At 38.5% G+C, this 127232-nt stretch overlaps 1 protein-coding gene and 1 long non-coding RNA gene across 2 annotated transcripts; one reads left to right on the forward strand and one right to left on the reverse strand.

Annotated features, from left to right (window-relative positions):
* Positions 1–6989: 6989 nt before the first annotated feature.
* Positions 6990–9827, forward strand: LOC134678977 (uncharacterized). Its single transcript, XR_010100272.1, has 3 exons — positions 6990–7004; positions 7044–9296; positions 9703–9827. It is a non-coding gene; the product is annotated as an uncharacterized LOC134678977 (long non-coding RNA).
* Positions 9828–12220: 2393 nt separating this feature from the next.
* LOC134678974 (importin-7) lies at positions 12221–115427 on the reverse strand. The gene is made up of 15 exons (XM_063537733.1): positions 115249–115427; positions 106600–107151; positions 81226–81410; positions 71964–72137; positions 71044–71189; positions 70148–70789; positions 67830–67991; positions 65136–65359; positions 51462–51638; positions 48754–48890; positions 48318–48520; positions 29037–29176; positions 23609–23720; positions 14391–14534; positions 12221–12774 (listed from the first exon to the last, which is right to left on the reverse strand). The coding sequence occupies exons 1-15, from the start codon at positions 115330–115332 to the stop codon at positions 12719–12721; spliced, it is 3138 nt and encodes a 1045-aa protein (XP_063393803.1). The 5' UTR covers positions 115333–115427; the 3' UTR covers positions 12221–12718.
* Positions 115428–127232: the final 11805 nt, after the last annotated feature.

Here is a 127232-nt window from a genome sequence, read left to right on the forward strand (position 1 = left end):
CTGAACAATATGGAAAAATAGACGTTTAAAGCATACATGTATGGTCGTATATTGAATGAATAATAGCTATGCTAATTTCAGGTAAAGCGTTTTGACAATCATCGAAAGCAGTACAGTCTTGTCATCACATACATCTATCTCAGGTTTCGCCCTTCAACCATTGACAGGGGCCTGTCAGTCAACTTACTGCAAACTATTTCTTTTATAATAGATAGAATCATCAAAACGAATGAGTGACACATAGCGAAAGCTAACTGAAGCCGAATTTAGAGCCAATTGTCAAGGCACGTTGTGGTCTTGTTACTAAGGCGTTTGCTTTTCAAAGCAGAGACCGCGGGTTCAAATCTCAGTCGGATGCACCTTGAGATTACAGCTTTTTTTTTGGGTTTCATTTCTATTATTACGTAATTTGTGGTTTTATATTAATTTCGCATACGTTTATATGTTTTTTGAAGATATGTCACATGGAGAGTATGTACGACTTTCTAACAGGACGTTGTAGGTTTGAACCCGCAGTAAGCGTTCCTTAGATTACTCCTGTGCGGAATGCCATTTGATGTTTACTGCTAGGTTATACTGGCTATACTAACAATTAGTTCAAAGATATACAGTATGTATCAGAACGAAAGGCCAAGAAAGAGACCCATTAATGTTTAGGTCATACTGAACAACTTTTACGATGGGAACAACCCCGAAAACGCGGAAAAATACTTGGAAGTTTCATACATTTTGCTGGTCTGATGTTGAAATTTTCTATGGGACAGTAATTTTTTTTACGGGGTTTCGGGGTTGGTCCTATAGTAAAAGTTGCTCAGTATGACCTAAACATTAATGGGTCTCTTTCTTGGCCTTTCGTTCTGATACATACTGTATATAACTCCGTATACTCTATCCTCTCTGCTAAGTTGTAAAAACAAAATTCGTCATTCCTATGGTCAACAGTTAGCATATTACGTAGGTGTATATGCATGGCAGTGATGGTTTTAACGGCTAGCCTCTATTACAAAGCCATAAGGTTTACATGTCAGATCGGGACAGAGAACGTCTTAAGTTTCAATTCTATTATTTTCTCCTTCGTTCTTTGATCGATTCGGAGCATCGTATTTTAGTACTAATATAGTATATTTTAGTACAATAAGCGGGCTAAATTAATATACTAACATATAATATGCTCTACGATTTGGAAGAACGTCCGCCTATGACAGTTAAAATAAAAAACCTATCATTCTCGTAAAACCTACTTATTTATTGTCTAAGTTTGACACTTGACGATAAAATACTTCTTTAAGAAAGGAGGTGTCAATTCGTAGCTGCTACAGTATTTTTTTTAAATTTAAACAGATAAAATGTTGATGCTTAGTTACCATTGAAATAACAACTGCTTAGCAACTGGTGGCACCCTGGCTGCTGACGTACGTGATTGGCAGTGCGTGTAGGTATTAATGACAGCAGCTTGAATTTGAGTGCTTAGTTACCACTGAGTTTCTAACCGTTCTTGTCATTGTGATTAAATAAGGGTGTATGTGTTAAAGAAAAACTCAGAAGTTAAGATATATGTGACGAACTGAAAGCCTATGCTAAAATGACAACTTAGATGTCCTTATTTTTGTGACGATTGAAGTGTATATGTTTTCTTGGACACCTTACCCGCTCAGGTATATCTGATGCTGACTGTATAATGGCCTTTAGGCGTTTCATGATTAGAAATTTCGACTATTTTGTAAAAAGTGACCAATATTCATTAAATTTAACTGCTTTCGTGTTAAAATACTACCTTAGCTGAAACGACATGCTCAGTTATGACTATAGTTGATGACTTAGGTGTGAACAACTAGATGACAACTAAATTTTACGATCGCTTTACAATACATATTTGTTGCCAATTTATTATTTTAGTCGCCAACCTATCACTAAGTTCCCTATATTTTTTTTGGGTGGCTTGATTTTGCTGCCCGTTTTTTTAATAATATGATGTAGGTATGATGCTTATATTTGAGGCTAATACTTATATTTTTTTGGCGCTAAAATATTAATGCACAGCCAAATTATAATATTACAGTGAAACCTGGTTAAGTGGGACCTGGATAAGTGAGAAACCTCTATAGCTGGGACTCATGGTGCGGTCCCGACACTTTAGCACTGAATTACCTCTGTTACTGAGAAAAAACGAACCTCTATAACTGGGATTCGTTGTCGTGATTTTATAGTCATATTTACCTCTATAATTGAGACAGAGAGTGTATTTTACCTCTTTTACTGAGACTATATTTATAAGATTACATTTTCCTAATTGTTTTTTAGAATTTTATAGGGAATTGACTTCTGTATCTGAGATAACGTCAATCTATGACCTCTCTAACTTGGACTTCATTAACAATTTCCGTATTCTTACTAACTCTTAGTCTATCCATAAATTCCGCATTTGCCTAATTGTGTCTAAAAAACTTCAAGTTTGATTTAGTTACTTAATTTATGTAAGTAACCCTCTATCTATCGAAACGAAAGCTGAAATTTTGACAACACGAAAAAAAATTCATTTATTATTTATTAAATTTCTAATACGCAATTAAGTCCGTATCAAATTTAATTTAATTTTGAACTATCCATCCTTTGGAGAATCATTCAAAATAAATTCAAAGAAATATTTCAACAGACTTAAAAAAATATTTAGGGACAAGGATTATTTTACCTTATTAATTTTTAAAGATAATTTAGTAATTATCTTACCTTATTAACCACCTCTATAACTGAAATATACTCTATTCTCACCTCTATTATTGGAACCCTCTGTAAATGAGACAGAAATTTATTTGTACCTGTCTAACTGGGAGCCTGTGTAAGTGGAAAACCTCTTTAAGTGAGACGTCCCTTGAGATTTCACTTATCCAGGTTTCACTGTATACGCCCAATGAAAGTTCCTGTTTAATATTTTAGTTGCCCGGTTAATAATAAGCCAAAATAAATACTTAGGTCTCCTTTTTTAGTAATTCGTAAATAACTCGTAAACGATGGCTAATATCAAAACAATTTTTAGTACATGAATAATTTACATAAGATTTCCAACAAAAAAGGTCATTAAAACTTTTTCGCTAGGATTAATATTAAAAACGATATTAAAGAGGGAAAATAAATTCTTCTATTCCCCTTTTTAAATATTGATCCTAGCGAAAAAGTTTGAATAACCTTTTTAGTAGGAAATTTTATGCTAATTATTCATGTAGGTATAAATATATTTTTCGCTATTGGCCTACGAATGCCTAAAAAAAAGGGACCTTAGTATTTATTATCTCCCTTCAATATTTTTTTTTATATTGATCTTAGCGAAAAAAAGAAGCACTTTTAAACGATTGTAGAACAAATTATAAGTAACTTTCCCACATTCATAGTATTTTGTATTGAGATCACTCTGACTCACGCATATTATTATTTTTTATCTCCCATTTATCAACAGTTTTGTATAATAATCTATATATTTTCTTAAACGTAATAAGTTTTTTGTTTTCAGATTCCTGCTACACTTTTAAAAAAATAGGTAATTATGGAAAAATCATAAATACGTTTTTTAGTCTTTTCTACCTTACGCTTTTTTTTTGTTAGAAAGTGCATTATTTTTGTTCCAAAACTAGATTTCTCATCCTTAATTTATCCGAAAATGATATATCACATGCCCTGATAGGTATAGTTTTAGAGAAATGTTGCTCCAAGTGAAGCGCGGCGGCTTCGAACTTCCCCCTCTCCCCCCTACTAAATGAGACGTGGCTCTCGATGTCTACCGGTCTGTATCTGCTCAAGACCAGTTAAGAATCAACTGTGCCAAGTTTCAGCGCATAGTCGCAAAGTGCAAGGTGTCGTGCAGTACCAAACTAGCTAGTAAAAGAATTTATTTAATTTCAGTACCATTTCGTAAGTTGTCACAGTGACAATCAATATGAAAGCGCTAGGGAGTAGGGCCCTACATACTATTGCCACTCACTGTGACAAGGTACCAAAAGGTACTGAAAGTTAATATCCTCGGCCATACAAGTATGGAAAAGCAACTATTAACTATCATAAACCTTAGAATGTAGTACATCAGTCTGCATGGTGCCAAATTGTAAGGACACCCAATTTCTCGTTGTGAATTTTGCGTAAAGTCATAAGTAATAAGCCGGTCACTAACATATTCGCTACTGTGTGAACTAAGTCATATCTCATAATGCATCTCTCTCGTAATGACATTGGTGCAAGCAGGATACACTGCGTTTGAATTGACGTAGTGGGTAGCGTTTAAGGCCGTAAAACTCATGGTGAGGGTACAGTAATCCGTCTAATAACTACCGAGTGTTAGAGAATATACGTCTTCGTGAACTGAAATAATCTTGTTTTATAGGTAACTGCATAAACGCGCGTGGAACAAGTTTTCTTGTTTGAATGAATATACAGCTTTTGTTCGCGTGCGTGATGCCGTCACATTCTTTTCAACCTTGCTGCTGAATAATCTAAATTTGTTATCAGTGCTTATTCCCTAGACAATATATATATTCATAGTTTCCTTGTACGCCCAGATCTAACATGTTGTGGGCCCGGCACGCTGCAACTTAGTATGCCACAACAACGTTCATGCCCTATCAAAATATTATGTGTTTAGTGGCACTGTCACACTTTGTCGGTGCAACGTTAGCTTATGTACAGTCTAGTTCACAGACATCTTTACAATCCAAAAATATATTTATACACTTATAATAAGACACTGAAAATAAGGTTGTGTAAATATATATTTGGATTGTTGGCTTGTCAAGATGTTTGTGATGTCGACTAGGCCGTACATTGACTCTTACTGGTATTGGATATTGTGCTCATAATAAGTTATTATTAATAACATAATGTATTCACAAAAAAACTTTCAAAAGTATACACTTTTAGTGATGTAAAACAAAAAATTGACCGATATCAAATATAAAGTAATGCGGGCAAACTACAAATGGTACATCAAAACAATAATACAACATTCATATAAACACTTACACTTAAATATAAGAAGGTACGTATAAAAACAAAAATGTACTGATCTCTTAGAGAATATAACCAAACGGAGTGGTCATTAACGGGCGTTCCCCTCTGTCGAAAATAGGCGGCCAATGGTCAACCACATGTATGGGCTGACGTTTATCTGACATGGCTATTTGGACGTTACGTATACATTTTGATGTGCGAAAAACGGCAGATTATTTTGTACCGAAAATTATAGACATGTCGTCTCCGTTTGGTTATATCCTCTAAGACTGATCTCATTCTACACCTACAAACAAAGAAAACCGGTCTCTTTGAAGAGTCACCCGTTTTTATTGTTCCAGTGTACATAATTTAAGCATGGTCAGTAAGGTAGAAGTACTAGTGCTCGACGCTGCACTAGTATTCGACATGGGCACTTTATGTCAAAGTGACAAGGATTAAATTTGAATACAGAAAAATCTTCGCCGTTCAAGTTAAACCTATATTACTTTGACATAAAGTGCCCATGTCGAATACTAGTGCAGCGTCGAGCACTAGTACTTCTACCTTACATAACGTGTTTTTTAATATATGTGATGTTTAGCTTCAAATGTGTGCACAGTACAGTCAACATGGATTTGTAGGTATATAAAAATATTAATGTCGACGACCGTACGTAATCCAATTAACGAAGATTCCTTTTGGTCTCTAATGAATGAATGAATGAATGAAAATCTTTATTTCAGGCAACTAGTGGCCCATACATAAATACCTTAAAACTAGCATACATATTACAAATACATATTACTAATTGCAAGCTTTTATTTACTTTCACCTGACCGCTGTCTGTCGGTTGTAAGTTAAATTTGATCCACTTCCCGGTTTCCGATTGAGCTGAAATTTTGCATACATACGTAAGTCGGGTGACAATGCAATATTATGGTGTCATCGAGCTGATCTGATGATAGAGACCAGAGGTGGCCATAGGAACTTTGAGATAAAACAACGAAACCTAATTGTGTTTGGGGTTTTTAGAATTGTCTCGATGAGTATTAATTGCCTGTGGAAAGAAAAGTCAGCGATAAAAGCCTGTACCAAAAATGGAATGTTTGCCAAAAACTTATTTTATTATAACAATTTTAGTATATCCTTCCATTGACGGATGACAAATTGTTTTTATATTAAATAATTAGTTTAAAGCACCATCATGTATGGCCGGTTTAATTATATATTATTAGGAACTATTGCCGCCATAGAAAGTCACCGACACAAAACTACGCTTAGGGATAAAAAATAGCATAGGCGCCATTCATTTTTACGTAAGACGATTTTGGCCAGTTTTGATACCCTCCCACCCCTATATAAGAAAACATAAGAATAGGCTGACTCCCTCCTCCCTATATTACCATATACATATTACGTAAGAATCTGAAGGAAATAATGAGTACACGTTTGGTTTGTTTCAGTTTTACTTAAAAAATAAAACATTTTTGGAAAGTTTATGTGTACCTACAAACGTACTGCACCGTGTTTGATAGCATATAATGTGAAAGTATTATTTTAAACGTAATATTATAATTTCATAGAAATTAAAAAAAATCGCATCTTTACGTAAGAACTATGAAAACCCCCTCCCTCCCCCTTGTAAGAAAAAATAAGATATGTTCGACCCCCCTCCCCCCAAAGTCGTCTTACGTAATAAATGAATGGTTGTAGGAGGTAAATGCGTTTAAAATCTGTGAAAAAAAACTTGTTATTTATTAGATTTCTTCGTTCATTGGACTAACGGGGACAATTTGGGGGCTTTTGTTAATCTCTCGCATGCAAGATATAACTACTGCAAGTGGGGTCGGACCAAGCTAACTCTGCGCGCCATTTGCAATGCCGAAGTGTGGCAATGGCATCATTCATGACAAATTTCTATGAAAATTTAACCTTTATAATGCCTCAAAGTAGTTGCAAAGCTAGCTTAGACTCGTGTACGAATACTTACAGAAATATATGTCGTTCGTATAAAGCTAGCTTAGACTCGTGTACGAATACTTACAGAAATATATGTCGTTCGTATAAAGCTAGCTTAGACTCGTGTACGAATACTTACAGAAATATATTTCGTTCGTATAAAGCTAGCTTAGACTCGTGTACGTTATACTCGTGTACGAATACTTACAGAAATATATTTCGTTCGTATAAAGCTAGCTTAGACTCGTGTACGTTATACTCGTGTACGAATACTTACAGAAATATATTTCGTTCGTATAAAGCTAGCTTAGACTCGTGTACGTTATACTCGTGTACGAATACTTACAGAAATATATTTCGTTCGTATAAAGCTAGCTTAGACTCGTGTACGTTATACTCGTGTACGAATACTTACAGAAATATATTTCGTTCGTATAAAGTTAGCTTAGACTCGTGTACGTTATACTCGTGTACGAATACTTACAGAAATATATTTCGTTCGTATAAAGTTAGCTTAGACTCGTGTACGTTATACTCGTGTACGAATACTTACAGAAATATATTTCGTTCGTATAAAGTTAGCTTAGACTCGTGTACGTTATACTCGTGTACGAATACTTACAGAAATATATTTCGTTCGTATAAAGCTAGCTTAGACTCGTGTACGTCATACTCGTGTACGAATACTTACAGAAATATATTTTGTTCGTATTAAGTCACATTTTTAAACACTGTCAAGACTCAGTACACACATAGGGCACTTAACAAAAGCCGACTACGAGTACATGAATGAAATAAGAACTTAGAACAATAAAGATAGGTAGAAATTGCTTGCCAATTAAATATAACGGTATTTTTATGTATTTTGTGTCAAAAAGGTTTACAGGCCGATTTTTACACGACTGCCCAAACAAAAAGAGTGTATTGTTTTCAGCGTTCATGTTTGTATGTATATATGTATTTATTGTCATTTTTGTCTCGTTCATCGATACCAACGAGAAAAACGGACAGAATTAAACAATCGGCAGTAAGTGTATTGAGGTTGTTCCGCCTAGCTTTGTGCTTGAGCTTGTCGACAATACACTCGCAATCAGATACCTATATCAGAGCGGCTTCGGTGCCCAAAAATATCTGAACACGCACCCCACGGAAGAAAGAATGAGCGCGCCGCGCTCTGACGAGAAACGGCATGTGCCTGGATTAGTATGAGAACCTATGTCGCCAAAACGCTGTCACAAAAATTGGCCATATTTTCTTATTTCGAAAGGGATTATGAGCCCTTGCCCATCACAGTAAAAAAAACTTTACAGTCAAGAAAATTATGTCGAAATTGCACTACGATTTTTATTTTTGTAACAATACACAAATCATTGACAAATTGTCATTTATGCTCTAGCCCTTTTACACTTGCATGGCTTTTCCAAGAGTGAATGCGATAGGATAAAATTAAAAATATTCGACTATGAGGTTGACACATGCGATAGGGATGTGCATGATTCGGTGTGATATCGATAAATGCTTATTAATGATCAATGTACACGTAAACTGTTCAGTTTTTTTTATACATATGTATTACTATATTTTCTGGTGACAATTAGGTACCTACTTACTTTTTAATAAAAAAATCTCGTATTGAAAGTAATCACGCCACCAACCACGCATATAACTGTACGTAGTCTAGCCATAAATTCTGTCCCAACTTTTTCATCATTTTAAACTTAATAATGGAATGTTTGATGTATTTTTCTTTCTTGGTTATGCTTAAATACACCTTTGGCTATCAGAAAAAGTACATTTAGATCCAGGTATCGTTTCCCTGCAGATGAGATGAGTGGGGCATCAAAGAGAATCGTGTCGTAGTGATAGTGTTATACAAGTGCAACAAGGAAGTGAATGACATTTTCAAACTGCTGAAACTTTTTAATATAACGCAGAAATGTATCTAACGTACTATCAAGCGATACAACGACATGGGTTTAGTCGACGACCAGCCCAGGAGCGGTCGCCAACTTCAAACAAGGACACCGGCAGTGATTAAAGTGGTAGCTGAGCGAATTCGGAGAAATCCGCTACGCAAGCAGAAAATCATGGCTAGGGAAATGAAAATACCCCCAAGAACTATGTCCCGTATCATAAAACAAGACCTTAGTCTTGGGGCTTATTGTCGGAGCACAGGACAGCGATTGACAGCGGCCCTACGGAAAACAAGAGCGACGAGAGCTAAAGTGTTGTGGTAACAGCACGCACAGGGCGGATATCGTAATATTCTGTTCACAGATGAAAAAATCTTTAACGTGGAGCAAAAATTCAGCCGCTAAAACGATAAAATATATGCTCACAGTTCCCAAGAAGCTTCTGAAAAAGTTCCAAGGGTAGAAAGACGCCACCATCCTGCATATGTCATGGTTTGGTGGGGAGTATCCTTTCAAGGCGTCACAGAGCTTCATTTTTGTGAACAAGGGGCAAGAATACTTGCTATGAACTATCAAATCGACATTTTGAAGAGAGTTGTTAAGCCACTAAATGATACTTTATTTACCGGTAAGCACTGGATATTTCAACAAGACTCTGCCTCTGCACATAAAACTAAGACAACACAACGGTGGTTAGCGACGCATTTACCTGAGTTTATTGCGACTGAAGATTGGCCCTCAGGAAGCCCCGATCTAAACCCCTTGGACTATGGTCTGTGGCATATTTTGGAGGAGAAAGCCTGCTCTAAACCTCATCGTAACATTGAGTCCCTCAAATTAGATTTAGTGCGGGCAGCGGCTTTAATACCCATCGATACCGTCCGTGCCATCATAGACGAGTTGCCGGACCGTTTAAAGAAGTGTTTTAAAGTAAAAGGTGGACATTTTGAATAAATATTTTATTGATGATTGATGAATGATGATGATTTATTTATAAGTCTTCTTTTATTTTTAAAATAAATATCATTTCATGTAGGACAGAATTTATGGAAAGACTACGTAAGCGAGTACTGCGAGTAGATATATAATAAACACTGTTACTTTCACTAGATGCGTGCGTAAAAAATACGCAAGTAAGTGTAAGCGTAGTAAATAAGTGGTCACAATACTTATTAACTAGCACGCTATTATGTTAAGGCATAACAAAGCAATAATGTTGTGTCATCCATCAATATGAATCTCAGATATAAGCTCGTAAATTATTAAAAAACGCTAATTAAAAACAATGAAAATACCTATTAACAATATTTTTTGCACTTAGACGGTTTTCACAATAATGCGAATAGGAATGCCGCTCTGATGTACGAGCGAGATAGCACTATGCACGTTTTTACCGGAGCATGGTGCGTATTCGCATCCAATGTGAAGAACGCTTTAAGATTTGTGCAAGAGTGTGGAGCGGGCTTTAGACTGGCCAGCAAATACCCGGCAGTAAAATTATGTGACAGCTTAAAACTGACACCTTACCTACTCGTATTTAATAGAGAAAATTGACAAATATGTATGGATACAATACTATAAGAAAAACTTTAAATCAAATACTCCATTGAATAGGAATAAATAAGTAAGTACATATTTTGTACATAATATTATTATAAAATGTGCATAAGTGACGACTTTTTCGATATGATCATCCAGAGGCAAAACAAAAATAAATTATTAAGAATAAGTATGAACATAAACAAACCGAACTGTGTATTTATACGAACATCGACATCGATAACTTTTTTGATATGGTCCTCGCACTGCGACCGAATAGCGCACCCGCATGACTTTTACGCTAAGTAGATATCAACCTTATCTCATTGACATAACTTTGATTTTTAGGGTTCCGTACCCAAAGGGTAAAACGGGACCCTATTACTAAGACTTCGCTGTCCGTCCGTCCGTCTGTCTGTCTCCAGTTTGTATCTCACGAACCGTGATAGCTAGACAGTTTAAATTTCCACAGATGATGTATTATTTCTGTTGCCGCTATAACAACAAATACTAAAAACAGAATAAAATAAAGATTTAAGTGGGGCTCCCATACAACAAACGTGATTTTTGAACAAAGTTAAGCAACGTCGGGCGGGGTCAGTACTTGGATGGGTGATCGTTTTTTTTATTGGCGTTTTTTGCATTATAGTACGAAACCCTTTGTACCCGAGTCCGACTCGCACTTGCCCGGTTTTTGTACGAAGCAATCCAAAAATCCTTGCGGAAACCGAAATTGTAAAAATATTGAAATATTACATGAAATAATACTTACCGATGATATGAAATGCCCCCATATCTAATATTTTTTGTCCGGCTAGTGTATTTACACTCCAAAATGGAGCAGCACGGCATATTTGTAATTTTAACTGGAATAGTTTTCACATCTGACATTTCAAAAGCGCCATACTGAACTGTCACACGACTGACAATAGTCTGAGGTGAAACTGAGTGCAGCTAACCATAATCTTGCCACACGCTTATAGACGTACGTTTCACTTCTATTACTTCTTTGTTTTGTGACGCACCCTAACATGCTGGTTCAGATACTTGTGAGCACGTTTGCCGTTCCAATATATCCTGATGGCGACTGTAAAAACTACAAACATTGCTATTGCTATACATACATACTATTGAAAAGTTATAAATTGCGATATTTCCACTTGACATCATTCAGGAAACTTCTCACATTTTTGTATAGGAATCGATTTTTCAATTTACTAAATGTTTCCTTTCCTGAAATTTCAAAGAGCTCCCAACTTTTTAAAACTTTCACATGTATTATGTAACAAACGTAATATCGCGTTCAGCGATTAACCAACGAGAAAACCAACGATTACGTTCAACAAGGAACACACATTTACACTAGTGCCCTTTAGACATTTGCGCCGATAACAAAATCATCGGCGGCGGCGTCCGACCGGTAGCGTGACGTAGGAGGAAACGGGGTCATTTGAAGCATGATTTATGGATGATTTTTTTGGGTCAAAAATCGATGAAGTAATTTATGGACAGCCCCTAAGGCATATATATTTCTATTGACATTCGATTATCATTTTTGTAATGTCAGCCTGGTAAAGGGTTTGACATATATAAACAGCCAAAAACTGATAAGTATGCGTCAGCCGCAAACTTGTAAGCCAGGCCGTTATGCGCTAACTTCTGTCAATACCTAAATGCAAAGTTCATTTTAAACGCGTGCGCGGTGCCTGCACCATGGAAATGAAAACCAACAGCCTTTGCTATTTAATTCATATTTTGAGTTAGCTTAACAAATAGCGTATTTCACCATATATGTAGCGAAAAAAAAAAATAGAATCATTGTTAAGAATAGAAGGTTGAAATTACAGGTTTTCACATTTTATTAAAAATATTTTTTTTATCTGTAGTACACATGCAATTACTAGTAATATATAAATAAAAATAGATATGTGTAAACATTAATAATGAAATTTAAACCTTTTTTAAGGTAGACATTAATAATGTTAAAATGACTATTATTAACACAAAGGTTGAAAGTAAGTCATATTTCAGACATTTCACACAAAATGTAAAATACCCAATTTTAAAACTGTGATTCTCCAAGCAAACTAATGTACTATACAAGCGCAACTCATTGGATAATCTTAATAGGGATTTTTCTTAACAGAAATATATAAATACATTCTGTTATCTATCGAAACATACCATTTTAAATGCTAACACTACATAACATGCGTTTTGAACGCTTGGCTCCTCGGCTCCGTACGCAACATGATTGTTATAATAAATAAACGTAATGTTAACGTACGTACAATAATTGTCTGTGTTCGTGTTTATAAAGCACTGTTGTGTGATTACGATCCGAACTTGAATTTGGTCGGGACTTGAGCGGGAACTGTGAACGAGTAACCTGAAAGTACAAAACAATTATTTTAATTATAATATAACCTTAACAGGCAACATGAGTGGTCATTTCTCCATTCAAACGTATTCGACTGTTTCCTCTGTTTTTGATGCTAGAGCAATTATTTTTTCTACACAGATTATTACGTTACTCCTTTATTTATTTCAACTCTTAGGCTAGGTGATTTATATTTATGAATATAAAAGTAAATATAAAAACACTTACAAAACAATAAAAAATATGTACATATAAACACATAATAAAAAACCTATCCTATGGTGTAGATCAGCGGTCGGCAACCAGCGGCCCGCGAGCCTCCCTAGCTAAGTATTTTAGTAGATGATGTAATATTGATAAGTGACAATGTCTGATAAAAGTGATAATTATTAGCAAAGTGCGCCCCGCGGCCACTTCGTTAACTGCTATGTGGCCCTTGGCTGCTAAAAGGTTGCCGACCGCCGGTGTAGATAGTAGGTCGCAGACGACGAACCGAATGATTTCCGGTTGCCATGTTGTTCTACTTCTTTAAAAAATGTATGTATAATATTGATGTGCTCATTAACAGGTAATTAGTCATTATTTAACTTCAACTTTTTTGCATTGCGAGACTGCCATTTTGGTGGGCTTTTTTTTGACGATCCAGTTTTTGTCAAGCATTAACGATTTATTTACCGTCACGCGAAAGGCGTTATCTATGTTTGTGTACTAACCTCCGCTCTGCTCGATGCGCTTGTTGTGCTGTCGCGCCTCCCTCTGGTCTCGTGTGGCTGGTGGTACAGTACTAACCTCCGCTCTGCTCGATGCGCTTGCTGTCCTGTCGCGCCTCCCTCTGGTCTCGTGTGGCTGGTGGTACAGTACTAACCTCCGCTCTGCTCGATGTGCTTGCTGTCCTGTCGCGCCTCCCTCTGGTCTCGTGTGGCTGGTGGTACAGTACTAACCTCCGCTCTGCTCGATGCGCTTGTTGTGCTGTCGCGCCTCCCTCTGGTCTCGTGTGGCTGGTGGTACAGTACTAACCTCCGCTCTGCTCGATGCGCTTGCTGTCCTGTCGCGCCTCCCTCTGGTCTCGTGTGGCTGGTGGTACAGTACTAACCTCCGCTCTGCTCGATGTGCTTGCTGTCCTGTCGCGCCTCCCTCTGGTCTCGTGTGGCTGGTGGTACAGTACTAACCTCCGCTCTGCTCGATGCGCTTGCTGTCCTGTCGCGCCTCCCTCTGGTCTCGTGTGGCTGGTGGTACAGTACTAACCTCCGCTCTGCTCGATGTGCTTGCTGTCCTGTCGCGCCTCCCTCTGGTCTCGTGTGGCTGGTGGTACAGTACTAACCTCCGCTCTGCTCGATGTGCTTGCTGTCCTGTCGCGCCTCCCTCTGGTCTCGTGTGGCTGGTGGTACAGTACTAACCTCCGCTCTGCTCGATGCGCTTGCTGTCCTGTCGCGCCTCCCTCTGGTCTCGTGTGGCTGGTGGTACAGTACTAACCTCCGCTCTGCTCGATGTGCTTGCTGTCCTGTCGCGCCTCCCTCTGGTCTCGTGTGGCTGGTGGTACAGTACTAACCTCCGCTCTGCTCGATGCGCTTGCTGTCCTGTCGCGCCTCCCTCTGGTCTCGTGTGGCTGGTGGTACAGTACTAACCTCCGCTCTGCTCGATGCGCTTGCTGTCCTGCTGCGCCTTCCTCTGGTCGGCAAGCACAAGCACGGCGCTCAGCTGCTTCTGTTGCTCTTCGTCTAACACTTGGGTGAGGGCATGGTATAACGCCGGCTCCGTCGTTGAAATGCCTGCAAACGGAAATTAAGTTTTATGTCCATAATTACGTTTTCGAAGGGATTTTTTGTCAAATTTTTCACTTAGTTAACATTAGTAAAGATGAAGGCGATTTCAATTATTATTTTATTTAGAAACAGTCTTATAAAATATGTAGGTAAGTAAGCTAACAGTTAGAATTTCATATAGTGTAGACCTATAGTTTCCTATATGTAAAACATATTTTGTGAGAAACTGAATACTATGAACTGCTATGTAAGTATAACAACTATAAACAATAACACATAATGAGATAGCTTAACCTAACTTTCAGAGTTAGGTATTTAATAAAGAATAAATCTTTTTCTCAAACAACCCTAATAGTGCACTGCCTTATGGGAATACAGTTCAGATTCGGAAACCCCTACCAACTTTTAGTATGTTGTTGGACATGGCATTGGTTCTCCAAAACTGCCGGGAGACAGCGGCGCCGGCCATCTACTTCAGCGGAATGACGTCATCAAAATAACTCCAGCCTCGTTGCGAATATTGCATATTGCACCCAAACTAGGCATGGTACATACATAATCGTGTGGGGTATTGCATGAAAGCCAATTAAATATGCTATATTTCATTTATACATTTACAAAAAACCTAAATGATGTAAAAAAAATATTCGATTATTTGGGTTTTACAACCAAACCAAAAGTCGGATGTTAAAGCAATGTACTACAAAATTAAAGACGACGTCTGAAGCCATACACTGATATCAACAAAATCAAAATTGGACCAAATATGTGGAAATTATAAATCAAAATGTAGATCTTTACCAGTAAAAATGCATTTAAGTTAAAAAAAAAACCAATCTGGTCATTTTCAGGATAATCCGGGTAAGCTTCTAGTATGGTACTGTTATTAGCAATATGCCCTGGGTTTTAAAACTGCCGGGAGACCATCTCTATTGTCCCCCAGTGACGAATAATGACGTCATACAAATAAAATAATCACTGCCGAATTTCGTAAAATGTTAATTATAGCTATACTATGGGGTCACACATATGTACATATGTGTTAGGGTTTACCCTAATTCTTTATAAGCCTTATTTAAAATGTTGTCGATATGAGGAATGAAGGTTAGTTTAGTATCAATGAATACACCCAACTTACATGCAAATGTGATAACGGGGCATTTGCTATTATTTTAAAACAAACTACTTCCAGTACAGTAATCCTCAAATCTGAGTAAATCTTCTTCAGCATAGAACCGTCGGCAGGGGTCTTAATAACTCGGAATATTTTGGTGTCACCGGCATAGATAAGAGATTTTGAGTTAGATAAACACTCCGTTATATCATTAATGTATAATACAAATAACAGAGGGCCCAGATGGGATCCCTGAGGGACGCCTGACATGGCTTGTTTGAAAGCTGATGTAAAGCCTCCCAACTACAAATACTACAGCTTGTGTCCTAATTTCTACGTAAGACTTAATCCACCGAAAAAGATCATCGTGTATACCCAAGTTCCATATTTTTAACAAGAGAATATTATGAGAGATTTTCTCGAATGCTTTTGCAAAATCTGAATTAATAGGGAATATCAGGCAAAGCTCTGCGTAGGTGGCACCACTAGCACATACAGTAAACAAAACTCTTTGACATCATCAATGACACATCATGCGTCACTAGGTCAATCACATGGTCTACCGTGAAACACGACAATCGAAAATTCGGTTTCTGCCTCTCTATCACTCTTGCTTATTCGATCGATAGAGAGGCAGATATAAGGATATTTAGATTTTCACGTTTTAAGGTAGGGCGTTTTGGTGTAAACAAATCGCCTTGGTGCATCAATGTCATAGTGAAAACTTGTCAAAAAACTGTTTAAGGCCTAGTATGTATCTATGCTCTATGGTTTACTAAACAAATTAGTGCTGCACTCTGGCGGCAGAACATTGCAGTAATATTCCCTATTGGATCGAGACATTATCTTTTGCGTAAAGTTGACTTACTATTATGCAAACTACGTCACCAGATGTCACTATAAAATTGATGCAATAGGGGATATTACTGCAATGTTCTGCCGCCAGAGTGCAGCACTACCGACTCTAGTAAATTCATAGACTAACCTATACATACGGTGCCTTAAACTGTTTTTAGGGTTCCGTACCCAAAGGGTAAAACGGGACCCTATTACTAAGACTTCGCTGTCCGTCCGTCCGTCCGTCCATCCGTCCGTCCGTCCGTCCGTCCGTCTGTCACCAGGCTGTATCTCACAAACCGTGATAGCTAGACAGTTGAAATTTTCACAGATTATGTATTTCTGTTGCCGCTATAACAACAAATACTAAAAACAGAATAAAATAAAGGTTTAAATGGGGCTCCCATACAACAAACGTGATTTTTGACAAAAGTTAAGCAACGTCGGGAGTGGTCAGTACTTGGATGGGTGACCGTTTTTTTTTGGTTTTTTTTTTGCATTGTGGTACGGAACCTTTCGTGCGCGAGTCCGACTCGCACTTGCCCGGTTTTTTGATAAGTTTTCACAGACAATAACATATGACATTGATGCATCAAGGCGGGTTGTTAACAAGGGCCTACTGGTAAACGCGAAAATCGACTTTTGTTATCTGCCTCTTTATCGCTTGAATATACAAGAGCGATAGAGAGGCAGAAACCGAATTTTCGATTGTCGTGTTTCACGGTAGGCCATGTGATTGACGTGGTGACGCATGATGTGTCATTGATGTTTGTTTACTGTATGTGCCATAGACCTGTATAATAGGAACAAGACATATTGTTATATACGTTAATTCCTTATACAAATAGCACCCATTTTGACGGCACCCACATAAATACATATCTATCTCGTTTTTACTCAGCACTGTTTTCCACAGCAAAGTATTTTGTGACAGTATTTCAGTACGTCCATAAAGTGTCCCATGAAAAAAAGTAAATACCTAATGCGTCCGAAAATCCGCCATGTTTAGCACCCCAGATGTCATTATCTGTCAGTTCAGCCGGTACTTGTCCAGTCAAAAAGTCGTGGTGAAAATTAATAGTACATTACTACTGAGGCCGGGACGAAAGGGGTTGCCGGCCGAAGACATATAGACTATATATCTAGGGATAGGTCTGAGCGAAGCGAGGCCGGATAGGTCTGAGCGCGGGCAACCCCATTTCCCGCCGAGGTATGTATAGTGCTTTTCTCAAACATGCAATGAAATAAATAAAATAAAAAATCCACGAAACCCAAGTTTTAAGTAAGTAAGAAAAAACTAAAAGTAAACTGCACCCAAAATATAACCAACACGTACCTATATCATTATCACGCGTATGTTTTACACGAGTCGTGTATTTTTACTACTCGTATATTTTCATGTATCTTTGATTTTTTCGCCTTGTATCCGTCTGACTGTCGTTTTTGTCACATAAGTTTACATAGTCTTTCATGTTGATATCATATTTCACATACATCGTTGCTTTATGCATGAAGTAAATAAGTATAATTTCCACAGTGTTGACGAATTTGTAGTTACATTCATTTAAAATATCCACAAAACTGTTTCTAATAAACTGTAAGACATTTTTCTTAGTTTCTCAAATAATAAAATTGCCATAAGCAACCATATACATAGGTACTTCGTCTTTGACTTGGCGGCAGAGGCAGCAAGTTATTAAAAATCAATTCTGCTTACGCTGCCAATTCCAATACCTACGATTACAATTAAAATTTCATTATTTCGTCGGAACTCATATTAAAGTCAAAAAATCAACAACGCACCATAAATCCAATAAAACAGAATGAATATTTTTCATCTTTACCTCCATAACAATTTAAAAAATATAACTACGCGTGTTTGAGTAGCTAACCTAGCTTAGTAGGTACCTTTTTACCGCTAACGTTTAGATGAAACATTTTAAATGTTTTTATTTGTGTAGTTAAATGTATAATTTAAAATTATAGAATGTATTATTTATTAAGTTCATGTTGATTTTATACAAATAAAACTGCAAATTATAGCAAACATTGTTTTTTGTTTTTTTTTTATAGGCGTAGTGGCAGAGTGTCATTACGAACCATAAAGCAAATACTGCCTCTAGTTTTTTTTAATGGATGAATGCTACGATGCTGTGTCACAAATATCTGTGAAATGAAAATTAAAAACGAGGACTTTGCCGGCCTAGGCCTGCAAGATGTGTATGAAATTCTATTAACTACCTATTGTCCTAGCCGCACCTGAAACGTCATTCTTCGCAGCCTATTACAGGGAACATAACATCAATATTTCATTGCATGTTTGAGAAAAAATATTAATTATCTCTCAATATTATGCTTATGATTGAAAATAATTGAAGCCAAAATAAATGTGAATAATTACGTCGCGAATATGCTAGTTAGGGTGCGACATAAGAAAACCACCAAATCAGCCATCTTTAACCTTACACAGGTACGCTATAATTTACATTAAAATTGGTTATTGTTAATGTTCCTGGGAAATTGTAAGGATGTTTTTCACATTATAAATAGCCAGAGATGTGACTTATTTGAAATACTTGCATTTAAAATGCAAATACAAAATGCAAAATACCTATTTTGTATTTAAATGCCTTTTGAAGAAAACTATTTTGTATTTTATTTGAAATAGTTTTTGGGACCTATTTTCTATTTTCAAAATACAAAATACTTTATAGTAGGTAGGTAATGTAGGTAGGAGTTACAATCTCTTCTGATGTTACAATCCTGGCTGGGGGTGTTACTCTCTCATTCTTTTAACATGGAACTGTTGAATCTGTTTAGTAACGTTGCACATGACCATAAGCGTAGAGAGTGGTTAAAAAAGTGGAATCTTAAGTGTTGCGAGGGTTTCAAGGCACGAGAGGAAAACAAACTTTTCTGCCCTGGTGAAACACAAACGAGACGTTTTCATCACACTAACGAGACAAGACTAAAACATTACAAATTAATGCTTTAAAAGTTGGCCGTTAAAAACCATCATCCATACCTACATGCTACCGGTTAATATGAGCAAACAACTAGAAATTTGCACTTTAGATAGAGGATTCATTTCAAAGAATAAAGACAGTCTTTTCAACTGGGAAATTCCGAGTAATACTTTTTTCTCAAACATGCAATGGAATATTGAGGTTATGTTCCTTATAATAGGCTGCGAAGTATGACGTTTCAGGTGCGGCTAGGACAAGAGGTAGATAATGGAATTTCATACAAATCTTGCAGGCCTAGGCCGGCAAAGTCCTTTTTTTTAATTTCCATTTCACAGATATTTGTGACACAGCATCGTGGCATTCAGCCATAAAAAAAACTAGAGGCAGTATTTGTTTTATGGTTCGTAATGACACTCTGCCACTACGCCTATAAAAAAAAAACAAAAAACAATGTTTGCTATAATTTGCAGTTTTATTTGTATAAAATAAACATGAACATAATAAAATATAATACATTATTAGCCAAATTCTATAATTTTAAATTATAAATTTAACTACACAAATAAAATCATTTAAAATATTTTATATAAACCTTAGCGGTAAAAAGGTCTACTCAAACACGCGTAGTTATTTTTTTTTAAATTGTTATGGAGGCAAAGTTGAAAAAATTTCATTCTGTATTTCTGTTTTATTGGATTTATGGTGCCTTGTTGATTTTTTTTACTTTAATATGAGTTCCGACAAAATAATGAAATTAATATTAATTGTAATCGTAGGAGTTGGAATTGGCAACGTAAGCAGAATTGATTTTAAATAACTTACTGCCTCTGCCGCCAAGTCAAAGACGAAGTAGGTATGTATATGGCTGCTTATGGCAATTTTATTATTTGAGACACTAAGAAAAACCGGGCAAGTGCGAGTCGCACTCGCGCACGAAGGGTTCCGTACCATAATGGAAAAAAAAAACAAAAAAAAAGCAAAAAGAAAACGGTCACCCATCCAAGTACTGACCCCTCCCGACATTGCTTAACTTTGGTCAAAAATCACTTTTGTTGTATGGGAGCCCCATTTAAATCTTTATTTTATTCTGTTTTTAGTATTTGTTGTTATAGCGGCAACAGAAATACATCATCTGTGAAAATTTCAACTGTCTAGCTATCACGGTTCGTGAGATACAGCCTGGTGACAGACGGACGGACGGACGGACGGACGGACGGACGGACGGACGGACGGACGGACGGACAGCGAAGTCTTAGTAATAGGGTCCCGTTTTACCCTTTGGGTACGGAACCCTAAAAATGGCTTACAGTTTATAAGAAACAGTTTTGTGGCATATTTTAAAGAAATGAAAGTAACTACAAAATATATTTTAAAGAAATGAAAGTAACTACAAAATCGTCAACACTGTGGAAATTATACTTATTTACTCCATGCATAAAGCAACGATGTATATGAAACATGATATCAACATGAAAGACTATGTAAACTTATGTGACGAAAACGACAGTCAGACGGATACAAGGCGAAAAAATCAAAGATACATGAAAATATACGGGTAGTAAAAATACACGACTCGTGTAAAACATACGCGTGATAAGTGTTAGTTATATTTTGGGTGTAGTTTACTTTTAGTTTTTTCTATAAATAAAACTTGGGTTTCGTGGATTTTTTATTTTATTTATTTCATTACATGTTTGAGAAAAGCACTATACATTAGGGTGGGTCATTTTTACTTTTTTTTTATTTCATAGGGGGCACAGTTAAAAAAAGGTGCCATTTGGTAATTAATTATTGCACGTATTTTTATTTTATTTTTAGCTTGAATTTTACTGCTTCCGGATGTTAGTCAAAGTTTTTGTTAAATGTATGGACATTATGAAAAAAAAATGTTTCTAGATGAGTACTTTTTTATTTATTTATTGGCTCTGAACCTTTACCATGCTATTTCGAGCAAAAAATGGTATAACTTTTTAGCAAAAGTTTGAATAAAGAGACGACACATAAATATACTCCGCAGACCATACAAAATATAACAATATTTATATGAAAACTTTGAATTCGATCCGAAGGCAGAAAATGAATTCCGATTACAGAATAATTTGAAATACTGTTTATTGGCATTATTACGCAACTTTTTGTAACTGTGCCCGAAGGATAACTAATACTTTTTTTTTCTCCATACACGAGTGACCCACCCTACTATACATACCTCGGCGGGAAATGGGGTTGCCCGCGCTCAGACCTATCCGGCCTCGCTTCGCTCGGCCGTCTATATGTCTTCGGCCGGCAACCCCTTTCGTCCCGGCCTCTGTAGTAATGTACTATTAATTCAGACTAGGTATTCACTACTCAGAGTACCTTTTATCGCAAAGTATGTATTTGTATTTTTAAAAAGTATTTTGAAAATACCTATTTCGTATTTTGTATTTAAATACAAATTCAAAAACTATTTTGTATTTTGCATTTGAAATAGTATTCTCAAGGAAGTATTTTTCACATCTCTGTAAATAGCTAGGTTCTTCTGTGCAGAGTGATAGATCATGAAGTGATTTGATTTATTTAACTATATTTTTGCGCTTAAATAATGTAAACATTTTAGCTAGGGTTGTACTTTATTTATCGACTTTGATAGCTTATTTATATTTTCTTAGTTTATCATGCTACCCAGCTTAAAACCAACTAAATTATCTTAATTAAATAATTAAAACATTTTTATAGGTTACCAAGAAATGAACATAAAAAGAAAAAGTGGCTGGAGACGGAGACCCTGACCGACTCTCGGGAGCACTCGGGTCCGTGGGGTCGTTACTCCACAAGCTGCTCTGCGGGCTTTTTTATGTTATTATTATAGTTTTTTTATATAATTAGACATTAAGAGACCATATCGTGTAGCACTCTATGGCGGTCTCGTCCAGCTCGTAGTCTTGTCAGTTTGTCACCCACCTGAGAGCGCCGCCTTGAACTTGACATACTCGTCGACGGGGCAGTCCCTGTCGTCGAGGGGCGTCGTGTAGCACTCTATGGCGGTCTCGTCCTGCTCGTAGTCATGTCAGTTTGTCATCCACCTGAGAGCGCCGCCTTGAACTTGACATACTCGTCGACGGGGCAGTCCCTGTCGTCGAGGGGCGTCGTGTAGCACTCTATGGCGGTCTCGTCCGGCTCGTAGTCATGTCAGTTTGTCATCCACCTGAGAGCGCCGCCTTGAACTTGACATACTCGTCGACGGGGCAGTCCCTGTCGTCGAGGGGCGTCGTGTAGCACTCTATGGCGGTCTCGTCCGGCTCGTAGTCATGTCAGTTTGTCATCCACCTGAGAGCGCCGCCTTGAACTTGACATACTCGTCGACGGGGCAGTCCCTGTCGTCGAGGGGCGTCGTGTAGCACTCTATGGCGGTCTCGTCCGGCTCGTAGTCTTGTCAGTTTGTCACCCACCTGAGAGCGCCGCCTTGAACTTGACACACTCGTCGACGGGGCAGTCCCTGTCGTCGAGGGGCGTCGTGTAGCACTCTATGGCGGTCTCGTCCGGCTTGTAGTCTTGTCAGTTTGTCACCCACCTGAGAGCGCCGCCTTGAACTTGACATACTCGTCGACGGGGCAGTCCCTGTCGTCGAGGGGCGTCGTGTAGCACTCTATGGCGGTCTCGTCCGGCTCGTAGTCATGTCAGTTTGTCATCCACCTGAGAGCGCCGCCTTGAACTTGACATACTCGTCGACGGGGCAGTCCCTGTCGTCGAGGGGCGTCGTGTAACACTCTATGGCGGTCTCGTCCGGCTCGTAGTCATGTCAGTTTGTCATCCACCTGAGAGCGCCGCCTTGAACTTGACATACTCGTCGACGGGGCAGTTCCTGTCGTCGAGGGGCGTCGTGTAGTACTCTATGGCGGTCTCGTCCGGCTCGTAGTCTTGTCAGTTTGTCACCCACCTGAGAGCGCCGCCTTGAACTTGACACACTCGTCGACGGGGCAGTCCCTGTCGTCGAGGGGCGTCGTGTAGCACTCTATGGCGGTCTCGTCCGGCTCGTAGTCTTGTCAGTTTGTCACCCACCTGAGAGCGCCGCCTTGAACTTGACACACCCGTCGACGGGGCAGTCCCTGTCGTCGAGGGGCGTCGTGTAGCACTCTATGGCGGTCTCGTCCGGCTTGTAGTCTTGTCAGTTTGTCACCCACCTGAGAGCGCCGCCTTGAACTTGACATACTCGTCGACGGGGCAGTCCCTGTCGTCGAGGGGCGTCGTGTAGCACTCTATGGCGGTCTCGTCCGGCTCGTAGTCTTCGTCGTCCTGTTACCCAAACAGTTATTATTAGTACATGTTCGACCACAAACTGGGGGCACCATTTATTACACTTTACACTATCATTTAACTGAGGCGGCTGATCAGAAGTTATTATTATTAGCTAAAGGCTAATTGCATTATACTGATTTGTATCATGTTAAGTAAAAATATAATATATATTCTAGTTTTATTCCCAAAACTCAGCTACCTATTAGAAAATCACCGTCAGACTTATTTAACAACCGCCTGAAATATACCTACAGATATTAATTTTGAAAGTGGTCAATTTTGATACCTATACAAACATGAAAAGTTTCCGAATTTTATTCTAATGGATATTTCACAATTTTGGAAACTCACCTACGGCACATCAGCAAGTAAAATCTAATTATTAATCCTAAAGGGGCCCACTGATTAACAGTCCGCCGGACGGTATCAGCCTGTCAGTTAGGACAAAAATTTGACAGTTTTGAACAACTGACAGGCCGATACCGGCCGGCGGACTGTTAATCAGTGGGCCCCTTTACATATCTTATCATGTAAACAAACAAACGTCAAATCCATAGAAAATGTAGACATTCGTAGTGTCAGATGTTTTTGAGGTGATCCGATAGTTACTGTAATCATCATATACAGGGTGATCAATCCAAATGGGTCAGTATGGAGAAGTCAGAAACTATGAGAGATAGCGAAATCTGTTCTTAGGAACCATGGCGTCGATTTTAGATTAGTTAAATAATAATGGCATTACATTTTTTAATATTAAGTATAATTATGTCTTTTCTATATCTCCATGGGGTCCCGGACCTTTGAGAGGCGTACGTGGGGCCGAAGCCAACAGCGCAGAGGCCCTTTAGACACTTTAATCTAAAAGCAAGGGATACACGTGGCGGATACCATCCCCGAACGCACAATGTGATACATCCGGAGATGGTCCCCGCCAGGTGCAAAGACTATTGCAGTGCAGCACTTTTGTGCTGCGATGGGAACTAAGGTCATGGGCTATAGATTTTAAAGTTGGATGGACTGGATAATGGGCTATGGGAGAGACTAGCGGACACCTGCCGTGACAATCAGTCTCAAAATTGTATAAGACAGGTGGTGACTCGCCAACTCATTGAGTGGGCCCCGCAATGGCCGCACGCACAGTGACAGTGCGAAAACAGGGCAACACTTTGGAGTGGCTGTGAGGTTGTCGAGAGGTGAGTCTGCGGTAGCCAGATCCCGGTAATCCGTTCAGCAGGCCGCCGGCGTTATGACATTTTACACTTTCAACCTGGAGCATAGGTCCCGCTCTTGCGACTCCACTCTGGCCGGCCGGTGAAGGCAAGCACAGAGGCCAGATGACAGCCCAAGTAGCACAGATAGCTCTATAACTACTCACTTTTAGTTCTATTTAACGCTCTGTGCGTATTAAGACTCTTATAAGAGCACACTCGTGGTCCTACAGCTGTATAATAGATCTCAGTGATATTTATATAGCTTAGGGCTGATTAAACGCTGCATTACGGCTCTGAAAACTACCATTAATACGCAAAGAGTGATATAAAGGTATATTTGCTACGACTTTATACAGCTTTAAGGGTTATCAAATGCTTTAACCGTTATAAGGTCTGTTTAGTGGATAAAATTACGCCATGTGCTGTATAAGGAGGTAATTGTGGACTTTTATTACGTTGACTTATTAAGGGAGCACAAGTGAACTATTATGAAGCTAATAGACGTATAATGGAACACATGTGGCACATAATACAGCTTGTCGCATAACATGTTTACCGCTAAGCAACTTTTATTACGCTGACTTTTAAGGGAGTACGAGTGAACTATTATGAAGCCAATAGACGTATAATGGAACATACGTGGCGCATAATACAGCTTATAGCTGAACATGTTTACTGCTAAGCAGCTTTTATTATTCTGACTTTTTAAGGAAGCACGAATGAACTATTATGAAGCCAATAGACGTATAATGGAACACATGGGGCGCATAATACAGCTTATCGCTGAACATGTTTACCGCTAAGCAGCTTTTATTACGCTGACCTTTAAGGGAGCACGAGTGAACTAATATGAAGCCAATAGACGTATAAATGGAACACATGTGGCGCATAATACAGCTTATAGCTGAACATGTTTACCGCTAAGCAGCTTTTATTTCACTGACTTATTATAAGGGAGAACGAGTGAACTATTATGAAACCAATAGAAGTATAATCGAACACATGTGGCGCATAATACGGCTTAGCGCTGAACATGTTTACCGCTAAGCAGCCTATTATACTACCATTGAGACTGTCTGCATAGCGGCTGTTTAAACGTTCACAAGATGCCTTATAACTGTTTAGAGGTTCACTAGTGTATCGAAATAACGACTTGGACTTTATAGTGGTTCACTTAAGTATCTTTATCAGATATATAACAGTCTTATGCTGCATATTAGAATTTCAATGGTTCACGTTGCTTTTTAACATTGATCGCCATTTTATTGTAGATAACCTACAAAATTGAAATTACTTTTCCAACTTTTAAGGGTAACAAAAAGGTTTTGTGCATGAGTTCTTAACCTAAATCATTAGTTTAGTACTTCCTATAACGTATTATTAACTTTTTATCTCATAATTCTGCCCAAACCACTGAAATAGTTTTTACACATAGCTTATTTATATCATTAAATTAAATAAATACTGATTATATTCGTGGCGCACTGAAATTTTCTTAGATAATGTATATATATAATGTCAATAAACTTGCATTCCCAAACATCTTTCTCGCGTAAATATATAAAAGATCATGTATTAACATTCAACTAAACACTTTAACAAAATGACTTATGGCGTCGTTGCGCTTAACGTTTTTACTTCAATATAAATATGTTCACCTCTGCGTTCATCGTCAGTGTCACTATACTAAATAATAGCTGCTTTTTAAGGCAGAGGTGTAAAAGTATGTTATTAATTATCTTTTATTCAGCCCAACGTCAATCTTTCCCGGTATTAGGGTGCACATGTGACATATTAGCTGAATAAAGGGTAACTGGTGGTCTCTTACCCAGTCAATATACACCTCTTATAACTCCTGTTGCCACTTATAATTCCGTTAAATTGCTGCTACAGCGCTCTTAAGTAGCTATGTGAACTTAAGGCTGCCTAATTTGTGCCCATTTAAGAGTAATAAAAGCTGAAAAGACGCTTATACAGCTCTTATGCAGCTTTTTTATTTCAGCTTCAAGCGTATTCTTACTTCATTATGCGGCTGCTATACAGCAAATCTGTGCTACTTGGGAGGGCCCTCTGGAATAGGGGTCCGCGGTGTCGCCACTCACCGTCAGCTCGCCACAAGCTGCCCCCGCGGGGTTATGTCTACTTATTAATATTACGCCTATTTTTCATCTTCCAAATCATCATCATCATCGTCGACAGTGTCTACAGGGGCCACACCTTTGTTCAAGTCCGGGTTGAAGCAAGAAAACCCCTCGCATATTTTGCATACTGGGGAACAGACTATCCCACTTTTTACACAAGAACACTTAAGAGTGGAACATCCACTTTTGCACGAGCAAAATATAAGGGCCATTATTTCACCTGAAGCTGGTGGTAGGGTAGTGCGAACAGGACACATGCCACCATCTTGACGACTCCAACCCCACTCTACAGGCTTCAGTTTACTTCCCAGCCACTGTTGGACTTGATACTAAGATGGGTCAAATTGCATTGCATCAATTTTTTGGACGTTCGACGGTTTAAAAGTCGCTGAGTTTGGCACCACACAGTTGGAGGAACAAAGATTCACCTGCAAGCCATACTTCTTCAGCTGCAGCAGTCTTCTTGTTGAGAACTGCTGCACACTTGTAGGGCAGGATTTTACTCCAGCATATTAAGAAGCTGTTAAGATAAGGTAAAAACCTTTGCCGTAAATAGCGCTGGTTGTGTCACAATCGAAAAATGCGTGTGCTATGTAGTTTTTGACATTCACTTCACATGTTGCTGTTGGAGGTCGGTTGAAGAAAACATTCTCTTTTAGCTCGTCCGATTTTGGGTTGAAGCAACAATAAATGTTCCTCAGAATGACTGAGAGCAATCAGGATAACCATCACATCCACGTTCATCAAGGCGGTTTACAAAGGGCCTACCCGGAAACGCGAAAGTCGAAGCTGAAACTGAAAACTGAAATCGGCCAATTAATTAAATAAATAAGTTTTTGGCATTGGCATTTTAGGTACAAGGTTTTATCGCTGACTGTACTTTTCTTACGACAGACAACTAATACTCATCGAGACAATTCTAAAAACCCCTAATACAATTTGGTTGCGTTGTTTCATCACAGAGTTCCTATGGCCACCTCCTGTTTCCGTCATCAGATCAGCTCGATGGTACCATAATATTGCATTGTCATCCGATTTACATATATATGCAAAATTTCAGCTTCATTGGATGTCGGAAAGTGGGTCAAATTTAGCTTGCAAGATTTGTCCCGTTTAACTACATATTTACATACATAGGTACATTGCAAGTTAAATAAAAACTTGTAAAAACTTTCTGTGCACCTTATAATCAACAATGACTCAATTTCAGAGCATGAAATATGAAAAAAAAAACTTACTCAAAAGAATAGAACGCAAACGTGTATTTTTCTTTTTTTCGACAAAAATCATAAATATCTTGTTAAATATTGATCGTATTGGTATGAGTGTGGTCTCATTCGATTCACCGCAAAAAAATACGCACGAAAATGACACCTCACTTGCCTAGTTTTGAAATGTGGTTGTTTTTAAATGAACCCCTTGCACATATCCCCCAGAAAAGGGGTAGGACGCCTAAATTTTTTTAGGACTCGGCAGATCCTCGTTTCTAGTGCCAAGATAAAGGTCAAACTACTTTTAATTGATGTACATATTTTGCCGCCAAATGACCATATTTAGGCTTATTTTACCCATAGTATAATGTCGGTATTTAACTAACCATAAGACAAACTCTTTATTTCATTTACACGAGCGGAGCCGCGGGCCTGAAGTGATTATTACAGTGTAATTCCATGGTAAAGTATGATAATATCTTTGAGGAGTGTTTGTTAACTTACATGATAGGACAAGGAAGGATACACTTTAGACCTATCCCTCCACCTTATATAACAAAGTCCCCCGCCGCGTCTGTCTGTTTGTGTTTGTATGGTCGCGATAAATTCAAAAACTACTGAACGGATTTCCATGCGGTTTTCACCTATCAATAGAGTGATTCTTGAGGAAGGTGTATAATTAGTTAACCCGTGCGAAGCCGGGGCGGGTCGCTAGTAGGTACTATGTATAATGGCGGGAAGTGAACTGACGGAATCGCTGTCGTAGTGTGCGATGTTGGCGGCGAGGTCGACGCCCTGGTGCGCGGCGTTCTTGACGGCCATGCGCGACAGGTTCTCCAGGTACTCGTTGTTCATGTCGTCTATGTCGTCCTCGTCGCTCGACAGGACCTCTGGATATATACAAAATACCATAATTACTCAATTGGTTTATAAACACATTTAGGGCATTTTCGCGAGAAGTGATCCAATCAACTTTTTTCCAACAACAAGAGGGTCACGAGCTTTTCGATCCTACTAGAAGAATAAAAGCGTCCCAAATTATGTTTTTCCAATCAGTAACCATTTATCAAACACTTTGTACGGCGGCAGGCGTGGCTCACTCCGCGATTTCGTCGCTTTGCTCCAGGTAGCTAAAAGTAAGTACATCCATTCCACACCAATTTTGGTGGCTAGCCATAAGCCGCGCGTGGCGCTGTAGCCACCTAGCGGCCGTATCTGTCCTGATCGTAACAGACGCGTTTTGTTAGAGAGCGAGTCTTCTGTACCTAGTATGTACATTTATTTATTATTTATTCGGTAATTTCGCTAAATTTCACATGTTAAAATTTATGGGCTTTTATTTCTGACACTATGTTATCTAGCAAAAAATAATGGCTACAAATATAATGACCACCAAAAAATAGTTTGGTACCCTAAATAAAAAAATCATGCTTACCAAAAAAAAATACTGAACACCAAAAAAATAAGGCCTAAAAATACAAAAGTGCCACCGTTTTAATTACGACTGTCCTTGAAATTGTATTCAAATACCAAATATATTGAATGACCACCAAAAATCATTAATGATCACCAAATCTTGAAGACCAAATTAATGCGATATTTTCACCTAAATAAACCACTACGATTACCAAAAAATGTATACATATTACGAAATAAAGTAAACGGATGCCAAAATTACTAGCCCCTCCCGCTCAACCCCCCGTACCCCGCAACAGCATACCTACCTAACCTACTTTTCTAGTAGCATTTCGTTATGCTACTAGAAAAATAAGTTAAACTGCTATAAGTTAAGTGGGCCAGGTTAGGTTTGAACTGCGACCCATACAGAAAATAAATGCTACTAGAAAAGTAAGTTAGGTTAGGTTTCAACTGCGACCCTTACAGAAAAGATATGCTATCAGAAAAGTGGGTTAGGTTAGATTTGAATTGCGACCCTTACTGAAACCAAATGCTACTATAAAAATGGGTTAGGTTAGGTTTGAACTGCGAGCCTTACAGAAAAGAAATGCTACTGGAAAAGTGGGTTAGGTTAGGTTTGAACTGCGACCCTTACAGAAAAGAAATGCTACTAGAAAAGTTGGTTAGGTTAGGTTTGAACTCTACCCATACAGAAAATTAATGCTACTAGAAAAGTGGGTTAGGTTAGGTTTGAACTGCGACCCTTACAGAAAGAAATGGTACTAGAAAAGTGGGTTAGGTTAGGTTTCAACTGCGACCCATACAGAAACGAAATGCTACTAGAAAAGTGGGTTAAGTTAGGTTAGAACTGCGACTGTTAAATGACAAGAAAAGGAGCGGTCGTCCGCGTACTGCTAGGACTCGAGCGGTTTAGACTAGACAAAAAAATTCAAAATCGCTCTCCTTCTTGATGCAACTGGCAAATCGTATTACTTTTTGGCAACCGGGTTTTTTTAACCTAATTAGACCCCGCTGAATCCGAATTTGCCGGTTGCTCGATCGAAATCTTGACCAGAAGTGAGATATTTGACATTAAAGGTCCCTTTTTTTAGGGTTCCGTACCCAAAGGGTAAAACGGGACCCTATTACTAAGACTTCGCTGTCCGTCCGTCCGTCCGTCCGTCCGTCTGTCACCAGGCTGTATATCACGAACCGTGATAGCTAGACAGTTGAAATTTTCACAGATGATGTATTTCTGTTGCCGCTATAACAACAAATACTAAAAACAGAATAAAATAAAGATTTAAATGGGGCTCCCATACAACAAACGTGATTTTTGACCAAAGTTAAGCAACGTCGGGAGGGGTCAGTACTTGGATGGGTGACCGTTTTCTTTTTGCTTTTTTTTGTTTTTTTAGTTTGCATTATGGTACGGAACCCTTCGTGCGCGAGTCCGACTCGCACTTGCCCGGTTTTTAGTTTTCCGTAACGGTGGCGCATAGCAAAAAATGTTCTAACACATAAGTAATCTGCATATAATTGCCTACAAGAATTTTTCGTAAATAACCCATAAACGGTGGCCAATATCAAAAAATGTTGTTAAACGTTAATAATCTACACAAAATTTTGAATAAAAAAGATTCAGTAGGTACACTTTTCGCATGGATCAATATTTAAAAAGATAATAAAGAGGAAATCAAGGGGGGAGGCCTTTGCCCAGCAGTGGGACACCGTATAGGCTTATAAAGAAAAAAAGAAAAAAAAAGAGGGATAGTTAATTATAATATTTTCTAAGATTCCTTGCTTTTATTTTTTCGTTAATAATTTGAAAAGTATGACACATAGCAAAAAAAAATCGAATACGTAAATAATAGACATAAAATTTTCTACAAGAAACATGTAGAACACTTTTCGCTAGCATCAATATTTACAAAGACAAAGCAGCGGGTAAGTTAATTATAATCAATTTTAAAGTCCCTTTTAGTTTTTTGTAAATAACTCGTAAACGGTGTCCCATAGCAAAACAGGTTTTTAAGAATAAATTATCTACATAAAATTTTCTCCAAAAAACATCTCGAACAGTTTTCTCTAGGATCAATATTTAAAGCAATATTAAAGGAAGAAAGTAAATTATAATCAGTTCACAGGTCACTTTTTATTAGTTTTTCGTAAATAACTCGTAAACGGTGGCCTGTTGCAAAATAATATTCAACATAAAATTGTCCACAAAAAAGGTTCTGTACACGTTTTCGCTACGATCAATATTTAAAGAGGTATGAAATGGTGTAATTATTATATAAGTTAATTATTTTAGGTTTTCGTAAATGACTCATAAACGGATAAATGGGGGTGGGGGGTTTAAATGGTGATTGTTAGGCTATGGGGCGGTCTAAAATTTTGAAAAAAATATACGCAATTACGCACGTCGCACATTACTTAGTTTTTGAACAGGCCTCTACGGGTTTTTAAAGGCAATTCACTCGCGTTTCACATATAAAAAATACATTGTTGAAAATTGGCTAATGTACGAAACCCTTGCAACGCGAGTCCTACTCGCGCTTGGCCGGGTTTTTCCTTTTGAGGTACGGAACCCTATGATGGAACATGTGAATTGATCGTAATGAACTTTCTTTCTTTAATATCGTTTCAAATATTCATCCCAGAGAAAAGTGTTCAACATGTTTTTCGTAGAAAATTTTATGCCGATTTTTTTATTTACAAGAACATTAAGTACTTATTTTGATATGAGCCTTATTTTACGAGTCATTTACGAAAACCGAAGCGGTGGTGGTCGAGTGGATATGACGCCCGACTTTCAATCCGGAGGTCGCGGGTTCAAATCCTGGCTCGTACCAATGACTTTTTCAGAACTTATGTACGAAATATCATTTGATATTTACCACTAGCTTTTCGGTGAAGGAAAAACATCGTGAGGAAACCTGCATACATCTGCGAAGAAATTCAAAGGTGTATGTGAAGTCCCCAATCCGCATTGGGCTAGCGTGGGGACTATAGCCCAAACCCTCTCGTGCTTGAGAGGAGGCCTGTGCCCAGCAGTGGGACGTATATAGGCTAAATTATTATTACATTACGAAAACCTAAAAATAGGGACTTGGAAATTGATTATAATTAACTTACCCCCTTTAATACCTCTTTAAATATAGATCGTAGCGAAAAAGTGTACAGAACCTTTTTTGTGGACAATTTTATGTTTAGTATTTATGTAGAATATTGTTTTGCAAAGGGCCACCGTTTACGAGTTATTAACGAAAAACTAATAAAAAGTGACCTGTGAACTGATTGTAATTAACTTTCTTCCTTTAATATCGCTTTAAATATTGATCCCAGAGAAGTGTTCCAGATGTTTTTTGGAGAAAATTTTATGTAGATAATTTATTCTTAAAAACCTATTTTGCTATGCTATGGGACACCGTTTACGAGTTATTTACAAAAAACTAAAAGGGACTTTAAAATTGATTATAATTAATAAGTTACCTGGACCCGGGTATGTCCTTAAACTGCGTCCAGGACCCGGGTATGTCCTTAAAAACCACGTCCAAGACCACCGGTGGACGGGCAGCAGCGTCCCTCAAATTCGGTGTACTCGACTGCGATCGCCAACCCGCCTGCCAAGTGTGGCGATTATGGCATTCACCCCCCAAAAAAGGGGGAGGCCTATGTTCAGCAGTGGACGTCTTATGGCTGAGATGATGATGATGATGATGAATAACTTACCCGCTGCTTTGTCTTTTTAAATATTGATGCTAGCGAAAAGTGTTCTACATGTTTCTTGTAGAAAATTTTATGTCTATTATTTACGTATTCGATTTTTTTTTGGTATGTGTCATACTTTTCAAATTATTAACGAAAAAATAAAAGCAAGTAACCTTAGAAAATATTATAATTAACTTTCCATCTTTATTATCTTTTTAAATATTGATCCATGCGAAAAGTGTACTGAATCTTTTTTATTCAAAGTTTTGTGTAGATTATTAACGTTTAACAACATTTTTTGATATTGGCCACCGTTTACGAGTTATTTACGAAAAACTAAAAAACGGGACCTTAGAAGTGATTATAATTAAATTTCCCGCGTTAAAATCTCTTTGAATATTGATCCTAGCGCCAAATTGTACTGAATCTTTCTTGTAGGCAATTTTATGCAGAATACTTATGTAATAGAAAATTTTTTGCTACGCGCCACCGTTTAAGAGTTATTTACGAAAAACGAAAAAAAGGGACCTTTTATGTCAAATATCTCACTTCCGGTCAAGATTTCAATCGAACAACCGACAAATTCGGATTCAGGGAGTCTAATTAGGTTAAAAAACCCGGGTTGTCTATTGTTTGTCCGAAAATTATATGAAATAATACTCATATGCCCGAATTTTATTTGCCCGAATTTCATTTGCCCGAATTGTTTGTTTACCATAAAAATGATGTGACATACTCTTTGTTTACCCGATTATTAGATTCCACCAAAAACCCGGTTGCCAAAAAGTTATATGCTCTGCCAGTCGAAATCGATTTTATGAAAAATATGACCAGTCTAGTTATACAAGCAATTAGGGCACGCATTGCAAGAAATCCCGCTAGGAAACAAAAAGTTATGGCCCTACAGATGGGTTTGAGCAGAAACACGGTGAAAAGAGTGCTTAATTAAGACCTGAGACTTCGTGCTTATAAACGAAAAACTGGCCATCTTCTTAATGCTCGGCTTAAAGCTTTAAGACTTAAAAGATCAAAAGCTTTATTGATGAATTACGCTAAAAACAAGCACCGTTGTATTGGCCTGATGACAGTAACAAAGAATCATGGAAATAATGGTTTCAAAGAAACGTATATATTGGTATACACCCACTTGCCAGAATTTCATTTGCCATAATTTCACTTGCCATAATAATCAACAGCCATTATATTGTTTCCCATAATTACATATGCAATACTTATTGTTTACTATATTAGTCACGTGCCAGAAATTTTGTTTCCCATAAAATCAATTTCAATAATATCGTTTGTCATCATCATTGTAAGCCATAATGATCACTAGCCATAACATAATTTTTTTACAGAAACCAAATGCTACTAGAAAAATGGGTTAGGTTGGGTTTGATCTGCGACCCTTACAGAAAAGTAATGCTACTGGAAAAGTGGGTTAGGTTAGGTTTGAACTGCGACCCATACAGAAAAGAAATGCTACTGGAAAAGTGGGTTAGGTTAGGTTTGAACTGCGACCCATACAGAAAATAAATGCGACTAGAAAAGTAGGTTAGGTTAGGTTTGAACTGCGACCCTTACAGAAAAGAAATGCTATCAGAAAAGTGGGTTAGGTTACCCTTACAGAAACCAAATGCTACTAGAAAAATGGGTTAGGTTAGATTTGAACTGCGACCCTTACAGAAAAGAAATACTACTGGAAAAGTGGGTTCTGTGAGGTTAAATATTCTATTAAATAGTATTATTACAATTAATAATATGGACAACACGTATGGCACTCGTACGTTCTGGAATCTAATAATCGGGTAAGGGTCGATCAACTATTTCTTGTTGTTATTCTGTCCCATCAGCCAGGAGACAATAGTAGCATAGTTTCTTAGAAGAGCTGCTGTACCATATTCTACAAACATGCTTAGTAGATGTCCCATTATGGAAAGGCCTTATAACTACCAAAAAATTCAAGTTTGGTTCATTTAAATACGAGATAACTAGTATTTTAAGAGTGACCCAGGAGACCGTAACCATGGCAACTAGCGACAGTAAAAAGTTGATTCACCCGTAAACAAAGAGTATGTCACATCATTTTTATGGTAAACAAACAATTCGGGCAAATGAAATTCGGGCAAATAAAATTCGGGCATATGAGTATTATTTCATATAATTTTCGGACAAACAATAGACAACCGTATATATTAATATGATTCTAAAATATGGCCCAATCTCAGTATAAACTGAAGGATTATTAATATATTCAATAAAATAAAAGTGCGAAATTCTCCACTCGGCCATTTTGACTGAAACACCAATCAGAGGCGACGTAAGAGTTGACGTCATCAATTCATGACATATCCATTACGTACTCGCCAAAGAGTTTGGAGGTTCAAAAAAATATTGTTTCGCCACTAAACATTTATTACGTCCAAAAAATATTATTACACGATATAAAGTAAATATTTATTTGATATTAACTTTTAGACGACCGGTCTGGCCTAGTGGGTAGTGACCCTGCCTGCGAAGCCGATGGTCCTGGGTTCGAATCCCAGTAAGGGCATTTATTTGTATGACGATACAGATATTTGTTCCTGAGTCATGGGTGTTGTTTGTATATATCGTTGTCTGAGTACCCATAACACAAGCCTTCTTGAGCTTACTGTGGGACTTAGTCAATCTGTGTAAGAATGTCCTATAATATTTATTTATTTATTTATTTATTATATAAATAAAATGCTAAGTAATACGATATTTCCCCAAAAAACTTTTTTAATTATTTGGCTGAACGGAACTATCATTGCCATGTTGGTTGTCGTAACTAGTAAAAATTAAAAATTAAAAAGTAAATCCGGCGCTCGGTGATTTTCACTCAAAATTTACATGTATCTAAATAATTCATCTTAAATTGCAACCGTGTGAGAGTCTTTGTATAAAATGACTTATTGTGAACAATTTTTGTAATGTATTTATCATCCCTAATCGTAATGTATGGTGCTGAATTAACAATATCATTCGGATTCAAGGGAAATTCGTAACTGTAAGTATGTAAGCAATGTCTACCACCATAATTTATGACGTCACAAATGGCGTGCGAGGCGTTTTCGCGCGAGGTTTAAACTGGCTATAATAAAATGCAATTATTTATGTTAAATCTTATGAGTATAGGTGAAATATTGTGTTTTTCGGAACCAATACAAGTGTACCGACAATATTAAAAGGGATTTCAAAATTTGTCATCAGGCCAATACTGTTATCGGACGAGAAAATTTTTGACATAGCAGAAAACTGTAATAAACAAAATGATAGTGTACGCTCGCAATAGCAGATAAGCGTCTAATAGCATTCCCCGTATTCAAAGAGGTCATCATCCTTCATCTGTGATGGTTTGGCTGGGAGTTTCTTATGCGGGCGCGGGCGTCACTAGTATGCATTTTTGTGAGAAAGGAGTAAAAGCTAGTGCCAAAGTATACCAAGATACGGTGTTAACTAATATTGTGAAACCAATATCCCAAACAATGTTTCTAAACCAGCATTGTGGTTTCCAGCAGGACTCTGCTCCAGCCCATAAGGCAAAGTCTACACAAGCCTGGCTCGCCTCCAATAAAATCGACTTTATACGGCATGAAGATTGGCCCTCCTCTAGCCCAGATCTTAATCCATTCGACTATAAATTATGGCAGTATTTAGAGGAAAAGGTGTGCTCAAAGCCTCATGCAAATCTAGACTCGTTGAAAAAATCCCTTGCTACGGCAGTGGCCAATATCGACATGAAAGTGGTGCGTGAATCCATTGACGACTGGCCACGAAGACTTCAAGCCTGTGTAGATAATTATGGCGGTCATTTCGAATAAATGTTATACATTTAGATTCTCTAGTTTGTAAGCTTTCAAACGCTGTACAAATTATACGGAATAAACCGAAACTTTTGTTTTTATTTGATACTATGTTTATGACAGAACTTATTGAGCCGACTAGGTATAGTATTATCATATATATAAAATTGAAAAACCAGAACGGGATAAAAAACGAGCGAAGAAGAGAGATGGCGCCTTACAAATTTCTAAAAAAGTTTTTGACACGTATCTCGAATACAACGCACGTATGATAAGAAATCTATTATCTACATATGAGAATAAAACTAGAGCATAAAAACTATCGCTTTCGATGCGTATTTAATTTACAATAATTAAAAGAAATTTTCATAACAATCTTGATTTTACGATGATCGCCCATTTTCGGCAACTCTCGGTTGTTTTCGTTTGGCGGTGCTACAGACTGGACCAAATTATCCGTAAGTTAAAGTAACCTAAATTATGTTTGTCATGTTGGTATACAGTTATATCGAAGTTTATTTACACGAAGTAAAATTAAAAGAGTTGTCAACCTCAACCTTATGAACATTCGTCTATGCCCATACGAGAAACTTATGCCATTTATGACTTTATCTATATTAGCAGCCACGGCTTCTTCAGCACTCGAAAAAAACTTCCCTTTTATTTTTTTTCACCACCGGGAACAAAAAGAAATCGCAGAGAGCTAATGATTCGGTCAAATTGTGTTTTTTGAAAAACTAATTATAGCCAGCCTTTTATGATTGTAGTATGATACCTTTGGGTATGGTGCTTTACGCACGCTAGCGTCCCCTTCCCTCCCCCTGCCGTAACCCCCCATTTTTGCATGAAATATGTCCCGATTCACAGTTTTTTTCATTTTTTGGGGAAAGTATACAATATAGGAAAAAAGTGTCAATGAAAGAAATAATCCCTATTAAATTCTTAATAAAAAAGGTTATATTAATTTTTTAGATATGACGCACCATATTCATGTTATGGCTAGATGAACTTCGACAAAATTTAACCGTTAAAAAACTTGTTGAAGTTCAATATAACATAGTAGGTGATAGTACTGGAAGAAATCCTACACGGAGAATAACCCTGCAAGCTTATTCTCCGTATAAGATTTCTTTCAGTACTATCACCTGCTATGTTATATTGAACTTCAACAAGTTAATCTATACATATAATAAAGCTGTAGAGGGTCGAAAGTCTGTACTTGGAAGATATTTGAATAAAAGTTGGCTAGGGATACTTAAAATCGATAACAGAACACGTTCCAACAGTTTTTAGAATTTTTGTCTGTTTGTCTGTTTATCTGTTTATCTGTTTGAAAACGGCTGAACGGATTTTGATGCAAACTTTACTAATCTGTCAAGACAATCTCCGGCCAGGTTATAGGCTATAAAAATTCAACCCTTAAAAGGGGGGGTAGCCACAAAACTCGCTTGATTTAAGTTTGCCCCTGAATCTTATGGCGCTACTTAGGAAGGAGGGGCAAACTTTTTTCAAATGTGCTACCACTATTGAGTACCCTGGTAAACTAACAGATGGCGCTGAATTTAATACGTAGTGACATGAATAGCCACCGAGGAAGGTTTTTGCCATATTAACTATAAGTTTAGATGAGGGGGTACGGAATCAACAAATTTAATTGAATTACTTTGCCTTACGGCAAAGTTGATCTTCTGCCTTAATTACACTTGGGCGTGGATCCAAATCCAAGCTTTCCTCTTTCGCAGCTGGGCCTACTGCCTTGCTCACACTTCGCCAATTCAATTCACTTGGTCAATTCCAAGCTCTGCTTTCTTGCATCTTTTATGCATGAAAACAACCTCGCTGAGGCGTTTTTTTTATCGAAAAATTTTCGCGCTCGCTACGCTCGCGTTTTTAATAACTTTCTAAGGTATGATAAAGGTGCCATTCGGGTGGCGACTGCAGCAGCATTACTCTGTTGCAACGTTACTGCTGCGGTACTGTCAATTTTCGTCATAAAATGATGTGACTGATTTCCATACTAAAAGTGAAAATGTGCAACTGTCTATCATATTGCATTTTTATATCGAAAAATTTTCGGGCTCGCATTGCTCGCGTTTTCAATCACTTTCTAAGGTATGTTAAAGGTGACATTCGGGTGGCGACTGCAGCAACATTACTCTGTTACAACGTTACTGCTGCAGCACTGTCAATTTTCGTGATAAAATGATGTGACTGATTTCCATACTAAAAGTAAAAATGTACAACTGTCTATCAAATTGCGTTTTTATATCGAAAAATTTTCCCGCTCGCTTCGCTCGCGTTTTCAATTACATTCTCACCTAAGATATGATAAAGGTGACATTCGGGTGGCGAATGCAGCAGCATTAGGTACTCTGTTGGAACATTACTGCTGCGGCACTGACAATTTTCCTGATAAAATGATGTGACTGATTTCTATTCTCAGCTGTAATGTTGCAATGAACTTCACTCAATTTACCAAAAAAAAATAATGTAATCTTGATGACCTTAGGGAGAGGAGGCACCAGGGTCTAGAAATGCTTAGGGCATCAAAATATCTTAATCCGGCACTGCTTCGGACTTAACCCGACGTACGTGGCGCGCTGTACGCGTTCCAAAGCCGGGCGCCTACGGCACCCTCATACTAAAAGTGTCGGGCGTAGACCGACGTACGTGACACGCTGTACGCATTCCAAAGCCGGGCGCCTCCGGCGCCCTCATACTAAGAGCGTCGGGCGTAACGTACGCGTTTCAAAGCTGGGCGTCTTCGGCGCCCTCATACCAAAAGAGTCGGGCGTAGACCGACGTACGTGACACGCTGTACGCTTGCCAAAGTTGGGCGCCGAAGGCATCCTCATACTCAAAGCGTCGGGCTACGCGTCATCAAAATATCTTAATCCGGCACTGCTTCGGACTTAACCCGACGTACGTGTCGCGCTGTACGCGTTCCAAAGCCGGGCGCCTTCGGATCCCTCATATTCAGAGCGTCGGGAGTAGCCCGACGTACGTGACACGCTGTACGCATTCCACCTCCGGCGTACGTTACACCTCCGGCGCCCTCATACTAAGAGCGTCGGGCGTAACGTACGCGTTCCAAAGCCGGGCGCCTTCGGCGCCCTCATACTAAAAGTGTCGGGCGTAGACCGACGTACGTGATACGCTGTACGCGTTCCAAAGCCGGGCGCCTCCCTCATACTCAAAGCGTCGGGCGTAACCCGACGTACGTGACACGCTGTACGCTTGCCAAAGTTGGGAGCCGAAGGCACCCTCATACTCAAAGCATCGGGCTAAGCCCGACGCACGTGGCGCGCTAAATGCGTTCCAAAGCCGGGCTCCTACGGCGCCCTCATACTAAAAGAGTCGGGAATTGCCCGACGTATGTGGCGCACTGCACGCGGTCCAAAGCTAGGCGACTTAGACTTTCTCATACTAAAAGAGTCGGGCGTAGTCGGACTACTACAAATCGCGCTCTAAAAAGTATGAAACAATAAGATTATTTTAAGAAATTACCATGCAGGAAATTATAAATGTTATAATTTTTTGAATAAAAAAATAAAAGCGTAATGTATTGTAATTTACAATTTTTTTTTATATTTAGCAGCTTACTGACACAAACCGAATTCCACGCGGGCGGAGCCGCGGGCACAGCTAGTACATGAATAAGTATGGTGAGTCTTACCATAAAGTTGCATATAACCTTTTTTGTTTAGAATTTATTAAGGATTATTTCTTACCTTGACAAGTTGACACTTTATTCCTAATTCTAATACTTTTCTCAAAAATTAATAAAAACCGTCAACCGGGACATATTTCATGCAAAAAGGGGGGGTTGCGGCAGGGGGAGGGAAGGGGACGCTAGGGTGGGTAAAGCACCATACCCAAAGGTATCATACTACATTCATAAAAGGCTGGCTATAATTTGTTTGTCTTCCCCATACATTAGAACACAACTTAACCGAATCATAAGTCAGGACTGTAGGGTGGATGTGGTAAGGTTTCTATCCCAGCTTTCTCAATAAACGCCTTTGTTCTGAGGGACGTATGTGAAGAGGCGTTATCGTGATGCAGCAAGATTCCCCGAAGTCCAGTCTTTGGTCTCCTCTCTCGCACTGCTTTGAAAACTTGCGGCAATGCTACTGTAGTAAATCAATCAGAGTTGACTGACCTATAATTTTCCAGCATTGATGTTGATAAAAGTAAGGAAGGCGTGGACTATGCCAGCCGCTACGTGGAGGCTTATACAGTGTGTTTTCTGTAACAGGAGCAATAAATTAAACGGTAGGCTTTACTCCTCAAACAGACCAACATTTGTTCAGCAACGTTTGAAAATAACTCATGGTTTGATTTTTATTACACTTTAAAGTTTATTCTAAGACGCAATGTATTGCAAATTTTGTTATGTTAAAAGCGTGACAAGTAACGTCAAACACACTGATGTCAGCGTACATTGAAGGCAATATCTATTTTGTATAAAAAAGAGGGAGTCTAAAGGATTCATATTTTTTATAAGTTGCTGAAAAAATGTTGGTCAGTTTGAGGAGTACAGCTTTTAGTTTAATTTATTGCTCCTGTTACAGGAAGCACCCTATAAATAAATATTTTTTTAATTGTTTTAAATACTTTATTACAGAAATTTTATGGTTTTGGTAAATATATTAAGGCATTAATCCTAAAAATACTTGCTTATTTTACAAATTAATACGTAAAATCGAAATAACCGAAAAACCGGAAAGCCGGTTTTGCTAAGTCACAAAAACAGAAAAACCGGTTTTCTAAAATACGCTCGATTTTGTGACCCCTACTTTAAACCCTTGCACCACTCATCGGATCGAATTACTCGCTACACTCGTAGTTAAATTTTGCTTCTTTAAGGCTAATCGAGGCTTAAATGTATAATTATGTATCGCATAAGCCTCGATAAGGCATTTTGTATTAGGCATGTACCTACTTACTGGCATGTAACTTTACTTTTCTCTAATAATGTAGCGTTAGGCCATGATAATAAGAGTCTATAATATTTTTACTTACTCGATTACGGCAGGGACTGCTGTCTACGTATCTACTTATGTGTTGTTTACATGAAACTACTGAACTGATTTTGATAAATGAGGTGTCAATTCATTCGTCTTTGTAGCCCAGGTGACAAGCCACATATTATCCGACTTTCAAAGAAGGAGATTAGGTAATTAAAGAAACAGTTCTATTGCTTGTTTATCAAGCTAATTCAATTTATAACTTAACCCTTTGACCGCCGTTGTCCGGTATAGAAGACAACGATAGAACGATACGCTGGCGCCGTCGTCTTGTATACAAGACACAAATTCAACCACTGAGTTAATGTGAAAATAATAAAAATTGCAATTTCATTTACACTCGTGTTCATATTTAAGGTCTTTGTTTTTTCATTTATTTGCTTTTTAAGCCGCTATATAAATCCCTTCTTTTATAATAAGGCATTTAAAAAAATTGCTCCAATTTTCAACATTTTTCATGTTCCTCGTCGCCGTTGTCTTGTATAAAAGACAGCTAGGGATGGGAATGTTAACTCGATATGGGAATTTTTAAAGTAAATATAAAGTCAGAAATATGATTTTATCTAAGTATTTGAACACTTGTTAATCGCCAATTTTTTTCAACGAATAGTAGGTAACTACTTACTAGAATACGTAGAACGAAAGTCAGATAGGCATAACTATATTTAAAGTTCAGGTAGCTTCTTTAGCTCTATAAAGTAGAGTCAGACAAGTAAATTTGCCATTGTAGATTGTGGACTATTTAATTGCAGAAGAGATAAATAAAAAAAATAATTGATGTTATTTTATAGCTTAGTGGGAAGGGATACACCGCAGCGACCGCTTCGCACAAGTGTGGTACAGGGACATACCTGTTTATCAGACTTTACTTTTATTGTTATAACATTGAAGTTAATGTGTAATTTTTTTGTAACAAGTCGTTGAACGTTTTTTTGATAAGAGTTTACCTATAGATTAATGTAAACCAAACTGAAATTATAATGATAGATTCTAATTCCGGAATAATATCTTCACTCATTAAAAATTCAACCCACGTGTAATTTTCACTAAAACAGTTCCGGTATATTGACTTTATCGACACATGATGCGCAGCTTTAACGTTACGCCAATAAAGTTTACGTACCGACAAGCGCTTACGCCGTTGACCTAGAGACTATTATTACTTGATCCGCGCGGAAACAGTCCTTGTCGGTCTGCATTGCGGGCAGTCCATGGGCGCCGTTGTCTTGTATAAAAGACTTCTCGTACAGCCTAGTGCGGCGATATCACGTCTTGAATCGACATTGTTTAGTGGTTGTTTTTTATGTTAAATCCCTATATTTTAAACATTTTCGGGTGTAAAACATATGTTTAATTTTGGCAATTTGGAATGAAATTAAAACAGGATAAGAACAAAGCTAAATTAAAAAGATTTTTACCATAATATTGTAAATATCGATATCACTATTTGCAATCCCTAAACTTTTTATTAGTTGTTTACTTAAAATTTGCTCTGGCGTGTGAGTGAGCGTCTTTGCGGACTAGGTCCGGCGGCCAAAAGGTTAAGATTCCAGTCGAAAATGTCGTTTACATGTATTTTACGTAATGTTCTTTCAGTCAATACTCGATAATTAGAACCATTCTTTGCATAATATGAGCGCATTAAGGTAGAATTGTTGGCGTGCTTTAGTTTTTTTCTACAACTTCCACAGTTTTTATCGGAAATTTAAAATTTAAGTTGTGATGTAAAGTTGAATAACTGGTTTTTTAATATTATACGCAACATTTTATTGACGGTATTAGTTTAGCTATAGAATCGATTTACATCTACTTTTTCCATAAAAAGTGGTATTTCTTTGTTTCTGGCTCTTAAACCATTTTTTTTTTGCAAACAATGTTTAGGTGAATCATAGTACATTTAATAACCTTTCATTACATGTAACACACGTGTATGTGTGACTTATGGTATAGCTAAAATTTACATTTTGCGAATTTCGGCTGTGATTATTTGTATGACGTCATTCAGTGTTGGCCGTAATGGTTAATTTTAATTAACAATTAATCAATTGCATTACGCACGTTTAATTACATTGATTGTCAATCGAATTGCCTATTTAATGGCATTAAAGTTTCAAATAATTAATTAGAATTACTCTCAATTGCATTAACGTTTAATGGAATTAAATATTTTTTTCATAAACTAATAATTAATGTTAATTTTGCTTGAAACTATTAAATGGGAATACACTCATTATTGGTGTATTTTTATTCGTCCCTGTCATATGTGAGTTGGAGACAAATGGGAAACGGGGACAAATGGGATTTATTCATTTATATGAAGCGCTCATTCCATCTGCTCCAGGCGGGAACAAATGGGAAAATATCGGATAATGATGTGTTCCCATTTGTCCCCACACCAATAAAGTGGGGAAAAATAGGAATAATTTATATGCAAACTGCACATATATTTCCTATATGTTCCCCGTGGGGACAAATGGGAATACACCCATTATTGTTAGTTATAATGGCTGCTCATAAAATAAATAAAATACTGACGTAACAGGCCTCCATAAGCTACGGTAACCGCTTACCATCAGACGGGCGGTGTGGTTGTTTGCCACCAACATGTTAATAAAAAAAAAACTCCACTATATCGCCAGTAAATAATTATTTATTTTGCGAAGCTAATGACAATCGTCACAAGAAATACGACAATTGTCACGAAATTCCGACAGAACTGATTTGCTGTGGAGAATTACCGTAAGTTCTTTGAAATCTTGTGACAATTGTCATCATTATCATCATAAACATCACAAGAGAAATACCTGTTTTTTGCCGATATAATAAAGTTTTTTTAAATAATACAATGATGGTGACAAACAGGAATACGGCCCGCCCGATGGTAAGCGATAACCGTAGCCCATGGATGCCTGTGACGTCAGCAACAATGAGACTTGTCGAATTATCGCACCTGTCACGTTGGTGAAATAGGGCCCTGGTCATATTGCTAATACCATACTAGAAATTTACCCGGATTATCCTGAAAACAACCAATTTGGATTTTTGAAGTGAAAGTTTTTTAGCGGCGCTGAGCACTTTTTGAGGTGGGGAAAAAATGATAAACTCGATTCAGCGTAACGCGTAACGTAACGCTGACGTCATGTGTCACGGACAATGTTATTCACCAAAGAACTTTAGTCATCATCATCATCTCAGCCATAAGACGTCCACTGCTGAACATAGGCCTCCCCCTTGAACCTCCATTCGTACCGGTTGGAAGCGACCCGCATCCAGCGTCTTCCGGCGGCCTTAACAAGGTCGTCCGTCCATCTAGTGGGTGGACGTCCTACGCTGCGCTTGCTAGTCCGTGGTCTCCACTCGAGCACTTTTCGACCCCATCGGTCATCTTCTCTGCGCGCAATGTGGCCTGCCCATTGCCACTTCAGCTTGCTAATCCGGTGGGCTATGTCGGTGACTTTAGTTAGTTCACGGATCTCCTCATTTCTGATTCGATCACGCAGAGAAACTCCGAGCATAGTGTGGGGGATATACCTATTACTTGTTGGCAAAGATTTACAACGCAGTTAAACCAATATTAGAAATTTATTCAGACTTTATTTGAGTACTGTTATTGATCGACTGACAAATCTAAAGGTAAACAAACATTTCATGGAACGGTTGCTATCCAAATACAAAATTTGACTGGGTTCCACTTACTGCCTACTGGCCACAGTACTCTGTGCAACCTTAAAGTAGGCGCAACTGTAAATATCACATTAGCCTAATATTTCAATACATAGCCCTCTCCATAGCTCGTTGAGCGACTTTAAATTTTGAGATTAGGCCGATAGTGAAAGACCACGTTTCGGAGCCGTAAGTCATCACTGATAACACACATTGATTAAAGACTTTCGTCTTGAGGCACTGAGGTATGTCGGACGAAAAGACATTACGTAGTTTCCCGAACGCTGCCCAACCGAGTTGGATTCGGCGGTTGACCTCCTTCTCGAAGTTGGACCTACCAATTGGCTACTTGTCCTAGGTAGATGTACGAGTCAACAACTTCGAGTACCGAGTTCCCAACAGAGACTGGGATGGGCACAACATTGGCATTTGACATAAGTTTCGTCTTGTCCATGTTCATTTTCAAGCCCACCCGTTGTGAAACTCGTTTGACGTCATCGAGCATCATGCTGAGTTCCTCCATCGACTTTGCCATGACTACGATATCGTCGGCAAACCGAAGGTGATTGATGTATTCGCCGTTAATGTTGATGACAAGTCCTTGCCATTCCAGGAGCTTGAAGGCGTCTTCCATTACGGCAGTAAACAGTTTCGGAGAGATAACGTCTCCCTGCCTTACGCCTCTTTGCAATGGAATCGCCTTCGTGCTCTGCTCCTGTACTCGGACCGACATGGTGGCGTTACTATACAAATACTTCAACACTTCGATGTACCGATAGTCAATATGGCATCGCTGAAGAGACTCAAGCACCGCCCATGTTTCCACCGAATCGAAGGCTTTCTCATAGTTCACAAACGCTAAGCATAATGGCAAGTTATACTCTTCGGTCTCCTGTATAACTTGCCGCAGCGTATGGATGTGGTCTATGGTACTATAGCCTTTTCGGAAACCGGCTTGTTCGGGAGGCTGGATGTCATCAAGTCTGTGTTCGAGACGGTTCGTCATGACCCGTGAAAACAGCTTATAGACATGGCTCAGAAGCGTGATGGGTCTGTAGTTCTTCAATAGGTTGTTATCCCTTTTTTTGAAAAACAGCACCACCTCGCCTCTATTCCATGTTTCAGGCGTTTTGCCCTCGGACAAGACGGAATTAAAGAGCTTCTGGAGGACTTTAAGTACCAGTGTTCCACCCGCTCTCAGAAGCTCTGAAGTGATTCCGTCTTTGCCCGGTGCCTTGTTGTTCTTAAGCTGCTTCAGGGCCATCCTAATCTCGTACAGACTGATGTCCGGGATATCTTCGGTATAATGTCGGCACAGCTTGGCTCTTGGATCTCCTACCAAGCTGTCAACGGGCTTTGCGATCGAAGTGTATAACTGTCCATAGAACCTCTCGATCTCGCCTAAAACCGCCGCTTTGCTCGACGCTATGCTGCCATCTTCCCGTTTCAGCTTCGTCAGCTGGCTTTGGCCAATAGACTTGTCCTTTGCGAACACTTTGGAGCCTTGGTTTCGCTCAATAGTCTCTTTAATACGGTTAGGTAGTATTAAAGAGACGCAGATCATGTCGCAAGGACTTAGATATACGTCTATTGAGCTGCCTATATGACTTCGCGTCATCGGGAGACTGCAAAACTTTAGTCATAACGTATCATAATCAGGTCGATTATTTAAAACTGGACTTTTATATTAAGCAATAAAGCTCAATGTTCTAATCTTGTACGGGCTGAAATACGAGGATCTCACAGTTACATTCTAACTTCATATCACTCAATTAAGCTATAATTCAATAAAGCTACATCTTGATGAAAGTGAACTCTAGTACTGGTGAATAAAACTCAAAATATCATGACAAAATATATTTAGATGCGAGGTCTGCAAGGTAACTTTACAATTTCTATTCGAATTTTAAACAATTAACACTACAAATTTAAGCTCACTAACCAGCAATTTCGGAACTAAAATTTTTCAATAAAAAAGAGGATGGGTCAATTATACATAGTGCTGCAGACATTTTGGACTAGTCATTGAGTTTTCACTTCTGTCGGCACTCCCGGAGTGCAACCCGTTGTTTTTTTTTTACTTTACTGCATTTGTACTGGTAAATACCTACGTTTTGATGCATAATTTCCAAATATCTGGTCTAATTTTAATTTTATTGATATCAGTCTATGGCTTCAGACGTCATCTTTTATGTTGTATATCACGCTCCGGTATATCTGATGGCGACTGTACATGGCTTTAACGTCCGACTCGTGATTCGGTTGTAAAACCCAAGTAAGATATATATGAAAAATCTTTGTACCATCAGATTTTGCCAAGTCAGCACTTGTATGAATAGGTAGGTATCTGTTTGGCGTATCCTAAGTTGTATGATATGAGATATTATTGAAAGGCTCACCCTCGTCCTGGTCATCGTCCTCGTCCTCGGAGTCCGTGTCCTCGTCGGCCTCGGCGCGCGCCTCGTACGCGCGCTTGAGCCCGTCGAACAGCACGAGGCACGAGGGCAGGATCTTCGGCAGCACGGCCTCGAGCGGAGGCCGGCAGGGGCCCATTTCTAGGAGGGTGCAGATGCCGAGAACGCATAGCTTTCTATCGTGGAGGCTGTGAAAAACAGTAATATTACAAGGTATTTTTGACGAACTACACAATTCAAAATTGGTCATTCTTCAAATTCAAATTAGTTATCAATTCTTCGGGAACCATTTTTATGTAGCCATGCAGATTCCTTAAAGACAGTTGGATCGATCTGATGATGAAGTCCCACAGAAGCGGCGGGAACTTATCGAGTATAACCCACAGGGCCGCAGTACAGTATAGCTGTGGTATTAGTTTACCCCATGAAGCAATCCGTGTCGTGTATCCACTGCTTGATGAAGTGCTGCGTGATGGACGCGTTGGGGACGGCCTGCTGCAGCTTGTCCAGTATGGTGAACAAGAGCACGGGGTTGCAGTACAGTATCGCTATTAGGACCTGTGGAAGAATAAATGTTTACAGTACATATGGTCCTATTTTCCCGCACTAGTGCGTAAAACAGCACTTTTCGTGCGATGACAAAAGTTTAAAGGGCCATATGTACTGTAAAACGTTGTACGATACACGTGCGAATAGGTAATTCGCAACTCGTGTCGATTTAAAACACTCCCTTCGGTCGTGTTTTAATTTATCGCCACTCGTTTCGAATTTCCTCTTTTCTGCACTTGTATCGTAAAAAACTATTTTAGCTCAGGATAAACACATGAATCAAGTAGTATTATTCCGGGGAAATTCAGGCCATCCAACGCACACTTGTAGCACAAAAACTGTTGTCCATCACCGTCAGAGCGATCTGTAACGTAACAGTACATTGTGCAATGTGGGGGGCAAGTGGAATATTGTACGAGAGCCTATTGTATTCACGACAGCCATAGGCTGGATTCACTCCACTTGAAGACTCGAGGAACAATATTCTTACACACAATGTTTTTCATCACACTTGCGAAGAAAAAACAAAATAATAAGCTGAATCATTCTTAAATACGGTGACAGTTCAAACATTCATCCGCCATGTTGATTTTTTTGGCAGTGTAGGCATCGAAGGCCATTCAGATCGACGTTCAGCCAAAATTGAAAATTGTGTAAACATATTTTAAACGGCTATTAAATTAATCAAATCACATATTTTTAAGCATAAACAATAATATTAAATAATAAACGCCGGTATTTTAAAAGTAAAACTCCTTCATACCTTTGTTCTTAAACAAAGTATTATTATATTAATATACTTATTTTATTAACATAGTATTACTATTAACATAGTATTATTTATAATTATAACCTACATGGCTCGTATGAATTAGTTACATAATAAAAAAAGCTATGACTCCCTAGGGAGTTATAGCTTTTTTTCTCAATCCATAACTCCCGCGGGTACAATACACGGTGTAACATGAGGAAACCGAATTTTAACCACGCATTTCTGAGGTCAAAAGAAGGAAAGATGTGATATGAGCTTAGGTCAATTTCGCCAAAAAAAAAAAATTTTTTTTTTGTGTACATAAAAATAAATGCTATTGGTACTTGTCACTTAAAATTGTTTTTTTCATTTTTTTTTTCGTAAAAGCCACTTTTTGCTAAGTGATACTTGTCACTTTTTGACATCTATCAATAAGGATATTTAGACTATACCGAAAAACGTAATTGAAGACCAATAAAACTACGACAGATACGTCACTGTCAAAACTGTCAATGTCACTTTTGTCACTGTCAAGTAAACATTCCAGGTTTCGCCAACCTTTTTCTAATATCCTTATTTATATTGGCATTGATAAAAAAAGGTTTTTGTCAAAACAATACAACTTTTGTCGCCGACTGCACTTTATTTCCAACAATCAACTAACATTGTTTGATACAATTCTAACGAGCTAAGTATAAATACTATAAGGTTCTTCCATGTTACTTCTTACTGTGGAATTAACCTCTCCTCCTCGTGAGAGTCGTGAGCCATTTAATTATTCTGCGATCTCCTTGATTTTGCTAAAATATGTATGTAAGAAAAAACACATCAGTTTGTTCGTAATTATTTGTAAATTAATGCACCAAATGTTTTGAATACCTGAAGTGATACAAGCACAATACCAAGTTTGCAACCAAAAATCACGGATATTTAAGTTTTTATTAGCTCGTCTTGTATTTATTTAAAAATAAGTAAATAAAACTACTTTTTTAAATCATCATCATCATCATCATTCTAGCCTTCAGTCGCCCACTGCTGAGCATAGGCCTCTCTTCGTGTACGCCACTTATCCCGGTCCTGAGCTAGTCTCATCCAAAAGTGCCCCGCAATTTTCCGAATGTCATCCACCCAACGAGCCAACGGACGCCAGGCGCTTCTTTCATCCGAAAGTGGCCACCAATCCGTCAACCTTTTGGTCCACCTGCCATCACTCTGCCTAGCAACATGTCCCGCCCAACTCAACTTTTTTAAATCGTAGGAGTAAAATTACCAATATATAATTTATTTTAGCGTGTTTATTTATAAAAAAGGAATTTACTATTATACAAATAATTTTTTGCTGTGGCAACATTGTCGTAGTTTTTTTGGTCTTCAATTACGCTTTTCGGTTTACGTCCCATAGCAGCAACATCACCATCAAAAAGGCCTTTTACACTATGTAACAATAAAAACTAGATTATTTTTTTATTAATATTATCTCTGAAAGGATGGATGATTCTCTAAAGGAAGGATTAGGAGGATCTCAAAAAAGTTTATAGGACATTATTGTCTCTAAATATGATCAGGAATACGCTGTTAAAATTATTCGGTTTCCTCATGTTACACCGTGTATAAGGCTTTGTCCTTCAGTACACCTGCATGAAATAAGGTATTTTTTGAGCAAGTTTGATGAAAACATCTTAAGACCTTGTAGGCAGCTATTTAGAAACGTGAGTCCTGAAATGTTCATTGACCTGATGCGGGCCTTTACTTATATCTGATTTTGTAGATGCCCATTTTGTATATATTGAACCCAAAATCCAACTTGTTACCCCCAGTATGAAGTGTACCTGCAGCAGCATGGTCCTGAGCTCCGAGGTGTTCACGGTCCTGGTGAGCCGGTTGAGCACCAGCTCCACGAACGACGGCAGGCAGTTGTCGATCTTGCCGTTGCACTGTAGCACCATCACCTCGAGGAGCTTCGCCGCGTACATTTCGGATTCATCTTCTGAATCAGAGTTTAGCACCTGAGGGGGAGGACGGATTTGTTAAAAAGGACCAGGTGCGCTGGCAACACTCGTCAGCTGTCATGGCGCTGGCCGGCTGTGTTACGAGTGCGCACTAAGTGCTGTGCTGCGAACATGTTTAAAGTCCATCTAAACTAACTCTGCACGGACTTGGAAATGGCAATGGCAAAAACTGATCGATAAAGGGACAAAGATGTGCGCACGTCAAAAACAGTTAATATGTGCCAGCTAAATTATGGCTATACAAATATAAAATTGTCACTGACTGATATTACAAACTATACAAGAACCTAATGCGTTCACAAAATAAATTAAGCCATGTTCAGTCAGCAGCAGAAGTCGCTATACACTCCAGGTGCTCAAAGAGAGGTAAACGTTTAAACCGTTAAAAAGTTGTTGACTGTCATGTTAGTAATTACTTGTGAGCGCTCAACGTGTCACAAATATATTAACAGTCGCTATTCATTAATTTCTACACTTACAACAAGTCATTGATACCTTAGCTGCCAAAAAACCACTGGTATCTAAGCGGTCAACGTGTCAAATATATCTGAACAATATGGAAAAATAGGCGTTAAAAGCATACAAGTATTTATGGTCGAATATTGAATGAAAAATAGCCATGCTAATTACAAGTAAAGCGTTTTGACAATCATCGAGAGCAGTACAGTCTTGTCATCACATACATCTATCTCACGTTTTGCTCTTCAACCATTTGACAGGGGCCTCTCGGTCAACTTACTGCAAACTATTTCTTTTATCAGAATCGTCGAAACGAATGACACATAGCGAAAGCTAACTGAAGCCGAATTTAGAGTCAATTGTCAAGGCACGTTGTGGTCTCAGTAACAGGCGTTTGCTTTTCAAAGCAGAGACCGCGAGTTCAAATCTAGTCGCACGCACCTAGAGATTACAGCTTTTTTGGGTTTCATTTCTATTATTAATTTGTGTCTTCTGGTTTTATGTTAATTTCGCATTAGTTGATATAACTTTTGAAGATATGTGACATGTACTTAGCGTATGTACGACTTTCTAACAGGACGTTGTAGGTTTGAACCCGCAGTGGGCGTTTCTTAGATTACTCCTATGCGGAATGTCATTTGATGTTTACTGCTAGGTTATACTAACAAAAAGTTCAAAGATATATAACTCCGTATACAGAGTAAGTATAGGTCCTCTCTGCTAAGTTGTAAAAACAAAATACGTCATTCCTATGGTCAACAGTTAGCATATTACGTATATGCATGGCAGTGATGTTTTTATAGCATATCATACATCTATAGAAGAGGAGGCACCGTTCTTGCGGATCCCGAGTCCAACCAACAAAATAAAGAGAGGAGTTATAGTTCAACTGTGAACCTAGCACGAACGTAATACGGTTGCCCACGAAACATTCTGTCTGTAAATATATTGCTATGATCGTGAGTTATAGTTGGATATGTTTAGGTACTTAACACCTTTACTGCCCGTGCTCCTCACGTGGGGCCACAGCTAGCCTCTATTACAAAGCCATAAGGTTTACATGTCAGATTGGGACAGTGAACGTGTTACGTTTCAATTCAATTATTTTCTCCTTCGTTCTTTGATCGATTCGGAGCATCGTATTTTAGTTCTATACAGGGTGGCCCATTTAGATCGGTCAGTGTGGGAAAATCTAAAACTATAAGACATACACCGATCTCTTCTTAGGAACCATGTCATCGATTTGAGTAACAAGAAAAACTGCATTCATACATTAAAAAAAATATTATGTAAAATGTATTGATAAAAATGGTGGTCTTTTCGAAAACTTACTAAAATAAATTAAAGGATATGAAAACAATGCAAACATATCAGTTGCAGGTAACGCATAGACTTTTTTATTCATTTCGGACATCATGTTTCATAGTATAGTAATAACATTTACAGCTTAAGACCTCTACTTACACAATAGCCGATATCTAAATAGAAATAGTCTTAGTTTTATTTTTCAAAACGTTCGAGGTTCGATTCCCGAGCCGAGTACACAATTTTTTAAAATGTATTATGAATGCAGTTTTGATGACATGGTTCCTAAGAAGAGATCGGTGTAAGTATATCTTATAGTTTCAGATTTTCCCATACTGACCGATCTAAATGGGCCAACCTGTAGGTATAGTATATTATTTTAGTACAATAAGCGGGCCAAATATTATATTAACATATATATGCTCTACGGTTTGGAAGAACGGCCGCCTATGACAGTTAAAATAAAAAAACCGATAATTCTCGTAGAACCTACTTATTTATTGTCTAAATTTGACACTTGACGATAAAATACTTCTTTAAGAAAGGAGGTGTCAATTCGTAGCTACTACAGTAATTTTTTAAAGTTAAACAGATAAAATGTTGATGCTTAGTTACCATTGAAATAACAACTGCTTAGCAACTGGTGGCACCCTGGTTGCTGATGTAGGTACGTGATTGGCAGTGCGTGTAGGTATTAATGACAGCAGCTTGAATTTGAGTGCTTAGTTACCACTGACTTTGTAACCGTTATTGTCATTGTGATTAAATATAAGGGTGTATGTGTTAAAGAAAAACTCAGAAGGAAAGATATATGTGACGAACTGAAAGCCTACGTGAAAATGACTACTTAGATGTCCTTATTTTTGTGAGAATTGAAGTGTATATGTTTTCTTGGACACCTTGCCCGCTCAGGTATATCTGCTGCTGACTGTTCATAATCTATTTGAAATGCACAGTCGCCATCAGATATATCGGGGCGGCCAAGGTGTTCACAAATATCTGAACATGCCTTTATTGTCAGGGCGTTACAGTGCGTGCTCAGATATTTTTGAGCACCTTTGCCGCTCCGATATGACTGTATGATGGTGAATGTACAACCTACTGAAGTTTTGCTTGCCATTTAATTTTGAATAGACGTCGTAACAAATAGACCGTTTAATACGTTTATTTAATTTATATGTTAACGACCTAATCGACGGACTCAGCAGCACGCATGTCGGATGCTATATTGACAGAGTCTGTTTTAATAATATAAGTTATGCGGATGACATGGTGTTGCTGAGCCCATCGGTCGGAGGATTGAACATACTAATAAACATTTGCGAATCGTTCGCTCTTGACCATAACTTAAAGTATAATGCGCTTAAAAGTATACAGCAAGCATCGTATGTCCCTCCTTTACTTCTTGATGGCCAGGAACTAAATAGAGCGAGTTCATTTAAATACCTTGGGCATTTGGTCAGGGGGGTGTCACTACGCAATTTAGGTACATTTGGCCAACGCGCCGCGCGGGCCGGCGTATGGCAGTGGGCTGCCGCGTGCCGCTCGGCTCGCACGCTAGCCGTGTCACGTGGCGCTCGCGCAAAATAGAACATACACAATGGCTTCGAAATCTATATCTCGATCTAATCCGTATAAAAGATATTGTTCTGTTTACGGATGTCTGAAGAACAAGGAAGCAGAAATAACATTTTATTAAATTCCGGACGATATTGAAAGGTGAATGTAAACTTTACAACATAACATAAATACTAAATAATCAAATTCGATAACTAATTCCTTTTGTTTGCATAAAACTGAAGCACTTTAGACCAAATTAAAATTATTATTGGTTGCCCAGAAACAATATTAGGAACTGACCGACATATTTTCAAAGGAATACGGCTGTGGCATACCTACCTACTTCCGTAAGAATTACTCGTAGACATACTATCTCCGGATAAAAAAAATATGTTTACAGAATCAACGTTTGTAATTCCTACATATTAATCTTAAAAATAATAAATCGTTAGGTACTGGGTATAGGTACAAAAACTTGTCAAGTTTCAACCCTGTGCCGACACTCACAGCTCGGTCATAAAACTGCAGCGCGCAAGGAAGATTCCCTCCTCCCTACATGCCTCCTGGCTGTCCTCCCTACATGTTAGTTTTAATAAAATTGTAAATTTAATTTAATCTAATGCTATTTATTAATTTTAATTGTATTTTTATTAAATTTTAATTGTATTATAATTATGTGTAAGTTTGTTAATTTTCTTTATCTTAAAAGAAAATCATGTTTTATCTAATAGAAAATTTTAATTTAAATAAATTATTAAATCAATTTAAAATATGGACTGTCAATTGTCTGATATAAATTAATTATATTTTATTTATTTTAATACGAAACATTATTTTTTGGCGTCAAACAATAACGTCTGTCGATCAATATCTAACGAGCCGTTGCTAGTTGTTTGTCTCTATCTGACATTTTTGCAATTGTTTGTTAAAGAGAAACAAAATGTAGGTTTTTTATGAACATATGGAGCAAAGTCTGGACACATCCGTATGCAAGGAAATCAAAATCTCAAGTGCAATAGCAAGAGGCTTCGGACTATGAATATGTAAAATGCAATCGCAAGAGGCTTCGGACTATGAATATGTAAAATTAGGAACCAAATAGGAAGGCAATAGCTTCTAACATGAGAGAATAGATACTATATTAAGTGTTCATTAATTACACTATGTATCGTATACAAAAACAATTACAAAAACAGGCAGTTAAGTCGCGTTAGCATAGATCATCAATAGAGAACTTAGAGAATATAATAAAAAATGCAAATATTTTAACGTGTGCTTGCGAGTTCAGTAAAAATTATCCATGTAGGTGCCATTTCCACATTCCATCCTGCTTTTCATGCCTTTGAGGGATGATTTTTCGGGATAAAGATAAAGTTTAAGGCATTTTAAGGCACACAGGTAGTCTTGGGTCAGCTATACCCAAAAAGCCTATAATGCTCTGCGAGTAGTGTACAACAACGCTTTTAGAGTGCTGGTTGGGCTGCCTAGGTTCTGCAGCGCTTCCGCCATGTTTGCGGAGACTCCAACTTTTGCCTTCGATGCCTTTGCAGCAATCATACGCAAGAAAGCGGCCTCATTACTGCGTACAACCAGGGATACCACAAACAGCATTCTAAGGATGATTGCTGATCACGTTTGTTGTCCCATAATGATCAGTTTAATTAAATTAATAAAATTAAGTCTTATATAACTTTTAAGTATTAATATAGTTTTTAAGCCTTAGAATACACTTAGGTGCAAAACTGTCCCAATAGTAGCATCTTAGTAGAATGTGGAGAAGTGGATGTCGATAGAGGCAGAATTTTTTAATCATGTATGGTTCCCTATTTGGAGCTTCCATAAGAGGAACTAGAAATATTCGAAAAAATAAAAATGTGTTTTTTTCTACTTTTCGATTCTAAATTACAAAATAACCGTAAATTCTAAGTATATCATATGTAAGGCTCCACTTCTCCACATTCTACTAAGATGCTACTATTGGGACAGTTTTGCACCCAAGTGTATGTAATTCACTCAACACAATGGGATCACTGTTATCTTGAAATAAATAAATAAATAATTGAAATTATTATTTGTTTGTATCTCAGTTGTAAAACTCTCGGGTCCGGTTATTTATAAGGGCTTTTATCAGGATATAGAGCCAATACGTAGAGACCGTTTGGAGAGATTTGATGACATGTAGAACAACTAGACGATCGCAACTTTGTCTGCGTGATGAACTAATGATGACGATGATAAAATAAAATATCCTATGTCCGTCCCTGGGCCTCAAACTATCAACATACCAAGTTGCATCATTTAAATGCTGCTCTTAACCGCATCATACTGGAGTCAGATGATGTAGATATATTTGCTGATAGTGCTGGTGTATTTTACAGGAATCTGATAAGGTGCATAGAAAATAATATAATGTAAAAATGCGTCCCGGATCTCATTGTTATAAGTTTAATTGTTGTTGTATAAATATTTTTAGAATTTTAATACTATAATGTAATGTACCACATAAGTGCTTTGGTGTCATACTGTTAATTTATGTGTAAAGTTTAATAAATAAAAATAAAAAAATAAAAATCAGTTAAGTGGTACTCGTATAAGCGTCAAGAGGTAACAGACTGACAGATACTCACAAGAGACAAAATTTATTTACTTTCGCATTTGTAATATGACTAGCTTCTGACTGCGACTTCGTCTGTGCGGAATGATGATGATGATTTATACAAAATATCCTATTCCTATGTCCGTCGCTGGGCCTCAAACTATTAACATACCAAAATTCATCTAAATCGGTTCAGCAGTTTAAGCGCGAATAGGTATAACATACAGAGTTACTTATGCATTTTTAAAAAAGTTTTTGGCAAATATTTCATTTTTGGTACAAGCTTTTATCGCCGACTGTACTTTTTTTTCCACAGGCAACTAATACTCATCGAGACAATTCTAAGAACCCCAAACACAATTAGGTTGCGTTGTTTCATCACAGAGTTCCTATGGCCACCTTCTGTCTCCATCATCAGATCAGCTCGATGGTACCATAATATTGCATTGTCATCCGATTTACACATGCATGCAAAATTTCAGCTCAATCGGAAACCGGGAAGTGGATCTAATTTAACTTGCAAGATTTGATTACACACGTCTGTGTGTAGTATAGTAGTACTCCCTACTTATTACAAGCTTTTATTTAGTTTCACCTGACCATTGTCTGTCTGTCTAGACAGACAATGGTCAGGTGAAACTAAATAAAAGCTTGTACTCCCTACTTATTACAAGCTTTTATTTAGTTTCACCTGACCATTGTCTGTCTGTCTAGACAGACAATGGTCAGGTGAAACTAAATAAAAGCTTGTAATAGTTTCACCTGACCATTGTCTGTCTGTCTAGACAGACAATGGTCAGGTGAAACTAAATAAAAGCTTGTAATAGTTTCACCTGACCATTGTCTGTCTAGACAGACAGACAATGGTCAGGTGAAACTAAATAAAAGCTTGTAATAAGTAGGGAGTACTACTATCTTCTCCCAGCTTTCTCTGCGTGAAAGGATGATGATAATTTGATAATTACTAATAATATTTTTTAAGAAAAAAAAAAACCGACTTCTATGGGGCCCGGTGAAAGATTATGGTAGATGGTACACTATGTAGAAAAGGAGGTAAAACCACCCACTTTTCTAGTAGCATTTCGTTTCTGTAAGGGTCGTAGTTCTTGCCTAACCTAACCCACTTCTCTGATAGCAGTTCGGTTCTGTGAGGATCGCAGTTCGAACCTAATCAAACCCACTTTTCTAGTAGCATTTCGTTTCTGTAAGTCTCGCAGTTCTAATCTAACCTAACCCACTTTTGTTCGGTTCTGAGAGGATCGCCGTTCAAACCTAACCTAACCCACTTAACGGCGCATGCGGTGCGGTGTACGGGGGTTTGAGCGGGAGGGGCTACTAAGATTAGCATCATCATACTTTATACCTACATTTTATGGTAGGTAATCATAGTGGTTTATTTAGTTTAGGTATTATAGTGGTTTTCCAGGTCAAGGCCCAGTTCCGAGTCGGAGCCGGGTATGAGTTCGGTTCTGTCACCTAAGTGTACTATGCGTTGTTGAAGAGTTCTGTTCTGATCATCATCAGCAGTTCCACTTCATCAAATGCGACAGTTTTTAATGTAAATGCTTGATTTACTGATGAAAATACAAAAATATTTATACGCATGCCTTTAAGATTTGAGGAGTTCCCTCGATTCCTCATGGATCCCATCATCAGAACTCGAGCTTGACAAAACTGTGGCTTAAAAACGTAACTTGCTTAAGAAACATAACGAAGAGGACAAATAAGCCTCTAAGGCCCACTTGCACCATTCCACTAACCCGGGGTTAACCGGTTAAACCTGGAGTTGCCATGGTTACCCATACAATTTGACACTAGGTTAACGGTTTAACCGCTTAACCCCGGGTTAGTGGGATGGTGCAAGTACGCCTAAATGGTCCTGACTCAGCATTATGCGAGCCCGGCTGGTCCAGCGCTGGTCTTCCGTCGGGGTCAAGGTCTTGTGCAGCACCAATTTATTTATATTTCTAACGATTTTCAATCTAGACGTTGCGGGTACAAACACCGGCTCGTAGAAATTGGTTTTTAGGAACTTACATATAATAATATGTGTGATATATCAACTGATAAATATTTTATCAGTCGCCTTTCGGTGAAGGAAAGTATCGTGAGGAAACCGGACTTATCCCAATAAGGACTAGTTTCCCGCAATGGTTGGAAGGTCAGATGGCAGTCGCTTTCGTAAAAACTAAAGTGTCATTCTATGGAACTGGCTATGTAAACAAGTCACTAGTAAATTCATCATTATTTGACAATTCAATATGGTGGTTTAATTTACACATTTGTTGGCATTAGTTGGCAGGAGGACCCCAGGCTCGCACAAGCAGTGGCAGAAAGCCGAGACAATGCCCGGAAGATTACAACGCCTGTTATTAAAGTTAGCAGTGCATGCTGGGCGCTTTGCCTTTTAACTTGGTAAGTTGGGTCATGAGTTTGAACTCCGAACCGTACCAGTCAGTTTTTCAGGTACTGAATATCATTTCATATTATTTACCAGTCGCTTTTCAGTAATGGAAAACATCGTGAGGAAAATCGATTAACTCTGATAATGAGAACGCATGGTGTCTTTGGATTGGAAGCTCAAACGTCATTTGGTTTTATTTATTTATTTATGTATTGGAGATCCAACAGCTATCTATACAGGGTTTTGTTAAACTAAAGTACTTGCACCAAATATTGGAATTAGGTTGCCGAGCGAACCTAAGATATAAAGGTCTATTTAGATGGAGACTATTTCGAGACGCTTACATTAAGGCGCCTAAAAACATTTTCGGTGATATTTTTTCGCCGGCACGGAATAGAACACGAGTCTATTTTATGGCGGCAGTGACCCCCGCCCACGTCTCTCGCAGCCCCCGCGCCTATTTTTCGGACTCGGGTAAATACGTCGCTGCCAGTCGCTACCACGCCTCTTGCTTTTGCGTTGCTTTTTTAACATCAGAGCTCCTGAATTCATTTTAAATGATGGAGATCCCGAGATAGACTACAGATCTCCTGATATCCTGGATCTCGCGAGTTATCAGGAGATAACTTGAGAGACTTTACTTAATTCAATGTATGTACTTCTTTGTTAAGTTTTATTGACATTTGTTATTGACATTTAAATTTTATTTTAGAAACATTCTAGACTAGTATTTTTTATACAATTTTTTTTTATGTTTGACGATCTTTTTGTGAAATTCTTAGTATTAAATTTGATCTGTATAATAATCCAATATTACTATGGAATAATATTAACTTCAATAAATTGCTCTGATAATTAGCTTAAGATAATATATTATTATGTAAAACGTTCATAAGTGCTTGTTACTAGGCCTACATGAATAAAGTATTTTTGACTTTGACTTTGACTAATATCTAGGAGATGCGCAAAAACTAGAAACGTCGGCTGTGGCGTCGTGCTAATGACTGGCACTGAAAAGGCACCGTGTAAACGACTAGTGTCGGTTTGCTGGTCACTGGCGGCGAGATGTAGGCGGCTGGAAATAGTCATTGTCTAAACTAGTCTAAAGGGTCTGAAGATGTGCTTTAGGAAGACAATGGCGCCGTAATTTAAGCGGTAAAATCGACCATAATGATTGTAAATGTAGGCTGTCAGTTTTCGCCCAGGCCACAAAAACAATAGCAGTTTGTGTTACAAGGGATCAAAATGATATATTTCCGACATTTCCGTCAAGGGCGTACATTGAATCCTGAATGAAGCGATGGATTCTAAAGTAGAATCTTAAGCGTAATGAGGGATTCAAGTGTTAACGCCCAAGACGACATCATTTTGATAGCGTGTGACACATACTGCTTTTCACATCACCCTTTAAGACATTGTTACGTTCCATAATATTATAACTTATAACTTAAAAAAAAGTAAGCAAAAAAGAAAAAAAAAACGTATCCCACAACAGAAAAGTGTCACTTTGATTCCACCTAGCAGGGAAGAAAAGTACCACTTTGATCCCTCCTAATAGCGGGGAAGAATAAGACCTTTTTTGAATAGGTGATGTGAAAACTGATTTTCATCATTTTAAAACAACTTGCAAACTATCAATATTTTCAGGGTTCCGTACCCAAAGGGTACAACCGGGACCCTATTACTATAAGACTCGACTGTTCGTCTGTCTGTCACCTGGCTGTATCTCATGAACCGTCATAGCTAGAAAGTTGAAATTTTGACACGTATTTCTGTTGCCGCTATAACAACAGATACTAAAAAGTACGGAACGCTCGGTGGGCGAGTCGGACTCGCACTTTGTCCGGGTTTTTTTGACACACACTACTATTGCTAACTGTGCTTTTTATGGTTCCGTGTCCAAATTGCAAAAACGGGATCTTATTCTTATTACTGTCTGTCTGTCACCTGGCTGTATCTCATGAACCGTGATAGCTAGGTAATTGAAATTTTCACAGATAATGTATTTCTGTTGCCGCTATAACAACAAATACTATAAGCGGCCAAGTGCGAGTCGGACTCGCCCTTGAAGGGTTCCGTAACAGCAAGTAACGTAATAAAATTGCGATTTACGATTTATGACGTATTAAAAAAAACTACTTACTAGATCTCGTTCAAATCAATTTTCGGTGGATGTTTGAATGGTATTGGTAATGTACATCATAATATTTTTTTAGTCTTATCATTCTCTTATTTTAGAAGTTACAGGGTAGGGGTCATCCATTAATTACATCACACGTTTAGGGGGAGGGAGGGGGTCAAGAAAATGTGACATATTGTGACATGGGGGAGGGGAGAGACACAAACTTTGTGACGTCACTTTAACTTCATCAGTAACCGAAAATTTATTTAATTTATTTTATTAGCTGTACATTTAAATAACAAGTTTTTAAAACGATAATCGTTTTTATTCGATTAATTTTCTTTCCTAAGCAGTTCTGTGTTATAAAATTACTAATATTTATATCGTCAAAAATATTTATAATACTTAGGTACTTAATTCGATTTGGCGATTTCGTAGAAAAAATGTGACGTCACACTAGGGGGGGAGGGGTTTGCCAAATGTGACCAAGTGTGACAAGGAGGGGGGGAGGGGTCAAAAAACGTAGAAATTCGTGTGACGTAATTAATGGATGACCCCGTAGGGGGGGGGACACATTTTACCACTTTGGAAGTGTCTCTCGCGCAAACTATTCAGTTTAGAAAAAAATGATATTAGAAACCTCAATATCATTTTTGAAGACCTATCCGAGAAGAGAAATTCGAGTTTCAGTTCTAAGTATGGGGGACCCTCAAAATTTATCGTTTTTTCTTTTCTATTTTTGTGTAAAAATCTTAATGCGGTTCACAGAATACATCTACTTACCAAGTTTCAACAGTATAGTTCTTATAGTTTCGGAAAAAAGTGGCTGTGACATACACGGACAGACAGACAGACGGACAGACATGACGAATCCATAAGGGCTCCGTTTTTTGCCATTTGGCTACGGAACCCTAAAAACAGAATACTTAGGACATACTGAAAATTCCTGGAACTGGCCACTTAGAAAAAATAGGTCGTCTCATATATCAGAATCCACAAGCTTTCAGTATGGCCACGTATAATATATATAGTCTGGCTAGCCAAAAATTGTTGACAGTTATTTCGTTGTTGTATCACCAATTTTCTATGATTTAAAAAAAAAGCAAAAATCAGTTGTCAATTTATGTCATTCATTCAAATTGTTTTCGGTTTATAAGGGATATTTTAAATAATGTTAATTATGTCTATACTGAATGAGGTTCGCAAACTATTATTTAAGCTCGTAAATAATTACGACAACGTGCGAAGTCGACGTGTAGCGTTATATAACGAACTCCTTAACAAATGTAAACAAATTAGGAGGTTGGTGCTCTATAAATATTTTGATACTTAGCATTTAGCATATTTGGCATAGTACTTATGTATTTTTTGATGATGGATTAATATTACGGTATTATCGAGCTAGGTCTTATTTACACTACATTTCATTTTCCGCCTTGTTACAATGGTATATGGTGAGAGAGTGTTATCATATGTGTTTATCGTTGACTGTACTTTAGAAATTATGACGGTAGAAATTATGTGAGCTGACTTTGAGTGCACGTCAACATATATTTAACTTATATCCTTAGGTACCTAGCGTGTGCATAGAAATTCAAAAATATTTTCTAATATCAAAACTATAATTCCTACTACAAAAACTGTGACCAGCCCTAGATTTTTTGAATTTCCCGCCAAACATTTAAGTAAAAATTCAGTAGCCAGACTCTATTTAATCTCTCTATCTATCTAGTACTTGGCCGGTTTTCTCATTCGCATGTCTCATCTGCTTCTCGTTGATTTCTAATGAGCCTAAACTCGGATGTGTTTGTATTTTTCCACCAAGGTGTTCCTTTTGTTACCTTCCGACTCCATCATCAGATCAGCTCCATGTTAGCATATTATTGCATGTCATCGGAATTACAGAAGTAGGTACTGCGAATTTCAACTAAATTATATATATATATATATATATACTGATTTCCAATTCAAGTGGGTCTAATACAAAACGCTAATCGAAGCTAAATCAAAGTGTGTAAAACACAACTACAATCATATCAGAACCCTTCCTTTTGGCTTGGCCGTACCGTACCGTACGTACAGCAAACACTGTTAACCGTCCATCGGTGGAACTTATGCCTTTTGTAATAATGTTGACGAACTGTCAGTTGACAGAGTGTGCGACGACACACTGCATGATATCTAGCCCGGCTTTATGTGCGTAGCCATCTTATAAACATGGTCACTAAGGAGCTATTGATTGCATTTCTTATATTGATCAAACATCTAAAAACGACCTTGAGAACAAACCTAATTGCACTATTGCGTTTTACTATCTTGTAGCGTACACCTAATGTGGCTCAGAGCTCTTCAAATACAATGGAGCATATAAACCTACTCGTGGTCACCACACGGCACACATAGGCGCTCCCGTACCAATTTAGTATGGGAGCTACAACTACACCTATTTCGGATATACTACTGCTCAACAAATATTTAAGCACCCGTAAATTTCTTCATACAATTGTATACAAAAATTAATTGCAAAATATATGTTAGATTGAATTTTTATTATTCAAACTATTAAAATATGCCATTTAAATTACTTACTATTAAACATTCGCACTGCAGTTACCACACACACTGATACGCAAAGGCAGAGCATACATAGGCACAAGAAATACATGAAAAACACATTAAAAATATATTACGTTTTTGTTAATCAACATAGCCATCATCACTATAGCTTAATTATTGTAACATGCATCATATAACTTTATTACTATAGCTTTACTATAACTATAACATATTTAATTTTACAGTGGATTGGTGGCCCTAGCTGTAATGCTGTCAAATTATCCTTGAATAAATATCAAATTATATTTTAAAAAACAATAAATCTCTAACATCGCCATCTGGTGTTCATTTGTTTTCGTTTTCTGAGATTTATTTCTTATTTAAGAAATTATTACTCCTCAAAATTGTGTCATTTAGGACCATAGTTGGATATTTTGGAGTAGATATACTTAGGTAGTTTGACGTGATCCTAAATCAATAATATCAACTCACCGCTTTAGCCATATTAAACATGGCCAGTATATGGTTCTCGTTGGAGACGAAGGCGTCGGTGTCGACTGTGATGTAGTTGTGCAGCACGGGCATCATGTCGGTGAAGTAGTCGAAGCTGTCCTTCTCGAACACTTGGTACAGCAGCTCCAGCACCTTCCACATGTCTTCCGAGATCTGCTTCGCTGTCAGGTTGCAGAGGAGGGTCATCGCTTCTTCGTAGTATTCTGGAAGGGATAATATTGTTATAATATCAATATAAATGTTATGGGTACCTACTGCAATCTCGAAATTGAGGTAAATTTGGATTAAATTTTACCCATCGATATTGGTGAAACAAAAAAACCGGGCAAGTGCGAGTCGGACTCGCGCACGAAGGGTTCCGTACCATAATGCAAAAAAAAGGAAAAAAAAAACGGTCACCCATCCAAGTACTGACCCCGCCCGACGTTGCCCCACTTAAGTCTTTATTTTATTCTGTTTTTAGTATTTGTTGTTATAGCGGCAACAGAAATACATCATGTGTGAAAATTTCAACTGTCTAGCTATCACGATTCGTGAGATACAAGGACAGACGGACGGACAGCAGAGTCTAGGAAGAGTCTAGGTAGCGGAGAGAGTAATAGGGTCCCGTTTTACCCTTTGGGTACGGAACCCTAAAAATAATCACAAAACAGTCTAGCTAAAGTGGCCTCCACAATCTCGCGAACTAAATTGACAGGTCAATGTGCACAAATGATACCACAGTTTGGCCAGTGCTGTTCATTTATCAATTTTTTCAAAAAAGTTTGACTTAGAGATTATCGCGAGAATTCACCGCTAGGGGCGCTACTGTTGCGCGGTTAGTTAATGTATCTTTAATGAAGCTGCATTTATTGATAAAAACAAAGAAAGAAATAAACAAACATAATAAAACTTACAAAACTATAGATAAAAAAATTGCCCCAGATCGCCGTCAACGGGCAAGGTGCCCAGAAGGCTGGCCGTATTTCCCCGCTGTATAGCGATGCTAATACGCTGGGCGAAATAGTGGCCAGCCCTCTGGTCACCAGAAGCCTCTATTAAGCGCGCCGACAAGTTTTTGTTATTTGGTATTTCGAAAATTGTGCAATTTGGGGTCATCCATTAATTACGTCACACGAATTTCTAGGTTTTTTGACCCCTCCCCCCCTCCTTGTCACACTTGGTCACATTTGGCAAACCCCTCCCCCCTAGTGTGACGTCACATTTTTTCTACGAAATCGCCAAATCGAATTAAGTATTATTAATATTTTATCAAAATATTTTTGACGATATAAATATTAGTAATTTTATAACCCTAAACTGCTTAGGAAAGAAAATTAAACGAATAAAAACGATCATCGTTTTAAAAATTTGTTATTTAAATGTACAGCGAATAAAATAAATTAAATAAATTTTCGGTTACGGATGAAGTTAAAGTGACGTCACAAAGTTTGTGTCTCCCCCCTCCCCCATGTCACAATATGTCACATTTTCTTGACCCCCTCCCTCCCCCTAAACGTGTGATGTAATTAATGGATGACCCCTTTCATAGTAATAGAGACAAGGATATTTGATAAACATATTGGAAATAAATAAATATCTTATTTTATTTATTTGTTAGGAAAAGTTACAGTTAGAATAACAAGTTAGGTGATAACATAGAAACAGTGATTTTGGCTCAAAATACAAATAAGGTCAGCCGTCAGACGGGGAAATATTTCGTACAATGTGATTAATTTTTCATTTAATTTGTGTGGTGTGGACGCCAATATTAAATCTTCTTGGTGATCCCTATTGCTTCGATTGTAAAGACCAGTCCCTAAACTGGACATTCAAGTTGACAATTAGGTCAGAATTTAAATAATTATGGATCAATCTCATCTACGGGCCACATGTAAAAAATTAAATCACCAATTTTAGATTTATGTCGACAACCGAGCTCTTGTAATAGTTGAAATAAACAACTTGCCCCTAAACATGCATACTAATATTAAAATTTGTCAATTTCGCATCCGCACCTCCTGATTTGATCGGTAACGTCACAATCTTACAATCGAATCAGGCACTTTTCTCGTCACATTCATATAAATCGAAATCGTTTGTGACCCCTAAACAATTATCACATGGGTAGTAAGTGCAATATCTTACTTATCGACATATACTCGTGAGTATTTTTACTTTTCTAATCCTGGTATTTTATTTGTCAAACTCATGTCAATTTAGTTCCCGAGATTTTGGAGGCGACCTTAATAGGGCTCTGAATTGGAAGGTCAAATGGCAGTCGTTACGTTACGTAAAAATTAGTTGTACTACGTAACTCTTGGGTTTAGATTGCAGAGTTGAGGCTTGTATATATATATATAAATATATATTTTAATAGCCTATTTGAGTGTCCCACTGCTGGGCAAAGGCCTCTCCCCTTATATATATATATATATATATATATATATATATATATATATATATATATATATATATATATATATATATATATATATTAAATATATTAATAACGGGTCACTCACGTATTTTAAGTCGAAAAACGCTCGACTCTCACTCTCTCTTAATATATTTAAAGTCTGTGTCTCACGGAGGTTTTGTTATTTTAAGTCCTATAATACCTATACCATGGACGCCATCGCACATACTAAGCCTCGCTTTACTAACGGAGGCTGTAACTGATTTGGAACTGACCGATAATATTATTGTGCAAGATGTGCCCCACCACAGTGAGCACAGTCTTCTCGAGTTGCGCCATGATCTCCGGGTTATCCTCCATCACGTTCAGCACCGTCTCCATGGTGTTCAGCAGCCCCATAGCTGTGATGGCCTTCTCATCCGTTCCCGAGTCTGTCTCTATAATAATACAAAGTTTATTAAAAGAAAGATACAATAACATACACTAGGTTTCACACTAGGCCTAGGCTAGGCCTGTATCGTGGTGACCGCTCTACAGAATACTCGCGCCGAATGATGGTCACTATGACAGTTCCTTCAAGCCGGCCTATGGAACTCTCCGCGTGAGCTCGGATTTATACCTACGACTCTGCTCCCGTTCACGTTAGAAAAGCAAGCCAGTTGGGTTGGTTGCCACACGCGATCACGCACGCACGTCACCGCGCGCCGCACTGACAATTTTTACGATAGTTACAAGCTACGTAGGTACTATTGAATTACTTTAATTAAACATGTAGTGTTTATTAATTTACGACAAATGTACCTATACTTAGATATCTATTTGAAATAGGTAGCTTGGTAAATGTGCATTTTATCGACAGTAAGATCTTAATTTTACACCGGAAAATAAGTACTCATTTATTATTAATATGTTTCAACTTGGCACAGTTGTTCCTTATATCAAAACAAGCCGATTTAGATCGGTAGCCCACAGGAGCCCCCCCTCTGGGGCCCGAGAACTTCTTATTAATTGAGAACAGGAACCATGGAGTGGTTGGCCCTAACTAAATAGTATGCTTCTACACAAACGCGAGGCTCTGTGATAATTTTTTCCTAGGTCCCTTTTTTCACTGAACAACACATTAAAAAAATATTTGTACGCTTTTCTATCTTTATAGATTCTACAACAATAAACAATACATTCAATCGGTCTCCAGACTCTCCAGAGACGCGAAGTTTTTTTATGCAATTTCCTTTTAAAAAGGGTAAGTAAGTTATGGTTTTATAATCTGTATTAAATAGGCGTTATCGTCATATTTTTTGTATGTAGTAAAACCAGGCACTTTAATTTTAACAATAAAAAACAAAAATTACACTTTAAAAATTAGATTTGAGTATAAAAAAAATTACAAATTGCAAATTTTTTATACCAGAAATGAATTCTACGTTATTGATTTATCCGAAATTGATACTAAATATGACTTATTAGCTAAACGGGGCCTGTTAAAATTTTTAGAATGAAGCCGGGCGGAGCGGTGTTTTGACCCCCCCTCTCGGGCCCCAGAGGGGCTCCTATGGGAGTGTGGGCTACCGATCTAAATCGGCTTGTTTTGATATAAGGAACAACTGTGTCCCTAGTGAATAAAGGTACATGTCTCGGGCAGCGCGGTTGTAAATGGGTATAAGTTCCAAGTAACACCTATGCCCTTTTACTCCTAAGCTGCGTGAGACTTGTACTCTTATTCACTAGGGCCACAGTTGTGCCAAGTTTCGTGATTTAATCAAGAAAAAAAAGGTTCTTGCACTTAACACCCTCACTAAAGTGTCTTTTGGATGGATACAATTTAAAAAATAATTCAAGAATGATATAACTAAGGTTGGTATTCCACCTGTCAATTTCTTGCTCCAATGTACATTGCGTCTTACTCTCTCACTAAGCAAAATGTGAGACGCAAATACACAAGGTGGAATACCACCCTAATACATATGTATATGTCTTTACCGTATTTTTGTTACTTAAATAAATTAATGTGCTAAACTTCTAAACATGGAATTCCTTGCCGGCGTCTATATTTCCGTGCTCTTATAACCCGGCAACCTTCAAATCAAGAGTGAACAGGCACCTTCTGGGCGAGCTCGCTCCATCGTAGGCCACGTCTACGCCTCGGCTAGTCTGTGGCCATGAGTAAACCCATGCATAATAAAAAAAAAAAAACAAATGTCTACCATTTTAAGTGACACCATAGACAAAAATATACTCGTATATTTTTAGTGCTCACTCCATACATCAGTTTTACGAAACGACTATTAGTTTTGTAGTCGACAGCGTCACGACACTATATAATTCTAGTATTTATCAAGTAGCGGTACTGATAATTCCGCTACTCGATGCTAGATGTCGACTGGGAAAATAATAGTCGTTTTGGTACCAAAACTGATGTATGGAGTTAGGACTCTATTCTTTCTATATTTCTCTATGGTGGCAGCTGCACCAAGTAAAAATGTACTGACATATGGAGTATGGACCATCGCAAGTGACAGCCGGAAATCATGGTGTGTTAGTGTGTAAACGATGTAGTGTTTGTCCCTGATGTGATTGAGTACTGTTAACTTACCTATGACTTTCCGGAAGGTTGTCGCCAGATGCTCAGTGATCTCGTAGGCCATGGGCATCAGTTGCTCGGTGTACAGCGGTACAATCTTCTGTAAGACGCTGGCTATGTTGTCATTCTCAGTTTCTCGGATAACTTTTAGAAGTTCTGTCGTGACCGCTTTCACTTGAGGCTCTAGTAACTTGTGGACTTTCTCTTGTGATCCGAGTAGAGTTTGTAATGCGATAGCAGCTTCTACTTTGACCGGTAAGTCAGTGTCGTTGAGTAAAGCGTTGACGGTCAAGCGGACGGCTTCAACTAGGAGTGGTTCGCTCTTGAAGCGAACGGTGGCGAAGCAGTGCAGCACCCAGCAGGCCCGGGCTCTCATGTAACCGAGAGGATTGCTGTATTCAGGGAACACATATTGGCTGAGAAGAGAGTCTATTTCTTCCTTGTAGAATTTCTTTTTCATGAGTAAGTCGCTGAGTGTTCCGACCATGTGGAGGGCCCCATCCCGCTGCCTGGGGCTGTACTCTCCGTTCTGGCTGGTGAGGACCTGCATGCAGAGCTGCATGGTACGTTCGAGCATCTCTTTCCGCTTCTTGCAGCAGGATATGAGGAGGGTTTGGGCGGCGATTATGGGCGACACGAAGTCTTCGAATATGTCTACAACAATTTATTGAAATTTATCTTATCTTATCATTTTAAAGCTCTTAGATATAGAAGAAAAGAAACAGATAAACGTCGTATTGATTACCCATTTTGTATTTTGTCGGTGAATAAGGTCGATAAGTTCCTGCTTCGCCAGATTCTTGTTTCCTTGGATTCTCGTTTAGTCAGATTATGAATTTGTGACGCATTAAAGTAAATCCGGCGAATCGGCAGCGTTTTGGTAACTTTGGAGAATATTATCAACTCACCGAATTTGATTCGTATGTACTCGTGCGGGTCCGTGTTCCAGAGGTCCTCGTCGGCCTCGGAGTAGGACATGAGCGGGAACAGTACGTCCTTGATTATCTCGAACATGTTCGGCTTCAGGATCTTCCATGAGTGCGAGTGCGACACGCTGACAAACAAGTATTTTGTTAAACAGCATAAATATGCGATGGCGATCTTTTGATATTGACTGTACTTTAACTTGGAACAGACGAGCGTAGCGACCATTAGACATCCCCTGACCCTACTGTATCCCCTGGCTTAACCTTTTGGACGCCAATGACCGATATATCCGCACAGCAGGTCCAACGCCAAAGACGGATTAATCGGTCACCGACCACAGAGCAACATAGACCTACGTGCATATGCATAAAGTTTAATTTCAGTTTTGACACTTCGGTGACGTGGCGTCCGAGTGACAGCTTTTGTGTTTGACACGGCGTCGAAAAAGTTAATGATGTTGCGTTGTTTTATCATACAGCTCATATCGTATTGCGGTCTATATTCGCAGCCAAGACGCACTGGCGAAACAACCTTAGGGTTTATTACGCTTACGGAGACGAAGGAACGGAGACAATAAGTATAATTATGTATTTATGGAGGGTTTTCTGATTGTGTATTAAAACATTTAAAAAGGGCTTGGTTGATTTTGTTGCGTGTTTCGGTGAAGGTAACGTGATGCACCAGCTATGGGTTCTTTACCTCTACCATCAGTTGACCTTTAGGTGACCGGTAGAGGCACTGTACAATTACTCCATACATTTTCCTTAACATTCTTTATATCAACAGTATCAACTGTCATTTACGGAACTCATGGTTAGGTTAACGCACTCTATAGCCCTGTTATAATTATAATTTAGTGGAAAGTTTAAAATGTCTAGTTTATAGAGCGGGCAGTAGGTACCAGTGGTCGATGTAGCTGATGGTCTGCTGCAGCACCCTGGGGGACACGTATATCTTGTTGCGGTGCTGGTCCAGCACGCGCAGCAGCACGTCGAGGATGCCGCCGGTGAAGGTCGTCAGGTACCACTCCGCGAACTGCACGTACTCTTTACGCGTGTTCACGGGGCTGCCGTATCTGCGGGCAAATTCACTTTCATTTAACGACGGGGAAATGCTATTTACATACATTATACGAGTGTTGCACTACCTCATAAGGCCTACGCATGTGCAGTCCCTACACGCGCCGCGCTGCACTTGCACCATTCCACTAACCCGGGGTTAACCGGTTAAACCAGGAGTTGCCATGGTTAGCCATACAATTTGACACTAGGTTAACAGTTTAACCGCTTAACCCCGGGTTAGTGGAATGGTGCAAGTGGGCCTTAGTAAAGAAATTCCAGGATTAAAATTGGTGAGTTTTCCTGACGACACGAGTGCAGTCTTGTCGAGCCCAACTATTGCTGACGACACGAGTGCAGTCTTGTCGAGCCCAACTATTGCTGACGACACGAGTGCAGTCTTGTCGAGCCCAACTATTGCTGACGACACGAGTGCAGTCTTGTCGAGCCCAACTATTGCTGACGACACGAGTGCAGTCTTGTCGAGCCCAACTATTGCTGACGACACGAGTGCAGTCTTGTCGAGCCCAACTATTGCTGACGACACGAGTGCAGTCTTGTCGAGCCCAACTATTGCTGACGACACGAGTGCAGTCTTGTCGAGCCCAACTATTGCTGACGACACGAGTGCAGTCTTGTCGAGCCCAACTATTGCTGACGACACGAGTGCAGTCTTGTCGAGCCCAACTATTGCTGACGACACGAGTGCAGTCTTGTCGAGCCCAACTATTGCTGACGACACGAGTGCAGTCTTGTCGAGCCCAACTATTGCTGACGACACGAGTGCAGTCTTGTCGAGCCCAACTATTGCTGACGACACGAGTGCAGTCTTGTCGAGCCCAACTATTGCTGACGACACGAGTGCAGTCTTGTCGAGCCCAACTATTGATAATCTAAACGTTATCGTTAAGGTCAATTTAGCGCCAACACCATGTCAAACATGGCTACAGGCAAATAGTTTCATATTAAACAACTCAAAGACTTATGCTATGCTATTTAAAACTACAGCTAGAAATAAGGAGACTCTAAGAGTGTATATAAATGGCCTCATTCAACCTCATTCAACCCATGGATAGCACAAAAATATTGGGTATTCACTTAGATGCACTATTGAACTGGAAGGATGAATTAAACAGTATTGAAAACTCAATTAGTTCTGCTTGTTATGCTATTCGCAGCCTTAGGGATGAATTGACTGTGGAACAACTTAGGATGGTGTACTTTGCTCTTGTAGAATCCAAACTCCGCTACAGTATAAAACTTTGGGGCAACAGCTACACATACAACATAAATCGCGCTTTCGTGGCCCAAAAAGATGCTATACGTGCTATCACTTGGCTTCCTCCATGGGGAAGTTGTAGAGAACACTTCAAGAGTCTGAAAATACTTACTGTACCTCTACATACTACTTAGTTCTTTTAACGGTTGTTATCAAGCATCGCAATCGTTATGAAACGGAATCCGAAAGGTGTTACGGGGTGCCTCTAGGACTAAGAACTTGACTCCAAAATTAGCTCCGAGACTGGAGGTTGTAGAACACAGCGCCAGAGTTCAAGCGTTCAGATTGTTTAACAAGATGCCTACAGATTATAAAATTTAAAATGCGCCGCAACTTTTAGAGATAAGTTAAAAGTTTTATTTGTTAGAAAAATGCTGTTATGACATTAGGGTCATTCTGTAATAAACGCTACCGAGCGTTTAAAAAGTGAAAATTGGTTTAAGAAGTCAACGCTAACCTATTTCCATAGAAAACATACCAATCCTTAATGTCAGAATAAAATTTTTTTATATGAATTCCATGTTCTTGATCGCAACGTTTAAATGATAGGCGTAAAACTAATTCAATACAGCGATATTGGCAAGACTACGACTTGCCTAATAAGTTTACCTAACCTTGTTTAATCATGTTCACCGTATCAATAAACTATTTTGATTTTGATTTTTCGCGTTATTAACTATAGCCAAACATGTTTTGCCAAAGAAAGGCTATGATGTGAACCTATTCAAACCTATGTTTAACAGCTCAAAACATAAAAACGGCTTCCCTTTGTCTTGCATAATATCGATTGTCCGAAATACACTTCGCATAGCAGGTTTCACAGAAACATTTTTAACCGAATGATACTTTTGCATAATTGTATAATTAGCATAATTGTCATATCGCATAACATTCATTTGGCAGAATTTTGAATAGCAAAATACTAATATTGTCGATTTTACATACGCCGAATTGTATGTAGCATAAATTACATTCCACCGAATTTCTTATGGCATATTGCTCATAATTATTGCAAACTTGAATTACGCAGAATGTTATACAGCAGAATAAAAGTTCTGCCGAAATTGTTAGCCCATAATACTCATGTCACTGACTGAACCTACACAACAGGAATTGCTGCCAGAGCAACAGGTTAGATTAGGTTAGAACTGCGACCCCTACACAAAAGAAATTGTTGCCAGACCTGTAGGTTAGGTTAGGTTAGGGTTAGAACTGTGACCCCTACACGAAAGGAATTGCTTCCAGAAGTGTAGGTTAGGTTAGGTTAGAACTGCGACCCCTACACAAAAGAAATTGTCGCCAGACCTGTAGGTTAGGTTAGGGTTAGAACTGTGACCCCTACACGAAAGGAATTGCATCCAGAAGTGTAGGTTAGGTTAGGTTAGAACTGCGACCCCTACACAAAAGAAACTGCTTCCAAAACTGTAGGTCAGGTTAGAACTGCGACCCCTACATAAAAATAATTGCTGCCAGAACTACAGGTTAGGTTAGAACTGCGACCCCTACATAAAAGGAATAGCTGCCAGAACTGTAGGTTAGGTACGGTAAGAATTGCGATCCCTACACAAAAGGAACTGCTTCGAGAAGTGTAGGATAGGTTAGGTTAGGTTAGAACTGTGACCCCTACACAAAAGGAGCTGTTGCCAGAACTGTAGGTTAGGTTAGGGTTAGAACTGTGACCCCTACACAAAAGGAACTGCTTCCAGAACTGTAGGTTAGGTTAGAAAGAATTGCTTGCAGCAGTGTAGGTCAGGTTAGGTTAGAACTGCGACCCCTACACAAAAGGAACTGCTTCCAGAACTGTAGGTTAGGTTAGAACTACGACCCCTACTCAAAAGAAACTGCTTCCAGAACTGTAGGTTAGGTTAGAACTGCGACCCCTAGGTACACAAAAGGTACTGCTTCCAGAACTGTAGGTTAGGTTAGAACTGCGACCCCTAAGTATATAAAAGGAACTGCTTCCAGAAGTGTAGGTTAGGTTAGGTTGGGACTGCGACCCCTACACAAAAGAAACTGCTTCCAGAACTGTAGGTTAGGTTAGGTTAGAACTGCGACCTCTACACAAAAGTAATTGCTTCCAGAAGTGTAGGTTAGGTTAGGTTAGAACTGTGACGTCTGCTCAATAGGAACTGTTGGAGTAGGTGTTCATTGGTGAAGAAGGGTAAGGAAAATATTATTCTCATCAACACTATGCCAAATATGTTGAAGCGTATTAAGGAAGTTGTGCGAAAAGACAGTATGCCAAGTAAATATTATGCGACGCAATTTGCGGCAAAATAATTATTCGATTGTAGGATTATTCTTCAAATTGATTACGCCATTGCATTATTCAGCTTTACAAAATTGTGCGAAACAACAGTATGCCATGAAACTTATGCAAAAAGTAAATCTGCGAAATGATGATTCTGCCAAGGGTTGCTACGCAAAAGTAAAATATGACAATAAATTTTATGCAACATATTAGTAATCCTCATTTTTGAAGACCTATCCATAGATACCCCACAAGTATGGGTTTGATGAACTGTTTTTCTGTTTACGACAGCCAACATGGCAATGATAGTTCCATTCATCCAAATAGTCAAACAGTTTTTTAGTAAAATATAGTATTATGTAGCATTATATTTATATAATAACAAATAAATATTTACTTTATATGTGAAGGATTTTTTTTTGAACCTCCAAACTACTGAGGACGTCAGACGTATGGATTACGGTCAATGAGGTTGTCTATGCTGCTCTAAGAAATAATATGTCATGGATTGATGACGTCACGGCTTGGCTCGCTTCTGATTGGTGTTTCAGTCAAAATGGCCGATTGGAGAACTTAGCACTCTTATTTTATTGGACATATTACTAATCCTAATGTTTATACTGAGATTGGGCCATTTTTTGGTGCATTAGATGCTTCGCTGACGGCCTGAGATCACGTAATTTAAGTCTCATATTAACAGCTCGCGACTACACATCCCTAAAGGACACCATAAGAGCTGCCAAGGACGAAGAGTTGTCAACTTCACGGGCGCAGCCACAGGAGGAGATGTTTTTGGGAGCCCGAGGAAGACCACCAGGTGAGTACTACACCCGTCCATTTACAGGCCGCGGCAGGAACACATGGCACAATCAAATAAGTAGGGGTCAACCAGGGTACGCCTACTCACACATAACTCGAAATGATTCGAGTGCGACAAATAGTACCGGCAGCCGCGGGCGTCTGCACTATCGAGGACACGTGTACCGAGGCAATCGCTACTCGCGTGGCATCTATCGCGGTAATTATAGGCAGCCTGCCGTGAATTATATCGAAGATAACAATCCGCCTACTTTAGGCGAGACTACAAATAATTCCGTGCAAGAAAATGCTTCAGAATTTTTTCGTGAATAACATATTTTCGTGTGACAGTAGCGATTACATATAATTACCAATTAATGGTATTACTTATACATGGCTTCTAGATACGGGGTCGTCGCTGTGCGCAGTAAATTATGACACAATCATTGAACTCGGCATTCCGATTACCAAAAATAGCATTCGCGTAAATGGACTTGGAGGCTATATCGACACCGAGGGATATGTTTATCTCAGCTTTTTCATAGATGGTGAGGAGTTTATGCATAAGTTAACTGTCATAAAAGATTTGCCATGTGGGACACATGGATTAATTGGTCGAGATTTCTTAAAAAAATATACGTGTCATATAGATTATCAATCTGATATTTTATCATTATTTAAGGCAAACTTAAATATGACATTTAAATTACCAATTTGTTCAAGAAAACCAGGTAGCGACGACGATAACTGTGTCGACACTTTACTTATACCTCCACGCTGCGAAAAAATAATATTAATATCGACAAACTTCACCGATGATTGCATAATAGGTTCTAAAGAATTATGCAAGGGTGTATTTATAGCGGGAAGCATTAGTAGACCCACGAATGGTAAAATTCCCATACAAATACTTAACACCCGGGAGGACGCAGTACAATTAAGTCATTTTAGTCTCGAAATAGCTACTTTGGATGAGTATAACATTTGCAACTTTGAAAAATGCGAAAACATTGATAGCGAACGCGTTCGTAAAGTACTTTCATTACTAAATTTGACTCATTTAAATAAGGAGGAAAGACATTCCATCCAAAACATTTGTGCCAAGTATTCTGATTTATTCCATTTACCTGATGATAAGTTATCAACTTCAAATATTTATGAACCCAAAATTACTTTAAAATCCGACTGCGTTCCTGTTTATGTTAAACCGTACCGCTTGCCACGAATTCACAGAGACGAAATAGATAGGAAAGTTGAAGAAATGTTAGCAGACAACATTATCGAACCGTCAAGCAGCGAATGGTCTAGTCCCGTTCTATTAGTTCCCAAAAAGTCAAGCTCTGATTTAATAAAATGGCGATTAGTAATTGATTTCAGGAAACTTAATGACCGAATTTTAGATGACAAATTCCCACTACCTAATATTACGGATATTTTGGACTCACTTTCAGGAGCCACGTATTTCACACATCTTGATCTTAGCCAAGGATACTATCAATTAAATTTAGATCCTAATAGCAGGAAATTAACAGCGTTTTCAACACATTCGGGGCACTTTCAGTTAACCAGATTACCGCAAGGATTGAAGATATCCCCCAGTTGTTTTTCCAGGGCAATGACAATAGCGATGGCAGGTTTAAATCATGAAAAATGCCTAGTATATTTAGATGACTTAATTTGTTTCGGCCGAAATTTACAAAGTCACAATATAAACCTACTAGATATATTCTCTCGGCTTCGAAAAGTTAATCTTAAATTAAACCCCGTGAAATGCAACTTTTTAAAGAAAGAATTATTATATTTAGGACACATAGTGTCATCAGACGGAATCAAACCTGACCCGGAAAAAACGAAAGCAATAGAAAACTACACTATTCCAGAAAATGCCGACGAGGTGCGTAGATTTGTTGCGTTTGCAAATTATTATAGAAAGTTTATCCCATCATTTGCAGAAATCACTTTACCATTAACAATGCTTTGCCATAAAAATGTACTTTTTAATTGGACGAATGAGTGTAATGCAGCCTTTAACAAGATTAAACAATTATTAGTTACTCCACCCATTCTTCAGTACCCAAATTTTGACGAAAACAATACTTTTATATTGAAAACAGATGCGAGCGGTTATGCCTTAGGTGCTGTACTAAACAACAGTGACAATAGACCCGTAGCATATGCCAGTCGCACCCTCAATAAAGCCGAAATTAATTACCCAACTATAGACAAAGAACTTTTGGCGATTGTCTGGTCAGTGAAGTATTTTAGACCGTACCTCTACGGTAAAAAATTTACAATCGAAACAGATCATAAACCCTTGGTATATTTATTTAACATGGCTAATCCAACTAGCCGCTTAATGAAATTCAGGCTGTTACTAGAAGAATACGACTTTGACGTAGAATATGTAAAAGGGGCAGACAATGTGGCAGCCGATGCATTATCTCGTATAAAAATTAGTAGTGATGAATTAAAAGGAATGCACGAGAACATCGTAGCAGTATTAACTAGGGCACAGCGTAAAAAAATAAACAAGAATGAAACTGACAAAATATCTCCCGTAAATCAACCACCAGCCACTACCGACTGGACTTGTCAACCGCGAGTGGTCGATATGCTAAAAGCTCCTAACAGTTACACGGAACTTTTAATGAATATACATGATACGGAAATCAAAACATTAGAACAACACGTAACTAAAGAGAGCGAAGAATTCGCATTAGTAGAAACAAATTCATTAATTTACGTCAAACCAACATCCCGATCGCATTGCGCACGAGCTGCCTTTGCGAGGGCGTTGAGTTCATTCTGTGAAAATATAAATGTAAATGACGTATATGTAATAATAAATGAAAATAACGGTTTAATAGCGAAGAGTCTCGACCAACATCTCGAGAGACTCTCGCTAGGTGGTTGGATCAAGGGACAGATGCAGAAGGCGGTGATCTTGGACACGGCGCGGATAGTACGTCGGTTCCTCTCTCTGCAGCCCTGACCACCGGTAGCTTGGGCCTTGCCCCGCTGCTGGCGGCACCCTAGGTTAGGTTTTTTATAATGTGTTTATATATATGTATTTTTATTGTTTTGTAAGTGGTTTTATATTTTACTTTTATATTCATATTATAAAAATACCTATCCTAAGACGATAAATGAATAAAGAGAATAATGAAAATAATAAAGAAAATGTTCAAGCGTTAACGCGTTCTATTAATAAATTACCTAGATGGACCGGACCGCGGTTACATATTTTAAGAGGAATTAAAAGAATTACCGATAGGGACACAATTCGTGTCATACTAAATGACTACCACATGTTACCTACTAGTGGACATGCAGGCATTAGGCGTATGTTAAATAACATTAAACGACGATTTTTTTGGCATGGTATGGAGAAAGACGTCACGGATTTCGTAAAAAGATGTGACTCATGTCAAAAACAGAAACATAGTAAATATATAAGAGAACCAATGACAATAACTGACACAGGTAAGTCAGCCTTCAGTAGAATATTTTTAGATTTAGTTGGGCCATTAGGTAAGGATTACAATAATTACGAGTATAGTTATATTTTAACATTGCAGTGCGATCTTACCAAGTATGTCGAAGCGTACCCACTCGCTACAAAGGACACGGTAGCCGTCGCTACTGCGTTTGTAAACAACTTTATTTTACGCTACGGCATACCCAGTGAAATCGTTACCGACCGCGGCACAGAATTCATTTCATCTACGATGCAAGAAGTATGTAAACTGTTAAAAATTACACATTTAACGTCAACTGCTTATCATCATCAAACAATAGGTGCACTAGAAAATAGTCATAAAAATCTAATTTCCTTTATACGCATTCAAACAGATAACTCGGCACAAAATTGGAGTACATGGTTACCCTACTGGTGTTTTGCTTTCAATACTACTGTTCATACCGAAACCAAATACAGCCCATTTGAACTTGTTTTTGGAAAAATGTGTAATATACCGTTACCGACCAATTTGACAGATACATTAGATCCTTTGTACAACCATAACGATTACCCGTATGAATTAAAATATAGGTTACAAAAGTCGCACCTAGATGCTAAGAATAATATATGTAAAAGTAAGGAGCTAAGAAAAGCTCGTTACGACACTTATGTACACACTGTAAAGTATACAGAAGGCGATTTAGTGTTGGTTAAAAACGAAGCTCGTTCTAGCAAACTGGACCCCTTATATTTAGGTCCATTTAAAGTAGTTAAGGACATTGAACCCAATGTAATAATTCTAGATAACAGAAATAGACAAAACACTCTGCACAAAAATAGAACTAAACTATACTATTCATAAAAAAAAAGCTTAAATACTTTTTTTTATTTTACATGCAGAGGGGGCGTGTGGTGTATGTGTACTTATGTACTTATTATATAAGCTATGTATCAATCATGTATCGAGTTAGTCTGTAAGTTGTGTTTGACCAATAAACACATGTAATCAATATTCTATTTTATTTATTAAAACATCCATCCGTACAAATCATATTAACATTATATATTTGTTTGAAACCATTATCTCCATGATTCTTTGTTAGTATCATCAGGCAATTGACAAATTAAGTGCTGAAGTAGAAAAAGCAGTTTAACATGCTATCATTATCATTTAATGGTTTCCTCAGTAGATCCACCTCCACAAATGCTGCTTTGGTCTATAACATTTGATTTCTCCAGGATACCATCATCAGATAACACCTGGGACTCCTGGGAGCAAGCTTATCCGACCTCTTGACATCAGAAGTAGGATCTCACCTCTCAAACAGCCTGTAGAGGGTATGCACGGCCCACTTCTTGCACTTCCACCACGGCAGCTCTAGCCGTTCATCCTCGTCGACCTGGAGGGTGTGCTCGGGTACCGGCTGCTCCATGACCTTTCGGAGGACCTCCATCCACTTGGTGAACACCTCTTTGGTGATGAGATCCAGGGGGAGTATGTACTGGGGAATAATTGGTCATGTTAGTATGCAATATTGCAGATTTTTGGCTGTATAATATTTTTTTAAACTAGGGAACAAATAAAATTATTTTTTATAAAATTTGGATTTGAGCTTTTAAATAGTCACACTACTTTATATCGGGTGGCCTATTTCGGCCTCGGTTTTGAAAAATAAGTCCCGCAGAATTTCTTGCGCCAGTATCACATTTTTAGGGTTCCGTATCTCAAATGGAAAGAACGGAACCCTTATAGGATCACTCGTGCGTCTGTCTGTCTGTCCGTCTGTCACAGCCTATTTTCTCGGAAACTACTGGACCAATTAAGTTGAAATTTGGTACACATATGTAAATTAGCGACCCAAAGATGGACATGTTTTTTTTACACATCTGCCCAAACAAAAAGAGTGTATTGTGTTCAGCGTTCATGTTTGTATGTATATTTATAATTTTAAAATACATAGGTTCGAAGTTATTTAAGAATATAGCCAAACAATGACCACTCCCCGCCCCCTTTATCTCCGAAACTACTGGGTTGAAATTTAAAAAAAAAATACACAAAATAGTTACCTATAAATTAAAGAAAAACCTATTAGAAATGTGCAGTCAAGCGTGAGTCGGACTTATGTACCAGTATGTTTAAAAAAAACTGTTTTTTTTTTTATTTATAAGCAGGTTTTCTGCACAGGCCCTTAGATAGGTTATATCGAAATCGGTTCATCCGTTTCATTACGTTGGAAGTAATTTATATGACAAAGTTATTCTACGGGTTGATTGAAATATGTACCTTCACCAACATGTTACTTTTAGTGCCATGCCTTATGGGAAACGGTCGCAGAGATAGTTCAGAGCCGGAAACCGCTACCAACTTTTAGTATGTTGTTAGGCATGGCATTGGGTCTCCAAAACTGCCGAGAGACGACGGCGCCGGCCATCTACTTCAGCGGAATGACGTCGTCAAAATGACTCCCTCTTCGTTGCGAATATTGCATACTGCACCCAAATTATGCATAGCACATACACGTGTGGGGTATTAAATGAAAGCCAATTAAATAAACTATATTTTATTTATACAAAGTGTATCATAATATGCAACAGTTTAAGAGAAATTTACAAAATAATAAAAATTACGTAAAAAAATATTCAATTATTTGGGTTTTACAACCAAACCAAAAGTCGGACGATAAAGCAATGTACTACAACATTAAAGATGACTTCTCAAGCCATACACTGATATCAATAAAATCAAAATTGGACCAAATATGTGGAAATTATGCATCAAAATGTAGATATTCGCCCATACAAATGCATAAAAGTTAAAAAAATCAAAATTGGTCATTTTCAGGATAATCCGCATAAGCTTCTAGTATGTTATTGCCAATATGACCTGGAGTCTAAAACTGCCGGGAGACCATCGCTGTTGTTCCTCAGTTACAAATAATGACGTCATATAAATAATCACTGCCGAATTTCGTAAAATGTAAATTATAGATATACCACGAGTCTCACATACACGTGAGTTACATGTAACGAAAGGTTATTAAATGTATTATGATTCACCTAAACATTGTTTGTAAAAAAAATGTACGGTTTCAGAGCTAGAAACAACGAAATACCACTTTTTATGGAAAAAGTAGATATGTATCAATTTTATAGCTAAACTAAAACCGTCAAAAACATTTTGCGTATAACATTTGAAAAACTTGTTATTCAACTATATATCACAATTTAAATTTTACATTTCCGACAAAAACTGTGGAAGTTGTGGAAAAAAAACTAAAGCGCCCCAACAATTCTACCTTAATGCGCTCATATTATGCAAAGAATAGTTCTATTTATCGAGTATTAAATTACATAAAATACATGAAAACGACATTTTCGAATGGAACCATAATTAAAAAAATAATAATTTACTTCATAAGTAAGCAAAATACTGTTTCTTTAAGTACCTAATCTCCTCCTTTCAAAGTCGGTTAAAATGTAGCTTTTGTGACCTCGGCTACAAAGACAAATAAATTGACACCTCATTTATCAAAATCAGTTCAGTAGTTTCATACAAACGGTACCTACACATGCACGCATAGATAGCAAATTCTGCCGTAGTCGGAAAAAAAATAAAAATTCAATAATTAGACCTTTACTATTATGGCCTGGCGTGGCTTGGCAACTAACGTTGAAACTCTCAGGCCGTAGATGTTAGCAGGCCTAGCGGGCGTCGCCTCGATGAGTTAGCAAGATGCCTTATGGAGGCTTCGAATGATCAGAGGGGTGACCTGTATTTCGGAGGATCAGAGGGAAAATTCTGCCAGCCTTCTCAGCTCAGCCTTGAAACCCTTGCACCACTCAAGATTCCACTTTTATAAGAATACCCAACTGGCGCGAAGTGGCGCAGAATAGGGCAGAGTGACGCTCTTGTGAGTGAGTGCCAGAGGCCAAGATCCTCTTTGCTTTGGGTCACTGAGCCAGTGATGTATGTATGTACAAGGCTAATCGAGGCTTAAATATATAATTATGTATCGCATTAAGTGAACTGATAGGGCATTTACCTCGATAAGGCATTTTGTATTAGGCATGTATCTACTTACTGGCATGTAACTTTACATTTCTCTAATAATGGTCACAAAAGCCACATTTTAACCGACTTTGAAAGGAGGAGATTAGGTACTTAAAGAAACAGTATTTTGCTTACTTATCAACTAAATTATTATTTTTTTAATTAAGGTTCCATTTGAAAATGTCGTTTTCATGTATTTTATTTTATGTAATGTTCATTCATTTAATACTCGATAAATAGAACTATTCTTTGCATAATATGAGCGCATTAAGGTAGAATTGTTGGGGCGCTTTAGTTTTTTTTCCACAACTTCCACAGTTTTTGTCGGAAATGTAAAATTTAAATTGTGATATATAGTTGAATAACAAGTTTTTCAAATGTTATACGCAAAATTTTTTTGACGGTTTTAGTTTAGCTATAAAATTGATACATATCTACTTTTTCCATAAAAAGTGGTATTTCGTTGTTTCTAGCTCTGAAACCGTAAATTTTTTTTACAAACAATGTTTAGGTGAATCATAATACATTTAATAACCTTTCGTTACATGTAACTCACGTGTATGTGAGACTCGTGGTATAGCTATAATTTACATTTTAAGAAATTCGGCAGTGATTATTTATATGACGTCATTATTTGTAACTGAGGAACAACAGCGATGGTCTCCCGGCAGTTTTAGACTCCAGGTCATATTGCTAATAACATACTAGAAGCTTATGCGGATTATCCTGAAAATGACCAATTTTGTTTTTTTTAACTTTTATGCCTTTGTATGGGCGAATATCTACATTTTGATGCATAATTTCCACATATTTCGTCCAATTTTGATTTTATTGATATCAGTGTATGGCTTGAGCAGACATCTTTAATGTTGTAGTACATTGCTTTATCGTCCGACTTTTGGTTTGGTTGTAAAACCCAAATAATCGAATATTTTTTTACATGATTTTTATTATTTTGTAAATTTCTCTTAAAGTGTTGCATATTTTGATACACTTTGTATAAACAAAATATAGTATATTTAATTGGCTTTCATTTAATACCCCACACGTGTATGTGCTATGCATAATTTGGGTGCAGTATGCAATATTCGCAACGAAGCGGGAGTCATTTTGATGACGTCATTCCGCTGAAGTAGATGGCCGGCGCCGCCGTCTCCCGGCAGTTTTGGAGACCCAATGCCATGCCCAACAACATACTAAAAGTTGGTAGCGGTTTCCGGCTCTGAACTATATTCCCATAAGGCATATGACTATTTACCTTTAGATATGTAACTATTAAATTATTTATAAACGCTGTTTATATGTTGTTAAATACTGACAGGATTACCGCGTGTATTTCCATTATGGCAACCGAAATCCCATATACTTAAGTCCCCAGAAATAGATGTGGAATCGAAATAAAATAAACTTCATTTACACCGGACAGTACAAAATTGAAAGTTAAATATGAAACTGTCGTGAGTAATACTAAGAACACTATATACGCGGCGCAGCGCTCGGCTATTAGGTCAGGGAATGAATGCTCAAAAAATGTTGTAGAGGGAAATGCCAGGAACACAATTTTTGACTCCGTAACTTTGTTTGGACTAGTAGGAGGTGAACATATCAAAAGTCCCCGGCCGTAGCCCCGGTGCTGGGGGGGAAGAGGGGGATAGGTCTCATTTTTCGGTTTTTAGTGTTCCGTACAAAACTTTTTAGTGTTCCGTACAAAACTTTGTTCACGGAACACTTATGGGATCACTTCGGTCTTGCAAATCAGTTAAATGCGTTTTTCTCAGAGACCGTTTGACGTAGATACCTAAAATTTGGAACAGTTATAGCAATTACCACCACTCATATTGTAAATAAGTCAAAACTGCTTATTTCTTATTTAAGGGGGAAATTTAGGGGGTTCAGAGGAGTAGGCTGAATTTTTTTTTATTTGTAAGAATCGTGTGGGGTACCATTAGAAAGCTTGCAAAAAATTGAGTCGATGGACTGATTTTGACTTCATTTTAGAGTACAATAGTTTCGATAAAAAATGCATTTAAAGTTGCAAGTTTTCATATAAAAAATTTCACCTTTGTCCTGGCGATTTTCGCGAAAACTATAGCTAACAGGCAGCTGACCAGTCAATACCCAACTTAAAGAAGCATGGAGACGGCGGGAAAATTATCAGCTTAACTTTATCTTTATTAGTTTTTCAACTGCAGCCTGATCTTTGGTTGCTTAGGGCTAGCTAACTGATGCTTACACTGGTCATTTCATATTAGGCAGTAGTTTTAGCGACAAAGATCCTTAGTTAAAACTTTGGCATTGAAATTTATGACTCATGTCTTTGATACAAAGTTGAATTCTGCTTGCTTATTTTTGTGGGATATTTAATTTTATCTGAATAGCCTACTATAAGTATGAGAGAGATCTACAAAATACAACCTTATTATATTGCAAATAAGTTTAAATTTCGAACGGACTTTCCAACCAATGGACTAAGTATCTCAAAAATCAGAAAAATTCAAATTAAGAATTCCGTTCTTCACTGTCGTTGTGTTTTTTTTTCACAATAGGACACATATAGTTAGTAAGGCGTATAGAGACAAAATCCACAGTTTTTGGAAACAAAGGTAAAGTTGACGAAATATTTAAAGTAAGCCGATCTTGTTCAAACTTGTTTGAGAGATCGGCTAACTTTATATTTCGTCAACCTTACAGCCAGCGCAGAGACAAAAATGTCAGTTAATGTTTGGTAATCATGAATCCCAGTTCTACTAAAATATTTTCTCTTTTAAATACAGTAATCGCAAAGATTTTCTTTTTTAAATTCTTTGAACAACACGTTTCCTCGGCCAAAATTCAAGACGTGCAGAAAATATTAATAACTGACTCGTAACTTATTTTTTTTGTCAGCTTAAATAGAGTAATAATACTAAATAACTTATTAATGAGGTTTATATTGCATTAGAAGTACTTACATTATAAAAACTTTAAGTTAGATCAAGAAAAGTCTGCAGCGATTCGATTTTGATAGCACACGCAGTGCAAGTGTTATTTATACGTGGTGGCTTTCGATGTAGATTGAGTGACGAAAGCAAAATAGGACTAATTTAAGAACTTGACGAAAAACGAATGGGACGACCCAAGACGGTACCTAAATATGGAATTCGGAATATTACTAAAAAAAATGTGTATGTATCAGGGACACAGCCGCTATGGTTGACGAAACGTAGTGTAGACAGCAAATGCGAAGGCCGAAAGCCGAGCTTCGCGTAGGGCCGAAGGCCCGAAGCGCCCAGGATGTTAGTGCTTTAACACAGAACAATAGTAATAGTTTCTAAATAAGAAACCCGAAGGCCGAGCTCCGCGTAGTGCCTAAGGCCCGAAGCGCCTAGGATGTTAGTACTTAAACACAGAACAATAGTATAAGATAAGTGACTAAGTGCGATGCGAAGGCGTAATTTAGGGAAAAGGATATAAATAATCCACGATAATCTGTTAAATAAAATTCAAAAACAAAACCCATTCACTTAAATGACTTAGTTTATATAGACTAAACGTTCGATTGATACTAAACTCAGTCCGAGTTTATATAATTAGAGTTAGACCAAGAAAAGTCTGCAGCGATTTTGATAGCACTCGCAGTGCAAGCGTTATTTATATGTGAGTCCCATATTTACATGTGAGTCGCTTAACTTCAAACTCGGGTAAATCCATCTGTCAGATTATGCGATTTTAGTATTAGATAATTTTTAAGAAAAAAAACCGACTTCTATGGGGCCCGGTGAAAGATTATGGTAGATGGTGCACTATGTAGAAAAGGAGGTAAAACCAGTACCTACTTTCTAGTAGCATTTCGTTTCCGTAAGGGTCGTAGTTATCTAGCCTAACCTAACCCACTTCTCTGATAGCAGTTCGGTTCTGTGAGGATCGCAGTTCGAACCTAATCAAACCCACTTTTCTAGTAGCATTTCGTTTCTGTAAGACTCGCAGTTCTAACCAAACCTAACCCACTTTTGTTCGGTTCTGTGAGGATCGCAGTTCAAACCTAACCTAACCCACTTAACGGCGCATGCGGTGCGGTGTACGGGAGTTTGAGCGGGAGGGGTTTGGCATCATCATACCCACATTTTATGGTAGGTAATCATAGTGGTTTATTTAGTTTAGGTATCATAGTGGTTTTCCGGGTCAAGGTCCGGGTCTCTGAGTCAGAGTCCGGGTCCGAGTCCCGGTCCAAGTCCGGGTCCGAGTCCGGGTCCGAGTCCGGGTCCGGGTCCGAGTCCGAGTCCGGGTCCGAACCGGATCCGGGTATGAGTCCGGGTCCCAGTCCAAGTCAAAATCGAAATTCGAAATCACCAAACATGTACTATGCGTCGTTGAAGAGTTCTGTTCTGATCATCATCAGCAGTTCCACTTCATCAAATGCGACAGTTTTTAATGTAAATGCTTGATTTTATGATGAAAATACAAAAAATTCTATACGTATGCCTTTAAGATTTGAGGAGTTCCCTCGATTCCTTATGGATCCCATCATCAGAACTCGAGCTTGACAGAAATGTGGCTTAAAAACTAAACTTGCTTAACAAACATAACGAAGAGGACAAATCGCCAAACGTGAACTATGCGTCGTTGAAGAGTTCCGTTCTGATCATCATCAGCAGTTCCACTTCATCAAATGCGACAATTTTAATGAAAATGCTTGATTTTCTGATGAAAATACAAAAATCTCTATACGCATGCCTTTAAAATTTGAGGAGTTCCCTCGATTTCTCATGGATCCCCTCATCAGAACTCAAGCTTGATAAAATTGTGGCTTAAAAACTTAACTTGCTTAACAAACATAACGAAGAGGACAAATCGCCAAAGGTGAACTATGCGTCGTTGAAGAGTTCCGTTCTGATCATCATCAGCAGTTCCACTTCATCAAATGTCACGTTTTTGAATGTATATGCTTGATTTGTTGATAAAAACACAAAAATCACCATATGTATGCCTTTAAGATTTGAGGAGTTCCGTCGATTCGTCATGGATCCCATCATCAGAACTGGATTTTGACAAAAACAGGACCAATCTGTATGCATATACATGCAATCAAAAAAATAATTTTCAAAATCGGTCCAGTAATGACGGAGATATGGAGTAACAAACATAAAAAAATAAAAAATAAAATAAAAAAAAACATACAACCGAATTGATAACCTCCTCCTTTGGGATTTGGAAGTCGGTTAAAAAGGTAATAGGGTACATATTTGCTGAGAGGGTCGAATGGATTTACCCGAGTTCGAAGTTAAGCGACACATGTGTTGTTGAAAGTTTTTTCAGCCACTACAAACAAATTTGTCTCAGAATTAATAATATATTAAATATGTAGTAAAAACTATAAGGGTTCCTATAGGGTAGTTGAATACGGTATCCTAAAAACAGGCAAACAACCTGTGTAAAATGTAACGATGTCGACGTTCACGATATCGTTTATGTCAATGCCAAACTGATGGTAGCCGTACGGAACACTAAATGCCTCTTTGCACTAAACTTTTGTTTGGTCACTACACGGTCAACCTAACACGCTCCCCCTCGCTTTGCTCGTCGTCGCACCTATCTGTTGACTCTAGCAGAACACAGTGGTAACTATTGATATTAGTAATTAAAAAAATTAAGCTCTAATGGTATAATGGCCATTAGGCGTTTCATGATTAGAAATTTCGACTATAAGTATACTGACCATTACGTATTAGTAAATTAATTTGAGGTGTTTTGTGTAAAAAGTGACCAATATTCATTAAATTTAACTGCTTTCGTGTTAAAATATTACCTAGCTGAAACGACATGCTCAGTTATGACTATAGTTGATGACTTAGGTGTGAACAACTAGATGACAACTAAATTTTACGATCGCTTTACAATATTAGTTGCCAATTTATTATTTTAGTCGCCAACCTATCACTTTAAGTTCCCTATAATTTTTTGGTGGCTTGATTTTGCTGCCAGTTTTTGTAAATATGATGCTTATATGACGGACTAGCAAGCGCAGCGTAGGACGTCCACCCACAAGATGGACAGACGACCTTGTTAAGGTCGCTGGAAGACGCTGGATGCGGGTCGCTTCCAACCGGCATGTATAGAATTCCAAGGGGGAGGCCTATGTTCAGCAGTGGACGTCTTATGGCTGAGATGATGATGATGATGATGCTTATATTTGAGGATAATATATTTGTTTTGGCGCTAAAATATTAATGCACAGCCAAATTATATTATTATATGCCAAATGAAGGTTCCTGTTTATTATTTTAGTTGCCCGGTTAATAATAAGCCTTTCCCCATATACTTTCTGTTATTGCTTGGCCTATATCGCTATCGCTACTCATGCACTGCTACGGCTCGGCCACGACATTGAGCGACTTGCGACGGCGGGATAACCACAGGTGGGAACGAAGGGTCCGAGCGCTGTGTCTCGCTCCAACCTATGGTTATCGCTGCCGCCGTCGCAAGTCGCTCAATGTCGTGGCCGAGCCGTTAGTGCTTGAAAATGGGAGACCTAGAGTGACTAAAAATACATGACTTAAATCTTATACAATTAGCTAAGCGTTAAATATAGATTGTTTGCAAAGGGAAACTTTATAAAAGTTATTGAAGTGAAATCCTATAGGTATACTTACTTTCAAGTCCCCAAAAATAGATGTGGAATAATAAATCTTGAAATGGAAAGAGTTTCGAAAGAGAAGCTGTACAAAAGTTGAAAAGGTTTCAGACAATTGCTGAACGATTTCACAAGATCTAAAAGAAAGTTTCGTTTCGCAAATAGCAAATTTCGTTCCATTATAATTTTTAAGAAATAAAAAACCGACGTCGGGGCGCTGTGAAAGATTATGGTAGATGGTGCACTATGTAGAAAAGGAGGTAAAACCACCCACTTTTCTAGTAGCATTTCGTTTCTGTAAGGGTCGTAGTTCTAGCCTAACCTAACCCACTTCTCTGATAGCAGTTCGGTTCTGTGAGGATTGCAGTTCAGAACCTAATCAAACCCACTTTTCTAGTAGCATTTCGTTTCTGTAAGGCTCGCAGTTCTAACCTAACCCACTTTTGTTCGGTTCTGTGAGGATCGCAGTTCAAACCTAACCTAACCCACTTAACGGTCAAAACCGAAATTCGAAATCACCATAGGGCTTGTACACAAATCACGCGAGGTTCGATAAGGGGAGGGGGGGTCACGTAAAAATCACGATAGATTAAGTTGGGGGAGGGGGGTATAAGGAAACCTCACGTGTATTTTTCTACAGTGAACTAAACTAAAAAACCGGGCAAGTGCGAGTCGGACTCGCGCACGTAGGGTTCCGTACCATAAAGCAAAAAAAAAACGGAAAAAAATGCAAAAAGAAAACGGTCACCCATCCAAGTACTGACCACGCCCGACGTTGCTTAACTTTGGTCAAAAATCACGTTTGCTGTATGGGAGCCCGACTTAAATCTTTATTTTATTCTGTTTTTAGTATTTGTTGTTATAGCGGCAACAGAAATACATCATCTGTGAAAATTTCAACTGTCTAGCTATCACGGTTCTTGAGATACAGCCTGGTGACAGACAGACGGACAGACGGACGGACGGACGGACGGACGGACGAACGGACAGCGAAGTCTTAGTAATAGGGTCCCGTTTTACCCTTTGGGTACGGAATCCAAAAAAAAACACCTACCACATCAATATATACTTTTTCTCGGTTTCGTTAAACATAAATCTTCACTCTTCACTTCAAAATAGCGAGTCTATTTAACGAAAATAGAAAAATAAACAAGATTTTCCATAAACAGTACTATTTATCTTAAAATTAGGTTGGATGATTGGAATGAAAAAAATTAAAAGAAATATACGTGAGGTTGTGTGGAGGTGAGGGTAGCCAAAAACCTCACCAAATATCACCAAGGGCGAGGGGGGGCAAAAAGTAGCCGAAAACACCTCGCGTGATTTGTGCACAACCCCATAGGTGTACTATGCGTCGTTGAAGAGGTCTGTTCTGATCATCATCAGCAGGTCCACTTCATCAAATGCGACAGTTTTTAATGTAAATGCTTGATTTTATGATGAAAGTATAAAAAATTATATACTATGCCTTTAAGATTTGAGGAGTTCCCTCGATTCCTCATGGATCCCATCATCAGAACTGGGTTTTGACAAAAACGGGACTAGTCTGTATGCATATACATACAATCAACAAAAGAATTTTCAAAATCGGTCCAGTAATGACGGAGACATGGAGTAAAAAACATAAAAAAATAAAATAAAAAACAACGGGTTGCACTCCGGGAGTGCCGACAGAAGTGAAAACTCAATGACTAGTCCAAAATGTCTGCAGCACTAAGATTGCACCAAGAAGTCTGCAGCGGATTCGATAGCCCGCGCAGTGTGTTATTTATACGCCATAATTTCATAGAAGTTTGACGTTTAAAATGACACTTGCACTGCGTGGGCTATCAAAATCGCTGCAGACTTTTCACGGTCTGACTTTATGTATAATTGACCCATCCTCCTTTCCATTGAAAAACTTTAGTTCCGAAATTTCTGGCCAGTGAGCTTAAATTTGTAGCGTTAATTGTTTTATCTACGCACATATCATTAATGCTCTAAAATGCATTCAGAAACCGTAGGAAATGACCAGCATTATGACAACCAATTTTACTATGAGTATTTTTTTATTGTGGTAGTAGGTAAAATCTGTACTTTAAAGTTATAACTTTATAGATTTTTGTAAGGTTATGAGTTTAAATTTGGAACAGCTGTCAAAACTCAAGTGGGTGTCTATTCTAGTATCCATAGATATTAAAACAATTATCGATACGAAACGTCAATTCAGTATATTTTTTAAATATAAACCGTACGACATTTTATCTCGAGTGACATGAGAATAGGGACTTCATTCGTTTGTCTATGAATAAAAAAAAAACTACGGATGCGTGACATGTGTGAAAAAAGTTTTCATTTACCGCCATTTGACGTACAGTTTATCTTTTAATTAGTTTTAGGTATAAAATTAATTTGTTTTGTTGTTTTTAAACAAGTTTTAAGCAAAAGTTTCATGTAGAATGAGTGATAAAAAGATATTTAGGAGACGGCACCTCTCAAAGAGTTTCGCCAGAGAACAACGGTGGATGTCGGCTGAAATACGAGGTTAGTGAATGTATAAAAGAAAGTAAGTAATTATATATGTGTAGATAAAGTAGTGTATGTAACTGTACATAATTAGGCATTAAAACACTCGTGTGATCCTTTTAAGAAACTCACTTCGTTCGTTTCTTAAACCCACACTCGTGTTTTAATGCCTTTCATTATGTAGCAGTCACATAAACTACTATAAAATTCGAATAGAAATTATAAAGTTACCTTGCAGACCTCGCATCTAAATATATTTGGTCATGATATTTTGAGTTTTATTCACCAGTACTAGAGTTCAATTTTATTAGCGAATTCATCAAGATGTAGCTTTATTGAATTGTATTTGAGTGATATAAAGTTAGAATGTAACTGTGAGATCCTCGTATTTCAACCCGTACAAGATTAGAACATTGAGCTTTATTGCTTAATATAAAAGTCCAGTTTTAAATGATTGACCTGATTATGATACGTGATGACTAAAGTTCTTTGATGAATAACATTGTCCGTACTCCGTGACACAAGACGTCAGCGTTACGTTACGCGTTACGCTGAATCGAGTTTATCATTTTTTCCCCACCTCAAAAACTGCTCAGCGCCACTAAAGAAGTTTTCACTTCAAAAAAGTTTTGAGTTTTAGGTTTAAGTATGGGGATTGGGGAACCCCCAAAATTTATAGATTTTTGTGTGAAAATCTTAATGCGGTTCACATAATACATCTACTTACCAAGTTTCAACAGTATAGTGCTTATAGTTTCGGAAAAAAGTGGCTGTGACATACGGACGGAACAAACATAAACCTTCCTCAAGAATCACTCTATTAAAATAAATAAATAATATAAATTTATAGGTGATCATCGGTTCAGTAGTTTTTGAGTTTACAGCGAACACACATACAGACAAACAGACATACGCGGCGAGGGACTTTTTTATAAGGTGTGAAAATTTTGATTTGTGTTTTTAAGTGAAGAGTGGTTCAGCTCGAGCAGTGGCTCACTAAACCTCATAATAGCTGTATACGCCGCTTCGTTTCTGGCCTAAGCCACTGCTTGGAGGGCTTGGTCACTATTTATTTCAGTTTATGGTCTATAGTAGATATTTCCATTACGAAAATAAAAGGTGTATTCGGGTAACTTCCATTACTTCAGTGTTACTGTCTAATTCTGAAAGTGGACTCTAATAACAAGAAATTATACGTGATTTTGGGAATAAACAGAAATGTAAATTATTTGTACGAGGGTGGATTGAGCTGTAGCTTGGTTCGATAGAAATACAGGATATGGTTTTAGCTGGCAGAATAATAAAAGTACCTGAATTAGATGAAGCCATAAGCACATAGACTAGGAATCCTCTAGACGGAGAGTTTAGAGCAATTATTTCATGCAACCGATGATGCCAAAAATGCGGGGGTGCGCGGGAAGAGGTGAACGAAGTCCCGTGCCGTGATTGGTCCGTTCAAAACGACGAACGAGTTCACGGACGTCACACAAAGACACTTTCGACTCGAACATGGAGTTAAATTACCGTATGCGTGGCAGAGGGGGTAGCGCGACTATGCTAAGTCTGGAGGATGTTTTGTCTGTGCATACTCGTAAGCATCTCAACTGAGTGAGTTCCTCACATTTTTCATAGAGCTTGGTTTCATAAAGGGGGCATTTCACGCCAAGCGGGCAGCGAAAAAAGTGTCAGGTCATAGAATTTGCTGAAATTTGGAATAATTATACTACTCGATATTCTAAAAATACGCATTCTTTTATTTTTTTTTTATTTGGTACCGTTTCCGGTTTGGAAGCATTTAAAAAATGGATGAAAATTGAGGAGAGCATTTTACAAAAGCTGATGCAGCTATTATTTAATAAACTGAAATATAAGTTTAATATTGGTTTGTATACAATTTTAATTGCTTTATCTTGCAGTTATAACAATTTTGATATTTTTTAATTTTTTCATACAAAAAACCGGAAATGAAAATTTCAAGTCAAATTTATATAAAGTTCGGTATTTTTGAAATTTTTTATTTTTGCCTCAAAATGTAGCTTATAGTCCATCAAAAATACATGGAAAGTTTGAGAGTGGGATCTGCATTAGTTTCGGAGATACATGAACTAAAGTGCAAACGTGCCGGTCTGAGCGTCGTACTGGCGATTCCTTAGTTACCCAGTCAAATAAAGGTTTTGACCCTGGAATGACAAATAATAAGCTGGAAACTCGTATAACTACACCTTCGTTTCGGCGGTCTTTAAATTACGATAAAAGTCATAGAAAACCTCGTGTTCGCACCGGAGTTTACTCAAGGTCAAAGGTCACAAAAATTGCTTTATCACGAATATCAAGGTTTCTATAGCTCCAATTATGTTTTTATATAAATGAAGATTGTAGAGCATACAATTTGTGACAAGTCATATTTCGGGCATTTTTTCAGATCCTCAACCGTTTTGTAGGAATTGTCGGATATAGACGGCATGGAACGCGTAGCGGTCAGCCATACGCTCCGTAATGCAAGTTTACCGTGAATTCCGGTGAATAATAACTTCTATGAATTTATTTATTTCATAAGATGCTATTTACGGATCATACGCTGATTTTAGAACAAAAGTTGTCTCTTCTGTGGACAATAGTTAACAGCTTTTGTGCATTTATGCATTCATTTTATGAAATAGGCTAATATGTAAAAGAAGTACCCCTTCATTAGGATTAATTAGAAAATTAGGGTTTGTTGCCTCTAGTGTCCACAGAAAAGAGGTAAAGTTGAAGTACAAATAATACAAGTAAACATTTCCACAATATTTTATTTAACTGGCGATGGAAATATGTATCTTTTCGATCTGTCTTCAACATTTGCAAACATTGACTATTTGTTGGTTTTACATGGAGTTAAAATTTGGCATATTTATGAAAAACCAATGACAATGCAATATTTTAAAATAAAGTCGCTTCCCGTTCTTTGTCCCTGTGTATTTTAAATAGATAGAGTGATTCAAGAGGACGGTTTATGTGTAATTTTATTAACCCGTGCGAAGCTGGTCGTTTTTAATGTATAAATAAGAATATATAATGACATCAGCCCATCATCATGGCCATAAAATATATTCGCAGAATTGAGCAGATAACTGAAAAAAGTACAGTCCGCGATAAAAGCTTCATCAAAATCAAATCAAATCACACAAGCTGTTAACTATTGTCCACAGGAGAGACAACTTTTGTTCTAAAATCAGCGTATGATCCGTAAATAGCATCTTATTAAATAAATAACTTTATAGAAGTTATTATTAACCGGAATTCACGGTGAACTTGCATTACGGAGCGTATGGCTGACCGCTACGCGTTTTGCGCCGTCTATATCCGAATTATCCGACAATTCCTACAAAACGGTTGAGGATCGGGAAAAATGCCCTGAACATGATTTGTCTCAAATTGTATGCTCTACAATCTTCATTTATATGTAAACGTCGTTGGAGGTATAGAAACCTTGATATTCGTGATAAAGCAATTTTTGTGACCTTTGACCTTGAATAAACTCCGGTGCGAACACGAGGTTTTCTATGACTTTTATCGTAATTTAAAGACCGCCGAAACGAAGGTGTGGTTATACGAGTTTCCAGCTTATTATTTGTCATTCCAGGGACAAAACCTTTATTTGACTGGGTAACTAAGGAATCGCCAGTACGACGCTCAGACCGGCACGTTTGCACTTTAGTTCATGTATCTCCGAAACTAATGCAGATCCCACTCTCAAACTTTCCATGTATTTTTGATGGACTATAAGCTACATTTTGAGGCAAAAATAAAAAATTTCAAAAATACCGAACTTTATATAAATTTGACTTGAAATTTTCATTTCCGGTTTTTTGTATGAAAAAATTAAAAAATATCAAAATTGTTATAACTGCAAGATAAAGCAATTAAAATTGTATACAAACCAATATTAAACTTATTTTTCAGTTTATTAAATAATAGCTGCATCAGCTTTTGTAAAATGCTCTCCTCAATTTTCGTCCATTTTTTAAATGCTTCCAAACCGGAAACGGTGCCAAATAAAAAAGAAATAAAAGAATGCGTATTTTTAGAATATCGAGTAGTATAATTATTCCAAATTTCAGCAAATTCTATGACCTGACACTTTTTTCGCTGCCCGCTTGGCGTGAAATGCCCCAAAGTACACAACATTCCTTAACTCATTTGTTTTCAGGTCAAACCAAGTTGCTTATCAAACCGCCGTATTAATTCCTCGAATACAGATGTTGCAAAGTACCTGCTTAGTACCAGAAATTAAATGTGAATTTACTTCAGTTTCTAATAGAAATGTTGAATTCTGAATGTGCTTAAAACGAATTTTAACAACGATAATGTTGATTTGATGGGTGTTTATTTGCGAAAAAAGGATTAAGTATTCATTTAACTAATACGTAATTCAAATACAAGTTAATATACTGGCTAATAACCGTACTGTGAAATACAGTAACGTACAAAGCCCTTCGACCTTATTTTTCCCATTTCACCTTCACGAAGTACCCATTTTATTTCGCACGAACGCTGCTTAGTTTTTAGGGTTCCGCACCCAAAGGGTAAAACGGGACCCTATTACTAAGACTTCGCTGTCCGTCCGTCCGTCCGTCCGTCCGTCTGTCACCAAGCTGTATCTCACGAACCGTGATAGCTAGACAGTTGAAATTTTCACAGATGATGTATTTCTGTTGCCACTATAACAACAAATACTAAAAACAGATTAAAATAAAGATTTAAATGGGGCTCCCATACAACAAACGTGATTTTTGACCAAAGTTAAGCGACGTCGGGAGGGGTCAGTACTTGGATGGGTGACCGTTTTTTTTTTGCTTTTTTGTTTTTTTTTTGCATTGTGGTACGGAACCCTTCGTGCGCGAGTCCGACTCGCACTTGCCCGGTTTTTTATCCGACGTTTCATGCGTATAATATGTAGGTACAGCAAAGCGAACCATTTCTGTTTTCTTGGCTACTTCTGCTGCTGACTGTACAGTCGCCGTCAGACACATTGGAGCGGCCAAGGTGAAAGGCTCAAAAATATAACACCACTTTGACGCTTGCTTTGGCGATAGAGGCGTGTTTAGATGTTTGTGAGCGCCTTGGCCGCTCTGATACATTTGATAGCAACTGTACCTAGGCCGATAGAGGAATTTTACCTTGGAGGATATAACCAATTGGAGACGCCTTGTCTGTAATTTACTGTACAAAACAGTCTGCCGATTTTTGCGGGGGAGGGCCACGTCAAATGTATACGTAACGTAAAAATAGCCTTGTCAGATAAACGTCAGTCCAAAAAATGGCCATTGGTCATAGAGTTTCGACAGAGGAGAACGCGAACGCCTGTTAATGGCTACTCCGTATATCCTCCAAGGGAATGCATGCATGCTGCGTGCATGAACTGTAGAGAAAGTCCCTAATTCTCGGCCTCTGTCGTAGTGCATAAGAGTAACCCAGGAGAACGTGACCGTGGCAACGTGTGGCTAGGAAAAGTTGATTCACCCAAACACCCTCTCGCGTGGGGAATGAAAATGAGTAACGTTTCGTTTGGCATCAACCGAACCGGCCCGTCGCTAGGTCTCTACCACCCACGTGTCAATAGATATCACTAATAGCTAGTTTGTTACTGCACGACACCTTGCACTTTGAGACTATGCGCTGAAACTTGGCACAGTTGATTGTTAGCTGGTCTTGAGCAGATACAGACCGGGAGCCGTCGAGTGCCACGTCTCATTTAGTGGGGGGAGGGGGGGAAGTTCGACGCCGCCGCGCTTCACTTGGAGCAACATTTCTCTAAAACTATACCTATTAGGGCATGTGATATATCATTTTCGGATAAATTAAGGATGAGAAATCTAGTTTTGGAACTAAAACAATGCACTTTCTTAACAAAAAAAAGCGTAAAGTAGAAAAGACTAAAAAACGTATTTGTGATTTTTTTCATAATTACAATTTTTTTTTAAATTGTAGCAGGAATCTGAAAACAAAAAATACAGTTGTAAAGCTACACTTATAACGTTTAAGAAAAATATATAGTTTAATATACAAAACTGTTGATAAATGGGAGATAAAAAATAATAATAAGCGTGGGTCAGAGTGATCTCAATACAAAATACTATGAATGTGGGAAAGTTACTTATAATTTGTTCTACAATCGTTAATTTTTTTAGTTTTTCGAAATAACTCGTAAACGGTAGCCCACAGCAAAAAATAACCTTTTACGTAAATAATCTGTTTCAGATTTCTTATAAAATAAGTGCTACTGTTTTTCGCTACAAACAATATTAAAAAAAATATTGAAGGGAGAAAATAAATACTTAGGTCCCCTTTTTTAGTCATTCGTAAATAACTCGTAAAGGATGGCCAATAGCAAAAAATATATTTATACATGAATAATTAGCATAAAATTTCCTACAAAAAGGTTATTCAAACTTTTTGGCTAGGATCAATATTTAAAAAGGGGACCTTAGAATTTATTTTCTCTCTTTAATATCGTTTTTAATATTGATCCTAGCCAAAAAGTTTTAATAACCTTTTTTTTTTTTTTTATTATGCATGGGTTTACTCATGGCCACAGACTAGCCGAGGCGTAGACGTGGCCTACGATGGAGCGAGCTCGCCCAGAAGGTGCCTGTTCACTCTTGATTTGAAGGTTGCCGGGTTATAAGAGCACGGAAATATAGACGCCGGCAAGGAATTCCACTCCTTGGCAGTGCGCATAAGGAAAGTAGAAGCAAAGCGCTTCGTGCGAATTGGCGGAATATCTACCAAGTAAGGATGGAAACCGGCCGTGCGTCTAAAAGTCCGATGGTAAAATGGGGACGGTGGAATGAGCTCGTGTAGCTCTTGGGCACACTCCCCGAAGTGCAACCTGTAGAATACCGACAGGCTGGCGACTTTCCGCCGATGGGCCAAAGTCTGAAGCTTAGCCGTTAGCTTCTTGTCGCCAATCATCCTCCTGGCTCTGCGCTCCACTGAGTCCAAAGCGGCGAGTTGGTATTTAGCTGAGCCATCCCACAGGTGGCTGCAATACTCCATACACGACCGGACTTGAGCTTTGTAAAGTGTTAGAAGCTGTCCAGGTGTGAAGTATCGCTTCACCTTATTTAGGACGCCCAGCTTTCTGGCCGCAGTTTGTGCTTTAGACTCAATGAAGCTGCCGAAGCCGAGGACTGAACTCAGCTCCATGCCGAGGAGTTCCAGGCTGTCGGTAATAGGTACAGATGCACCCCGGAAAGAAGGAGTCAGGTCGAATGGACTCCGTTTTGCGGAAAATAGACACGCCTGCGTTTTGGAGGCATTGAACGTGACCAGATTGTCATCACCCCACTGGGAAACGAGACTAAGGGTCAAGTTCATTCGCTCAACCATGGCCTCTCTCTGTGAACGTATATCCTCCCTGCTGTCCCCTGCACTAGCCAAATATCTCTCAACAACCGTACTGTCATCTGCATAACCTACAATGCTGGGTTGCAGCATGTCGTTAATGTGGAGCAGGAAAAGGGTTGCGGAGAGAACAGACCCCTGAGGAACACCGGCGTCAATGGCCATGAGGTCCGAAGAGCAGCCATCAATAACTACTCTGATCGACCGTTCACTCAAGAAATCAGATAGCCAGCTACAAAAATCAGCAGGGATGCCGTAAGCAGGAAGCTTGCTAAGGAGACTTGCGTGCCAAACCCTGTCAAAGGCCTTCGAGATGTCCAGTGAAACAGCAAGCGCTTCACCGTTCCTCTCGATGGCCTCGCCGCAGCAGTGCGTGACATACGCTAAAAGATCCCCAGTAGACCGACCTCGGCGAAAGCCATATTGACGGTCACTGAGCAGATCATTTGCTTCGAGGTATGCCAGCAGTTTGCCGTTAAGTACCCTTTCCATGACTTTACAGAGCATGGAGGTAATGGCGATTGGTCGGTAATTGCAGGGATCAGCACGACTACCCTTCTTGGGTACTGGCTGCACGTTTGCAAGCTTCCAGGATTTCGGCACCGTTCTTGTTTGGAGAGAGAGGCGGTACAGGCGTGTCAGTACAGGAGACAACTCAGGCGCACACTGCTTTAGTACACGTGCAGGTATACCGTCTGGTCCATTGGCCTTATTCACGTCAAGATTCAGCAGAGCTCTGCGTACCTCTTTTTGATGTATATCAATTCTCTGCATAGAGGAACTGCAATGAGGTAGCGTAGGTGGAAGTTTTGAGCCTGCATCTAGACGTGAATTGCTCGCAAACAGAGAAGCAAACAAGTTAGCTTTCTCTGTCGCGGAGTGGGCCAGTGTCCCATCAGGTTTCTGCAGAGGTGGCAATGTGGGTCGGCAGAAGTTGGATTCGACCGCTTTCGACAGGGACCAGAACCGCTTGCTACCAGGAGGGTAGGAGGCGAGTTTGGCCCCTATTCGACTGACGTGGTCGAATCGAGCCTTTCGAAGCACCCGTTTGCAGGACTTGGCAGCTGAGTTAAAGGCTTTTTTCTTCGCGCGAACCCTCTGTGCTCCAGCTTTGGTATCGCGGGCTAGTACCCAAGCCTGGTATGCAGACTGCTTAAGAGCCTCGGCTCGAGCACAGTCCGAATTGTACCATGCTCGGGTCTTGTGATCGAGCGATAGGTCGGAGAACGGAATGAAATATTCCATTCCCTGCCGAATCACATCCGCAACAGCCTCAGCAGAACAGGAGGGGTCACCCGAAGAAAAACAGACCTGCTGCCAGGGGAAAGACGCAAAGAAATGCCGCATCTCATCCCAGTCCGCTGACTCGTATCGCCATACTCTCCTCGTGCCCCTAGGGCAGAGATCAGGAGGAGAGTGGATCGACACGGATTTCACCAGACAGTGATCGGACGATCCTAGCGGAGCTGAGACCGAAACCGAGTGCCTGTCTGGATCAGTTGTCAGCAGAAGGTCAAGGCAATTGGGTGTATGGTCAGTAACATCCGGTATCCGCGTCGCAACATTTACCAGCTGGGTAAGGTTTAGGGATACAGCAAATTTGCGCGCTTCCCTCCCAGCGTGGCAAGTATTCTTGTACGGGAACAGCCACTCCTCGTGGTGGGCGTTAAAGTCCCCAAGGAATACGAGTTGAGCCGCGGGGTACCGCTGTTGGGCTTTATCTGCCATCTCAGTAAGGTGGTCAAAGAGCCTAGTTGTCTCCTGGTTTCCGCTGTGCGATCGGTAGACACAGGCATACAGAGTTTTCTCTGAGCCCGAGTCGACCATAATCCACAAAGTGGAAAACCCGGCAGCCTCAAAGCAACGGAGACGCTTGCAGCAAATGTCGTCGCGGACGTACACACAGACCCCAGCACGTGCTCTGAACTTATGTTCCAGTGAGTAGCCTGGGTAGTTGAGGTACGATGCGTCCGCTGGGGTTTTGATTTGCGTCTCCGTCAAAAAGAATAGGTGCGGTTTTTCGGTTTCAAGATGGTGGTGGACCGGATCGATATTTGAGTGCAACCCCCTGATGTTGGTGAGGTGCACTTTCAATGGGAGGAAGTGCAGCCGGTGTTTAACCCTATTCTTTTTTCTTTTTGTTTTCATATTTGTGGAGTGTGGGATGGGTGAAAAAATGCCTGTCGAGGTGTTGCGTTTACCAATTGGATCACTTGAGCTAATCCGGACAATGAGGAGCTCACTTGGAGACTGCGGGGACGCCCGAGCCCCCCTGAAATAACCCACCGGGTCCTCCCGTCCAGTCGCCAACTGGCACGGTGGAGCTATTCCAGGATTTTTCGCTAGGTGGCGGGGCAGCCTCTCGCACGTGGCTGTCGTACAATTGGGCCCCCAACTTCCTGCGGTCGGCCACCGGCAAGACCGTGCCTCGGATCCCGCTACCCTCCAGCGAGAGCTGCTCGGCCCGACGTCACTCAAGGATCCAAAAACCGGCATTATGCAACACAACTGACAGCAAATCATCCCCCAAAGGCACTGGTACTCCCGCTCATAGACGAAACGCAGCAAGGCTGCTTGGCGCCTGACTCCGGCGGGAGGGTGGTAGCAAACCAGGCGGCCCCTTGCGGGACCTACCACCGCTGGTTTGGACGTAGTTTAAGGACATACCCGGGTCCAAAAACCTAACCTTTTAAATAGGAAATTGTATGCTAATTATTCATGTATAAATAAATTTTTTGCTATTGGCCATCCTTTACGAGTTATTTACGAATGACTAAAAAAGGGGACCTAAGTATTTATTTTCTCCCTTCAATATTTTTTAGAAATATTGATCTTAGCGAAAAAAAGTAGCACTTACTTTATAAGAAATCTGAAACATTATTTACGTAAAAGATTATTTTTTGCTGTGGGCTACCGTTTACGAGTTATTTACGAAAAACTAAAAAAAATAAACGATTGTAGAACAAATTATAAGTAATTTTCCCACATTCATTGTATTTTGTATTGAAATCACTCTGACCCACGCTTAATATTATTTTTTATCTCCCATTTATCAAAAGTTTTTAATATTAAACTATATATTTTCTTAAACGTAATAAGTGAAGCTTTACAACTGTATTTATTGTTTTCAGATTCCTGCTACAAATGCTACAATTTAAAAAAAATTGGTAATTATGAAAAAAATCACAAATACGTTTTTTAGTCTTTTCTACTTTACGCTTTTTTTTTGTTAAGAAAGTGCATTGTTTTAGTTTCAAAACTAGATTTCTCATCCTTAATTTATCCGAAAATGATATATCACATGCCCTAATAGGTATAGTTTTAGAGAAATGTTGCTCCAAGTGAAGCGCGGCGGCGTCGAACTTCCCCCCCTCCCCCCACTAAATAAGACGTGGTTCTCGATGTCTACCGGTCTGTATCTGCTCAAGACTAGCTAACAATCAACTGTGCCAAGTTTCAGCGCATAGTCTCAAAGTGCAAGGTCCCCATACAACGTTGTGCACTGGGCTTGATTTTCGGCGGTCAGGGTGAATGCCCAAATGGGCGCCCCATATCGGGCCATCGACCGCACAACACCCGCGTACAGTTTCCTGCAGCCCACATTCGGTCCACCGACGTTGGGTAGAAGCCGGCTGAGTGCCGACGCCGCTCCAATTAGTTTGGGAGCAAGGCCCTCAAAGTGTTTCTTGAACGTCCAACGGCTGTCTAGGACTATGCCTAGGTACCGCATTGTCGACTTGACACCAATGGACGTTCCCCCCACCATTAAGCTGGAACCCGCCGGAGGGGCCTTCCGAGGCCCATGGAAACACAAGACCTCTGATTTGTTAAGGGCCACCTCCAGCCCCAGCCTCCTAATCCGAGTCACGACCGACGCTACTCCCACTGTGGCCCGAATTGACGCCTCCCTGAAGTTATTGCCGCGAGCCGTTACCAGTGTATCGTCAGCGTAACAGGTCACGCTCACCTTCGCAGTTCTAACCTAACCTAACCCACTTTTGTAATAGCAATTGGCTTCTGTAAAGGTCGCAGTTCTAACCTAACCTAAACCCACTTTCCTAGTAGCAGTTGGTTTCTGTAAAGGTAAAACGGATAAAAATCCCCGACAAATACGTTAGAACACCGCAACGACTGCTGGTAATCATCGAATGAATAGCACGCACACGATTGACTGCTCGCGTCACATAGTCTGAGCCGCGATTAGATTCCCCGTTTGAGAGCGCGAACTCGCATGCGAGTTTAATTACATTGCTTACTATTGAGGTAACACTAAGTAACTGCAGATGAAGCAGAAGCTGGTAGATACTTTTAATACATACATAGAAAACATCCGGAACTCAAAAACGCATATTTGTGCTAAACACACAAATAAATGCCGTGATAAGGTTCCAACGCGGGATCACCTGCTTTGAAGGCAGGGTCACTACCACGGTATAGTATCTTAGGGGTCATCCATTAATTACATCACACGTTTAGGGGGAGGGAGGGGGTCAAGAAAATATGACATATTGTGACATGGGGGAGGGGGGAGACACAAACTTTGTGACGTCACTTTAATTAATTTAAATTATTTTATTCGCTGTACATTTAAATAACAAGTTATAAAACGATAATCGTTTTTATTCGTTTAATTTTCTTTCCTAAGCAGTTTTGGGTTATAAAATACTAATATTTATGTCGTAAAAAATATTTTGATAAAATATTAATAATACTTAGGTGCTTACTTAATTCGATTTGGCGATTTCGTAGAAAAAATGTGACGTCACACTAGGGGGGAGGGGTTTGTCAAATGTGACCAAGTGTGACAAGGAGGGGGGGAGGGGTCAAAAAACCTAGAAATCCGTGTGACGTAATTAATGGATGACCCCTTAGAATTGAGTAATGTAATGCTGATAATAACGCCATCTTTTGGGTTATGCTCCAAGTCTATCCCTCAGCCGTGGTGCCCTGATTAGCTAAAAAGCGGTATCTGAATTGAAAATTTAATGCAAACCAGTACCTTAAATTTAAATCATAAAGTTCCATTTCCAGTTCTTTCGTTTTTGACATGCCGCCTTTTAGCATAAGGAGGGCTGAGTGTGGCTATACATAATTCTTGTATATAGATGGTAGAAAACAAAATATACCAAACAAATATTTAAGCAGGTAACTTAATCGCATTTAATTAAATCTGGAAAAATATATTTTATTAAAAAATGTTTTGAGATAGTTACTAACCTTACGTTGCAAATGAACTAGGAAACAAATTAATTTTAAAACTATAGTAGTTATTTTAATCGGAGTGGTAACACTGTAAAATGACAGATTGACGTATTTTGACGAATAAAAAAAACCGATTGACGTTTGGTTTGACGGTAAATTTTGAAATTATTTCATAGTTGGTTTTTAATAGAAGTATATTATTCCCTATATTTCTTTATAATTATGTGATATAACGCCAACCTTGTGATTTGTAATTAAATTGAGCTTTTATCCAGATACATAAACCAACGCGGGCAAGACGTAAGAAAAGCAATGGCTTCGCGCCGATGCTGTGTGCTTTCTTGTCACAGAAATTGGTCTGATGTTTCTTATACATCGGTACGAGGAGAAGAAGAATAATAATCGGTGCAGATAAATGATATTTTAATGAGGAAAACCACATTTTGGGACGAGGAGGACGAGATGAAAAAGACCATCTATAAATATTATTTGAAACACAAAGTCAGGAGATAGTTTAATGAATTATATATTATACTCGAACTAATGTCAGTTTTCATTTATTTATTGAAAAATATACTGATTTATGTAGTGTTCTGTGAAAATGCAACGGATGACAAAGAGTCTGTGCGGAAAGAGAAGAGTTGTGGAATGTAGAATGGGGCCCCATACATTCCACAACTCTTCTCTTTCCGCACACTCTACCTGTAGGCAACGAGCCCGCAGGTATGTGCAAGTATGCGTACAGTATGTACATGTGTGCGTGTTACTGTATATACAGTCTCAGTAGTTGAGAGCAGGTCCGCTTGGGGCAGCACTAGTAGAGACGTGAACATCTAATGTCCGAGAGTTTCTTATCTATTACAGTTAATATAATAACATATACTAATCTATGGTCACTACCGACTACGCTAGGATGACAAGTTAAAAACAAACCCACCTTAATCAGTCCATAGAAGCACTTGAGGATTTGTTTCTGAATGAGCACCGACTCCGCCGACTGGTCGGGCTGCAGCGTCACTATCAAGTTGTACAGCATCGGCAGCAACAAATTCATCGCCTCGATCAACGGTACCCGTTTCTCTGCCAACTGGTATTCATAGTTCTTTATTAGCTGGTACAAGCATAGGAGCGCCCCCATCCACCCATTAGGTTCTGGGTTTTGTAAATATATATGAATCTTGTCGACGACTTGAGTCCAGCGAGTTGGGAAGTCGTGTTTGATTATAGTTTTTAGGCAGACGCATAGTTGCACTCGGATAATGTCGGGCGCTTGGGCGATGGCGTCTACTATGCTGTCTCTGATCATGGCCTGGTCCTGTTCGTGGATGGAGAAGGGGAGGGGCTCGTTGTCCTCGGGCTCCTTCTCCTGCCAGCCGGAGGTGATGAGGTTCTTGAGGTAGACGACGCCCGCCTGCCGCACTGGGATGGCCACTTCGTTCATCATCACCACTTGGAGCAGGGTCGGCGCGAAACCGATTATTTTGTGGATCTGAAAGGGATTGTTTCGGTTAATGTTGAAATCATTAATGGCGTTGTTGATTGGACTGAATAGACTTTTTTACTGAGGCTTATAAGCTTCGCCATCCTCCAGGGGGGGTTTTAATGTTTAGGTTGAAAAACACTATCTGACCCCTATCTTATGATTTAGAGTTTATGGCATAACCATGAGTATTTTTACTAGAATTAAATTTAAATTGGACATTAGATTTTAAACATACACAGCAATATAAATAATGTCAAAATAAAATCGATAACCGTCTATTTGAACTTGAAGACGGGGTAGAACCTCGGTAAAACACTGCTGATGTCATACTACAATTATATGACAAGATGTAATTTTGAATACGTATTTTAAGATAATTTTGGCTTGGCACTGGCTTCAAACATAATTATCAGTTTCTATGGCATATAAAAGGGATAATATTTTATTCTATCCTTTTTAAGTCGGTTTTCTTTCAAGTTCTAAACCCAATTAGACTTGCTCCTCATGGATTGCATCATCAAACTTGACTTTAACAAAAATGTGTATGCCTATAAGATTTGAGGTGTTCCCTAAATTCCTCATGGATCCCATTATCAGAACTATATTGAATCAAAAATGGGACCAATCTCGAACTATATTTTTACCCTACTCTTGTCCGTGAAGACCTAAAGACTCATAGCCCGTGTAGCTTTAGCAAATTACAACGCAGAGGTTCCCAACCTTTTTAGGGTTCCGTACCCAAAGGGTAAAACGGGACCCTATTACTAAGACTTCGCTGTCCGTCCGTCCGTCCGTCCGTCTGTCACCAGGCTGTATCTCACGAACCGTGATAGCTAGACAGTTGAAATTTTCACAGATGATGTATTTCTGTTGCCGCTATAACAACAAATACTAAAAACAGAATAAAATAAAGATTTAAATGGGGCTCCCATACAACAAACGTGATTTTTGACCAAAGTTAAGCAACGTCGGGAGTGGTCAGTACTTGGATGGGTGACCGTTTTTTTTTTTGCTTTTTTTTGTTTTCTTTTTTGCATTATGGTACGGAACCCTTCGTGCGCGAGTCCGACTCGCACTTGCCCGGTTTTTTTCTACAGCTTGCTCAACAACTATTATGGCCAGTTTTTTTTTGTTCAATCGTTGCAACAAGTCTTCAGAGTTTAGATCCTAGGTTACCCACTTGTGGTTATTCAGGGGGATGAGAAACATTGTTAGGTTAGGTTAGCCGCTGCTAAAATAAAATACAATTGAAGGATTTGTCGCAAGACTAGACTAACATGACATTAACACAAACCGCGATTGACAACGTTTCAAATGTAAAAGAAGCAATAAAAATATTTTATTGGTTAATTTTTCAAAATTTCATATATTTATAATGTAAAAACTTGTAAAAACAACGCCGATTTGTAATGGTGGGGCTAAATTCGAAACATTTTTATGACAACTATTTAAAAATACACAATTATTTATTCGTCCAACATAAAAAGCCTTTCTTTCTAGTGTATCTGGTCAACTTTGACACGTATTAAGTAGCGTAGTCCTAGGCGATTAAGCAATAACATGAAGTTCTCCACATACCTATAGATGCGAACCTTGAGGTCATGAAAAGGCTACCGAAGAAACTAATGTGGAACACCAATATCAGTGGGGAGACACTCCTGACTTCCGGCAAACTCGGCTCAGCATTGCTCTGAACAATTATTAGGCTTGCCACCACTTGACATCCTTTTGCGTGCACGGCCCTAAATAGCCGAAAGGGATAGTGCTATACATTAGAGAGCGATAGAATAATTTTCGTCCCTGAATCACTGTCAAACTTCAGTTTTGTAGGAAGTGTCCTTTCTGTATGGTAGTACTATTATTTATTCTGTGCCAAATGTCACTAGAAATAGGTGCGAAATTTCACGTCCACATTAATAAAATGTATCGCCTTTTTGTTTGCAGAGTATAATTTATTTATGGCCAGAGTGTAAGTAAAAGTTTGTGTTGCGCGGGCGGCGGCGGCGGCGGCGGCCACTGCTGAACACTTTCGTGAGCGCGGAGTTCTGGTGGTACTTTGATTCCGTGGGAAGGAATCCTACCCCAGAACAAGTGACGCAACAGAAACATGTGTCGCCTAAATGTTTTTTTTTTCAAGATTTTTATTAGGGGTCATCCATTAATTACGTCACACGAATTTCTAGGTTTTTTGACCCCCCCCCCCCCCTCCTTGTCACACTTGGTCACATTTGGCAAACCCCTCCCCCCTAGTGTGACGTCACATTTTTTCTACGAAATCGCCAAATCGAATTAAGTAAGTAAAATAAAATAAAGGTTCGTTTCGTTTCGGTGTAAAGTAATCTAAATTATGTTTGTCATGTTGGTATACAGTTATTTCTACGTGTTTTTATACGAAGTAAATTAAAAAGTGATGTCAACCTCAACCTTAGTTATGCCCATACGAGTGACATATTGTGTGATATGCCATTTATGACTTATCAAATATTATCATATTATTAATAATTTGTATTTTGTTGTATTAAATTTCTTTTTGATTTATATTACCCATTCAGAATGACTTTTATAGCTTCGGCAAACATTGTTATTCGTCCGGAGAACGGGCTGCCGAGATGGGCCAAAAATACAAAGTTGATAGCAAGTTATAACGTAGGTAGATAAAGTGCATGTTCAGATATTTTTGAGCGACCAGATGAAAATAAGCAAATGTACAGTCAGCAGTCAGCCAAATATCGTAATATAACTTTGTTGCCATAGAAATAAGGATGTGTTCTGATATAGTGGCGAAATATTGAGAGACCACAGCGGCTCGGACACTTGAGAGAATGGGAGAGGATCGTGCCGAGAGCGTACTTGGGACAACGAAATGAGAGACAGCCGATGGACGTCCTATTAGGTACCGCTGAAACAACGTAGTTGCTCAAGACCTGCTCAACCTCCGCCATTCCGACTAGCGAGAGCTATCGCAAGACCGACAAACATGCCGTGATCCGGTGTCGGAGGCCAGGACTCACTTGCCAGGGTCGTTGCGTCACCGTAGCCGTAGTAGGTAAGTATAATGTTAATATCCAGAAAGGGAAATGGGGAATACGTTTGTATGAAAAGGCGATTTATGGGCGGTGGTCGTTCATATTAATTCTTAAGGCGGAAATTAATCTAATGAACGTTTTTGCAACTATAGTTCGTTTTTTTTAGCATTAGAAATTAGGTAAACAATCTTGAAGTGTCTTTTAATTGAAAAACACATTTTAAAAATAAGTTACGGCAAATATGTAACAATTATGAATCTAATACGATCATTTATATTCTTCTGCTTTCATAAGTAATAGTTTTTGAATGTTAAAAAGCGTTTTTCTATTAAAAGCCATGTCTAGATCGCTTACCTTCTTGCAAGTTCTTTCTAATGCTAAAAAAACGAACTATAGGCTTATAAAAATAAACAATAATTTTATGTAGAAACAAGTTTTAAATAAATACCTACATACATGAAAAAATATAATCTTGCCTTTTATCAAATCACATCATATCATTGTTTGAGAAATTTGCGAACTAAGTTATCCAAATAACGGCTACAATTAAATAAGGAATCCCTATCACAGTTATAAACCCTAGCAGAGTTGAATACATAATACAGTGAAACCTGGATAAGTGGGATCTCAAGGGACGAGCAAATTTGTCTCACTTAAAGAGGTTTTTCACTTACCCAGGCCCTCAGTTAGCCAGGTACAAATAAATTTCTGTCTCATTTACAGAGGGTTCCATTAATAGATGTGAGAATAGAGTATATTTCAGTTATAGAGGTGGTTAATAAGGTATTTAGTAATTGTCTTTTCTCCAATATGCTCGGAAATGTTCACCTTACTGTAGCAAAAATAGTACGGGAAGTTCTTCGTTAATGTCAAACTCTAACTAAAAACCATCAAACTATCGCTGTCCTGTTCTAGCGGACGGGAAGTAAAAAAACACTACAGTAATAACTTATTACTGTAGTGTTTTTTACTTTTTAATAATAAAAAACGCAAACAGCCAATTATTATTGCCGCGAGCCGCTTCTACACGACCCGATCAGCTATCATTTCACGTGTATGATCGTGCGAATACTGCTTAATAAAATCAAAGATTATTTTTATATTTTTTTTAAATCTCATCCGTGTTCATAAAGCTTACATAGTTTGTCAAAGGACTTTCTCATTTCAAACATAGACAAAGAGAATCATACTATCTTTGTCTTACACTAGTACTAGCACCCAAAAGAAAAGGATGGGTGTAGTTTTCCTGATTCTTACTGACTGAAAAGTTGGTTTGACAAACTATATTGCGCAATTATATTGAATGAACGAATATTGAATGGTACTGAATGGCAGAATAAGTTTGTGCCTTTAACTTTTAAAAATTAATTAAAGAGGGAAATTGTTTTTGACATTTTGGATGTGAAGGTTTGATATGAGTGATGCTTGATGCTTAAATAATAATTATTTTAGCTTATTTCCTCGCATGTTTGGAGAAAAGCACTATATATGCCTCGGCAGGAATAGCAATTCGTGGATTCGTCTTCTTTGTCGGACTCCGCTTCGCGTCGTCCGACAAAATCGAAACTCATCCACGAATTGCCCTTTCCCGGCCTCTGCAATAATGTACTATTAAAAATAAATAAGGTAAAATAATCCTTGACCCTAAATATTTTTAAGTCTGTTTAAATATTTATTTGAATTTATTTTGAATGATCCTCCAAAGGAGAGATATTTCAAAATTAAATTAAATTTGATACGGACTTCATTGCGTATTAGAAATTTAATAAATAAAAAAATATTTTTTCCAGTTACTTATCAAAATTTCAGCTTTCGTTTCGATAGTTTTAACTACTTACATAAATTAACTAAATCAAACTTTAAGTTGTTTAGACACAATTAGGTAAATGCGGAATTTGTGGATAGACTAAGAGTAAGTAAGAATACGGAAATTGTTCAATGAAGTCCAAGTTAAGATTGACGTTATCTCAGATACAGAAGTCTATTCCCTATAAAATTAAAAAAAAAATTAGAAAAATGTAATCTAATAAATATAGTCTCAGTAAAAGAGGTAAAATACACTCTCTGTCCCAATTATAGAGGTAAATGTGACTACAAAATCACAACAACGAATCCCAGTTATAGAGGTTCGTTTTTTCTCAGTAACAGAGGTAATTCAGTGCTAAAGTGTCGGGACCGCACCATGAGTCCCAGCTATAGAGGTTTCTCACTTATCCAGGTCCCACTTAACCAGGTTTCACTGTAATATCGGTATTTAATTAAACATAAGACAAACTCTTTATTTCATTTACGCGAGCGGAGCTGCGGGCCCGTCTAGTTCTCCATATAAGATTTCAGTACTATCAAGTACTATGTTATTTTGAACTTCAACAAGTTAATACATGAATATGGTGAGTCTTACCAAAAAGTTGCAAGTAACCTTTTTTGTTTAAAATTTATTAAGGATTATTTCTTACCTTCACATTTGTACAGGAATGTTCAGGTCAAACCAAGCTAACATTGCATGCCATTTAACAGGAATGTTCAAGTCATGCATGCCATTTAACAGGAATGTTCAAGTCAGACCAAGCTAACATTGCATGCCATTTAACAGGAATGTTCAAGTCATGCATGCCATTTAACAGGAATGTTCAAGTCAGACCAAGCTAACATTGCATGCCATTTAACAAAAATGTTCAAGTCATGCATGCCATTTAACAGGAATGTTCAGGTCAGATCAAGCTAACATTGCATGCCATTTAACAGGAATGTTCAAGTCATGCATGCCATTTAACGGGAATGCTCAAGTCAGACCAAGCTAACATTGCATGCCATTTTGAAGGACAGAATGGGATAATGTTATTTTTAAATTAAATTTTTATGAAAATATGATGTTTATAATGACGCTCCTCACAAATTGGCGCAAAGTTAGCTTAGACAGACATTTAACATAGTTGAGAGGCAGTAACTCTGTATGAGCATCTTGAAGTTAAGGAGAATCCAGAAAACAAGAAATGAAGAAATAAGGAAGAAAACTAAGCTGACAGATGCCCTTCAACATGCACTATCCTAGAAATGGAAATGGGCAGGACATTTGGCGAGATACCGAGACAAGAGATGGACTCTCCATGCAACCAGATGGCCAGGGCCCACGGGAAAGAGAAAGGCAGGAAAACCACGAAAAAGATGGGCTGACGACATTGTGGAGGCAGCGGGAAGGGACTGGATGGATACCGCACAAAATAGATTAAAATGGCAAAGCTTGGAGGAGGCCTTTACCCAAACAGGGATCACAAAAAATTAAAGAAATATATATAGTTTGAAATGAAAAAATGTAAATTGTGGAAAAGAAAAGGCTATATAATAATAATAATAAACTCTGTATGAAACACATACATAACAGCTCATTGTCCCCCAACATCGAGCGGGTTTCATGTCCAATTCTTTCACTGTCCAGGCTATCAGACTTTGGAACGGTCTCCCATTCTCTATCAGACACTCGCAGACCAAATTCACATTCAAGTGCATGCTGCGCAAGCATTTCCTTGACAAACTTTCTTCTTCGTCAACTTAATGATTCACACAAGGTATATAATTATGTATAGTATATATGTAAGTCTATTTGTATTAAGTATATGTGTAAGTTTATCAACATAGTTTATATTCATATAGAGTCCTGTTTACAAATTCATTTACTTTAAAGACGCTGCACCTACTTAATCTTTCTGGTTTGACCCATTGGTTGACTGTAAATATGATCAGGAATACGCTGTTGAAATTATTAGGTTTCGTCATGTTACAACGTGTATGTAACATCATTATGCATGGTATGTAATTATTCCAAGTTAATCACAGTACTTAATAGTTTCGAAATATCTGTTACTTATATGATAACCTACAACAAAGTACATATATACGTGTTTTAAACGTAGGTTGTGTTCGTAGACTACGAGTCGTATTCAACTTGGGATGGGAATACAGAATAGGGTCATTGTGCTAGTTTTCCTCCGGTGTCAGTTACCGTCCACTTGAAATTTGAATATAAACCTTCATTGCTGCACAAAGGCCATAGTCGGTTTTCCATAGTAAGTTGGCCCTTTAATCAATTCGATTCAGGTTTTTTTTATGAGTAAGTCTTATGGTGATGGATATTTTTGCTAAGTATTAACATCCTACTAGTGACAGTTTTTGACTTATGATTTTATAATTTTTTTTCTATAATGTATTGTTTTTCAGGATGTATTCAAGCGATTTACTTAATTTTTTAAAATAGTGTTCTTCATTTAGGTATGCATCGATACTCAAAAAACGAATACCAGTTGTCATATAAAAAAAAAGAAAATGAAGTAAAAATTAAAATATTTTTTTAATGTTGTTGTGAAGTAGCAACACCTCTAATATTTTTTCTAGTTGTAGGCCATACATTGGCCTCCTACTTGCCTAGATATCAAATTTTCCAAACGATACTTCCTGTCAAAAATTTGGAATATGTGTAGTCAAGTCCTGTACTCAATCAGTGTTTTTCAATGTAGTATATATGATGTAGGTAAACTAAGTTTAGTTCAGTTACTCCAAGATAACCACCACATAACTAGCAACATGTAGGTATCTACCTAACATAAATAAACATTTCGGTTCATAGTGAATCTGTCCCCCAGAACTGTATGCAGACGGTCTCTACAATCATTCCACAGAGCTACCGCGTATTGTTAACCAATTCACAACCTGCACATTGAATATTTATCTATTTATAGCCAGAGTAGAATGCAATAAAAGCAATAAAAAAACTAATCATGACACTTTCAGGTTGCGAACAAAGATATCCCTAAATATACAAAAATAAACATATTATTTCGCAAAATCATCTAAGAATACGCGAAAACCGACCCCGGTTTCTAAATAAAAACAATTATTTCGCGTAAAACGCGAAAACATGCTTCTGAAATGCGACCCAGCGCGGCATGTCTAGAAACATCTCTTCAAATCGAAGAGCCCCCAGCACAATGGGATTCGTTCCAAAACGGGGGGCTTTGATATTTGGTCGGTTTGCAAATTTCTCAACCACATGGATGACATGATAAATGCAATAAATCTGTACCTGGGATAACTGCTCCTCCGCCTGCGCCCTCTGGTTAGGGTCAATGGTGGCGCGCAAAATTTCGATCAGCTTCCTTGTGTCCATTTTGCCGTTTTGACTATATTACTTCCCAAATATAATATTTCTCTACTGGAGGCATGGACTGCCGCCAGGGGCGTGGAGTAAAAAAGACAGAATGTCGATTGTCTGTTGGTCACGTGACTAATGAGAGACCGTTCGGATACCATTGATAAGCAACAACATAAAGCCCCCCCATTCACACTCCTACCTTGTAGTCCGCCTCGCAGGACTACGGCGTAGGATATATAGACGGTCAAGCAAATCTTGTCAGTAGAAAAAGGCGCGAAATTCAAATTTTTCATGGGATGATATCCTTTCGCGCCTACATTTTTCAAATTTGCCGCCTTTTTCTACTGACAAGATCTGCTTGACCCAGTATAGCCCACACACCCTCCTACATTGTAGTACGCATTGCAGGACGGAACATGCCGTCCATCATCAGTACTGCTTCGTTTCTCACAAGTGTCGGTCTACTTACACTCGTGAAAATGAAGGCCCCTCCAGACTATGCGCGTGTATCGCGGGCGAAGTCGCAAACGAGTTGAGTAACCCCGGCTACTCACGTAACGATAAAACTGTGCAGTCCGACTGTGCAGATAAATCGAACCGTGTGTATGACAAATCGTTACGATAATCGACATACACACGGTTCGATTTATCTGCACAGTCGGACTGCACAGTTTTATCGCAACGATTTATCGATAAGCCTCCTCCACACTCGTGCGCGAATCGCGGCGCGAAGCCGCGAACGCGAGTGTGGCGTCGATTTTCGCAGACAGCGAAATCGACTCCACACTCGCGTTTGCGGCTTCGCCCGCGATTCACGCGCATAGCCTGGAGGGGGCTTTACGTGAGTAGCCGAGGTAACTAACATAACTAAAAATTATTTTTGTTCTTTCAGTTCGCTTTTTCGCAATCGTGTTTCTTAATTTTTATTTTATTTATTTTATTTTATACTTTTTAGATTTTTGAACCAACCATAATTTTTTTGATTTAAGGCAATTTAGTTCCTTCAAGGACCTTTCATCATGTTGATCCCACGGACGTAGAGAGTAAACTGGATAGTGTACACTGGCCAAAAAGTGTGTCCACATGAGAGGTCAAACCTGAGCCCTCCATCTCTTTCTAATTAGGGTGACCATAAGTCATATGAATGTGGGATATTAGCATAAGATGGAATATATAGTTTGGCCAGGATCTTTTCTCATTCGTGCATAATCAGAGAGAATCGTACTGTATTTTCCCTATGCTAGTATAATTGCCCCAGAAAAGAGATGGATATAGTTTTTTTCTCTTCTGTAAAACGCTTCACACAACCTTACTTAATTTAGTCGTTATAACGGCTTTTAGTCGTTATAAAAGCTGTTACAGGTGGGATGGGCGTATTGAATCGCGATCATGGTCGGTTGTGAGGAAGGTGGTCCGCCGTACGTCCATCAAAAACAGCTACAAGAGAGAGCGAGACAGATATCCAGGGCGGGGTAAAACGTTGTACTAGGTAACTAGGTAATTCGCAAATCGTGTCGATTAAAAACATTGCCTTCGGTCGTGTTTTAATTTATCACCACTCGTTACGAATTTAATTCCTACTTTCAACACTTGTATCGTTTTATATTAATACTATACCGACTAGTTATCTATACTAGTCATTTTATCAAGCCATAGCGTAGCGTAGCGTAACAATTTATGTTTATACACGAAATTATCTTGATTATTGACTAAAATAATAAAATATTAGCACACAACGAAATAAAAACTTACATTTAACTATGTAAACTGGCATCTTACACTATTTATGCTCCTCATAATTTAACAAAATACCTATCACTATGAATATCATCCTTCCTAGTCGAATCCTCATGTCTGAGGGTCGTGACCACCATAAGTCGCTCTGTGCTGTAGTGCTCTCCATCCTGGCCGATTCATTGCCTTCCTTAAGGAACCCTGGAACCCCTCGCGTGTAACATCTTGAATGGCGTCAATCAATATCATACTCATGGTGTGTTCATATACGTGATGACTTCCCTTTTGCATACTTAAGTTATTCTTTAAACGTAAGCGTAGTTCTGTGATTAGAACAAAATTTTCAAATTTGCCGCCTTTGCATACTGACGGAAATGAGGGAAATGTGTGTACAATTTATACAGAATCGATTACATATATATAAATAGTTAGAATTAACGTTTCAGTAATTAAATATTATGTAAGTATAAATATGAGTCTGTAATGTCTAAAGACTTTGGATTTAATCTTTGGGCAATTATATAGCTCTCATTACATGAATCGAATAATTAAACATGCCGAAATAAGTATATCTTTATTTATTTATTAGTATACTATTTAGGTAAACTTATTTTTACATTAAGTACTTAAGAACAATTCTGTAAGACCGATCCAAATCGTACCGATATCATAGTCACCCTAATAATATAATGAGTTTGACAATGTTTTCTTGTATTGTACATGTGTGTGTGTGTGTGTGTGTGTGTGTACACGATAAATATGTCATCAAGTTGGGGATACCAATTAATATTCAAATTTACTACAATTTCTACCATATTAAATTTAATGTTTTTTTTTTTTTGTGCACATGCTTGGTTTAATCAGTTAATAATATTGACATCATAATAATTAACAAATTACTTAAAAGATATCAGAACTGTAATCGGAATATAGCACTAAAATAGTATAAGAAGGTAATTACTTCTAGTAGTATATTGATATAAATACTGCCAAAATGGTATCTTTTTTACATTGGCAACATGTGCGAGTGAGACACGGGGCTCTGGTTTTTCTATCTCATGTGGACCGTTTTCTCTAGTCTGGTACGAACAACTTTCTAGCGTGGTAATAAGGTTCAATTTATTATGACAAAAAAAGTGACAGCTCGCTCCCGATTAATATATAACTTCCTGGTTCATATCGATATTTTCATAAAAGTTTGAAATAAAGAATATCGCGAGAATTCACCACTAGGGGCGCTACTGTTGCGAGTGTTGCTCGGTCAGGGGTGATCCATTAATTACATCACAAGTTTGGGGGGGAGGGGGGTCTCCCCTCTACCAAAAGGTCTCTAAGGCTTTCCCGCCACTTGTCTCTGTCTAATGCACACATTGCACACTCTCGCCACTCCACACAGAATGTATCTAGGTTGTCCCGCCATCTCAGTTTTGGGTTATAAATTTACTAATATTATGACAAAAAATTAATATATAGTACTTAATTCGATTTGCCGATTGCGTTGAAAAAATGTGACGTCACGCCACACAGGAGGGGTTTGCCAAATGTGACCAAGTGTGACAAGGGGAGGGGTCAAAATGTATCTTTAAGTAATTTAAGTTATTTTACAAATGTTACTTGGTATTTCGAAAATTGTGCAATTTTATAGTAATAGAGACAAGGATATTGGATAAACATAATTATTGTAATTAAATAAATATTTTATTTTGTTTTATTTGGTAGGAAAACTTACAGTTAGTGTAACAAGTTAGGTGATAACATAGAAACTGATAGATTATCGTGGACTTTAGAATTTTGAGAAACGCGGAGACTCCGGGAGCTGAAGCCGATACTGCGATGCGGTTCAAAAAAAGATTTATACTCGCCGGTGACTTACCAGTTCGTCCGTCGTCCTTGTCCACGATATCCAAAAGCGGTTTAGTAATTCTATGTGTATTAGCGGGCGGAGACGTATATTTAAATATTCAACTGCAGGATTCTTGAATTATCCGTACACAATGCTTGACAGTGCGCATAGCCATAAATGGACTTGACTTGAGCCCAAACGGAACACGCGTAAACTGAAAGGTGCGAATTTGCTCATTTTCATTGAAGCGAAACAAAATTTTCACGTATTTATAATCGTGAAGCGGCAAACATATTTGCATAATATACATTTGACGAATATCTGACGTCATTGCCACTGGAAACAGGCGAAAATCCAAAAGCAGAGTAAACAAATCTGCTTGAAGATTTGGACCAGTATGTAAAATGTCGTTCAGCGACTGACCAGAATGACTTTTGGCACTAGCATCCAGGACAATTCTAATACGTCAAGTTGCTTTGTCAGGTCGAATTACAGCGTGGTGGGGGATGTAGTAGCCGTCATCTGTGACGTCAGATTCAGAAACCTCGACGAGATAATTATTTTTCATATAATCGTCGATAACTTTGTTGTAGTCTTCACGCAGTGAAGGTATTTGCTTAAATTTCTTTTCTAGGAAAAGCAAGCGGCGATGAGCCACAGCTCGGGAGTTTCCTAGCTCAGAAGAATCTTTGCAGAAGGGTAAGGCAACTGTGTAACGACCGTCATCTTGGCGGGAAACGGACTTTACGTATAAGCTTTCACACTCCGTCTCCTCAGGACTGAGGAAGCGCTTGTATGGGATCTCTTCCAATTCCCAAAATTTATTTAAGCTCGACTCAAGGTCATTGCGAATCAAACCGGCGAAAGAATTATAAATATGGTCATCCTTCTGAAGATAGTCACCCTTCTGAGGATAGTCACCCATAAATACATAACCGAATGTGGTTTGCACTGCGGGGGGTGCGCACGAGCCAGACTCTATCATGTTCCCCAAGTATATGTACGGGAAGATCTGAACTCCTAACAGAAGATCAACATTGCCTGGTATGTTCCAGGTCAAGTCTGCGAATGGTAAGTTCGCCAAATGTGCTAAATCGCATTTATTAGTTTCGATTACAAACTCTGGAAGCGGACCAGTTATACAAGATACCACTAACGCGTGTATGTAGTATTTGTAATTTGGATATATGCGCGATTCAATGTTTAAGTAGACATAACCGTGTATCTTGTCTTTCGTTAAACACACACCGTTAATATATGAATTATAAAGCGGTATCACAGGCAAGTTAAGCGCCTTGCAGCAATCTAGCGTTATTAAATTGTTTTGAGAGCCATTGTCAATCATACAGCGAATTATTGACCTACCATTACCGTTATAAGGCTTGGCGTATATATGAGCAGTTGCTAATAATATAGCAGATTGAGGATTTGACGTCGGTAGCGAAACGCTAGCATTTGTAGGCGGAATTATCTTACACATATTGGAAGACATTGACATATCGGGCTGTGTCTGCACATTAATTGTAGAATTTACTTGCGGTGTGCATGCACAGTTCGAGCATACATTTGAGACACTTGAGCCTTGCGGAGAGGGAACAGCGGACGCAGCAGGCGCCGACGCAGCGTTGCTGACATTAGCAAACAAATGTGTTGAGTTGACATTTGCGGAAGCAGTCTTGCTCGCTTCGAAATGTAAAAGCGTATGATGACGCTTCTGACATACGTTGCAAGTGTGGCGCGATTTGCAGTTAAGAATCGTGTGTGAAGTGCTAAGACAGTTAACACAACCATGTTTACTTTTAATAAATTCAAATCTCGCTTGCGGGGATATCATATTTTTAAATTTCATACAAGAGTACAGGTGTGAATGATCCTTTTTATTGCACAATACACAAGCTTGTTCATTTGTCACGGAGTTTGAAGCAGTATCGCTGCTGGCTACAAATGCCTTATATGTAGTTTTAGCGGGTTGAGCTGGTGTATTGACAATTGATTTGATGGCTGTACCACCATTAGACCTTTCTAAAATTTTCACTTGGTCTTGTACGAAAGAGATGAAAGAATCATATTTTGGAATTTCTTCATCGCGGATAGTCATTTCGTAATTCTGTAAAACCTGTGAGTCCGTTTTCCTCAAGGCGCAACTTAAAAATATAAAATCGGTCAAATCAGGGATATCTAACTGCTTAAGTGCAGAGATAGACGCGGAGTACTTCTCAATGAAGTTGTTAAGACTGCTGGAATTATTTGTGCATGGCTTGAGATCGAGTATATTGTTCAAGTAATAAGTACCCAAAGCGCGTTTGTCTTGATACTTTTTGACAAGACTATTCCAAATTATGGAGTAAGTTTCACCATTAGGCACTATGCCAGCAGTTAACTTTAAAGCGTTATTTGTCAATTTGCTAACAAGGTATTGCACACGTTGCGCGTCAGACAACTGGTTGTTGTCATGAATGTTGGCCTTAAACATTTCATAAAATATGGGCCAATTTTCCGTCCGGCCATCGAAAGACGGCAGTTCGTTAGGTGGAAGCTTAATACCCCTGAACGAGGAACCGTCGCTGCGACTCGCGGAAGCGGTTGTATTTATTTGCGGTGATGACATTTTAATAATATTATTGCGAGTGCGTTTAATTGGCGAATACATATCCTCAAACGAATCTAGGGCTGCATAATCAGGTTCAGAGCCAGGAATGAGAGACATCGTATATTTGTTAATATCGTCGAGAATTGTTTCGAAATTAACGCGTAATTCTTCGATTGACCGGTCTGGCCTAGTGGGTAGTGACCCTGCCTGCTAAGCCGATGGTCCTGGGTTCGAATCCCAGTAAGGGCATTTATTTGTGTGATGAACACTAATATTTGTTCCTGGGTCATGGGTGTTATCTATGTATGTAGGCATGTATTTATCTATATAAGTATTGATCTGTGTAAGATGTCCCCAATATATTTATTATTTATTATTGATTCACTATCCGCCATAAACTTCTCATTGTTTCTCGATTCGAAACTTGAAATATTTTTTGAGGCATCATAGATACGCGAAACACGTTCAAAGATTTTCTCTTCCTTACTCTTCAAAATTTTTATTTTATTTTCCAACTCTGATTTAGACATGTTGGAATATAAACGCGGAAATTATAAAAATAAATGCGGAAAATGTAAATGTCAAATATAAAACAAAATATAAACGAAATGGCGGAAAATATAATAAATAAAATATGGATCAATACGCGGCTCGAAAAGGACCAAAAATGATAGATTATCGTGGACTTTAGAATTTTGAGAAACGCGGAGACTCCGGGAGCTGAAGCCGATACTGCGATGCGGTTCAAAACAAGATTTATACTCGCCGGTGACTTACCAGTTCGTCCGTCGTCCTTGTCCACGATATCCAAAAGCGGTTTAGTAATTATATGTGTATTAGCGGGCGGCTCGGAGTAAATATCTATGGAGTAGAGACGCGCACTAATTTCTATCTGAAAAATTCTGTCGTTTTTGGCGCGGGGGACGAGGTAACGCACACAAATAATGTTAACACTAATGCATTTTTAGCATACGTCGCTACACACGCACACGACAAAATTATCAAACACTAGCAAAAACTATATTCACACAAGTACAAGAACAAACACAGACAACCCTGTCCGTGAACGAGATGACGTCAGTTCTAAGTAAACCTAGGTAGTGCGAGGGACGCGTCGATAATATTGTCGATAAAATTGACAATGAATTTTAATTTCTGCTTATATCAATTATAATAATAATCTATCATCACTGACAGGACTATTGTAGCCAATAAGCCTGATATTGTGATAATAGATCGACCGCAACGTCGGGCCGTGCTCGTTGACATCACCATCCCCCATGATGAGAATCTCGTGAAGGCCGAGAAGGACAAGTCCAGTAAGTACCTAGACTTGGCTCACGAGATAACCGCCATGTGGGATGTTGATTCGACGATCATTGTCCCGATAGTCGTTTCAGTGAACGGTTTAATAGCGAAGAGTCTCGACCAACATCTCGAGAGACTCTCGCTAGGTGGTTGGATCAAGGGACAGATGCAGAAGGCGGTGATCTTGGACACGGCGCGGATAGTACGTCGGTTCCTCTCTCTGCAGCCCTGACCACCGGTAGCTTGGGCCTTGCCCCGCTGCTGGCGGCACCCTAGGTTAGGTTTTTTATAATGTGTTTATATGTATTTTTTATTGTTTTGTAAGTGTTTTTATATTTTACTTTTATATTCATATTATAAAAACCCTAGCCTAAGAGAAATGATGAATAAAGGAAAAATAATAATAATACAATATCAAGTCTTTGTACCAGCATTTTACTAACTTTCAATTTTTGTATTGTTTAGATGTTATTTCTAATAGTTTGTCAATTTGTTTAGGGCCAATCTTGCAAGCTGATATAGAATGTTTTTTTTATTATCAGTTCATTAGTTAATATTTTACATGTTGGTTTACTTCTGAAAGCAATGCAATATACTATCGAGCATGCAGATCTGCATGATGACAGAGATGGAACGCGGCCATAGGATGTCATTTAAGGGATATTGAGTAGGGGATAATTAGTATATATATCGGCGGTAGATCGTAAAATCGGGCATATCGAGATATTCCTAGGCATATCATGAAACGCCGCCATTTAATAATCTGCCTTTTGCATTTTTTGCCACTGCTAGTGCTGCATTCTATGTGGCATTTGGAGCAGAATGTGTAGATACTAGGTAGGTACTAAAATCATACGCTACCCAAACACGTACTATAAGTAGGATGTCAAGCCATTTCAATGGTTATCATTTGCTAAAATTTAGGACATCCTACTTACTCGATATGCCTAAATGTTGAGGTTTGAACGGTATGGCTGGTGGTCACTAGTCAGATCATGACATGCCGGCGTTTCATGATCTGCTTAGGAATATCACACCTTGAAGTTAGCACGATATGGCTGGTGGTCACTAGGCAGATCATCATCTGCCTAGGAATATCACACCCTGAGGTTTGTACGATATGGCTGGTGTTCGCTAGTCATCATGACCATCTGTATATTATTCATTATGTTTATATCGATTTTACCGATATTGGTTTTTATGGTGTCCCATCACTAATATTGGTACGGTGATACCAGAGTAATAAATTAAAAGTGCCTATTCATGGAAAGTGACAGCCGTAAATACCTTAAATTAATAATATATTTGACATGTTAAATAAAAATATATAGCTGGTCAAGCAAATCTTGTCAGTAAAAAAGGCGCGAAATTCTAATTTTCTATAGGACGATATCCCTTCCCGCCTACATTTTTCAAATTTGCCGCCTTTTTCTACTGACAAGATCTGCTTGACCAGCTATATGTAGAAACTAAAGGAAAACTTAATTTTCAAAAAATAGTCTATCGGTAATTTTACGTTATTTAGGGGTTGTGCACAAATCACGCGAGATGGTTTCGACTACTTTTTGATCCCCCGTCCCCCTTTTCTTTATTCTTATAGATCTATTAATTTGATTAAATAGATTAGGTTGATATGAAACTAAGGTGTTATATGAAAATAATGTGTTACATAAATTATATAACAAAAAGCATAGCAAATAGGGCATATTACTGCAATGTTCTGCCGCCAGAGTGTAGCACTAAGCTAGCTAGTATATTTTCTCTTTTCACTTTATCGCTCAAATATGCAATAGTGATAGAGAGGTTAGATAACGAAATTTAAATTTTCTTGTTCCGCGGCGGACCACCAGATTGTGATGGATTGTGGTAGTCGCGCCCCCTACGCAGAGTTTCGCATAATATTTCCTATTAGAAATTCTACTCGTACCTAATTAATATTTAGAAAGTCTTCTTTAGAATTACCCTAAATTAGATCTAATATCATATCACTGGTATCACTGTCAGATTGACAATGTTTTTTAGTTATTTGCCAAATTAATGCACTATTTGATAATATTTCGATGTAATAGTACTTAAATATGATAAGAAACGTGTTCTTTTTGTAGACTAGACGTTTCCGATCTCATTTTGCATGAGAAAACGCTGCAATTCGGCATTTTCGGCTCCTATCATTCCGCTTAGACTGACGTTTGCTGAATGGCGTATGACGTGTGGCAACTAGTTTTATATAACCTCCTTGACCGGCGGCCGCGATATTTTTGCAGAGGGGAACGCCTGTTAATGGCCGCTCCATAGATATTTACTCCGAGGCGGGCGGAGACGTATATTTAAATATTCAACTGAGTAACTCTAGCGGGCGGAGCGAAGCGATATTTATATTAACTTGTAAAAATATTAAGCTTATAATCACACGATGAAATCCGGCTCGAAGGACCAAAAATGATAGATTATCGTAGACTTTAGAATTTTGAGGAAATACGGAGAATCCGGGAACTGGAGCCGATACTGCGGTGCGGATCTAAACAAAATTTATACTCGCAGGTGACTTACCAGTTCGTCCGTCGTCCTTGTCCACGATATCCAAAAGCGGTTTAGTATTATTATAGCGGGCGGAGCAATATTATACTCGTATTTATATATTTAACTTGCGGATTCTTATATCATCACATTTATCACAGAGTTAATGCTTGATGCGGCGATTATTTTACAAGAATGAAGTCTGTCAGTAAGTCAGTATGTCAACGTCATGTCTAGGTGGCTAGCAGTCACCGTAGAGTATTTAATTTAAAATAGGTTGAAAGGGAATTTGGCGCAGTAGCGCCACCAGAAACAGTGATTTTGGCTCAAAATACAAAGAAAGGCCGGCCCAGACGGGGAAATATTTCGTAGAATGTGATTTCATTTAATTTGTGTTATCAACCGGCCACATGTATAAAATTAAATCACCAATTTTAGATTTATGGCGACAACCGAGCTCATGAAATAAACAATTTGCCCCCAAACCTACATACTAACATTGAAATTTGTCAGTTTCGCATCCGCACCTCGTGATTTGATCGGTAACGTCAGAATCTTACAATCGAATTAAGTTCTGTTCTCGTCACATTCATATAAATCGAAATCGTTTGTGGCCCCTTTTATAAATATCACATGGGTAGTAAAGTGCAATAACTTACCTATTTACCTATTTGACGACCGGTCTGGCCTAGTGGGTAGTGACCCTGCCTGCTAAGCCGATGGTCCTGGGTTCGAATCCCAGTAAGGGCATTTATTTGTGTGATGAACACTAATATTTGTTCCTGAGTCATGGGTGTTTTCTATGTATATAAGTATGTATTTATCTATATAAGTATATATATCGTCGCCTAGCACCCATAGTACAAGCTTTGCTTAGTTTGGGGCTAGGTTGATCTGTGTAAGATGTCCCCAATATTTATTTATTTATTTATCGATATCATTTTATCGAGATATACCAGTGACTATTTTTTCTTTGCTATTCCAGTGGCCTATTTTATAAAGCTACAAATTACAATTTACAAGCGGAAGTCTCGTTCTAACACATAGGGTTAGAAAGAGACTTCCGCTTGTAAATTGTAACTTGTAGCTTTATAAAATGGGCCACTGGTATCATTTTATTTGTCAAACTAATGTCAATTTAGTTCGCGAGTCTCTGGAGGCGACCTTAAGCCCGAGTAGGCCCGGGCCTAGGGCGACCAGATATTTTGGGCGGCAGTCTATATGATGGGTACTGAGAAAGGCGGGGCGGCTAGTGCTTGCTATGTAGGGCTTGGGGCCTAAGGCGGCAAAGACTGTATATAATTCCCCCACTGTCCTGAGAGCCTACTCCGAACCACTTTCGATATGTTGCGTCTTTGTCGCACTTGTAAATTCGTACGTAAGTGTGATAGAGAGGCAACACGTCAAACATGGTTCGCAGTAGACCCTCTGGTTCTGTCAGCATATCTGTCTCTCATACCTGTGTTCTTGACAGACGTTACGGCGGACCACCTTCCTGACGATCGACCATGTTCGTGGTCCAGTACCTACGCCTACTAGTAACAGCTTTTCTTCTTCTTCAGTTGGTCCCGCAATACTGAGGATCGTGACATCATATCCTTCTGTTGAAGACCAAGTTCCTCCATAGGGTTCTCTTCCCCGCCAAGCGCATGGCCTCGTGCAGTTTTAATTGCATATGTGCCGTAATTTGAGCACACCATTTAGAACAGCTTTTAGAACAACTAAATTGAGTACCTAAGGTTGTGTGAAGCGTTTTACAGAAGAGACAAAATCTATATCTATACCTTTTTAGGCGAAAAGACAATATGATTTCTATTACTAATATAACTATGCACGATTAAGAAGAAATCCTGGTCAAGTGGTCAAATCAAACTATATATTCAATATTATCCTAATATCCCACACACATAAGATGTATGGTCA

This window comes from Cydia fagiglandana, chromosome Z, assembly GCF_963556715.1.
Source record: "Cydia fagiglandana chromosome Z, ilCydFagi1.1, whole genome shotgun sequence".
Lineage (NCBI taxonomy): Eukaryota > Metazoa > Arthropoda > Insecta > Lepidoptera > Tortricidae > Cydia > Cydia fagiglandana.

What these genes read in the sequence shown, in the direction of transcription:
- LOC134678974 (XM_063537733.1), bottom strand. Translation starts at nt 115,332, where the DNA reads ATGGACACAAGGAAGCTGATCGAAATTTTGCGCGCCACCATTGACCCT. An exon ending in CTTGCACAATAATATTATCG is followed by an intron (nt 65,360 to 67,829) that starts GTCAGTTCCAAA and finishes TATCCCTTCCAG; the next exon opens with AATACTACGAAGAAGCGATG. An exon ending in CACACTACGACAGCGATTCC is followed by an intron (nt 23,721 to 29,036) that starts GTCAGTTCACTT and finishes TTTGGGTAACAG; the next exon opens with GACGACGAAGACTACGAGCC.